The sequence below is a fragment of the Plectropomus leopardus genome, chromosome 12 (genome assembly GCF_026936395.1).
Source record: "Plectropomus leopardus strain MGB_pleo_1.0 chromosome 12, ASM2693639v1, whole genome shotgun sequence".
Lineage (NCBI taxonomy): Eukaryota > Metazoa > Chordata > Actinopteri > Perciformes > Serranidae > Plectropomus > Plectropomus leopardus.
The window spans coordinates 25,470,627-25,614,805 of NC_142187.1; the positions used below are offsets into that span (position 1 = coordinate 25,470,627).

The 144,179-nt window shown below is 39.2% G+C and overlaps 5 protein-coding genes across 7 annotated transcripts; 2 read left to right on the forward strand and 3 right to left on the reverse strand.

The window, feature by feature from the left end:
- Window positions 1-2,041: 2,041 nt before the first annotated feature.
- guk1a (guanylate kinase 1a) lies at window positions 2,042-15,798 on the reverse strand. Of its 2 annotated transcripts, none has more exons than XM_088085644.1 (7): window positions 15,639-15,798; window positions 6,025-6,138; window positions 5,095-5,136; window positions 4,756-4,991; window positions 4,516-4,600; window positions 4,346-4,431; window positions 2,042-3,475 (listed from the first exon to the last, which is right to left on the reverse strand). In XM_088085644.1, exons 1-7 carry the CDS (start codon window positions 15,670-15,672, stop codon window positions 3,437-3,439), a joined length of 636 nt encoding a protein of 211 aa, XP_087941770.1. In that variant the 5' UTR covers window positions 15,673-15,798; the 3' UTR covers window positions 2,042-3,436. The 2 variants fall into 2 exon arrangements, with proteins under 2 accessions (XP_087941770.1, XP_042353235.1); XM_042497301.2 differs by lacking the exon at window positions 15,639-15,798 and adding an exon at window positions 6,788-6,821.
- A 169-nt stretch (window positions 15,799-15,967) lies between these two features.
- c12h1orf35 (chromosome 12 C1orf35 homolog) lies at window positions 15,968-20,454 on the forward strand. Its single transcript, XM_042497295.2, has 8 exons — window positions 15,968-16,381; window positions 17,366-17,516; window positions 17,606-17,651; window positions 17,762-17,844; window positions 18,211-18,283; window positions 18,490-18,569; window positions 18,691-18,813; window positions 19,769-20,454. Exons 1-8 carry the CDS (start codon window positions 16,285-16,287, stop codon window positions 20,022-20,024), a joined length of 909 nt encoding a protein of 302 aa, XP_042353229.2. The 5' UTR covers window positions 15,968-16,284; the 3' UTR covers window positions 20,025-20,454.
- Window positions 20,455-23,258: 2,804 nt separating this feature from the next.
- Window positions 23,259-29,545, reverse strand: arf1 (ARF GTPase 1). Of its 2 annotated transcripts, none has more exons than XM_042497299.2 (5): window positions 29,391-29,545; window positions 26,999-27,194; window positions 26,790-26,900; window positions 25,333-25,457; window positions 23,259-24,743 (listed from the first exon to the last, which is right to left on the reverse strand). In XM_042497299.2, the coding sequence occupies exons 2-5, from the start codon at window positions 27,144-27,146 to the stop codon at window positions 24,585-24,587; spliced, it is 543 nt and encodes a 180-aa protein (XP_042353233.1). In that variant the 5' UTR covers window positions 27,147-27,194; window positions 29,391-29,545; the 3' UTR covers window positions 23,259-24,584. The 2 variants fall into 2 exon arrangements, with proteins under 2 accessions (XP_042353233.1, XP_042353234.1); XM_042497300.2 differs by having other exon boundaries at window positions 29,387-29,533.
- An 18,978-nt stretch (window positions 29,546-48,523) lies between these two features.
- On the reverse strand, window positions 48,524-62,428 carry wnt3a (wingless-type MMTV integration site family, member 3A). Its single transcript, XM_042497786.2, has 4 exons — window positions 61,722-62,428; window positions 56,531-56,772; window positions 49,185-49,450; window positions 48,524-49,093 (listed from the first exon to the last, which is right to left on the reverse strand). Exons 1-4 carry the CDS (start codon window positions 61,790-61,792, stop codon window positions 48,614-48,616), a joined length of 1,059 nt encoding a protein of 352 aa, XP_042353720.1. The 5' UTR covers window positions 61,793-62,428; the 3' UTR covers window positions 48,524-48,613.
- A 14,011-nt stretch (window positions 62,429-76,439) lies between these two features.
- On the forward strand, window positions 76,440-100,318 carry wnt9a (wingless-type MMTV integration site family, member 9A). Its single transcript, XM_042498469.2, has 4 exons — window positions 76,440-76,576; window positions 93,731-93,990; window positions 94,519-94,781; window positions 98,212-100,318. The coding sequence occupies exons 1-4, from the start codon at window positions 76,485-76,487 to the stop codon at window positions 98,695-98,697; spliced, it is 1,101 nt and encodes a 366-aa protein (XP_042354403.2). The 5' UTR covers window positions 76,440-76,484; the 3' UTR covers window positions 98,698-100,318.
- Window positions 100,319-144,179: the final 43,861 nt, after the last annotated feature.

Below are 144,179 nucleotides of genomic sequence, written 5' to 3' on the forward strand. Positions count from 1 at the left end.
TAAGATGGGATGCGAATTATTAAAATATAATGAACGGCTGCACAAAATGTTTCTGAAGGCTGCCATTGGCCTGTGGGCCACAGTTCGAGAAACCAGACAAACCATCATCTCAGTGATATCCTAATCAAAAGTGAATATTTGTGGCAAATTTGAAGAAATTCTCTTGAGGTGTTCTTTAGATATCATGTTCACAAGAAAGAGTCAAAGGCAAGGTCGCTGTGTCCTTGACTGTTGACCACCAAAATGTAATCGGTTCATCCTGGAATTTACTCTACATGAAAACAAATCTGTCAAGGTGTTCTTGAGATATCGCGTTCATATGAATGAGACAGACTAGGTCACAGCGACATTAACATTTGACCTATGACCATTAAAATGTAAAAGGCCATGGAGGCATGATAACTGGTCACTAAATCTGGCAAGCCTAAACAAACAAGGTTCTAAATGAAGGTAACATCTCTCAGCTAAAACCTTGCTACACTGAAATTGTCTGAAATATGGGAGAGGTGGTTATTTCTCACTGCAACCTTTTTTCTATAAAAACCATAATGTGTGGAAAATGGCATGCTTTTTGTGCATAAGCATTGTTTATACATCTGGTGGCTGGTCTCTATTGTACATTTATGTGCACATGCCATGATGGGTATTAGCAGTTAAGAGCAAGTTTGTACATGATATCAACTCCATGAAGCGCACCAAAGTTTCATACATTACCGTTTATCAAAGTTTATTGGTCAAATGCTGGGAATACAAGTACATGTAGTGACCACCAGTTTCTTTAATTGTGCCATTACATACATAAAAAAATAATTGCAAAAAGTCAATATTTCTAGGCTAACAACAAAGTTAAAATGTGTGTTATAGGGAACAAGACTGTATTTCTAGCTGTTTTGACATTACTCAAATAAACTTTGCATTGGGTCATGCAATTCACCCTCTTGTGCTTTGTTCCCACCCTGCCTTCCTGAATGATATTGCATTGAAATAGTGGACTGAGAAATTAAGCTGTTATCTTCCTACCACTGGGCCTCATGTAGAAACATTCTCTTAAATTTCTCCTAATTTTCTGGTAAGAGAAAATATCAGAGAAGTAAACTCCAGATGCACAAAATGTTCTTAAACATTGAAATTTAGGTGTGTTCACTGCTGAATCCCACTTAATCCTAAGTCTCCTATTAGCACAGGTAACACCCCCTAAAGTCAATTTAAGAGTAGGTTTTGTGCCGTGGGCCAGGACCCCAAAAAAGGTTGTAAGCAGAAGAACTCATGCAGTGTTGAAATTGATAAAGGCCTACTGTTAAATAAACTTAAACAAAGTAAATGTGATTTCAGGAATGTGTATTGAAGTAATAAAAGTAAAAGTATACATGCAAAAAAGCTTTAAATAAATCTAATAAATCAAAAGTAACTACAAAAATTAAAAGGAAAAGCAGCAGGTTCTCATACATACAGTATGAATGACAAGCTGAAACCATGAAATGATTATGACACAATTATAAAAAAGTTGCCAAACAATTTCATATGGTTTGTGTGAAAAAAATCTTAATATGTAAAGTAGTTATCTAATAATATTAGTAGAGTAAAAACTATGATATTTCCCTCTTTAGTGTACTGGAGTAGGAATGGAAAAGGACATGAGGTTAAAATACTCAAGCAATGTAAAAGTTTAACATATTTGTACTTAAGCTCAGTACTTGAGTAAATGTTCTTTGTTACATACAAGTTCTGGTCAGCAGAGGGACACATAGTAACTGAAATCAAAGTAATCAGGATCAGTGTACCAAATATAGTAGTATGTCTTTAGCCCTTGACTTCAATATTCGGATTTTTAAAAATATTCCTCAAATATAAAACTTATTTTTCCTTGCACTGGGCAACAATTTGTGGCCTGTGAAAACTAGATGTTTTTCTCTTACCTTGGTACGAGTGCTCTGGACCACTCGTAAAATTTTCTCTTACCTAAGAGAAAATACAAAAATAAGACAAAATTGGTGAATCCCAAAAATAAATGGGTACTAACAAAATAAGAACAAATCTTGGATACAAGCAAAAATGAGAGAAAATTTATTTGTATGAAGTTTCTTGCATGAGGCCTGTTGTATAGTAAATTTAAGCTCAAACGTGTTACTGACGTAACCAGCAAAAACTCAAAGTACCAATGAGGTCTTAAAGTGTATGGAGAGGTTCATTTAAAAGGTGTTAAAAGGTATCAAATTTCAATTCAAGATCCCTCATAAACATTAGCTTGGTTTTCAAGTACAAGGAGATCTGCAGTATATAAAAGGAGAAACATGCAAATTGATTTTTTTTCCTTCAAATTCAAAACACTGCTTTAGTAAGGAAGCAAAACAATCCACTGAATGTCACTTTACTGTACAAGTGAAGCTGCAAAATGATGAGTTACATAATACAAACATTTTACAAATTAACAATTGTAAAAAAAGAGATTGTTCTGTTATAGTTCACCCAGATGATAAAAAGCTACATTCTAAAGGTATTAGATGCACTTTTTTTACACGTTGTAACTCATGATGGGATTAAATCCAATTTTTCTTTCGTTCTCTTTCTACTTTATTTAAGTCTTCTCTCCTAGCTCAGACCAATGTCGGATGATGTATGGTTGCATTGTTGAGTTACAATTCTGAAAATAAAATAAAGTATGATTATAAAAAAAAAAAAATACAATTTGAGCACAACAATTTTTGTGGCTATCTGGCAAACCATCTATACTGGAGTTCTGTGGCACCTTACACAAAGACTTCAAAAAAATCATCTACCAGCACTGGAATAGTTTTATTATTTCAGCAGTAAAGTTGACTTGCATGTACCCCTTGAAAGTAAACAGCCATGTTTTTTCAGCAGAAACTGTTGTTAATGCTGAATTTGCAGATGAGTTTCCCTCTTGAAATCTATTTCCTCAACATTAAATGACTGGTGACGCAAAAAGAGTTGCATAACTAGCACACACTCATCAAGGTATCCATACACTACCTTTCACCAAACCCTCGAAAGACCAGTTAATCCACATGATGAAATGAGTTATGTCACTCCCTGTTTGTGTTAGTCCAGGTTGATGAGAGGACAAAGAAGCAAGCAGTAACTCTGTGTTAAATAAACCCTATCTAACAGAGCATAATGCATATCACCATGACAGTCAGATATCAAGTAAGCATTATTGGAGTATCTCTTCATATAAATGAAAATAAAAATATGGAAAGCACAGTAAAAAAAAAAAGTTACACTTACAGTATATACTTTGCTCATAACTACCTCTAAACACCATATAAAACCTAAAAATCTGTGTGTCCACAATGGGGATGTTTGAGTTTCACAGACCACCATCTAAGGGAATGTTCACGGCTGGAATGGAGGCCTGTGGTTCTGTGTTTAAGGAGTGGCTGGGTGGCACTAAAAGGAGTCAGGATCCTGCTGTCTCCTACGAAGACATGTTGACTTTCTTGACCATATTAATCTCCTAGAGAAGGAAAAACAATATTTTATAATGCTCCCAAAACGGGTAGGTATTGTTGGACAGGTAATACAGACAAATCTAAATCAATTAACTATGACATTTAAAGCAAGGATGCACAAATCAGATAAAAATGTTTAATTCAATCCGTTCAATCTGTTTTTAACCCACACGTCATGAAGTTGGTTAGTTTATAGCCACCTAAAATGAAATCAGTTTAATTGTACATTGTTTTTAGAATGATTTCGCCTCTTTACTTTGCTGGTGGGCAGCGTGTTCTTTAAATAGTGCTGGGTGGTATACTGGTCCATGCGGTATACCAGTTTTAAATTTCCATGTCAAATGTCGCATACAACAATGTGTGACACATGAATGATTTGAAACACTAATAACTATACATTTACAACTTTTCAGAGTTTCAGGTAATTTTCTTCTAATATTTTTTTTCTGATTTCTTGCTAATGTTTAGGCAAATCAAGCAAATTTGCTCACAATAAATTATTATTGTCATACCATGCAATCTACCTTTTTAAAGAGTATGAAAACACAAATGATAGCTGTTTGGGTATAAAATCAATGATTTGTTTGATCCCTAAAAGTAAACACTTTACAGTCCAACAATGGCAAGTAATTGCTGAAAATGTTTAAATCCGAAATCAAATAGTATTGTGACCTTAAAGTCAAAAACCTGATCAAATCATGGATTTAGAGAATTGTGTGTGAACTCCTCGTAAAATAACCCACTATAAATCTATGTAAAGGAGGTTTTCAGTGACCGTGGGAACCCTGATTTGTTGATGCTCAAATCAGTGCATCATAAACAGTGTTGTAATGCATGTTAATTATCTAATGTCATGGACTGCAATAATAACTCACCTCAAGAAGAGCATTTTTTAAGTGCCCATAAGCTTCATCCAAATTATCATTGATAATTACGACATCAAACATGCCAGGTTCTTTACCTACGAGGAGATAATATTATGTTCAGAGTCACATTTTTAATGCTTATGTGGTTACATTTTTGCAAACAAACAATTAAGACTTACTTAACTCCATGTCCACTTTAGCTGCATGTAAACGCCTCTGGAGGCTCTCCTCTGACTCTGTTTTTCGGAGTCTTAAACGATTCTCCTGAAACAATACAGGAAGGTATTCAGCAATATTACTAATCCAAACCCTCTACGACCGCTGTGGTACAAAGCAGGTAACACCCAAAAACTCCACTCTGACAGGAAAAATAGAAACTTCTGTCAATTCAATGAAATGCATTTCTTATCTTTGCTTACCAGGATAGCCATGGATGGTGGCTGGATAGAGATGTAGATGGGACTGAGGTCTGTCCTTTTGATGTTCCTGACACCTTGCATGTCAATGTCAAGTATACAGATAAGGTTCTTGGCCTGGACGTCTTGTACAGCAGCTTTACTCGTCCCGTACATGTTCCCTGAAAACTCTGCGCTCTCAATGAATTCGTTGTTGTCAATTCCTGTTTGCATCACCTCGCGTGTGACATAATGGTAATCTGAAACCCACAAAAGGAGAGTACAGATATAGAAAGCAACAATATTCTTGATTTTAAAAATGGTTTCGTGTTACGATGGTTATGAAAGAGGAAAAACCTGTACCTTTGCCATCCACTTCTCCAGGTCGAGGATTTCTTGTTGTATCTGAGAATTGAGAAGACATTTATGTCATCATCTGTACTGAATCACTAAACTGAGGGCTGCACATTCTGCAAAAATAAAAATAAATTGCGATTATTCTTCAAGATATTGCGAAATGAGTTACAGTTTCAGTAGGAATGGTTATTTTTGCATTTCATTTTCACTGAAAAAATAATGTAAAAAATAAATAAAAATAAACATACAAACAAATAAATAAGATAATTATGTGATTTTTGCTTAGGTCTGTACCAAACAAGCATGGCTGCATATGTCTGGAATATGATTTGTAGACGGAAGCATCTCTGTAATACTACTAATAATAATATTAATAGTAATAATAACAATAATTTTCTAAAGCACCTTTTAAAAACTTGACAAAGAAGGCAAAGCGGAAGAACAGTAATGCCAAACTATGGCCAGACAAAATTTGAGATAGAATTAAACAAGCGATGTGAGACAAAAACATATCTGATGGAAGATAGAATAGATAGTGACAAAGATAAAAGTAAATGCAATTCAAAGAATATAAGCAGTAAACACGGAAATAATTGTAATAATAGAACTAAACACGATCAAGACAGAATAAAAGATAAATCAAAAGACAAATTAAAATAGATGACATCACATGACAGCAAGTCTATAAAAATGGTTTTTAAGAAGTGATTTTAATGAAGTCACAGATTCTGCGAGCCTCATCTCCTCAACGCTTCATGTATAATGGCATGTTATGACACATTTTATCTTTACCAAACTTTACCCAGTGTGATATGTACATTGCACTCAGCTTTAAGGCACTTCGATAATTTTATTCATTTCAATTAATTGTGCTACACTAGTGAGAACACCACCGAAATCGATGTTAAATGCTTTGGTATAGAGTGGTGCACTTACGGGAGACGCTGAAGCCAAAGACACTCTGATATTCTTCCATGAGCATCTTCAGCAGAGTGCTCTTCCCTGCCCCGGACGGGCCGCTGAGCACCACAGGCCTGGGTCCAGCCATAGCTGCAGGAGAGGTGGAGAGGAGAGTTCAGTGGAGGAAAAACTTGGGCCAGGCTGGAGGGATGACACATGCCCACTGGAATCTAATGGCATGAGTCATTTCGGACCACATCTGTCCATGCACAAACATGTTGCTTTAAAAAGACAACACAACATTACAGCGAATTAACGTGCTCAGACAAGTCTCGCCCTGGTGGGATAAGCATGATAAAATGATAAGCCGGGGGTTCTTAAAGGAGGGCCAAATAATGAGACCAAAACACCTCCCACTAGAGCAATCAACGGGTTGGCAAGTCATGAGGTTACCATGGTGCAGGAGCAATTACCCTCTAACTGGAGAGCCTGCTCTGCTTGTGATGGCAGGAAGACAGGAGAGGCAGAGAGGAAAAACTGCTTTTAATAGACACAGGGACTCATATTGAAATAAATGAGTACTTAAAACTCCCTAAAAACTACATAATGCAAAAAAACCCCAAACAATCACTGACAAACCTATAAGCATAGTATCTGAACTACACTTTGGCAAAATAGCTACTTCAACATCTTACCTTCTCCATACTGAGATGTTCTACACAACTTTTCTTTCATTAACATTTCTTAGATAAGCCACTCACGTGAAGAATGAAGTAAAGCCTGTAGTGTTCCCCCTTACCTTTTCTCGAGACACACAGCTCAAGCAAAAGGAAAATTGAAGTGAACAGAGAGGGTGTGACTGTGTGTAGGCAGACTGAGTACAAGAGCGGGAGGGAGGAGAGACAAAGAGAGGGCAGGGCCATGCTTTCAAGGGTTGCAACAGTATACCAGTTTCAAAATATGAATAAAATAAATATCTGTCTGAATAATTGCAATTTTTTATAAATAATAAAAGAAAAAACAGTTATACAGTGCTCATTTACTTATCTACGGTGTTCAAAAAACATAACTGGACAGAGAGTCTTACCTTTATTTTAGTTATTTTTAAAAGGGAGACTTTTTACACATACTTCAATTTATTAAACTTTTGTTCAACCCCAAAATACCCTGAGAATCAGTATTGATTGATATTGGCTTTAAATTAAATATTGGTATTTTATCTTCATAGTGAGTTCTGCTGATATTTCTATTATTATATTTTTTAAATAGACATGGTCAACATATATAGAACATCAACCCTAAGTTTAAATATTTATCTTATTTTGCACAATGAACAAATATTACATACACTGTATGTTGTATTGTATTTTATGTCTCCATCTGCTGGTTGGCCATCACAATAAGGGTATGCATCATATGATGAATATATGATATCATATGGTATGATATATGAATTCCAATACAGGAGAAAATGGATGATCGCTAAAATCAGGTGGGGAAAAAAGTGGATGTATCAATATCGGCAGTGATTAATGGCCAAATCAATTACTATGTATCAGCATATCGGATATCTGCAAAAAATCCAATATTGTGCATCCATAGCCATCGTAACTGATAATAATTCTGTAATACTATATTTTACTTATTATTTTGCTTTTTATTTACTGACACTTCATGTGTTGCACTGTTCTCTTTGTCCCCCTTAATGATACAATTTTTTCTAATTTGGGTCTAATAAAAGTAAATAAATGATTATCTTATCCTTTACTAAATGCTGAAACAACCCTTCTTTCTTCTAAGTAACTTTTAGGTTATTGTCTTTTCTACAGGTCAAGAAACCAATGTAGTATAACCAGAATTCAGCTGGTTCTCAATAACAACTGTGAGAATCTTCCTAACAGAAATGATCACCGGAAACCAGCTATAGCTGTGCTATTGAGCAAGTAAAAGAAACACAGTGAAAACTAATATCAATCATTATTATTACTGGCTATAGGCCTGTTACTTACATCAATGTCAGGTTTCAGACAAGTTTGCGATTGGTCAGGAAATTAGGTAATCCATATGACATGATGACATGCACCAAATTACAAATGAAATATATAAATATATAAATGATTTAAAAAAAAAAAAAAAAGTAAATTGTACTGGAGTTTGGCCCGTCTCTGAGGTCTTAGGCTAAAGTCACAGCATTATAAGCCTTCTTGTTTCTAAGCAAACCAGATGCAGTGAGGTTGTCTTTGCAGGTGCACATGACAAGAGTCATTCTCCATTGCCTCTTGAATGTGTCCAGTAAACAGCAACATGGCCAGTTTCCTTTTTTAGAACCCAGTGAAGTAGCCTAATTATTTTTAGAGTCCTGTCCTGGAACAATAATCATCCCCAACCCCAACCCTCCACCTCAGCATTTCCAAAGCCATCTATGAATTTAATTGGGCAATTATCATCAGCTTTATTTTACCATATGGGGACAATAAAGGCTGCAAAAAATATTATTTTTAATACTGATTATATCTTCAGTGCAAGGGTTAATCGCTGAAAGAGACCAGGGAGTTTTAGGTTTTTTTGTCTGACTAAAACCAGTTTTAAAACCCAAAGATATAGAACTGACAGTGATATATGTAACATAAAAAGCAAGTAATCCTCACATATGAGAAGCTGCAATCAGAAAATGTTGAGTATTTTTGCTTGATAAATGACCTAAACAATAGAAAGAATCTAAATTCTTGCTGATTAATTTTCTTGCAATCAAACATTGCCTGCTATTTTCATATGGAGTGCAAATTCTTTACCAAAGCTGGGCCTAGGTGATATGGAGATTCAATCTACATCTTGACATTTCTAAACAAATAAATTGATACCGATTTTGTGATAATATTGAGGGGTAAACTATTGGTGCTTTCACAAAATATTTCCACATTTATAAAAAATCATCAGTAATGTGGATATAATGACTAAGTGGGTAAAGGCTAGGGGTGGACGATATGGCCGTTAAATAATATCAACATATTTCAGGGTATTGCTGCCGTAAAATACTGAGAATATATGAATTTTAATTTTAGGAACATACAATTGCAAAAAGAGAAGAAGTGCTATACTTGTATATGCCAACAGAAATGTAGTTCGCCTTCAAATATTCAGTAATACTGTAGTCAGTAGTACTGACTTAAAGTTACCTGGCAGTACTTTAGTATGTAAACAAATGAGATTCCGATTTTGTATAAAATATATATATTACAAAAACACACACGCACATATATATGTGACTTGTTGTCACCACCTGAACTTGTATGTTCTGCTATTTCTCCTCCCCTCTTCTTGCTATAGCGTGTCACTTAGCACTGACGATCAGACCAGCCGTGCGCGTGCACGTGCACACGCACGCGCACACATACACACACACGCATTTATTTTGACAGGCTGTTATGTTACGATGACTATCACACCCTTGTTGTTGCTGAATATAAGGGTACAAAACAACTGTGTCAACAAGTTGCACCATACTCTTAGATGAAGCTGCTGAACGCCTTGGAATTCATCAGGAACCAGAAGACCAGGCCCTCTGCACTGCCCGGCAAGAGGTTCGTCCTTACCATGGAGCTACAGTGTCGTTCTCCGTGGCCTCAGCAACAACGCAAATCCTTCCAGATCAAGAGGATGTTCACTGCAAAGGGACTCAGCCTCACCCACCATAAAGCCTCAAAGCTCTGCAGGAGAAGTACCTGCCATTGCCCAGCCTAAAGGAGGAACAGCCTTTGCTGCTCATCAGGCCAGATTACCCGCATCTCAACACTGAAGGAAACTGTATGCCTAGGCCCTGGTGGACCTGCAGTCATACAACCAGACCTGGGTGGGCTCTACAAGGCCAATCAAGATTCCTGCATCAATGTGTGACTCCGCAGCAGTGCTTTCTCCCCTCCTGTACCCCTCCTGAAGCCGGGCTCTTCAAGAATGTGGCAAAACTGAGGCAACTGGATACCTTGCCGTACCAAAGTGAACATCTCATGACCAGATCGAAGCAGGATGCAAGACCATGACGATGCAGACCATGCAACGGCTTGACGAGAAGACAATCAGGGTTGAAGACGACGGGATCAGATGATATGCCCCCCCCATGTCAATACACCAATGTTACCTACAAAAGCTAAGAAGAGCAGCCATTTGTGGTTCATCCCACAACACATGGGCCACCACAACGAAAAAAGGATACGATAGTCTTTAACTGCTCCTTCACATTCAATGGCCAAGATGGCCAAGACGCTATGATATAGAGAATGCCCAATTGCCATCAGCAGTGATGTGAAAGGGAGGTTGCACCAACTGTGCCTGCTGGAAGAAGACGGACCCTTCCTTTGGTTTCTGTGGCCTGACATGAAGGTAGATGAACAACCAACAGTCTATGAGTGGCAGGTACTCCCCTTTGGGACAACATGCAGCCTGTGTTGTGCCATCTTTGCACTCCAAGCACATGTCCAGAGACATGTCCTCCCCCCCTGAAGAGTAAGCTAAGTAGTTGGTGGGTTGTATGCAAACCCCTCTCGTGGGGGGTGGGTTTGAACTGAGGAGCGCACTCCTCTTGGACTCGTATGGCAGTGCAAGTCTGACACACTGCAGTACAAGCACCACCAGAGTGAAAGTCCAGAGCCTACCATGCGCAACATTTATCGACTGCTTGCCCAACAATACAATCCTCTGGGATTCATAATCCCATATACCACGAGAGCCAAATTCGTGCAACGTCTTTGGGACAAGAAAAAGAGATGGGGCGATTCTCACCTACCTGAAGACTTACTCTAAGCCTGGCAGTTGTGGGAAAGTGAGCCTTCCCAGCTTTCACAGATAACATTGAGGAGGTACTATACCAACCATAGTCGTGAGCACAGCAACAGCAGTCGGAGTATCCATGTGTTCTGCGACACCTCTGAACGTGCGTATGAGTCCATAGCATACCTGAGCACTGAAGAAGACAAGTCCAGGTAGCGTTCTTGGCTGCAAGATCAAGAGACGCACCCAAGAAACAACTCTCAATCCCCTGGTTGGAACTGTGTGGAGCCTTGACAGGAGCACAGTTGGCTTCTGTAATAAAGAAGAACTCACTCTTGATATCCAGGATGTGGTATATTGGACAGACTCCACCACAGTACTTAACTGGCTCCAATCCAATTCTTGCCAGTGCGAGGTGTTTGTGGGGACCAGGGTTGCAGAAATACAAGAGCTATAAGACCCTGCAGCCTGGCGCTATATCAACTCAGCCACCAATCCTGCAGACGATATCATAGGGGGTAAAACACTGGGTCAGCTTGCTGGGGACAATCGCTGGAGTCAAGGGCCACCCTTTCTTCAGCTACCTGCTACCCACTGGCCGAAGGCACCAGAGGGAGAAGCCACAGAAGAGGTAGATGAGCTGTGGGAGACAGTGTTTTGCGGTCTTCTCATAGGGTCAACCAGTTCCACCATACCTGATATCAGAGACCTCCTCAAAGCCACCACACAGTCGTTACATGGGGCAGCTGACACCCCTGCTCTCCCTGATGCAGACGACTTCCACAAAGCAGAGTTGGCACTCCTGACACACGCTCAGATGGAGAGCTTTCCTGAGGAGTTTGAGCTAATCAAATCAGGCAAGACCATTGTGACCGGCCGCAGGTTGTTTACACTCGCTCCTGAATACGATGAGTCCTCTGATCTGATCCATGTGCAAGGTAGACTCCACAGGTGTGACAGCCTGAGCCAGGAAGTTTTGCACCCAGTATTTTTAGACCCCTCTCACCTAGTCACAAAGCTCCTAATCACGCACTTTGACAACCAGTTACATCATCCGGCGGAGGCTGAACATGTCTTTGCTGAGCTGTGCAGGAAGTACAGGATATTGCGAGGCAGAGGGGCAGAGGATTGTTAATTTGACTCTAAAGACAACTACCACACACACACACACACACACACACACACACACACACACACACACACACAATCTAAGATAAAGTTTGAAAATCAAGAACTGGACTCTGCCTTTTTTATCATCGAACTCATCTGACCACTGATAGTGTCCTGACCCGACACCCTGAAGCGATTGCTACCACACAACCTGATACATACTTTCACACACCTATATAAGGCAAATAATAAAAGAGCTAAAAAAATCTGGTAAGGTGAGAAAATTACTTCCCTTCACTGTGATGCAACCTTTAAAACCAGGAAGGAAAAGACAACACTTATGTTATTACAATATCCAAAATCTAACATGATATGTAGTCTCATATCACGATAGACATATAATATAGATATATTGCCCAGCCCTAACTACAACCATAATAATCATTTAATCAATCATGTAATCATTAACTAAACAAAATAATTATTCAAAAAGCCTAATAAGTTTGTTTGTTAATAGATTTATTTCCGTGACTAATGAGGGCCAGTTAATTTATGAACTTAATCATTTAATTCTGATAAAATACTAATTATTTTCATTAATAAAGGTAAAAGTGGCTGAAACTTTGCAAACTTAGAGTTCTGTCTTATTTACTAATGATTTCTGTATCACTGGATCTGTTATTGCCACTCAGGGTAAATATGTTATTTTAATTAATCACTTGAGGCCATTTATCATTATTTCTGACATACATCAAAAGTAATAAAAAAGAAAGCAAATCAAAAGACAAATGGGTAAACAGGTCGACTTTTTTTTAAAACTGAGGTATTAATAGAGCTTATGAAACTTGCACACAGACAAGAATCAACTATTTGTACTGGACATAGAGCTGCGTGACAGGAAATGAGAGACATGCAGGTTTACAATCAGCAAGAGCTGACCCTTATATGAGGCTGCACTGTGCTTAACTTTAATCATGTGCACTGAACCCCATGTGATTGATATTTGCCTAAGGAAAAATTTAAATCATGTGAACTGTATCACGTCTCAGCCGTCTGAGTTCAGGTGTTCAGTCTGAGAGCTAAAACAATAAGATGATTTCATCATTTACTCAATGAACAACATCAGCAACTACTTTTCAAGCAAAATACACTAAAAAGTTCAAAAGTGCTTTCCAGCTTCTCAAATTTGACAATTAAATGCCACTCTTGGTCTTTTATGTTGCATCATATGATAAGAGATAAGAGAATGAGCAAACTGAAAATGTGACCCCAAGCTCTGGGAAACTGTAATTGTGATCCGTTTGTCTAAAAAACAGTTGACTCAACTGTGATCAAAATATGAATTTGTTGAAGCCTTAGAAAGTACAACATACAGTATGTAAGCTTTAGAAAGTACAACATACAGTATGTAAAGTTAAAACAGCAGTGTTCAATTTACCCAGAAACAGAGATTTGAGGATAATGTGGGCACAAGTTCTACTAATTTTCCTCCTTTCTCAGTCTCAGGCTGTGCTCTCTTCATTTCAACTACAGCATACAAAAACTGCAAAGTAGTACCCTTTATGTTCTGTTATTATAATGTAGTAGTAGACAAGCGTTCACAATCTTGTGCCACAATTACCAAACAGATAAAAAACTACTAGCTCAGGCATTGCAAAGTGCACTTTGACTCACAGCAATAAGGAGGTTATGATTTGCACTGAACTGCTGAATGTATGTGTTTATGGCGGTATATGCAAACAAGAGGAGCAATCCCAGAAAAAAATGCATGCTTTGTGCATTGATACTGGTGGGTAAGTGCTTTTGGTAACTTTTTAAACATATAATTTGAGTTTAAAAGTATATGCTGAGTAAAATAAACAGGGGTAAAAGTGTGGGGCATTTTATTTTAATGATCGGCAATAAAAATAATCAATCAAAAAGTGCAAAGAAAGTGTCCATGTGGGAGGAACTTTCACTTTGTAAAACCTCAGGGAGCTACTTTTATTTATTCATTTTTAATTTATATGTCTGCTTGATTTTATAAAGAAAGTTGCTGGGAACTTACCACTTATGATGTTGAACTTTTCAGTTTTGATTAAACATTTGATAAAAGTGTTTGTTATATTCATGTTTTGTTTTTATTGTAAAGGAATATCAGTTATCTGTCTCATTAACTACTAATAAGCAGTATCGGCCGTGAAAAACCAGTATTGGTCAACCCCAAATAAAACAATTATCACTGAATTTACACATTTCTGACGGTCTTTTAACACATCATTTTGTAAAGGTTCTGCATTTTGCTTTAGATATTAGCTGTTTGTTTTTGGTTATGGCTAAGTCGCTTGCTGTTTGCTCGCTGCAATAACTCCAATACTAACCAATATTTCCTTCTTTTTTTTATTCTTTTGAAAAAAGTATGAAAAAATGAATATTTTCATTTACATGTCTGGTCATTTGTATGACCCATACCACGTGGGATTATTCTGACACATTAACTGAAATGCAGTAAATATTCCAGAGTCCAGCCAGCATCAGACATCACGGTATGATAAGATCATCAAGTAAACATGAACCACCTCCAGATAAAATACTCCAGGAGGTAAGACACAACAAAATATATATTGACCAAATATATGCATAGATCCATACCAACACAGCCCCTTACGCTCAAAACTCAGCTTCAGACAAAACAAAATAAATAAACTAATCTTAATGCATCACTTCCAAATAGTGTATGTAGATCCAGTTCATAACCCAATCATTTTCATAATGAACAGTCTGATAAATTCAGTTATAAGTGACTTTTCTCCTTCTTTCCCAAGCTTTAAAAAGATAGTCAGACAAAGCAAAAACATTATAAAAGAGATACTTCATTGAGGGGCCATCTTCCATATGAATTAAATCAGGGTCATGATCATTATGCTTTTCAAACAACATTTCCTGTAAATCATGATACATAGGACAATATAAAATAAAATGAATTTCTTTTTCCGCCTCTTTTAACTTGCAGTATTCACAGATTACTTCATCCTCAGACACATCCTTGTATCTCCCTGTTTCAGTGTGTAGTCGTAGTATTCCACATCTTAGCCGTGCAAACAGTGATCTGCGGCTTTTGGCCAAATTAAAACATTTTTCATATTCATAATCATTTTTAAATAAACAGTAAGTTCTCAGTTTTGGCTTCTGCAAGATTTCTTTCACCCATGATTTTGCATACTTATCCCTTATTTGATATCTAAACTCCTCTAAATCCACATTGGCTAAATTTAGATAGTTTTCCTCATATCCACACTCCTCTAGTAAATCAAATATTTCTGATGCCCATTCACCACTTTAAGACAAATCCCAAAGAAAGATTTTACTAGCCAGTCGGTTGGGTGTTAACTTAAAAAGCCACAGACTCACTATGCTGTATTTATGGTGGAGGAAGGGGGATGCATTTCCCCTGTCACTCAGGGAGATTTGGGGGAAAATATTTGTAATTTTGCGGAGTGTCATGATAAAAAAAAAAAGAAAAAAAAGAAAATTTAAGTACAGTCCCTAAGGTTTATGCAGGTAAGTTATCACCGATGGCTCACACCTAGATGTACTGATTAAACTACAGCTAATATTGCATCAGCTAAACTTAATCTTGCTCAGCAAACACACACCAACCACCTTACTCCCTGCACCAGTGCTGCAGAAACCATCTTACTCCTCACACTGAAGGGGATGAATGGCAGCACTATCTACAGTGAGAATGGCAGATAATACAAACACATAAGAAAAAAGACCGTTATCCTCCTTCCTACCTGACAACGCCCTGGAAAAATATCTCATGAACATCGGGAGTTACTTATTCCCAGATCTTTGGACGGTGTCCGGATGATTTTCTCCCTCCTCTGCTCTGTGTTTCTGCTGGAAGAGCCATTAAGGAAGTTGTGCCTCCTACGTCATCGATGCGGGCCAAAACATCAGCACGTTATGTTCACGAGCGTCGGAAAAAAACAAACAGAAACGTGGATATACTTGGGATTATTAGCTAAAGAAAATACAGCATACAAAGGCGGCCATTATAAATATATATGTATTTGACTCACTGGTAGGCGCAGTTTCTTCCTTAATTGGGAGAAATATGTGCATTGTTAATGCTTTATTTGTGATTTTTTTTTTACCGCAAGGTAACGCTAGCTATGTAGCATAGCCTTGATTAAGTTGAGCGCTGTTTTGTCAAGCTGTTCCCTTTTGTGCTCTGCAGATCTTTCAGGCAAAAACTGGAAAAATTACGACGAGTTTCGAGGGTCGAAGTAAACAATACCACGAGGAAACACGTTGTTCCGAAATACACGAGGAATTTAAACTAACCACAAAACTACCCGGATGAGAAGGCCTTCTCAGTCGCGCTGCTAATTTGCTAGGCTAACGGGACACCTCTTCTTCACTACCAAGGTATTCAAAATGTTTGGTTCCTCGAGATCTGGAGGGGTCCGAGGAGGCCAAGACCAGTTCAACTGGGACGATGTGAAAGTGGATAAACACAGAGAAAATTATCTCGGTAAGTCTTTCGAGGAAAACTAGCAGGCACGTTAGCGCTAAACAGCGTTGCTGTTTGCCAACTTGCAACCAACAGAGCAAGTCTTTTAAATCCCACTTTAATAAACTCTACAGCCAGTGACCCAGTGCTCCACACGCTGCAAATTTCCATTACCTTTTGTCGTAGAGTCCCTCATTACACAGTATCGGGCTGTTCGGTCCTGTTTGTCTGTCTGCACTCAGCAGGTCCCGGTTTTCATTGCCCCCTCTCTGAGCACGCACACGTAGTCACTCTGCTATCTGAGCCCGCACCGCTGGCAGCAGGTCAGATGGCCAAACAAGACCTACGCAGCCCCCACCACATCTGTGACAGAAAAACATGCCATTGACGTACACAACATGATGAGTACATGTCATTTTTGGGGACATGCACTCACGTAAATACATGATATGGATACATTATAAGGCTTGTTGTCACCACAGATCATACCGCAGAGTTGTTGTTTTAAAGTATGACGAGATCAACAGGTGATTTTGGGGCGAGGATGCGACCCACGATGTGTAGTTTCCAAAGTGAGAAAATTATTTTTATATATAGTGATCTCACGTCAATAGGCATAAACAAATACAAAAAATACACAGGCTGTGTGAGCAAGAAAAGTAAGCAAACAAGCAAACATGGATCAATAAGCAACACTAAAATAATCAACGCAAATCAAGCAAAAACGCCTTCACTTTAGTTGTTACATTAAAGGAAAATATTGCCCCAAAACAGAATTTAATTTGTTTTTTAAGTGACCTTTAAATAGTCAAATCAGAATCTACAAGCATTGACATCATTGTAAAACTGCAATGGTTAGTCAGCCTACACCAATAATTGGTGACTGTTTTGATGATTGTCTGCTGTTCAGCATAAAGAGAGCCAGGTTTTAAAAAAAACACACATAAAGAAACTAAGAAGAAACATCTTTCTCAACTGCTTTTAATTCTCCCATCTTGTTTCTAGGGAACTCTTTGATGGCTCCAGTAGGACGATGGCAAAAAGGCAAAGATCTGTCATGGTACGCAAAAGACAAAAAAAGCGGTGCAGCTTTGTCCAAAGAGGATGAACTTGCTGCTGTCAAGGCTGCAGAGCACGAGGCGCTGATGGCTGCCCTGTACGTACATCTTCCTATAATAGAAATGGTTGAAAAAAGTAAGTGTGGGTCAACAAAATGAATCCGTTTTTTTCCCGTTCTCCATCTAGAGGGCACAAGAATATAAAGAGGCAGCCAACTGGCCTCACCAAAGAGGTATGTCACTTTGTTTGGTACTCAGAAGCTCTTTGAAGAACTTGCCTTCAATAAAAAACTTTTTCTTTTTTTTTTTTTTTTAATCTAAATTTTCCCAATTTTAATTCCAGGACCTTGTAGATGTTTGCAGGAGGGAAGAAGCCGATGGTGAAGAGAGAGATGTGGACCGGGTCTCTGGCTTAGGGAGCTCTGGGTGATTTTTTTTTCCTTCAGAACATTTTCAGTTTTGGGAGATAACAGCAAAGCAACAACATAAAGTCAGTTTACAATGGCAATGTTTGTGGCAAAGGAAAAAGTGCAATAGACTGTAAAAATACAGAATTTTCAGAAATGTGCATCCATCATATGAAAGTTTGTGTTCATTAAGGTCCTACTTTATAAGATTTTTGGGCAAATGACATTGTGAGGAAAAATGGCAATATCTGTCTCTGCCTTTCACTATGTTCTTTTTTTGTGCTGTTAAAACTCACTATAATGTTCCTCTTGACATTCAAGTGATGTTAAAAGAGGCTTTTATCTGAATGCACTCTGATTCTACAGTGCTTGTTTCCATTTACAGTGCAGGGTCAAGGAAAATGGCTCTCTCCCAGAAGGAAAAGGAGGCAGCTAAAATGGGCTTGTCTGTTTTTACGGTAAGTTGATTTTCTTGCTGCGACTCAACATTTTAAGATGCAAGTGTTTAGGATGTAAAGCAGTTTGATGGGACAGAAAAACACATCTTTTGAGTATCTTTAGCGAGTATTGAAGAGACTTTAGGAGGTAAGATTTTAAGAAGAGAGAGTTTTTGTCATTGGCTCTAAAACTGGATATAAATATCAGTGAAATGCTTTATTTGCAGCACCAAAAGACAGAAGGTCGTGCAGAAACTTCAACAGCGAAGAAATCTCAGAGTGTCGAAAAAGAGGATACGGAACAGCGGTGAGAATATACTGTATATATGATAGATAACAGAACACCTAAAACACACAAGTAGCACAAAACATTTGTGACCCTGCATCTGGTTTCCCATGCTTACTTTGATCATTTTTTTACTCTGTAGGCATGAGAGCAAAAAGAAAAAGAAAGAAAAAAAGAGCAAAAAGGAGAAAAAGAAGAAAGAAAAAAAGAAGAAGAGGCAAAGAAGAGACTCGTCCTCCTCGAGGTCAGACGATGACAGAAAGAGGTTGGTTGATTTCTGCATATAGATTTTTTGGTCACTATCCATCACCTATTGCCTGAGGGTGGACAAAATAACAGGAACAGGAACAGAAACACTACAAAGTACGTCTTAGAGGAATACTTTATCCACAAAATAACCATTTTTTAATCCTGCTGTGTCGCCTTGAATTTGTGAATAAACTTTTTCTTGCATCTTGCTATCAGGAAAGGAACAGATCTTTTTATTGGTTGATTGGGAATTGTTTTAAACCACAGTAAAACTATATCAAAACATCTGTTTAGAGACCTTCACGCTCCTTATGGAGTATAACCCAAGTCCCATTTATCCAGTTAAATGATCTGTACTTCTGCATTTTCACTCAAAAATCCTTAGTATTGGAGTCTGGCTTTGAAGAGCATATATACGTTTCATTTTCAGATGTAATTTAGCACAGGCGTTACAAAGGCCAAGTATTAAGTGACATTGTATTTTATTTTGTTAACTCACATTTCACATTTGCTCATGTTAGTGTGCCCACCTCTTGTACAGCAGCCAGATTTACAAACATACAGATTTTGAGACAAAAGCTTTCCCCTGCCAGCACTAGAGGGCACTAAGGTACTGTCCTAAAAAATATTCTTGAAGTATTGCCTTTAAAATTTGGGTTGCATGTCTCAGAAGACCTTACATTTATCCTGTAACTCAGGTCTGTAGGACAGGGGTGGAGACATAATAATGCAGTTTATTTGCTCAGGAGAGAAATCCTAATATAACAAACAGTTGACAGCAGTGCACAAATTTAATGGTATCAGTTGTAAAACATAAAGACAATTGTCAACACCAGTTATATTATACTACGGCTGTCATTGGTTTTCTGTGGATGTCACTGTCTGGCAGCTACTTTTTTTTCAGCCTCACAACATCTTACCCGATCCACCCAGATCCAATCATCGATTGTTTGTTTCCTTTTACTCCTCAGACAGAGAAAGGACCACCATCATCATAATCCATCATACCATAGTCAGAGTGGAGCCAGACCCCATGACAGCTATTCAAGGGGGGGGGCAAAGGCCGAGCGACAGCCTTCCTACCCCCATCATCGACAGCAGCGGCACGACACAGACTCTTCTGATGGGGGGTCTCCTGTCCCCCGTAACCCTGTCAGCCACAAGACGGCCCCTGCTGGTGCCACACAAAGCCACAGGCGGCGCCACGACACAGACTCGGACGACTAATGTCCTACCCGCTCCACCCTCCAATTCAAAGACACAGAACGCTCTGCAGCAGCTTGACTGGCCCTTAAGACCTCATTTACCAACATGGCAACGCCAACTGTGGATGGAGACAGGTTGATTTGTCTGACTCACAAGCTTTGGCCTCGTGTTTTAACTTCATCACCCAATAAGTTGGTCAGTTGGTCATGGAACACTGGTGTGTTAGTTAGTTGTTTTTTTTAATTTTATTTTGTGACTAAACCACCAAAAATCACATTTTCTATATTGTTAAAGATTTGATTTTTTTTGTTTTTTTTCCCTGAAAAATAAAATGTAAGATAAAATGTTCTGCCAAGCAAACACAATGATCTTTTGTTCCTATGTTTGGCTCTGGTAGCTGTTGCTGTTTGGGAAATCTTAAGAGAATAAACTAAAAAGCAGAAAAAAAATATGTATCTTGTCTTTTCTTGTGTGCCGCAGGATTTTCCTACTTTCCTGACACTCAACAGCTTAAGTAAAGGATCGTAAATTGACATCGACTGCGTTATTCTTCATATTAGGGCGTTTCTAGGATTTGTGGATATTGGGGGACTTAGCTCAGACCTCTATAGGGGGGTCCAGGAAGATCTTTCCCCAGGAGATTTATTGCTGTATAAGCTCTATTTTGATGCTTTAATGCACTCCGGCACCTTATTTACCCTGAAAACCTTTTTCTCCTTTCTAGAATAACCATAGAATTTGATTTTAAAGGTGTCAGTAGTTAGTTATCATTACTGAGTAAAAACAATACTTTACAACTGCTATCATTAAAAATCAACTAAAAAACCAGCAATGAGCAACTGCAGAGGAAAAGATCCACTAATTTAGAAGAAATTAATAATACAAGTACAAAAAAATTACCTGAAAATACGAAAGAAAACAGTAAAAAAAAATAAATAAATAAGGAAGTGACCTGGGAAAAGTGCTCAGAAAGTTTGAATAATTCTGTTGCATAATTTAAAATAAATAAATATGGTTATATGTATAGTTTTCTGGACATTTTTCCCTAGCCTTTTGGAAAAAAAAGTTTTTTGTAAAGTTGTGCACTGCCTTCTTCCCCATGTTTTTGAAAGAATTCAAACCAAATTCTGCTCAGGGTTCAAAGGTTAAATACTTAAGAAAGGCATCTGAATGCAGCAGGAGAAAAGTGATTTCAATCCCAGTTTCAAAGGGTTAAACAGCATTACAGATAAAATATTTATCAAAATGGGACATTCCAGCTGTCTCTTTTAAAATTAAGCCTGTGTTTGAAAAAAGTGTTTTTTTAAAATGTTTTTCACAATTTTTTTTCCAAAGATGCTCCTTGACGCCTTTTTCATCCTTGTACATCCACACCATCCCACTGTGCCTCTTGCACTACTCAGCAGCTCCGCTCTTTTTATTTTCTCAATCATGCCAGCGCTCCTTAATCTCCTCACCGTTCTAGGTTCAGCTCCCTGACTGGTGCGATACCATTGGAATGCTCTCCACTGGTCATAATAGAGTGTAGTGTTTGCATTTGCCTTGAATTGGTCTGAAAGAGAGTATTCTGCTGGCTGGCACCTGGAGGTGCACTAAAAAAGAGCAAGGCATTCATAAAGAAGAGTGCAAAAAACCAGGCTGGTCCTTTTATATGGCCGAGTACCGTTAGACTGCCACACACAAACCAAGCTGACAGAACAGCAGGAGAGGAGGCCACACAAAGCAGCCCAATGAGGGACCTGGGACGCCGACTCCCTCCCCTTCCACCACCACCATACTCTCCTGCAATGTTTTATAGGCTTGGCTGCATTAACCATAGCAGCCTAATCAACCTGCAAGAATGCTGTCCTAGATTGCCACCCCAACACAATGTGAAACAGGGTGTGCTCTCCACATTACTGCTTTAACCCAAACACGGGGTGGTTTACATCACCTTGGGACATCACATTTCTCCCTGGGTCAAAGGGTGACGGCCCCAACAGGTTGCTACGACACTAGAATTTTGGGTTTGTTGTTAAATTTTAGCATTGTTGCCTGAAATGTCTTACTATACTCTTTGGGCTGCAACTAATACTTTTTAAAAGTATTATCAGTTAACCTATTTTTTGACCCTTTAAAACCTGGAGCGACATCACTTTCCTTGTGCTTTAAGACACGTTGAACCCTGAACAAATTTGTGTGATTTCTTTCAAAAACATGGGCAAAAAGACAATGAGCACTTTGGTAATAAAGGTTTTACATATTGTAAAATAACAGCCATAGACTGTCTATGGTAATAGCCTATCTACAGTGTTGTGTACTGTAAATTAAATAACTTTTTGTGTGTGTTTCATGAATAGGCCAAATTATCTTTGCCTATAATTTGTAGTATTAATTTAATTAATTAATTAATTTTTTTGTGTAAATCAAAGTTTGTTTTTGTTTTTTTTTTACAAATATGCCAACTTATCTCTACCAATATGACATTGAAATATTTAATATATGTTTTCAGAAATATTTTAAGTTTTGATTTATTTTTTGTAAGGTCTTGTTTTTCAACAATACAAATACTAGTTTACAAAATTTGATCCTAAGGACACAAGTTGTCAGTGTACTATCAAAAGACAATCATAGTGGTTGGAAAAACTCCTAAAAATGGATTTCTTCTTATTGGTATTATTTTCATGATATATTACTAGATTCTGTCTGGGTCATAGTTCTTATTATATAGTATATTGCTTACTTGAATCAACAACAAAGTGAGAAATCAATGAAAAGTTAATGCCTTTGGCCTTGACATGAGCGCTTATATTGGAGACAATGAAATGGCACAGGACCTTGACTTCAGAATAAGGGTCAAACGTCTGACCTTGAAATTTTCATGTAGATAAATAACTTCAGAAAAAAATGCCACATTGTCAATACTATGCCTAGTACAATTCATTTAGCTGGACACCAAAACAAAATAAAAGTCTCTCTCAGTCCTACATCGGTGAGGTAAGTGAGGTCTTCACTGGAGAAAAAATATAATAATATAATATTTTCTGTGTGATAAATGACTAAAGCGTTAAATTTGTTGAGATTTTTTTTTTAACCTGACTCATCATTCCGCCACTACTGTACACATACATAAAAAGTATGAAGTTTATGTGTGCATATAAGTAGCAAAGTTGCAAATTTAGCAGTATGGAGTACGGAGAAAAGCTACATTATGCACCTCAACATTCAGCCGTTTTATTGCATAGAGTGTGAAAATGAAAATCAGTTGCAGAAACATTTTTTTTAATCCAGTCACTTTAATTACAGTGCCATTTCCTCACAAAACAAAAGCTTTACATAAAAAAGACAAACCTAGGAAGAGATTAAACACGGTGTTCAAATATTTAGGTTATAAATCAAAAACAATAATGCCTGATGCACCCACTAGACATGTTCAGAGCAGTAAAGAAACACCCACACCTCTTAGAAAAGAAGCTTGAAAACAAAAGGCAACGTGTCTTGGATAAGAAGGCATGTGCATAGCTTCCTGTTTACCCCAAGCACAGAGTGCTGCAAAGGAAGAAATACTGGCACTACGTTAAACATGTAGCTGAAACTGATTTTGTATTGCCATCGAAACACCATTTCCCAATTCGTTAATTGAATAAAAAGGTTTGACCTGCTAGAGCCTTTAGTGAGAGTTGGGCCACTGTAGTGTGCAACTCCCTTAGTTACAAATGCCTAGCCAGGTACACAAAACACGTTACTAATAGGGCTGTTGAAATAAGTACTCAGTGATGTGAACACCTGCATGTCCTCAAAGACCAGCACATCACATCATGCACTTCTGCTAACAAGTATATTGCAAAGGCAGCACATAATAAACCTGAGACTCAGAAATACAAAAAACCTAATGCTGACTCAACAGACTGTCTTTCAAACAACCATAAAGCAAATGGATGTGAGATCGTTGCAGCATTTCTCAATTTAAACCAACATACTGTATCACAAAGGCTGTTAAGTGTTCACAGACAGGAAACTTGGACAAAGTGATGTCTCTACAGAGTACACGTAATCAATGCCAATGTTTACTAAAATGGTCATTTGGGGGCCTGGTACACATAGTCGCTGGCTAAAGTAACCATAGTAGCTGCAAGTAGTGCATCAGTGTTTGATTCAGTTTTTTGAATATTAAAAGTCTCTCATGGGTCATTCCCTACAGTACATCAGGCCAAATAATAAGATGTTATCAGATTGAGGTCCTGGGCAAACGTGCTGTTAAATTCTTATTCTTTGCCTCCCTTTTCTTATTCAATGCACACATGGCTGCCCAACAGCCAGACAGAGACATAACCACGGTAGGATCTGTAAGAGTGCAATAAAGCTGCCCCGTTACCAAGTATATTTACAGTTACATAAAATACAATAATAAAACCCGACAGCTTTACAAGAAAAGATCACCCCCACCTCTGGCCTGTGTGTTTGTGACAACAACAGCTGAGGCGAGGGCAGCTTCCAGTACTTCTTTTTTGGAGAGGATAACTCAGTTTTGCAACACCTTCAGAGTAGAGAGCAAGGTCAGAGACTGGGTGGAGGAGATCAGTTGTGGATAGCTGTTGATTATTAATGGCCCTTGAGCTGACTGGATAACCAATCCAGTCCTTCGTAGAGGCCATCCCCTGAGGTGGCACAGGTCGCCTGGATGTACCAGGTTTTGTTGCGGAAGTTATGAAGACCCAACTTGTCTGTGAGGTCTGCTGCATTCATTGCATTTGGAAGGTCCTACAAAAAAACAGTGAGCAAACATTAGAAGCCCACCCTGTGAATATGATGGGAAAGACCTGCAGGAAACTAGTTAAGATACAGTACTGTGCAAAAGTCTTAGGCCACCAAAGATTTTCACCATATTTCTCAGTCCCTTTATTAAGATACAAACAAAGAATACAGGACTGAAGTCAATATTTAGTGGGAAACATGGAATTGTAGAACCATAACAAGAGATTACTTAATCAATCAATATTGGGCTTTGGACATGTCTTGAATGCAACCTGGTGTAAATAGACCAGAAGATTAATATTGTAAATCTCATATTGTCTGCCTGCGAGACTTCAACACATGCTAAGTAGAAAGTGAGATAACACTAAAGAGTTGAAACTTTAGTCTGCTTAAGTTGTTTTATTCTGAAATATTTGCTCTGTTAATACTGTTCACATATTTCCTGTATGTTCTGATTGTACTTCAGTAAAGAGACCATTTAAAAATAAAAATATATGGTCATTATAGCCTTGCTGAAAAGTTTAAGGTGGCCTAAGCCTTTGCACAGTACTGTATACACCTGATTATATCAAACATTTTTACAAGTATGACTTACTTGTTTGTTGGCTAACACTAATATCACACAGTCACGCAACTCGTCCTCTGACACCATTCTATTGAGCTCTTCACGAGCCTCCGCAATTCGCTCTCTGTCGTTGCTGTCCACAACAAAGATGAGACCTGGAACAAGAGCAAATTGGGAACAAATGAGTGTGCGTTTATGATGTGTTTTTTATCTTTTAAATAAAATGTGGAAATGTAATGAATATTATTAAAAAGCACATTTCAAAGTGACCGATTTAGAGGGGACTTATTATACATATCCTTATTTTCTGTCCTTAATATTGTGTTACAGTGTTGGATGTTCATATTAAATGTGGGGAAAGTCTCTATGAGGTAAATGTATGTAGAAGTAATCTCCGTGAGCAAAAACCTCAGGCTTTAGACCGTTCTGAATACTGTTTCAGTGTTTTGCAGACTGAAATTAAACCGTGCTGTTTCGTCAGGAGATACACTGACTTGAACAGTGGTGAGTACGACAAAGCATACGTAATACATGTTTATTGGTTAAATTATGAGTAGAGGAAAAACCCGCCAGCCACTAAGCTAATTTACACAATGTAAAATGCCATAGGCGTATGCTAAAAATGTCAGTATCTTATTTCCAATTATTTATGTGTTGCTTTTATCTTTTCTGGCCAAAAGCAAAAAAAGCAAAAAATAAATAAATAAATAAATAAATAAATAAAACAAGGGTCGCTCTATTAAATGAGCATATAATATCAGCTCATATTAATCTCCTGCCCCTAAATTGAATCTAAATCGTATTGTGGCAGACTTTGTGATATCGGCTAATATTGTATCCTTGTCCAGAGTATCTTTAAAATATTGACTCCTGATCAAACCAACGATTTAAACCCCTATTATTATTATTATTATATTTTTGGTTAAATGAATTATGTATTGACACATCAGCAAAAAATCCATTATTGTGCATCCCTACTCTGGCTATAAGCTTACGTCAGCTCATGATGGATTGTATTTATATGGTCTTCTGCTCCACAAACGCAACTGCAAGTGTTAAAATAGCTTACACTACTTCTGTTTCAGACCACATATTCCTGCTGGCACACGTCTGGTTTTGAAGACTTTGGTTTCTAAACTTTTATTGGTAATTTTTTTAAAAGATACAAAGTGCCGCTATTCTTCCTAACAGTCATCCCGCCAGCCACAATGACGATGCAGAGACACAAGAAACGGAAGATTCGGGAACACTGACCAATCAGAGGAGACTGGGCTTGCTTAGAGAACGACACTTTAGCGAGCCCTCAGACACAAGGTGAACACAGGTGTTCCAGCACAGACAGTATGATGAAAGTAAAGCCGTTAAAGCATGAAAACACGTTGTAGTAAACACCCAAATTACAAGTATGAACCTAAAAATGAGCAATGTAGCTCCTCTTTAAAGCCACCAAATACCCGGAACCATTTTTTTCATATAACTTAACATACCCTGTGTGTTCTGGAAGTAATGACGCCACAGCGGTCGAATTTTGTCTTGACCGCCGACATCCCATACTGTAAAACTGATATTCTTGTACTCTACTGTCTCCACATTAAAGCCTGAAAGAAAAACAAAAGAAAACAAACTTTAAGTCCTCATTCAATAGAAATAAGGCCACATGACTCAAACAAACATTATTTTAAAATGTTTGACTAACCTATTGTGGGAATGGTCGTCACAATCTCTCCAAGTTTCAGCTTGTACAAAATAGTTGTCTTTCCAGCAGCATCCAGACCCACCATGAGGATCCTCATCTCCTTCTTCCCAAACAAACTACTAAAGAGCTGTGAAAAAACACCTCCCATAGCAGCTGGTGATTGGAACCTACTTTGGCAAAAATAAAAAATAAAAGCCTGAGGAGAAAGAACAGATCAAGTGTTAAAATTACAGAAAGCATGAAAGACCAAGGCTGATATTCAATTAGACTTTGGATCAGCAATTTTTAAAACTTAAAAGAATTTTTAAAGGAAAATGCCAAACATAACCTAGTTCCAGATTCACTGCTTACATTTTTCTTGTGTGATATTTAACAAAATCACTTGGGGTTGATGGTCATGCAGAACAAGCTATTTAAAGACACGCCCTTGGCTTGACTATTTTCTGACATTTTACAGATCAAATATCAGTGATGTGATGTAATGAAGTAAAAAGACTTTTCTACAGAGTACTGAAGTATTTTTTGGGAGTAGCTGTACCTCATTTGAGTTTTTATTTTTCTGTCAACTTTAATATTTACTCCACTACATTAACAAAGTAAAATGTATACTTTTAATCAACAGCATTTCCATTAAAATCTTAATAACTAACAACAAAATACGGAGGGTGAGGGGGCGGGACGGACAGAAAATGAAGAAATGGCAGGGAAGAAAAAAAATCCTTTAAATTGTAATGTGGGTGTCTGTCATAAATACGGTGGTGTATATGAAATACATTTTATACTTTTTATTCTCAAATTCTGACCACTTGTTTTCCTAAATTATTAACAACATTTACTACTGCTTTTACTTTCAATACTTGAGTAGATTTAATGAGCCAAACTTCCTTTTAATACTTAAGCTGTGATCGACAAAAGTCATGGAGTAAGAGTGCACATATCCTTCCAGAAAAAAATACTTTAGTTGACATCATAGTCATCTATTAGAATACTGCTTGAGTAAAAGTCTTAAAATATCTGATATTTACTGTACTTAAGTATTGAAAGTAATTTTTAATTTTATGAAAAGTATTGAAAGCAAAAGTAAATGCTGGTAATTAAAAGCAAGAGGTCATAATCTGAGAATTATGCAGTTTACTTCTTCATAAAACCACCTTGAAAATGAATCATGTAATAAACTCTAAGTAAGACGAGGCATTTATCACAGCTGAAAAAATTAAAAGAGCAAAAGCCAGTTTTTCCTTCTCTTCATTTACTTCATTTGTTCTTCCGTCTGTCCCTCCCTCTCCCCTTCTCTATTTTGTAGTAAGTAAGTAGAAAGTTTAGTGCACATGTAGTGGAGTAAAAGTATGAATTTAATTTTGTAAATGTAGTGGAGTAATAGTGAAAGTTGGCAGAAATATAAAAATAAAGTACAGATACCTCCAAAAATAGCTACTTAAGTACTGTAACGAAGTAAAAATACTAAGTAACATAACAGCACTGATTATTAACATGGAATACTCGTTCCACAGAGATAAAGCGAATACTTGCTCTTTTTCTACCGACAGAAAATACACGGATATAACTATTTAACGCACATACACAGAAAAAAGGCAAAAGAAGAAAATGGGACTGTACAACACATTTAAGACCTGCTGTTCGGACAGTGAAACCGGAAATTAAACATCCCATTGGCATTTGTTTCAGATATATGTAATTAAAATATATATATTGTATTACACGACAATGCGCGTCGGATAATTAAAGTGGGAAATGTGGCAATTTGAGAAGGATTGCGAAAGTACTTGGTTGTGACTGAAGCGTTAACGCAGTGCTTAAGTCACAAACCGGTTACCTTTGGTAGCAATTAGCCGTCGTTCCGCACAATTAAATATATGTTATTCCCTAGCTAGATTTAAGACAGACATTTTCGCGTATAATGCCAAAGATGGCTCACGAGCGTACTTTAAGATTTTATTTGCCAATGTGTTATGCTCAAAGTTACCCTACAAACCGACGTAAACAAACAACAACAACGTTAGCTTGCTATGGGGCAATGCTAATAGTCGTCGAACCGGTTCGGATTTTCGACAATATTTTGAAAAAATACTCTATTAAGGTTCTGATGTCAATAGTTTGCGTTAACATGATACAACTGATACGTGGACACGACTGAGGCAATATATGAATCACAGGGAAAAGTCAGATTAGTTGATTTACTGAAGTTAGCCAACTAAGCACAGTAGGTAAAGTTAGCTCTTAGCAGCCAGTCACATTTTTTCAGTCGGCGTCATCATATCGAAACGGCTGTCACAAAGACAGTTTCGCTTGAAAACACATGACTTTTTATACGACTAGATTCAGCGAAAACAGCGATGAATTTGCTGAATTAAAGTATTTCTTACGCACTTACACAGCTGATATGTCTCCTTCCTTCTTCAAGGCGTTTCCTTCCTCAGCAAAATGGCGACAGTCTGACACGTCAGAAGTTCCGCTCTGGAAAACTTCCGTGATCGTCAGGCTGAGAGACGTCGCCCCCTGCGGCCGAGGGGAGAACTACACGCACAGCTGATATTGTTTAATGACGTCGTTTAACCCTTTCACGCATGAATTAGTCAAGTTTTTGCTTTGTTTTGTTTTGTTTTCCGGAGTGTTTATATTCCACATTAGGCACGAAGAAAGATTCTACCTTTCTGCTTGCATTCAGCATTACAGTGTTCAACTGAGGCCCATGAAAACATTGAAATACATTATGTGGAGCTTTAAAAATATATTGAAAATGCTGTTAAACTAATGTGTTTACATATTTTAATGATACTTATATAATAATAATAAATGATCTATTACTAATATTAATATTATTATTATATACCTTTCTTCTTCTTTTTTTTACCCCCCCTCTCTTTATATATATATATATATATAAATAAAGGTATCATATTAGGCTGTCTTTCTGCAAAGCTGTAACATTAACCCTTTACATCCTGAGAAAATAGGCTTCATGTCTTTAAAAACATGGGAAGAAGGTGGTGAGCAACTTCAGAGGAAAAGAACCCACAATTTGAATGAAATTAGTGATACAAGTTCAGCTGAAAATTTGTACAAAAAAGTAAGACAAAAATATAAATATATTGCCAAAATATTGTTTTTAAAAACTGCTAGTAACAAAGTTGCAGTAATAGTCTTAATTTGAGTTGAAATATAGTCAGCGATACACTGTTTAGTGGACAGATAATTAATCGTAATTTCCTCCTTACATAAAATCAGTACTTGGACATTTGAACAACTGTATTACTCCTTAGATGTAACCAAATGTTATTTACCTGCAAAGGGTCCCCTGCTCTGGAAATTGGCAAGATACTCCTGAGCTTCCAAACATTTCTTGCATTGTGTCGGCCATCTTGGTTTAGAGAGATTTGTTATGCACTTACAACACCTGGCCAGTAGGTGACAGTGTGTGGCATGATGCACCTGGGTCAAATGTAATGGCTTTATAGCATTAAAACCCATATAAATATATAAGAGAATGGCTTTGACATGGCTGCAGTGACCACCATGTGTGAGAGGGTTAATCTTGGATTAATATCACATAGTTACCTTACTTTAACCCTCACAGTTAGCTATTATAAACACGGACTGTATTTGTAGGTGTATATGATAGCAATAAAATTCTGATTCTAGTTTTGTTTTATGGCCTACACAGAAGGACGGTTTGTTATTTATTGATGTAGCTATTTGTCAAGAATTACAGAATAAACTCTCTTCACATTTTTAATAACTGTAGAACAGTAAATGAATTATTAATGACACTAAACTGTAATCATACTCAATAATATTTGAGTACACTCCTATTATACATTTTATATAATAATAATTATCCATTGCCCTTATGCTTGAAAGATGCTGCTTATGCTTTTTCATGTGTCATTTTCTTAAACTGTAGTTTGATTGCTTATATTTAGTACTTACTTTTTTATTCTTTTGTTTGTGTACTTCAGGGATACTCAACTTTTTTTTAACTTTTGCAAAATGACAGGAGGCCAGGGGTCAGTCGCAGCAGCCCCATGCATGTACAAGGGACATTAGGGGCTTAGCTAGGACCTCTGTTCACTCGTACTTTTATGATAAATAAGCTCTATTTTGATATTATACAAAAAAGAAAAAAGATTGCTTTAAATTAAAGTTGGATGCTGGCAACTACAGTTGCCAGTATAGTTTACCATAATGTTATGGGAATTTCTTTTTATAGTGCATGGTTTAACAATAAATGAATGAATGACAGACATACTGACTGACTGACTGACTGAATAAATAAATAAATAAATAAATAATTAAATCAGTAAAACTTTAACTCAAGGTCCAGATAGTGGATTTATCCCAAAGCTTTCAGCTGCATGTTATGACCCTCATTTGACACAGAGAGTGAAGAAGTATTCTTATTTTTTTTTAAACTTAATTAATAAATAAATGTCAGCATATACAATTAGAATTGAGTTGTGTCATCCATCATTCATCATCCGCTTATAGATCAGTCAGGAATGCTTCACAGCAGATGTTATTGTTGTCTTGCTTAATAAAGTATAGTGTATTATAAGCTATGTTTTTATTTGTATGTTCCTTATCAATTTTAAATTGGGTAATATAAAATAAAGTGTGACTGGTAAGAGTAGGTATAGTATTATTCAACTTTTTGAACAAATATTATAATGTAGTGCAAATATTGTAATTTGTTTAAGGCTAAACAATCATGCAAAGACATGTAGTCTGTCTAGCTTTACTGTTTAAATTAATTTAAAATTTCAGAGGTATATGTATTCAAACGCTACTTCCACTTCCAGTTCATCCAGGACCAAGTCATTAAAGAGAAGTCTAACTATGTTATTGTTGGGCCAGTTGAATTTTAACCATGCAGGGTCAACTATGCCTGCTACCCCCAGCAGAGGGGGCAGCAGGAGGGTAGAAGGGCAGGAGAGAGCAGCAGGGGGAGAAAAGGGTCTATAGTCGGTGATGGACCACACAGTGAACGCTCATAATGCTGTCTCACTCTGCAACCATAATTTGTGGTTTTGCCCTGCCAAATGCCTGAAAGATTGCTCTCAGCATATTTCTACACCTACTGCTGTCTTTTGTGTGTGTGTGTGCGTGTGTGGAAGGTGTTTACAGACTAGCAATTGTTTAGATTCTTGTAGATTCGCATGGTTAACTCAATATCAATGTGACAATCAGACATAGAAATGTTTAAAGTCATGATTAAACATTACAAAGCCCTCAGCAAACTACAACACTTCCACTCTTCATCTTGTTTTTCTTCTGCGGGTATTATTTGAACCCAAAGAACTTTGTTTTTTAAACAATCAGGGAAGTATTTCTTAAGAGAGTATAATGCCAAAAATTATACTACAAATTGTTTCTATTTTAGACAACATGTAGATTTGTGCCAATCCCTAAACAAGAAAAAGGTTAATTAACCAAAGGTTTGATAAAGGGACACGTATTTTCAGGGTGAAAGCAACTTCTGATACGTGCCAATTTTGGTAAGTGTCAAGGCTTAATTTAAACAGCTCGCTCCTTTTTGATAGTGTAAAATTCTGCAACGATACATTTTCAAAATCAACCCAAAATAACGAAAAACACAGTTAATCGTCAGGCAAGACAGTATCTCAGTTCTAAAAAAGGTCACAAAACAGTGGTATGGCAATACTAAAGGTGTTGTGTTCATTTGTGTTTACAACATCATATTTAGTGAAGTGCAGTACTAACAAGTTTGAAAAGTTACATTTGCACAACAAAGCCTCACACTGCCCACTGGACTATAATTTGGACTATCTGAAACATTTTCTAAAATAGTGATATCTAACACAACACCAAGAGGTTCTTATCATCTTAAAAACATGGCGAGCAAAACCTGTTATCCTGCAAATGACTTTCCATTTAGATTGCAAGAGTAGCCTATAAGCTGGACCAATATGAACCACCGTACCACTCAAATTACAGAAAAAACAAACAAAGATAGAAAGCCCAGAACAAGGGCTTCCACTCTACACTGTTCTGTAATTCTTCCATTCAAAATACAACGTAACAACAAAAATGGGCTTAAAAATAAAACAAAACAGGCACTATAGTGTTGCTTGATTTGGTACTCCTCCATATATCTGGGGGAAAAAATCAAACCTTTTTCCTCTTTTGCAAAGAGTCAAAACACAGGTGCAGGTGTTAAGGTGTGACAACAGACATCAGTGCAAACACATGCAATGAAACTGTCAAAATATTTTATAGCTCCTATATTTTCTGCTGCAGCCAATTCATATATGTGGGCTGAGATAATCCCTTTGCTGAAATATTACACCTGCAGGCTAAAAAACCTCATCGTCTTTAACATTTTAATTCAACTGAAAGGCAGAAATAACGTTCAAAGATCAATCTCAGGATGTAAGACTGTCTCCAGTAACAGCTATACTCACTTTTTTATTTTCCGAGGATTTTAATAAAAAATTCAAAAAGCAGATGCTATTGTGTTGACATTATCATAATATGCATTTCTAACGTACCATGCGGTGAGCCAAAGGTACAACAAAGATCCTTGTGCTAAATCCACCTTTCCATGCTCCACAGGAAAACACAGCGGTAATATCCATTTTGAAGGGCTCTCCTCCTTCCTCCCTTTTCGGCTTCATATCACACCAGTTACTGACAGTTGTGATGTGTGGACAGAGGACTAGAAATAGGACAGTAGGGGGTGTATAAATCAGCCCCTCAAAGCACACACACAAACACACAAACAAATTCTGATGCCCTGCATGTGAAAATGCTTCAACTGTTTTTTGCACGCATGCACGTGTGCACTTTCTTTGTTCTTTTAAAAATCCCTTCTTTATTTGTCTCAAACTTGTTCCCAGAACAACTATCTCAACCTGGCTGCAGAAGGGACAGCTGCAGAGGACACAAAGTAGAGCCTTTTCTGCAGGTTATAAGATATACAGGAAATGGGCTTTTGGTACATTTCTAGGCAATATATGTGGACTATATCATCACCTGAGGTGAGTAAGTCACACCCAAATCAATGTACATTTTTGGCTGATGAGGCAGAGAGTGAGGCTTGTCTGCAGTTTGTGAATGGAAAAGGGCTGCCAAGGAGCCAAACAGGCATCCCAGTAGGAACTAAGGATCTCAGTAGGGGCCTTACTCCCCTCTGACACGAGGCCTTGCGAGGATAAAAACGCTGGGAACGCTGATCTGGTGTGTGTGTGTGTGTGTGTGTGTGTGTGTGTGTGTGTGTGTGTGTGTGTGTGTGTGTGTGTGTGTGTGTGTGTGTGTGAGAGACAGAGGGAGAGAATGTGTGTGTGAGACGTGTTATCTGCAGTTTTGTGTGCCTTCAAATTCTCAAATATGAATTATTTAAAGAGGTTATTTTTGGATTTCCAGTTTGTGTGTATGGTGTGTAGTTTCAATAATCATAATAACGATGATAAAAGAAGCACATTATGAAATGGCCCACGGGCAACCAATAGACCGCTGTGTGAATCGTACAAAGGAGCTGGTTTGGTCTAAGCAATGCGGGAACTCGGATGGACAGGCATGGGATGCCTCCCTCTGCGTCTCATGTACTGGATTATAGGTCGGGCAAAATCCCAAAGGAGGTGTGAAGCAGGAAACAAACCAAACATTATTACAACGACCAGCATCGTTGCCATGAGAGGATCCATGCTGGCTTCATCCATTGGCAACAAGCACCACTGGGCACCCTACCCCACGCCTCTCACAGTAGGGGGCGCTACAGAGAGAGACAGGCCGGGGCAAAAGGATAAATGTGCACCAGTGTCGGCTGCCAATCACCTTTGTATGGTGATTGTCAGCGGCCTGAAAAGGTCGTTAAGGGGATTTACATAACATTTTGCACTCCGCCCCGGGTACATGCGGAAATATTTGATTCCATATTGAGTCATTACCGCATGAAGATTGTTCTCATGCATTTTGACAGCATGGTTTTTGGAAACAAAGGCAATGAGGTGATCAAGTTGAATGGCAACGAAGAGTATGAAATGCATATTAAACCATATATTCGGGCAACAAACTTACAATAAAAGAAAGTTTGTAAAGCATGCAAATGTGTATTTTTTGTTTGCCTCAATAAAATTTTCCAAAAACCTGCACATTTCTTCATCCTTTATGCTATAAAATTGATCTTTAACCTTGTTTTGATTTAAATTTGGGCTAATTGTGGCAACATATGTGATGCAAATATTGGTTTTCGGTTTCACCGTGACCTTTTCACTTCTCCAACCACAACTGGTCGAGTATATGTGGGAGCCTTTAGTGTTGATGGGAGATGTTTTGGGACATCCGTGACAGATGGTTGAGACAAGCTCTTCAAGGACGCACTTCCTCAGAAAGGACACGGGGGCCTCTGGCGTGGGACGGGGGTGTAACAAGAATGGGAATTGCTGGCTTGCAGGAAGTGGGTATACTGGCAAGGTGTTTGGGTACACGTCGAACGCGACGTCCATGCCAGGGAACTGGATTTCCTGGTAAAGGATGACTTGGCTGGACGTGAGGTGCATGGTCCATTTTTTCAAATTCTCAGCACCGTTCAAATGACCTACATTTAACAGGACATTTTGCCACTTTCTATGAACTCAAACGACATTTCGACTGGGGTAATATTTGAGGATATGTCTGCTGCTTTCTCTTTGAAACTTCCTTCAAGCATCCACATGGGTTATGACGAGCCATTGCAAGATGAAACAACAGTGAGGATAAAAGTATTTCTTTGAAAGACTTTTTTGTTTCCCTCAGTGGGTTGGTTTGAAGTTGATTCATGTTTGCTATGTATACAGATTTTTAAGGGTTGTCCCACCCCTGTTCCCTGTTTTAAATCCAGCTATATCCCATCGAGGAGGCATCAAAGATTAAAGTGTGAACCTGTTGCACCCTGGGGTAGATAATTGGGTGGAATGCTCAGCATGTTGAAGCAGGGCCTCAAGGACCAACCAGCACCAACCAAAACCTGTGGCATCAAAACCAACCAGGTAGGTGTCCAGATCTGGCATATGGGAGTTTTTACTTTTAATGTTGATGCCAAATGATTTGTAATACTGTTTCATCTTATTTTGCCAACATTCAGGCGCCCGGGACATTGACAGGCTGATTGTAAGTGGCCCTTTGGGCCCTTTATAGAGTCCTCAAGGTGACAGGCCTGAGATACTCCCAAGGTGGTCCAGGCATGGTGTTTTTTATTGCTACTGACAACTGATCTTTTTTGGTTATGTAAGCCCTTCAAAGATAATCCTTAAATGACTGAATAATGCATTCAGAGGCATTTTGAACATTGCATACAGGTGAGCGCATACAGGTCAAAAAACATAATGATAATTTCGATATCTGATAATTCCACATTAATGTTGTGATGTTTGGTGTACTCAAAATATTTTAATATAAATGCTGAACATGTAAGCCATGTTATCAACCAATCATTTTGTTGGTCATTGTTTTGATAGGGAGGGCTTCTTTGTGTGTATTTGGTTTGTGTGTTGCTCGACGGCGCACCTGTCTGCCTTGAGGCTAGAAAGACTACAGCCTCTCATTTCTGGCTGGAACTCGTGCGGTAATGCATTAGAGGGCTTGTCATTGTACTTTATTGAAGACCTCTGACAAGCTATTTGACACCTTGACAGGGTCAGAGGTGTCAACCTGCTCAGACTGACAGAGAGATGGACACATAAGGGCACAGGCGAATAAGGTTGCTGTCCAACTCAGTTTCAGGTTGTAGCCATGGAGCACTTTGCTTCTCTGTCAATACATCTTGGATGTAGTCATGCTTGATGCAAAGACAGAAAATAGGTTAAACGTAGATCACTATTTGGCATAAACCATATTTAACCGCAAAGTAGAAAACAAATTTTTCCCATCACTTGTATTGCTATTTATCAGTAAAGAGTGAGTTGTGAGTGTTGGGAGATACTGGCTGTAGAGATGTCTGCCTTCTCTCTCTTGGTTTGTGGTACCCAAAGCAGCTTCATATTGTAAATACTTTATTACTACAGACCAAAACACATCAACCATATTACTGTGCAGAAGGAAGCATGCATCTCACCTAGCAACACTGAGCTAGCTAAAATCATGGCCCAGCTGAGGCGACTGCTATTAATGTTTACATCTTGTGCTGCCACAAGCACAAGCCTCTCATCCATGTGTAGAAGCATGCTTCCTTTTGCACAGTGATACAATTGTTGGGTGTAGTTTGTTAGAAAAAAAAAAATAGCTCCTACATTGAACTGTTCACAGAAAGGTCCGTGGATTATCTTGAGTAACTGGGTTGTGATTTCTGGAAAGAGACATTACTGCTGAGTTTTTCAAGTGTGTTTTTTAGCACCACAAGTCCAGTTCCACTGTGTAAGAGCCAAGGTAGACATCTCTACAGCCAATATCTCCAACACTCAAAAACTCACACCAAAACAATCTAGAATGATAAAAGGCAGGACAGGTAAGATGAAAAATATATATTTTTGATTCTGGGGTGACTGTCCCTTTAACTAATCTTTGCATAGATTATTTAATATTTTCTATATAATGTCATTGTGTTTGGTTTATACTGAAGGCAGAAAGAAAAACAGTGTACAGCTATTATACATTTATGACAGGATCAAAACCTGAAAGGGCCACAAGGTGAATGGATAATGGCAGTTGAATGTATGTTTTACATGTTTTACATGCACTTTGTGCTTTTTCACATCAAATATGAAAATGTATATGCAGTGAACAAACTGGAAATGGTTAAGAATCTGAATAAAGGGATAATAAGCACATAATGTCACAATAATTTAAAATGTTGTGGGTAAACTCACATGTATAGATGTTTAGAACTATGGGCTTGTAAGAGCCACAAAATGGCAAACAATTTAGCTGAAAGTGCACAGGATGGAAATAATGGCACAATGAATTCTAAAGTCTCAAATCCTTGTTAAGACCCTCCATCTTTCAAACTAAACTGGATCACACCAAGAATCTCCTATCCCTTTATCCTGTTTAGATCCTCTAATCCCTCAGCCATTTTCCATTCTTTCTCTTTTTCCCATTTCAAATGGCAACTGTTTGGTTGTCCGGCATTGGAACGTTGAGAATTCGTCCTCTCAGTGAAAGGAAAGTAACTATATTGAAGAAAGGAAGAACAGCTTGACAGAGCCAAGAATGCTACGGATCTCTTTAAGTCCCATAATGAGATGTTTTCTCTGCTCGGAGCTTGTATTGACATGGAGACTAATGATTTCCACAAAGTAATAGATTGAGAGAGTAATGCGCAGGGGTGGGAAAGACAACACAAAGTGATTTAAGTCGTAGAGTAGCCAAGATGCTCAGTGCCTCTCTTTGTATGGGATGTGAAGAGCCTTAATGACATCACTTCTCTGGAGCAGACACACGCAGAAACAGGATTGCAGAGTTTGCATGTACCTTCACAGCGAATGCTGAACGAATTGACTATAAATTTCTATCTTGATCACTACATAATAAACTTTAAAAAGTGGTAGATTTTGGGGGGTAGCAGAGGACAGGTACCCTCAGTATTTAGAACATGTGCATTTATCCGCCCCAATAAAAACAGGAAAGTATCAGAGGACTATTATTCTGAATTTAAAGACATTTTCCCCATGAATTAATTCAGAAAACAAATTGGTGCATAAAAATTCACCAGAATGCATGAAAGTTAGTGTTAAATGCTCAAAATTTTTCTGGTGGAGGACCTCCAAATCCCCCATTTCATATGTGTCCCCCCAAATGTTGAGAAGAAACATACGGCTACATTCACTCAAGAACTGCCAAAGATTAAAAAATGACAGGACTTGTACGAAACACTCCTGCGGTTCGGACCTTCCAATTAGGTACTAATGTTATCTATATTAACCCTTCGCCCCTTCCCTGACTTAGCTTTATTGAGGGAAGGACGAGGGGGTTGGGGCTGCCTCAATAAAAACAGCACTAAAAAGCAATTACAGTGCTGTGAAGAATGGGACTTGTCAGTAATTTGCTGTCTAAAACCGAGGAGATTGCAGGTCTGGGGCCGATTGGAATTCTGAGCCTGGAGTGCAGTGTGGGAAAAGCAGTGGGAAGGCAAGCACCACCCTTTGTGAGGTAATTACTGGAACTACCAGAGGCCAGCGCCAGTCCCTGCTAATGATAACCCCGCTCCTCTCCCCTGCTAGACACCTTGTAATTGATACACCCAATCTCACTCACTTAGGACATGTCCACATGATGCGGATGAATTTGGACATGTATCACTTTAGTCACTAAGAATTAGGGATTGAAGTATTTTTCAGTCACTGAGAATCAGGGCTGTCAGACGAATGAGTTTTTAAATCGCAATTAAATCGCAGCATTTCTATAGTTAATCATGACTAGTCGCATTTTTCAGTTACATTAATTTGCATCGCAAAACAGAAGTCTGTATTAACAAGGTGAAGCAACTCTTACCAGATTGTCTTGATTAGGAATCAAATGACAGCAAAAAAACTGCATGGGACTAGCATAAATTGGAAATGTCTGTAAAGAAGAGAATCATTGGTATACATAGGATCCATTTTCATTCAGATTCATGATTCATGAGGTCAGAGGTCAAGGGGCCCCTGTGAAATGACCATGCCATTTTTACATCACCAAAATTTAGCCCAACGTTGAAACATTATTTCACTCCCTTCCCAAGAAGCTGGCATGACATGGTTGGTACCACTGGATGCCTTACATAGTTTCATATGTATCATCACTGCAGCTTTAAAACTCAGTCCAGTACAGCCTCCTAAAGACGGAAATATTGGCCGGTGGTTAATGCAATTAAAACAAAGTTAGCAAAATTAAATGCAAACCTTCATCGCATCACAATTAATGCATTAACCCTGACAGCAGCAATAATAATTTTTAAAAAAGGTTAATGCACTTGAGAATCTACAAAAACAACAGCAGCTCAGAATGGATATGCCGAACACTGGCTCAAGATAGGCCCATTTGTGTTTTAACATCAGCCATCATAGTCCTCCTTCACGCTTGCCTCACAGGAGAGGTTTCAGTTCATTGCAATCTACAACCTCACCACTAGTTGCCACTAAAGCCCACACACTAGACCCTCAAATGTAATTTTTCCAAATTTAAAATGAGGGGCCAATACATCTAAATCTCACCTAGGGCCCTAACAGGTCTGAGGCAGGTCCTGTTTTTTGTCAACTGAAACTTTCTTGTAAGTTTATAATAACATTAAATCAGGCACATATAAACACACACAATATAATTCCCAATAGCAGCAAGCAACATTCACTGTTTGACCAGTAAGGAAACAATTTTTGTCTTTTCATGGTTATCATGTGCCCACTGTCGATATGAAGTCACCACCACAGAGACGAGAATATTACTGAAACTGCATACATGCTCATCCTACCTGCTGAACCACTTGGAGCTACAGGGAGGTGAAAAGGGGACTAATGAGTGATCATGTCTGCCTCCTCCTCCCAACTACAACCCAAACCCGCATTGATCTGGAGGATGACCCCTTGTCAACCTCCAGGCACGACACCCTGCACCACCACCACCACCACCACCACCAGACCACATCTTACAGCAGCATACCTGAACACAGAGGGCTCCCCTGAAAAACTCTTCCTCAAACTGAAGAGTCAGAGCAGTCAGTGTGGTAATCAAACACATGTGCGTGCAAACACACACCTGTAGACCATGGAGTGCATTAGTATGTCGGCCCCCCTCCCCCTCCTTGTTATCTCCCCCAGTTTGACTAATGTTCTTTTGTAAGTACAGAGGTGGCAAAATTCTTTTGTCGGCTTCAACAATACAAACAGGCACTTCAAAAGGGGATAAAGCTGCTTTACAGGTGCCACATCTCTTCTGATGATGGCTGCCCTCTTTAGAAATCTTGCAGATAACCCATCATCCTCATTCATGGCAGGTGACATGCTTCACACATTCCCCTCCCTGGCTGTAAAAGAGAAAATGTAATGCCATGATTGCCACAGATGTTACAATGCTTTAACACAGCCGCTAGAGAAAGATTTGTTTTGTAACAGTGCATATAGAGTTATCTATAGTTGTTTCGTCTGTCTACTGTTTATCCAAAAGTGGCAAAAAAAGTGATTAGTGTTGTGTGATAAACAACACATTGGTGGATCTTAAGTTAGAATTTAGTGGCTGAAGTGTTGGATGAAGGTGTGAGCGCTCTCAGGATCTATTTATTTAGAAAATAGAAGTGAGAATATCACTTACAAGCTATATAAAAACAAGACTAATAATGCAAAATAAAATCATTTTAAGGAGATTAGTTTGCATTATCACATGCATCAGTTTCTTAAATTAACCATGGCAGTACACCAAGACATTTTTTCATGCAATATCCATATGACAAAATTAATTCTGCTACAATTTTGGAAATCTGAGAAGCTCATTTGAAATGTGTTTTAAGGAATTAGTAAATGTTGTTCATCTGGAGAAAATAAGATTCCCACTGTCAAACAGGAATAATCTTTTTTAGAAAATCCAGCAACTGGTCATTAAACTGATTGGAAAACTGAAGTGAATGGTTAATGGTCTGACAGGTTAACTGTAGCCTATCATTGTGTCATATGTCAATAACCTGCAACTCATGTGATAAATATGTTACCACCAGTGTCCTGTTGTTTTTTTTTGTCCAGTTGTTTGTTTGTTGGTTTTCTCTGCATGCAGTTTTTTGTTATGTTTTGTTGTTGTTGTAGTTTGTGCAATTCCAGTTTTAAAAAAAAGTATTCTTATACTGCTCGACAAAATTAATAAACAGATGATGTTTTAAAAAAATCTTCCATTCTGGAAGGTCCAATGTGATAAATGTGTTAAAGACATGGACTGAGTCCAAGGCGGTGATCTTATTCCAGACAGAAGCACACATAGACATGAAAAGGCTGGCTTCAAAGTCAGTTACATAATGAAATGCCCACACATTGCAGTTCTCTTCTGTTACTCAGTTTTGGCCCATCACCTTTGATGACCTATAAACAAGAAGAGCTTTGAGAATCACATTCTTTAAAGCTACAGCCTGTGCTCAAAAAAATGTCTCAGGTCAAAGTGTTGAACATTAGAGCAGCAGCTCCGTAAAGAGGAGTTTTAATGCCTAAATATGATATATCAAACTTCTGCATGCAGATAAAACCTCAAATTGAACACATTCATATCCCAGCTTGCACTTCTCTCAGTGATTTTCATGTTCATAACATCAAAAGGCCCCAGAACGAGTGAAACAGAAAGCTGGCTGTAACCAAAGTGTGACTTCTGTGGGAGTATTTGCATCATTTGAGTGTGGGCCTTTGCACCACTCCACTGTATATATGTCGCTCCGCTCTGCCCCACAACAACACGGCTTTATTGAAATGCATGCAGTGGTCCCTTGTGAATGTCAGGGTGAAACTCAGGACATAAAATAAAAAGAGGACACTGATTGCAATTAGGCCCATTGTCTCCCATTTATATGGTTATTGGGTGGTGTCCTCTTGCAGTCTGGTCGCGTCGAAGTTCTCACAGTCAGGATGCCTTCTCTCTCACTGGAGCTACCGTAGCCTCTTCTGGCAACTATCTGCTAACAATGTTCATCTCACTTGGGTGACAAAGCTGCAAGGTGGGTCTGGTCTGAAGGGAAGGGCCCATTTCCTTCAGCCAAAGAACAGTGTTGCTGCAGGGCCGGAGTTTCTGTCCATCCTGTGATCTGTTTCATGTTTTGTACTTGTTCTCTCCCACTCAGATGGTGTGAAAAGTGTCAAAGGTCGAGGTGTGGAATGAGCTGCCTCCCAGTCACTAAACCAAACCTGAACCTGGTCGGCTCCCAGGAGCTCATACACAACTGTCTTCATAGAGTCTTTATTCATTTCCCATCATGAGGCAGGATTTAAATGCCATAGCATTTTTATGAATGTCTGGGAAAATAAGTATACCCAAGTAATGAGTTTCAGTCGTAGGACAAACTGTGAAAGACGGCTTAAAATATAGTTTAACGTGGGGGTGGACGGACTAATGAATCCACATGAATGAGAACGGAAGGGTATCACTTTTTGTGGTGCTTCCACTCTGGAGGGGGTGTGTATCAATCTTTCTGTGAGATAATGGGGTTAGATAGCAGTGAGACCTGGCCTCTGGTGGTGACATTGTTGCAGGGCTCAAAGACTATCAGGGGTCCAGCGGCTGAGCCGGAGCACTGGTGGGCTCTATTCACATCCAGCCTCTAATCTATCTTGAGATCAGGTCTTTCTCTTCAGCAAAGCTTCATCTTTTTTCTTAACTCTCATCACTAAGATTTTTTTCTTTTATATTATTGTTTCTCCAAAAAGCACAGCTGGCATCTGCAGTCTCTCAAAGGAATCAAATTATTTGTCCAGCTTTATTTTCTTCTTCTTTCGTTCAACAACGAATCCACAGCGCATGTTTGGGCATTAGGATCTAAATCTATTAGTCTTCCTGACTGACAGCTCCTCCATATTCTAGGTCTGTGACTGTGATTGGATTTTTCATTCATTCAGGCATCAGTATTATCTGTGGTAGGTTTGAATAGTGTCTTCATAATGAGGCACCGTCCACAGACAGGCAGTCTACCTGCTATTTCAGTGGCCCTTCATTACTACATGGTTGCGTCCTCTCTGCCAGCTACAAGCATAACTGCTTGATTGTCACTGAGAAGGGTTAAGAGTTTGTTGACCTGTCAGTAGAGACGTCATAATGCTTTCATTTATTGTGACACATTTATTTTGATAAGTTCGTTTTTGTGTGTTGAGGGGTGGAGGAGTTTGAATAAGTAAAATGTAACACAAGAAAGTATTCTCTCAATTGAAGATGCACTAAAAGCTAATTTTCAGTCTCACGCACCTGCAACATATTATTAAAATTTTTGATACGCAAAAGTTTACAGGACATTGCATGGTCTATTGACATAAAAAATTACACCATAGAGTCTCTTTTACACATTGTTTGTGGTAAATTACTGCGATATCCTGTCCGGCACCACTAGCGATTTTTGATTATCACACACATACTACATCCTGGAACATTTCCGTATTACACCCTTTCACACATGCATAATAGATGGGACAATGGACAAACCAGCAGATGGCAGTAATGCGACACTTATGGATTATGACATAAATCTCATTAAAAGAAGAAGAGGATGGGGCAAGGCCGGATGTACATGTACACGATGAAAGTCGTCTCTTATTATTTTCAGGAACATTGTGGGCAAGGAGCTGCTCCTGTCCAGTGCTAATGTTCTTGAAATGTATTTAATTAATGTAATGCTTGTTAGTTATAAAATCGCCTTTGAACGCAGTGGCGAAATGCTGAACTGTAAATAAATTGCAGATATGTCATCAGCGGAGATTGTTTCACTCAGATTTCTTTCTTCAGATAGACTTAACCTTGTATGTTCTTGTCTCTGCAGTGTTGTTGCTTTCATTTACATTTTCATTTTTTGCAGTGCTTTTTTTTGACATTCACGAAAACATCACAAAAAATATTTCACATATTAAGTTCAGTCATAGATAATGGTTCAACAGTTTGGTTGTTTATGTTGCTTTATTTTGGTGTTACAGAGTTAACTTTAGAAATCTACTACAGGCAGTAAGAGAAACGATACCTGTGTGCAGTCAGTGAAAAAAACAAAACAAAACAAAAAGACAGAGATGAGGTAAAAAGGCTACAGCGTTACAAGTCACAACACTGTTTTAAAAAAACGTTTTTTCTGCAAATATATACTTTTACTTACTAGTATGTACATGGTATGAAATAAATAATTATAAAAAAACATCCAATTTTAGAAGTCCATAAAAACGCAAAAAACTACTTTGTACAGAACTTTGGATTTAAAGACTTGACAAAACAATTAGAACATAAGCAAATTGTCCACACAAGCAATCAGTCACAAATAAAGTGTACAGTAATAAATGCAAGATAACAGATCTTGTACTGATAATGGTTGCTGTGTAGTTTATTAAAAAGGACTTAAAATGTGAAACTGGTTATGGCTGCTCAGTAATATTTTCAGTCAGAATGATAAGTAATCACAAGTGGGGTTGATTGTGATTAAAGGTCCAGTGTGGATTTAGGAGATCTTTTGGCAGAAAAGGTTTACAATATTCACAACTATGTGTTCATTAGAGTATAATTACCTGAAACTAAGAATAATTCTGTTATTTACCTTACAATGAGCAATTTCTATCTACATATAAAGCGGCCCTCATCTATTGAGACCGCCATGTTGTTTTAGAGAACAGACAAACCTAACACTGGCTCTAGCAAGGGCCATTTGTGTTTTTGCGCCACCATGGATACCCTACACACTGCAGAAGTTTCAGTTCTGCAACCTCACCACAAGATGCCACTAAATGGTACACACTGGACCTTTAAAATATGAGAACTATACATGCCTGAGACGTAGCATTACCTTGGCTGTAAACAATAATTAATCAGTGACTTTACACATTTCTTTATAGTTTAGGGCATCGGTGAAACGGCACATGTACTTTTTCATAAACATTATCTTACTTGTCTCAGCTTTCAGTAGTTTCTCACTTTCCAAATAAATAAATACAGTGTTTCTTCTCAAATTAAGGGAGAGCATTGGGAATCATTTTTGCCCCGATGTTTAGCATGACTACAAAATCATAGGCAACTAAAATAACAAACTCTATTTTGGTCTATTTAGTTAAACTTGGAATTACTGTATGCAAGAATTAGTCAAAACTTCACATTTTTTTCAAACTACATATAACAGATTTCTTTCACAGAAAGAATCAAATACATGCAAGAGTATACATTTAACACAAATAGACAAAGACATGTATGTAAGGAGCTAAACACACGCACATACACACAAACATTATCTTTACTTAGCAGCATTAAATTAAGGGAAGTATTGATAGTTTCAGTGATGCTGCTTGTTGTTTAGTTCGGGGAACAAGAAGCCACAGCTGAGAATTATCTCATGCACAAGTTTTGGTCATTTTACCACAACTGCAAATTATACTGCATTATATGGAGCTTATATGATACAACTTAGTTTGCGGTTTGTTTGTCATTTGTGTTTTATTTTACCAGGGAGAACAGATTTAACCTCTATAACCTCTAGAATATTATTTGTGTAAATGAAACAAAATTAGAGGGGGTAATATCCCTTTTTTAAATATAAATAACTGTTTTCCCCACACCCAGTCACATGAGACATTGCTAATACTGATAAAACAAGGAGAACATGCTTCATATTTCTCAACGGGACACAAGTGCTGACCTTTCAGATTCTTTTACAGCTCTCTCTGACCACTGCAGACTGATGGGGGGTCTATTTTTCTTGTCTTTGGTCATTATTATTGATGTTGTTCAAAGCATTGTTACTCTTAAGAAAAAGCTTCCAGTATTTTCAGGTGTTTGAAGAAATGTGCAGATTGTGGCCCAATCCCATTTCTTTTTTTTACCCCTACCCCTTATTTTTGAGTGCCACCATGTCCCCCAGAACAGTGTTACAGCATGTGGGGTATTAGCTGAAATCTCGCCATATAAAATGAGACACCCTTCAAGACCCTGATACATCATTAGTAGCTGTCGATGCAAGCATATGTGTAAACAGATGCGACAATGATGCTGGACATTGAAAATATGATGTTTTCTGATTGTGGGGATTTCTCTTACATGGGCTACAGTCAACCTTTTGCAGTTGTCAGGATGCTTGCGATTTGCTCACAACTTCAGTTTCACGCTATGAATCAATCAAACAAGAGTCATCAAATAAAAAAGAACACGGCTTCATTACCAGGCCCCTATTAGAGGAGCAGTAAGAAGTACAGCGACTTTACTTCTGAAGTTAAGTTCTATTTTGGGCATCAAAAACCATCCAAAACAGAGGGGTTGTAACATAGTAATATGTTAAAATGTGGGAGTGTAATTCAAAAATCAGCATTAACAATGCAGCTTTACAGCCCACATAAAACCAACCAACATGGAAGAACTAATGGCACTGAAAGCCAGCTGTTACAACACCTCACGTTGCCCCGCTCTCAGCCAAAACATCACACATAAGGGCAACATGTGCCAATGGTGCAGAGAACACCATAGCTACAAGCAACAAGGGCAACAGACATTATCCAATGGTCTAACATTGACCAACTGCTGACTGTTGACTTGGTGTGTCATGGCCTTTAGCTAGCTAGCTAGTTAGGCACCCAAACATCAGCATACTAGCGATTTCTTTTGTGAAACAACAGTAAAATCAGATAACACAATGGCTATCCCCGGCTGAAAAAAGCAGCTAAATACCATTTCATGCTGGTAGCTGGTTTCAGTTGGTTGTAGCTGGTTCAAGATGGTCTTAGATGGTCCTGACCCAGTTCTTGCTGGTCTTTGATAGTTTAGCTGGGTGGGCCAGTAGCTGGACATGCTGGTGTGGCCAGCCTATCAAGCTGCACACATTTATCTCTATGCATATCTCATGACAGTAGACCTAACTGATTTATGCCTTTTGCTTCTCATACTTCCCCCAATGACACTGTTTTTTCTCCATACTCAAGGACACTGATTTAGTTTCAATTTTACAGGAACTTCAACATATAAATCAGCTAGAGTGACCATCACAAGCTGATATGACCAGATAAACCAACAAAAATATGTGAAAAACATACCTTAAGCTAGTTAAACAAGCTTAAACTTTTTTTCCCCAGCAGGGTCATAATTTTTGAAGAAAATAAATTTGTGGGCTTCTTTTGCAACTCGTACAGTCATCTTGCAGATGAATTCTCACAACACTTAGTTTGAACTGTGCCTCTGAAAAAAGCCCAAGTGGTTGGGTCAAAGGATGTATTGGGATTGGGCCTGGGTATATTCTTGTTTTGCCGATGTTCTGTTGATGTGGCTCACGTCTACTCTCGAGATAAAATTAGTCATTTAAAGCAAATATTAACTCGTTAGCTTAAGAATGTGAGAACATGTAAACACATTGCAGCATAATAACTACATTCACTCAGGTGCAAGTGCATTCTTACCCAAACATCAGAAACATATTAACACTATAAAAAAACTCATTCACATAATGTTAGTTTTCAGGTATACACAAACATACTTACAATGTTGAGGAGAATGCATGCTGTTGAGTGTCTCATCATGTAAATTGCTCACTTTTTTGTGGCAAAAACAAGCTATGATTAAACATTGTAGAAAATGTGAAACTTTCAATTGTTGCCCCATAGACTTGAAAGCATTGGCAGTGCTGTACTATTCTCAACAAAAGTAACTAATTAGAAAAAGAATTCACCAATATGGTGTTTGTCAATTACCCAACAGTTCTCCTTTCCTACGTCAGTACATGAAAACTCTTTCGTCATCGCTAGAGATATCAACATCGTTGTCATCACTATCATCACAGTTCATATTGATGATGCTTTATAATGTCAACATCTACTCATTTCAGTTGATCAAGGCAGACATGGCTCTTTTTAGCATCACAGCACAAAAAACAAGGCCGCTATGTCTGCCGCTGAAGTTCATGCAGGTCAGACAGTCTCTCGTATCTTGTAGATAGGTTGCTGTATCTGTTCCTCTGCCTACAGAAGTCTTTAAATTTTGGTGAGAAAAGGCAGGAATCAGACATCCTTATTTGCAGGTGTGCACATCGTAGACTCTCACGCACTCCTGACAGCTGACATAGCAGCACCAGTGGAAAATACAGTGACACTTCTCCTTTCTCTTCTCAGTTCTGGTGTTGTGACCTCTGCCACAGCAGAGGAGGTCACACCCATCTATGCCGTGGGATGTTAGATTGCAAATGCGATCGCGGGTGCCAAAGGAGCCGGTCTCGGGATTGGGGTCACAGAAATTGGGTGAGCTTTCGTAGTAAACCAGGTCGCGCTCTGTAGGGGGTTTGAAGTAGTTATACTTAGGTCTCAGGGTCTCCACCCATCCACGGGACTCCTTATGTTTCTCCACCACCATCTCTGATGCGCTGTCATACTTATCCTTCATGTAGTCGCCAATAACTCGGAAGTCAGGCTGAGACCACCAACACGTCTTGACCTCGCAGCTGCCTGACAGCCCGTGGCACTTACACTTCAGGAACATGTTGTCATTGAGGGACTAAAAATTAAAGACAATCTGTTAATTATATATCTCAACATAGCAAATCTGCAACAACACGATCAGCAAGAAGAGCTTTTAGAAATCTCACCATTCTTCCTGCCTCATTGTTATGTCTGTTCATGGCTGAGCGTGCATCAGGGCGATTCTCCCTTGCATCAGCAAACTCCCGGGACACCATACTTCCAAACTCCACATCTTCACTGCAGCCACCCCACTTCCATCCCTCACCAGGGGGGCCCTTGTGGCGTGTGTCACATCCACAGATGGTGGCTGAACCCTCAGCGCAGGCACGGGTCACTGCAAATGCAACTCCCGCCGAGGCAATAGCATGGACAAATGCTGATTCTCGAGTTGCTGGAAAGAGAAGTTTAGATATCTGTAAGACATAGAGTGTTGGAAAAATACTTGAAGGAAACAGTCCTGCAGAGAAACACCTCTGCAGGACCAGTCAAATTAGTAATGAGTACCTGATGCTGCGGATTATTTTCAGGATTAAATTTATAACAAAATTTAATTTGAATTGCTAGAGAATGTAGGACACCACCTGTTTATATGGATATCTGCTTGTGTTCGGTCTTGTATGATTGCATAAGCAAATATTTCTCAACCCAAGCCAACAAGAGAGCATTAAACAACTGGAAAGTCAATTACTATTGTTGGCTACATGTGTTGTATCAACCAAGGTGTATCAGTAAGTGTGTGTTCATTTAGCCCAGACATCAATCGTCCTGTCTCTAAAAAAGGCCAGCAAGGCCTCTGTGCCTCTGTCTGACATAGCTAACTGATGACTCAGAGGGATCAGGATCTTCCACAGAGATGAGAGGAAGAGACGAGCCTGACAGGCCTATAATTAAGAGACTCAATTAAGCTTTTGAAAGGTTAGGAAACTGCCTCACACTGCAGGGACAAATCATAGGCACAACATGGAGAGAGGACTGTGGTGTCCAGACCCTGAACAACTTGTCACAGTTACAGAAGGGGAGACATCTTTTGCTTCAGCATTCCCTGCTTTAACAAAATTAATTATGACAGGGTTTTTCCTTAAATATATGTACATGTATGGTCTTGCACAATCATGAGCGAAGAGACAGCGAGAGCGAGATAAAGACAGTGGAAACACCAGGTGTTACTACGACATGAACATCAAAGACTACAGAAATGGACAGAGGGGGTTAAAGATCAATAGGGAAATTTTGGATTGTGTGTGTGCATGTGCATATCAATGTAATAGATAAAGAGGCAGTGCATGCCTCTGCCTAAGAACAAGAACAACATAGGGAGAGAGAGAAAAGAAAGAAGGGAGGAGTATAAAGCAAAAAAGAGAAGGAGCTCCTCCCTTACAGCAGGTTCCAACCAGTTTGAGGACTAAAGGGCATTAGGAACAATGATGCAAGAGAAAAGGTCTACTGGCATCCTCCACCACCCACTTCATACCTCTATTGTATGCACAAGGTTACTAATGTTCATTATACAGCCGAACCTCTGCTCTCTTCACTCGAGCCCTGCTTTCTGCATCCACCTCAGATCATTTCAAACGGATATTTAATTATTTTCTTTGCAAATAAGGTAGCTTATGGCTGTAAGATAGATATCACAGCATGAGGTAAATGTCTACTGTGATTGGTTACGTATATATAACAGGCATCCAAGTACGGAGGTTAATGTTTTTATTGTTGAAGTGTCTGAGGTGATAGTTCTACCCAAGCAGCAATCTAAAAAATGAAGCCAACGGCGAAGTGCCAATAAGCTACAGTCTGGATGGGGTATGGACTAGCAAGAAGGCAGCTGCCATATCTGAGAATTTTTGCTTTATTTTTGTACTGTGGGAGTTGGTGGAGATATGTCATCTATCTTTATATACAGTATATGATCCCCATAGACACTTATGTCAAAATGCCCAACTTTACATCAGAAATAATCATGTTTATGGCCTGCTACAAAATGCAATGTTTGGGTTAGGGTGAAGGTTAGCGTTGGGGTTATCCGCATCCTCCTTATATGGCCACTTATGGCTCAAAAAATTCAAGATGGGAGAGCCAAAATTCCAAACTAGTGGCTTAAAATTGGAAATCCACAACACAAGAGGTGGCAATGTCTTTTATTTTATGCAGTTTATAGTTCAAAACAATCTAAAATATTCAGGTGTTTATAAAATGGATTTGGATCAAAGCTTCTCTCAGCATATAAAAGACTGTCATCTTCATAGAAATATAATTTAAATCAGTGCATCACAGAATGTCATTATTTTGCAAAGTGTGACGTAATAAGGACCTAAAATATAGGCCAGGAGGACCTTAAGTGGTGACTGGCAATGTTGCTGCTGAGCAGAAGTGGGTGAAGGAGTTCAAATGGAAGAGGAAAAGAGGATTAGCTTGGGATAAAATGAGCAAAGGAGAAGGATTGGGGCAAATTAAATATGTCGTGGTGTCTCTGTGTGTGAGTAGATGAGCTAACCTCAGAAAAAAAGGTAGGTTTCTAAAGTCACATACTTCTTGTGACAGCCCAGCCCTCTTTACTAAACTGCCCCGTTCTTCAAATAATACAGGGAATAAACTCTCATTGGTTGTGCAGAAACCCTCACTATTAAGGGACGAATCTATGCTTTTTAGCAGATGAAATCTGTTGGTTTTATATGGACCATTAATACGACAGTTTTGAACACATGCAAAGACAGAACACAGATGATTGGGGGCTATATACACCTGTGATAGCATTTACTTCACCTGGAAACACCAGCTCTTACATTAGTTGCTCATCTTTTCTTGATTTTACGACCGGTTTATGGCATTTCAGGACACTTTTACTCCGACAATGCTCCTCCACCAAACTTTGCCAGACCCTGGCAGGCCAAGTGGTCCCTACAACCTGCTGGGGGGTTGAATCCCCTATTGTGCTGCCACTGTCACGCTGTGTTAGTCCCACAATGGGCCCAGATATTTTATATGAAATTTGCCCTGGCCAGTGATTAGTGGGGACCAAGTTAAGTCATAGCAACAGAGAACTATGCATTGGCTGGACCCCGCTTGTCGGCAGACGGGGAAATCCCTATTCAAATGGTTTAATAAAACAATCTAAAGGGCGTGTGAATGGGGAAAAGCACTTTTTCTCCTGCTTAATCTCATGGTTGCGAAGATATTGTGCTCTGAGCAGTGCCCAGCAGGGAGTGGGGCTAAGGTCCCCCCATCAACTCCATTTACCACACCCCTTCTTTCTTTCTTGCCCAGAGTTAATGATATACTGGTGTGCTAGTTTCCCTCCCCCAGCATGGAGAAACATACGTCTCATGAGAAGCATAGACCTCTTAGCTCATCCTAAATAGTTACACTTTCTCATCCTCAGGTCATAGGTCGTAACCCACATCCCGTGACCTTTTCCCAGTTAGTTTAGCTGGGACTTAATGATTTAGGTTAATTTATTAGGTGGTTTTCCTTGTATACAGAGTTCAGTCAAGGCAGAGGTACCTACAGGGAGTAAAGGTTAGATAAGTCAGAGCTACAACAGTGTGAAACTCTGAACTCCACACGCTTCGTATATTACGTAACAGGAGTTTCCTGTAAACCTTATTAGAATTTAATGGTTTCAAGTCGAATAGTGATGTGCATGTCTATACCTGTGTAGGTGGTAACACCTGAAAAATTGTGACTGTCCACTTTTTGTAGCAACATAGCCCTTACTAATTCTATCATATGAGTCATAAACTGGAGCCTGATTATACCCATACAGTTGGTAGGTGTTCTGTAAACACAAAGAATGCAGAAGAGGCTCTGGGATCGGCTCCGCGGACTAAGAACACCTGCGCAGCTTTCTATCACCTTTCATCGCAGGCAGATTCCAGCAGTGCATGTTTTGACACTTTAGTTAATGTAAATTAATGAGTGCTGACGCAGACATAGCCTTGAGGTAGGGCTCGTGATTTGGGGTGTGGAGTGAGAGAGAAACACAGAGAGAGGATCAAGCCATGTGGAAGAGAGAGCGAACATGCACATAGAAGAAGTATGTGTCCATTTTAAAGGCAGGAGTATCTTAACTCTGTTATGTTTTGGTGCATGAGGTGGGGTATGACAGTGTGCATTAGATGGATGATTATGTTTGTTCAAGCTAATGTATGATCACATTTGGGATGAGCATGCTTATCCATTTAGAGATAGGTTAATATGTAGATTTTTTGTTGTTTTTTTTGTTACCTTGGAATGGGGCATTCAAAACTATATAGGGAGTAGGTCCTTGATTATGGAGATCTCCATGTTGCATAGCACTGCAATCTGCAGTCCTTACCTAGATACCTCTAAATTCCCCCCAAAACTTACACACTGGTCCTTTAAAGGGGCTCTTGAAAGTGAATTAAGCATGTTCTGATGATTTCCATTCTATGCTCTGGTAGCCTCAATTCACTGTCCTTCTCTCCGTAATGGCCCATTTTTTTATTGTCAAGAAGCCTCTAATGTCCTTGGTGAAAGCGAGGAGGACATGGGAAGTGATGGACTAACTGATCAGAAATAACACCCTAAAGCCTATAAAGGCGCCTACTCTTCCTTTCAGCTTTGCCCCCCAAAAAGGCAGGAGGAAACCGACACACAACAGTCTGAACCGCAGACAAACAGACACCAGTGAGGACAATGGCCCTGTTGCACAGACAAACACCAGCATCAATCAAATCCAATGAAATGGAAGCCCTCTCCTACTAAGCCCTATCAAAGGCCTGCGAGCCCCTGAGTCACTCTCATTGGCCTCTGACAAAGGCACTTAATCCAGCCACTTTGACCTCTCACATTATTAAGGGCCTCAGTGACCTTAATCCAATCAAAATGATTTACTAAAGCCCAGTGGCTGCCTCCTCTTTCCTCTCAGTACCCCTGCAATTTAGCCCTGGGAGGGGGGGCAATGGGGAGAGATGTGGTGGCATTTTGCACCACAATGGGCTCGGATTGAGAACCCCTATCGTTAGCCACCTACTTGAGCTCAAGCCTCTTCTATCAACTGGCTCAGGAGTTTATTAAAAGCAATTGCCCTAAGTAACCTCCAACCCCTTGTGTTTACATCAATCTTCTGTAGACTGGGTGACAGGTTTAGATCCCCGACCCTAAAGCTCTATGTTTAGTGCTGATTCTCAATTTTGGAGCCTGTAACTCATTTTAGCAAAGGGCAGAAAGATAACACAAAAAAGGGCATCCTGGGACACTGCATTATAAAAAGCATCTGCTCTACTAAATGAAGAGATAACCAACACGTTTTAACTCCCAACTCGTCACATAGGCTATCACTGCAATTTTTTGTGGATCCTAGAGGTATACATATAACATGCTAGGTATCCTGGGTGTGTCTGTTGTTAACACACTGGGATGCCACATCTATTTTCACCTGTTACATGCATTGTTATTCTTTATTAAAAATATACCTCTGTTTTTATAGAAAATGTACTATTCTGCTTGTTTTTTTTCTTACTCAAAATAAAGGCACAATGTCAGTAAACACCTCATGTTAACATTAATTTCCTTGTGGAACAAATGCACGTGGTTTAGGTAACAAAAGCGGGTGGTTATGTTTCGAAAAAAGCCCATTATGGCTTGGCTTTACATTCAAGTCTGGTGTTTGTTGGACCGATCTACCACCCTTCCCACCTACCCTATATGGACTTCCCAGCTCCTTAAGTTACATTGTTGTCCATTTCAAACTAACACTATCCTGCGGCATTATACTCTGATGCTGCCTGGCAGCATATCATATTGCAAAAGGATGGTGTTTTTCATCAGTGTCTGATGCGGACATGACTGACCATTCAGTGGTTTTAACCCTTTCATATGTGGACTCTCATCAGTTTGCTTGTGCTGCATTCAGATTCCTTTCAAAAGCTATTTGACCCCTTTAAACCTGAGCAAATTGGTTTGATTTTCTTTTAAAAAAGGGGGGGGGGGGCAATGACCTACTTGACAACAACAAATGTATCACAAACAAAAATAACTGGGGAGGGTTGGGGATTATTAAAAAATATCCTAAGAAAAGGGAAAAATGTCTTGAAAACTGTATTCCTAATTATAGTATTTTTAAAAATTTGTTACAAAAAAAGAGAATAAAATAAATATATATGCTTTCTATTTTCAGCACTTTTGGGATTATTTTCTTGTGTGCCTTTGTTTTTTACTTTTTTGTACTTGTTTAAGGTAGTTTTCTTCTACCCTTTTTAAGAATTGTTTTTTTCAAATTTTTGGGCTATGTCATGTTAAGTTGCTCCTTATCTTCCCCTCATGTTTTTGAAAGAAATCAAACCAGAGTTGTTCTTGCTGGGAGTTAGATGAGAAGATCAATACTGTACACTCACATCTGTCCATTAAAAGATGCCAGTAAGCAGATAGCTTAGCTTAGCACAAAGACTGAAAACAGGAGGAAACAGCTAACCTGGCTCAGTCTAAAGCTAACAAAACTTGACTACCAACACAGGGGGGATTCCATAAGTAGACAAGAACTGACACCTGAAAGTCCTAATACATCATTACAGAATCTAATAGGAAAAAATTATTTTGACAAACTCCATAACTCAGTTTGCAGTCTTGTGTAAGGCACTTCAGAGGACTGCACAGCAGAACAGTCAGGGGATTCCCTCCTAAAGAAAACTCCAACAAGACCGGACTCACTCGTCCTGATTGTGTACATTATTTCATGCATACAGGCTGCTCAGAGCTTGTTCAGTCTAAGGTCTATTTAAACAAGGATGACTGAGCATAATGAATGATGCATGCATGAAGTGCAGCTTTTCTAATGCAAATATAAGGTGGAGAGAATATAGAATTGGTCCTGGAAGAGTTAATCAGCGTAGAGATACCATAAGTCACTTTCTTTTTTTAAGTTCCATTCATTATACAGGTGGTTTGAAGAACTAAGAACCTCTAGGAACTTCCCAGAAATGTAGAACCATAATTTGGGGGCAATAGGTTTAGACAGTAGCTCAGGCAGAGTCACGAAAGTAGAAGGTGCAGGCTAATGTTACTTGAAGTTACTAAAAGCATTATATTTTCCTCCCAGCTCCTGCCAGACAATCTTTTAATAAATCTACAGGTCTTAGGTGATCAAACAAGGCCTATCCATTTTTTCCCGTAGAATATGTGTGGATGTATTTGTTGCGATCATCCTCATTATGTACATTCCTGACTGACTCCTACTTCGATAATTGAACTCTTGCCTATTTATGGACAGGTAGCACTATTGCAAATGCTAATAAGATGCTTGTTTGGAAATGGTGATTTCAGTTGATAGCTTTGACATTTGTTAATCACAAGCAAGCCAAGTAATGGTGCCAAATGAAAAAACGCCAGGAATCTTTCGGCGGAGTTGAAACACGAAAGTTGGCGACCTGTGCTTGAGGTACACTGACAGGCTCCTTCCATGAAAAAAGGCAAGCATATGTATGCTACAATGATGTTAAAGAGGACACTGCATTACCTTTATCTAAAACTGGCCCAAAAATGGCCAGATTGTCATTGACCGTGGTGCAGTTCCAGCGTCTGCCCCTGAACTGATGCTGGCACTCCTGGATGCCAATCTTCACCCCCTCTGCCACACTGGGCATGATCTCCACGTAGTTCCGGCAGAAGCGCAGCTGCTTGGGCACCAGACCCGGGATGCTGCCACAGAGGATGGGTTGAGTGCCCAGTGAAGAGTATTGGTGGCCCACTGCAAGTGACCTGGAAGAGACAAGGAGTCACATTGTCAGTGCATCTTCATGATTGCATCCTATCTTTTGATTTAACAACACTCAAGAGGAAGACTAATTTCCCTCTGCAGGTGCTGTGTAATTTTACGTCTGAGTTTGTTTGTGTTTATTTGCTGCATCAGATGCTACCATTAGACGTCCATCCTTTATCCCTTCAACTACCCTTTCTGCAAACACCTGGCCTTTGTGTGTATTGAAATTGCAGCCCTGCTACCGCAGAAGCAAGCCGTGTGTCTGTCTGAGATGAAAGTCCATAGTGCATCCAAAGGTCTTCATAGACCTTAAGCTGACAACTTGGAAAACTACACCTTGTTATTAACTGTCCGCACACTTAACAGGCCTTCGGCTTAGGGTAATAAGAGTGCAAACCTGACATTGAAACTTCAGAGAGTGTATTAAGTGTAACACTGAACCCAACCCCCCCTTTTTCCTTTGAGGAAGGTACTCTGGGATACAACAAGTGCAAACTTGGTTCACTGATTACATCTCTCTGTCTCGTTGCCTTTATTGCTTTCCCTCCGTCTTTCTGTCTTTATTTTCTGTGTCCTCTCAATTAGGACTTTTAGTAACTGGTAATCATAGAAATGGAATAAGCATTGTATCACTGCATGGTGTGTAATTTAGCCAATTTAAGAAACATTTTTGCTGCTCTGTGCTCGTACATGACCATCTGTTGGCATTTCAGCATCACACAAAGCCTTATTGACTCTTTCTAAAGGTGGATAAGTGGCTTAATTTGCTCTTTGGTAATTAAGGGACACATAAATGTTGTGTAAGCATTGTTATAATATACATAAGCACTTAAATCTTCATAGTAGTTACTGTTTTAAATCAACTCATCCTCCAACTCCAAAGACATAGCAGCATCAAGGACAAATGTAATTTTGCTTTTTAAACTTTGTTTAAAAAATGACTAATGCATCTGCCTTCTACCTTCTTAAATGCATGACCTGCTGACCTGAGCTGTTCAGTTTTTATTTAAATGTCACCAAAATCAATATTTTGACTACTTGATTATTTAATAGCAGAGGTTCTATTATCTTTGGCAAGTGCCGTGCAGAGTAGCAACAAAGTAGTTTGTTGGCAATCCACACAAGTCTATATTTCACCTCAACTGTCAATTAAAGACCGAGCACTGGCGGCAGCAATCTGCTGATCCTCCCCTGAGTGATATGGGCTTGATAACAGTTACTGTAGCTGTAGAGCCGGAGCAGGTGTGCTGTCTTCGGCCGCTCAGTTAGCTCATTGTCTGCTGACCCGTTCACTGTTGTTCAACGACTAATTGCTGATCACAACAAGATTACCAAAACTCCTGACACTGGCCTCAGGCTGCTTTCTTTAAAAGCTCACAGTCCAAGAAAAGATCTCCCTGGCCAAATGACCGCTGGCTGACCACTTCTGATGGCAGCGACCACTTCTGATGGCAGCGAAACACGCAGACCTTGAAAGCCTCCATTATAGGTTGAAATTTAAAGGCTGATTAAAATTTCGTTTTCAGTATTACGCTTTAATGTTGACTGGTGTCGAGATGTGTGCAAGCCGTGCGCTGACCCGGTGAGTGAACCCTTATTTTACCCCTGAGCAAATGGCAGAGTTGTGTGTCACAGTGGTTTTAACAGAGTTTCTCGCCTAATTTCTACAGACTAGACTGCGCTAGTTAATCATAAATGAGACATCCAGTAAGCGCGCAATGGCAAGTTGAAAATGACTCCAGAGGAAATCCAGTTTGTCTGCCGTTTGTCTGCAACATCCATCAGTAAACAAGGTGCACTCCTATTACACATTGACCTCTCTTTGGCCCTTGTCAGTCCATACACCCTGAAGCACATCTTTCCCTGCAGAAATCTGAGTCCACAAATTGGTGCAGACTTTTGGTTTGTCTCAAGCAGAGCTGTAAGAAAACCATGTGCACAAGGTTCATCTTTGTGAGATGTTTACAGGGACTGAGGGGAGGTGGAAACAGGCGCTGCAGGCCTGCATTTTTTACAAGTACTTGTCCCCTGTCAGTCTGCTCGTGAACCTCCTCTGCTTCCTTTTCTTTTTGAAAATTGTGGTGTCTCTGAGGTGATGTTTTCCATCACTTGCATTAGTGACTGAGAACCAAAAGTGTCTCAACAGCAAAATAAGAGGTCATAGAGGAGTTTCCTCTTAATCAGTGTGTCTGATGAGCCTTGTTATGCATTAGGACTATACCTGTGAGGGCTTTATTGCATGCATTTCATATGCCTGAACCATCATGAGTCAATGTGTTTTGGTTGCTCCACTCATGCATGTCTCTGTGTCAATCTCTGAGTAATGCCACCTCTTCCGGTGTTAGGAAATGGCCCTAGAGAGACGGCAGGGCATGTTTCACCAGAGATGATTTATGATTTTTTAAACAAGCTATTACAAAAAGAAGAGCATTTTTGGATGCCAGCTCCAACAAAAACTTATATGTTGGGATTGTGTGGATTTTAGGGCATCTATTGAGTTTCATTCAACCTCCGCACACTAGCTGCCCTCCAAAGAAACTCATATTCGTGGTCAAAAAATAAGATTCACAAATGGTGGTGAGGTTAATGTTGTTAAACGGACACTTTAGTGAAAACTGTTACAAATAAACACTTACGCAAAGCATATATCATATTCAATTTTTGTCTGAATACAGACTTTCCCCCTCTCATCTAAGTGTATCCAGCGCAGGTTTAATGCATATTTCAGCAAGCCCAAGCAGGGTACCTTAGAATTACCACTTTACTCGAGGGCCCTGGGGCCTTGGAGCCGACTTTGACATCAAGAGAATATGTTTGGGAGAAGGAATGCGCGGCAAGCTTTCACCTCCAGGTATTTATCTTCTAAGGTGGGGTGGACTAGGAAAGGGGGTGGTGGGGTGGCGGGTGCAGCCAGGCTATGTCATGGCAGGTCGAGTAGAGACAGACATGAACCTGTCTTAGTGCATATCCCCAAGACTACTGTGGCACAGACTGTGATGCAGCTCCGATGGCCACTTGAAGTGAAGTTCTGCAGAGTCTGTCAGTGAAATATCACAGGTTGCTTTTCACAGAGGCGAAAGCTCTTAGGTAGCTGACATGCTGCTTGGAAACAGAGAGACAATGCAGCCGTGTTGAGCGCAATCCAAAAGGAACCACGTTATTTGACTTGGGATGAGTTGCCATGAAACCAAAAACACATCAGTAGTCTTCCAAGAAAGAAAAACTTTAGTGTTACGTCAAGAATGTTCAACTTGAGGTGACTTCATGTTCTGCAGTCAAAGATCGTTTGTATTGTAGTGGAAGGAGTGATGCAGCAAACTTGCTTGTTTACTCGCCACACTTTTACTTCTGTAGTTCAATCAAAGAGCAGACCCAACCGCTGAAATCAAATCATCAACACAAGTTTGTTTGTTAATGACTGAATGGAAACATGTCTTCTATTGTTTCATTCATAACTGACTTGGGAAAAAAAGCTCTTATGGAGACTGAAATGCAAGACCTTTCTTTGCTCTGTGTACATGTCAATCAGCACAGCACAGGTGATAAAGGTGATAAAACACAAAAAAATCTGAACATTAAATAAGTTGTTGGACCATCTGGTGTGACTGTATGCAATAAGAACAAGGATTTCACTGATATGGGTCAGTTTTTTTCCACCAAATCAGGATTTCCTTCCAGCTGTGCGTGTAATTAGTTTCTCATCAGTATAAACACCAGGAGCCCCATTAAGGAAAATAGGAGGGTACACTCAATATCTAAGCAAAAACAAATATTGAATGATTTTATTTCATTTGTTTTGATTATTATTTATTTATTTATTTTTAATTCTAATTTCAATTGTTAGTTCAGTACTATAAGAAATGAGTGATTCATATGTTTAGCTGATGGATCAAGTATGAACATTGTGAAACAAGACAACAAAAGCTTCTAAAGAAAATGAGACATTTATATGAACAAAAAGTGGGAAAAAATGGTGCTAACAAGTGACACTTGTCATTTTTTTAAATATGAGGAATAATAGGCTGCTGCACCATTAACTTACAATCTTGTAAGTGCACACTGCAGTTATTCTGTGTGATTAAAAAAGAAAATGTAAGTAAAGGGATCAGAATTTGATTTTTGGAAAAAAAATCTGGAATGTAAAGAAGCTGATGTAAAAGAAATAGTAGTGGACTGAGACATAGGCCTATATGCAAATTCTGCCATCACACTTCAAACTGGTGAATTTGTTTTATTTTTACGCCTTATGTTCAAGTTTAAAGTAAAGTCTGACAAGAGAAAATGAAACAATTCTATTCCAAATGCTGTGCTGATTATCCCATAACATTACTGTAAATAGGCTAATATAAATTATATAAAGAATAGATTATATATAATATGTTTTACATTGTTTTTGTCCCAGAGATTAAAAGATTTCATCCTTGTTTTGCCACATTGACTCCCAATACACGAGTGGACGCGCGTATGCCCACACACGCAAACACACACACACACACACACACACACACACACACACACACACACACACACACACACACACACACTTCCAAGCACACAAACTTTGCACCTGCTGCACTCTGAATATGAATATTACCTCAAAGTGCATCGTTCATGCTGCAAATGTCGGGTCCATAGCATTAAAATAAATATTTAGATTGAAATGTGGTTTTTCGTCATTAGTTTTGTCTTCTAAATATTTGTTTTCAAATGAAAGCCCATTCGTACATCTTTGTATTACACTCTTTTTGACATCAAGCCATTCGTTGCACCTCAGATAGTTAACACTCATGTCAAAAGTTTCACAGTCGGTTCACCTAAATGTTCCGCTGCTGTCAGAAACGAAATCAGAAGTATAACCCCCTCAAACTGACACACAAGCGAATCATCTCAACTTCTCAAGGTTTCAAAAAATGTGTCGCCATTTGCTCGAAATGAAAATAAAACTTACCACCAGATGGGATAACTTGCCATGACATGCGTAAGCCCACAGAGCAACAGGAAACATCCAAGGTATATCATCCTTAAAGTTTCGCTTAAACTTCTCCAGCAGAAACCTGCGCGCTCATAGGCGCACTGAGATTTAACTGAAGATAAAAAAAATCTGTGCTGATGGATTTTTTATTTCTATCCTCCAAAAAAAGGGGGGAAATCCTCTGAGGGAGAATCTATCTTTCGCGACTACTCGTGGCAGAACTCGGGAGCCAAATATTAAAAGTTAAAAGCTGCTTGCTTTTTTTAGGACCCAATCAGCAGGTATTGCCAAAGGGGGAATTCTGATGATATGTTCCCTCTGTTGCCGAGTCAGGCGGTTTGAACTCAGACAACAGAATGAGCTAATTTTAAGATGTGTTTTAGTGCTCATTGAGAATTGGTCGCATTAGCATGCAGTGTGTGTGATATATAATGTTGTTTAAAGGAGAGAGGGAGGGTCTGAGGGGTTTTAAATAGACATCGGAACCCCTGTGGATTGCGTAGCTATAACAACCTGTCCGGATTTCACTCCCTGGCTTGAAGCTTCTAAAATGCAGAAATAAATATGTGTGAATTGCTTGAGACCATTATTAAGGTCTCCAGTCCTTTATTTGTGCCCGTTTGCCATGAATGTAAAATTAGATGTGAAGTTCCTCGGATTCCCAATAAAGTGAATAAAACTAGACTAAATGAATTAGATTTTTCCGAAGAAGTCCTTAATGATTTGGCCACAAATTGCGTTTATTTATTATTAAATATGTTAAATAAAAACGAACAAATGTTTTTTCTCCTTGTCTCTAAATTTTATGTTCTTTTAAATTATGCAAAACGTTTGAAAGAACAAACAAACAAACAATGATGTTAATGTCATCACAAATTGGACGCATCCCGAGGTGCATATTTTCAGCATAAATTAAGCTCTGGTGGTAATATTTCCTGCACAAATGAAGAACTTTAAAGCTGCCTGCACTTTGAGCTGTTTATTCCAACGAACATATTCGATAAAATTGGCCGCATCACTGAGTTTAAATGGCAGACAGTCTGTTTCCCTTTCTCAATGTCAAGTGGCTGTTGATAGCTGGTCTAATAGGAGGTGTCTCCATTTATAGGCACTGATGCCTACCTGAAAGCAAAAAAAAAAAAAAAAAACTGTTCTGGTTGTGCAACGATGGTGACTATGAAAAAAAGACAATTTCTAAATTTAACACAAGAAAATAAATCATGTGTCATCCTCACGTGAAAATTTTCACATATATATTTTAGTCAACATATGTAGTTGTTTAGTGGACTATGTTAAGTTATAAAGAATGTAATGATTATAACAAATTCTAATATAAAATTATATCACCTCAATGTTTGAGTAAGACTTTTACGTTTGTGGCTCGGAGGGTCTGAAAAATAAAATGTTATCCCAAAGGAGGGGGACGTTTGACTAATAACCGCAAAAACAATCGGAAATTAAATGTGCACATTAATGAAGCTGCTGTTACATTGCCGTTTAGGACAGTCAGCAGACACATTTAGCAGCAAGACATGGAGAACTAATAACTGACAGCTCTCTCAATCAGTCCAGTGGTGGACTGTGGATTTGTGATGCAACTATTTTTTCTTTAGCTAATATCAAAACATACATTAATTAGATGTTTTCTTTAATTATGTTTTACATTTGCTCGGATTCAACTTTTCTAAGCTTTGTGAGATTACGTGACCTGTTCGAGCTAATTTGGACATCTTAACTGAGATGTTTATATAACATATAGTCACTTATACCTGTTATCTAATTTCCAAAAAGTGTTCACATGCTAAACTTTTATGAGCATGAAGGAGGCAAAACATGGTAAACACATCCCCAAGCCTAAAGATTTTGGCGCTATCTAGTGGATGTTGTTGTTCACTGCAGCTGTGACAAAAGCACGGAAATAAGACAATTAAACCTCATATTACAGTGATAATGAGAGAAGTGTCACTTTTTGTGTCTGTTTTTCACACCCAGTGGTGAAAAAAGCATATTTACTTAAGTGATAAACACAAGTAGCATTTAGAGGTATTTTAACTTTAAGTATTTCCATTTTATGCTAGTTCATACCCAGAACTTCACAGTATTTCTTGGGGAATTATTTTTCTTTTTGCTTGCCTACATTTATTTGACAGCTATAGTTTGTTACTTTGCTGATTTTACATTAAGAACCTATGATGGCTTTAAATAAAATATTGTGCATTACTGCAGATTATATAAAGTAGGCTAGTTATAGGCCTCCAAGATGTCATATCCCATAGTGAGTACTTTTGATATTGATGCTTTAAGTAAATTTAGGTGATAACTGTTTTTGAATGAAAATCTTTTTCTTGTAATTGGGTATTTCTATTACCCTCTATTCTATTCATTTCTATTTTTTTTTTAACTTAAGCATGAGCATAGGCAGAAAAGGTCCCACAGCCTCTCTAACATAGGAACAAAGCAGAATTTGTAAAATTCTGCATATGTTTGTGTTTTTTTTGTCTCTTTGTAGTTATACAGTGTCTTATTGAGGTGATTTGTGTCTCTTTGTGGTTGTTTTGCTCCTTTTTGTATTTATTTTGTGATGCTTTGCATTTCCTTGCTGTTTTTTTTGTCTGTTTGTGGTTATTTTGTGTCAACTTGTTGTTTTGTGTCTCTTTATAGGTAATTTTTGGGTTTCATTGGAGATTTTGTTTCTCTGTTGAACTTTTGACCCTTTTTGTAGTCATTTTGTGTCTCTTTACAGTTCTTTTGATTCTCATTGTGGTCATTTTGTGTCTATTTTAGCCAATTTTGTGTCCCTTTGAGGTAAGTGTTTTGTGCCTTTGGGGTCATTTTTGTAGGTGATTTGTGTCTCCTTGATGAAGTCTTAAATTAGACTAAAAACAATGACTATTACTCAAAATTATTTGTTGGGGAGAGGCACCAGCATTGACTTATTTAGAGCACATAATACAAGAATGATTGAGAAACAGCAGGTTCAGCAGAGCAGCTTATTGCACAGCAGATAATTCAGTATGTGTGGTTTTAACTATCATGCACACACAGTCACTGTGGTACAAAGGAGCAAAAGGAGGAAAAGGAGGAAGGCATCATATATAGGCTAGCCTCTAATTAGCTAAAATGATTACACCTAAGGGAGGTGGAGCAGGAGTGTTGGATTTATCCTCCCAGCCTCGGGTGGGTCATGTGATTTTTTCAGAGATCTTTCTGACAACTTTGAAAAACTATTCCTTCTGAACTGCCACTTCTGCTATTACTTTTACTTGTAATTTCACTATGACTACTTCAAATAATAATCATCATTGTTCTATAATGATTCATTCAGACATTGTCAGTAAATGACTGAACTTTCATACATAGAGTAAGTAACTGGAAAGCTGCACAGAGGAGTTTGGGCAGCTGCAGAGGGTGAAATCTCCCTCTGCAGCTGCCCAAACTCCTCTGGAACTCCTCTGGAAGTTATATAGCAGCTATGAACTGGCTTTTTTCCCCGCCCCAGTAGCTGTCAGCACTGGCACAGAGGCCAAGTAAGCCAGGGTGTTAAATGCATGTGAAAAATGTGATGCCTGTTCGGCTTATGGCTACTGACTGTAGATCATTTAGTTCAACAAGAGATTTAATAAGTGTGAAAATGTGTGTAAATACTGTTTAAATTCTGTGCACTATAAAAATCAATCAAGTTAGAGTTTAACATAAAGCTGCTGCACAGTATATACACTTTTCCTGAATGATCTAGTTATCTGTATGTTTATTTTAATCTCCATCAACAGGTTTCCCACCTCGCTGTCTCTGCAGTCCATCCATTCAGGTTTTCCCCACCGGGCAAACAGAAGGACATCATGGCTCCTCTGTGTGCCCATGGTGACCTCACTGCGATGATGATGTCATTTAGCAAAGTGCCGTTAGCAGCGAGTCATGTCCGACAAGTGAGTCTTGTCATTGCCCTGCATCACAGGCCTTAGTCAGACTCCCTCTGTCTGACACAACACAGCTACACCAACATCATGTGGTACATAAATAGTGAACTAATCACATTTTCATGACTTCACTGACTTTTCCATGAATATTTTCCCAATGTGCCACAAAGCTGTTAATGCTCATTTGTGCATTCAAGTGTCTTAATAAGATGCAACATGCAAAGAAATATTTGATTTGACTACAGCTTCTGCTAATAACAATTCAATACGACCCTTTTTGATGTATAAAAGGGACGGCACCACTAGATGTCAGCATTGTAATGGGATTATAATATCCATTGTCACTGCTGACCATTAAAACAGAAAAAAAAACAACTCAAAATTGGAAGCACATATTGTCTATATAATGAATAATTTTTTAGTTTTATTCTTATAGCTCCGTTCAAACACAGCAACAATTCAAAATACATTAATAACGCAATGAAATGTATTAGATCAACAGTAAAAACAAAATAAATTCAATAAAGTAACTTAAATGAGACATCATAGAAATCAAACACAATTAACAAATACATGTATATTTTTAAAAGAGATTACAATTCCCAAAAGAAATAGTCTGGAAATACACACAACACAGTAAATTGTCAATTCAACAATTTGACTTTATTTATTTATTTATTTATTTATTTATTTATTGTGTTCAATATCAATCCAGTTGCAACATTAATATTGTAAAATTATTTTCATCTCCATTTTTTAATTGGCAGGCTTAGTCAATCTTATATTGAGACTTGTTTGATTATCTTGATGTTGTGAATACATGTTTTAAATTTGATCAGTTTTTGGTTCTGTTTAGTTCAAACAAACACTCAAAAAATTGACTATGCACTGTAAAAACCGAAGCTGATTTCATAACTTATTGTCCAGTTTAATCTGCTTTGTTTTTTCAGCTAAATGCTATTTATATATTTTGTATATATTATTCTATAGACAGCGAGGTGATGACTGAAAGGAGACCAACAAGACTTAATTCTGTTTGAGTTACAACTATTCCAAGGGAAAGGGAGGAGAGTCGTGACACACCCCACGAGCTCACACCTGGAAACAACTCATCACTTTCCCTTGTACTTCTCCATTGGTCTCCAGACATGGGAAACAAAGCAAAGAGTCTGCCTCTGCTTTGACTTTATCTTCAGGATGGGCATTACCCCAGGCGTTGACGTCCCTATCTTGCTTGTTTGCCTCTTGTTAATACAGGGTGTAAAAAGGCTTCTGATAAGATAAATCATGGGAGACGACTACCAAATCTTAATGTAAACGGTCTTCATAGCCTCTGAGGTCAGATTAGATTCTTTTGAGCTCTGAACACACATCATTTTTTGTACTGTGTTTTAGCAGAGCATGGCGATATATTCAGTTCAGCTGCAGATGGAGTGGGCAAATTAAATTTAAAATCTGAATAAGTAATTCAAGAAACATAACAGATGCAGATGCATCCAAACAGCACCAAAGGGATCACTGATGAGTTTGAAAATGATGTGAATCATATGCAATCTCTTTCACAGTCACCATATCTCAAACCATTTGAGATTTTAGACTGTCAGATCAGTCAAATCAGATAAAACTCTTCCATCATAAAAACACTATTTTAATCTTGGATAGATTCTACCAGTTGATGTAGAGTCACAGTGATCGTATTGGTATGTAACAAATGTTTTTTTAAGTGCTCTGAAGATAAAAAAAAAGATTGAATTTTGGAAAAGATTGTACAACAGACTTCACATAATGATCAAAACTAAACCTGTTATGAAATTTGACCCTGAGATTTGTGCAACTTTTGATAATAAATCCTGATTTGTTAGAGTTTAATGGAAGGGAATTATAAGGATTTGAATCAAAGGGGAGGCGGACTTTAGGTTATTAATTTTAAACATCTTCATAAAAATAGATATAATGCTTTTGAGATATTTGACCTACAGGTAGCATGTACATAGAGAATAGTGAAAGGCCGAAGACTGAGTGTAATTTAGGATTTACAGTGCTCTGTAGTCACACCAGAATTAAAGAACAAATCTACATAAATAATGGAAAAACATAACAAATGCAGCTGAATCAAATCTTAGACTGTGGGCTCACTGATGAGTATGACAGTTATGCAAATTGTACAACTTTGTTTACAGTCCCCATGAGTCAACTCAGTTCTTAGATAAAACTCTTCCTCACAAATGCAAAAACATGACTTGAAGCTTGGATGGATTCACGTGGTGATCAAAATATGCCTGCTATGAATGTGAGATTTCCATAACTTTTGATAACAGCTCTTGGTTAGAGCAGAGTTTAATGGAAATAAGTTTCAAGATCTTTTAAATCAAAAGAGAGGTAGAATCGAGAATTAGCTGCATAAAATAGATAAGATGCTTTGTAAATATCTGACCTGAGGGTAGCATGTACATAGAGAATATAAAAGGGCCGAGGACTGATCCCTGTGGTACTCCATTAGTGTGATTGAGGATTTACAGTTTCTGCAGCCGCACAAATGTTCTTTTAGAGAAACACAAATAAAATTAATGTAAAACTTCATACAATATATAGATAGCTATATTATACAATTATATAACTATCCAGTATTTAGACCATCAGAGTAAATAAAGTCGCCAACTGAAGCAAAAGTTGCAGTAAGATCTAAAAGCAATCAAACAGATGTCTGCTTTGGTTTTCTTTTATTTAAAAGGAGTCACAACTAATATCTAAGGCCACAAGAAGCAGATAGGTGTGCCTGAAGGCCTAAAATCATTCTGTCTGTCTGCATGTGTTAGCCTGTTAAGTCTCATTTGGTGTATAACTGAAGTCTTAAACTGTTTTGGGAGCCTTAGGTCATAAGGTTTTTCCTCAGAGGGACTCAGATAGTTCTGTTAGCGCTGAGGTCACACATTAAGCAAGCGAGATGAAACTCCGGAGGCCAGGAAACAAGAAGAGACAACGCAGCTTTAATTACAGGAACAGCCCTGTGTGTCATATCAGGGTGCAGTGTTTTCTATCAACTGCTGAGAAAGAGAGAGTGCAGGGCTCCATATCTCCACCTTCTTTTAGTCTCTTCTTCTTCTTCTCTGGTCCTTCCCACAAAATGACACTTTTTTTCTGGGTCAACCGAGGTCACAATCAGCTGAGAGGGAGGCTGCACCGACTGCAGCTGCTCAGCTGGACTCTGTCTTGTTTCATTAACGCTAAGTAAAGCAGATCATAACATTCCATCAACACCACCTGCTGGTCAAGAGCACGACCCATTCACTATGCATCTACCATATCGTCTGTCTTCGTACAGCAACCTGTACTTTCCTGGCTCCGACTCTCTACATGTCACTATGTTTACTGTTGAGACTGCGTCGTGTCATTGTAGATGCTTTCTCCAGTGAGACGAAGTGAACCTGGATGAATGGCCGCGTTTGTTCAAGGGCAAATAGAAAACTGCGATTCTGTAAACACCATTCAAGCAGGGTGTTTCACAGGTTGCCGGGAGACCAAAGAGTGAATCGTATCATGTGGCTTTGGCAATAAAAAACCTAGTAGACTGTGGTTTGATATTAATGTCAGATATTAATGTCATTGTTTGCAAGACAGGAAATGTAACCTATGCTTGAATGAGCAAAGCTATTGGCCACTGACGGGATGAAAATGCTGTAAAAATAAACCAAAAGATGACTTTGGAAAGATAATTTCTTTAATGTTGCACCAAACTAAAGTTAAGTGATCACATCTGAAAGATCAGGTTCAATATAAGCAACCATTTCACCTTGTGTTATAGGTATTCCTCCCACAGTTACACAGCAGCAGCAGCTTAGATGTGCCTACTTAAACACTTTCAAGAACAGACAAGCCGCCACATGCTCACATACAGTTTGGCTCAAGTGTGTCATAACACTTCACTAGAAAATGTGCATGGACCATAGGTTACATGCCACAAATGAAGCACCGGGATTAAGTTCCACTATGGTGTTTTTGATAGCAAGGTGCTCCTTCTTTAAAGTGCAGCTACTGTTTTGGTTTCGACATAGAAGGTAAATCCCAGAGACAGTAGTTCTGTAATCTTCTGGTTTTCAAAACACCTTTTAGTAGTATCTTTTCTCAATTTAGTAACTTTTTTTGGTTGGAACTCATGGATTGTTTTCTCTTTAAAAATGTACTTATTAGCAATATTTGATATGTTTTCTCTCATGGATGCAATCAAACCAACACAGTGGGCTAACAGCACTTTCACTGAGGTTTCAAAAACAACAGCTACCTCTCCAGCCCCCGAGGACGGACTTTTCCTGAATCCTGAATCCTGAGAACTGCTGCACATGGTGCACCCGACGCCTGAAACAGCAGAGTGGCGCAGACGCACCGTCAGCCTCCAAACCTAAGCCACAAATTATGTCTGGTACATGGAAAAGATCATGTGGCCCTGCAGCGGAGTAGGGGTGGTGAGAACGAGGAGTTTGGTGGTAACTGGGTTGGGATTGGACGGATACGATTTACATTCCTCTCCAGGGATGTGATATCAAGACAAGGTCAGACCAAGGCTAATACATAAGACTCTGAGGAGAGGGAGGGAGAATCTAATCTTTGCTCCTTACTCAAAATGACTTTTTTATGTAGAATACAATACCATATTTTATGGTAACTCTGCCTGTTGCATAACTTTCTATGAGATACAATCTGTCTTGCATTATATTAATTATATACATATAGATCTTTTTATTTGCCTACTTTATATGGACATGCAACAGATGCCATGCACAGTGTTTGTCAAACATATATACTGTAAATTGAAATATTTTAATGCATTTAAAGAGATTTGTTGGGGAGTTCCTTAGAAGGAAATACCTCAAGCTCCATCAACGTCCCATAGCACATTCCATCTCATTTGAATAGCCGGTGCACAGACTAACCTCAATGCCCAGAGGAACCTCATTGTAATTGCAAAAGAAATGCAACACTGCAGGCTAACACTCTAATCTGAACTGAGTATTCTGGTCACACTTGGAGCTGAAACAAAGCTGACTTCTTCTGAAGTGTGTCTTAAGGGTGACTTTCTCAAGGATACCTGATACGACTAGTTTCAGAAAGATCCATAATATTCATGTCTAGAATGCATTTTGGTTGACATATATTTATGCACTTTAGTTGAGAAAGGGAAGGATCTCCAACAGCATAGAGAGGAAAATATCCCAACAGCCTAAAGAGATTAGTGTCCATTACCAAACAAATTTCTGCAACCACCTATGACACTTATCACAGCCATCAGATCAACCATTATAGGAGTCCTGGTTAAAAACAACACAAAAACCAAAAAAACACGCTTTTATCCTCATGGCTATGCTCTCTCGACACCAGAATGAAACAAGCTCTGTTTTCTTGGTTGCTGGGTCTGAGAAAAGGGGGCGAGTGTGTTTTAAGAAGGGTGTGGGAATCAATTATCCCTCTCAAGAGACATGCAGGACCAGTGGGTATTGCTTGGGATTAGTGTCCATTCTTGTCATGTACTGACAACCCTCCCCGCTGATCTCCTTAAAACCAGGTGTTATTAAGAAGCACGGCCCTCACTGGGGGCCTATAGGCTTTTGAATAACTGCCCTTTAGGAATGACTGACAAGCTTTTAATGTTAAAAAAGTGCATTCCTGTGCTTTCTTGTGCTCACCTGTGTGAATTGCATGAATGATACCGAGCATGAGTTGAAAGTGAAATCATGCAAACAGCAAATTCATAAGAATACGATCTTATCTGTGACTGGTTTGACTAATCCTGTTATACATACATCATTTTGTGAAAAAAAGGTTAAGCATAATTTATTTCTAATTAAAAGGAGCATGACATTTTTGGAAATATTTGCTGAGAAACTCAATGTATCCTTATAGAGCGATTCATATGATATCTGACAAAAACGCATACACAATAGTTGGTACGATATCTATGAATTGTCACCCCACAAATAATGTCACATCCTTAATGTATCGTGACGTAATTAATGTTAAGTTAAGAGGGTTGGTTTAGAGGAAAAAACACCGACCCCAACCTGCCTCCTCACAAGACGGCTCAGGACTCCTTCCTTGTTTACTCCCGTCAGCATATTGGTCACATGATCACAATCACATGATCACAAAAAAATCTCAATTTGTATAGCTTAGCACAGAGACTGGAAACCGAGGGAAACAGTAAGCCTGACTCTGTCTAAACAAAGCAATATCTGTCTACCCCCTCTGAAGCTAAAGCTATCATGATTATTTAAGTATGTAAATGTAAAGTGTAAAAACTAAAAAAAACAAAACAAAAAACACTGTACTCAGGATCATGTGTAGGACTATTTCTTGGCTCTGAGCAGCTGCCAGGTATCCAACAGACTCCATGATATTAAAAAAACAGTCAAGCATGTAACTCGTACTATGTAGACATGTACGTCCACTGACAAAGCGGCAACGTGTTACAAGTTGGGATGAGAGTTTTACAGGCTACTAGTCAGAATGATTTCAAGCCTGTAGGTGCACACATTTGCATCTCTGTCTATAAATATTGGTCCAAACCAGCCTTATCTTACAGACACAGTTGAAATGATGACATTATGTGCTGGCACAACGCAAAAAGTGCCAATGGAGTCAAATCTAAGTCGTTGTGGATGCACAATTTCCCTGGTTTAGCGCCGTATTGCAATGGGCGGTGCTTAATGTCACAACCCCTTAGGTAGCAAATACAAGAAAATCAGTGTAGGGATGAGGTCCGGGTGATGGGTGTGTCAGTAGATGCAACGCTTCTAGCCACTGTTCATGTCCTGTGTGTTACAAATAATCAGCACTGACTTCTTTTAACCAAACGTACTGATTATGTACATTAAGTTCCTTTATGTGGCTATATAATATACATCACTTTACGTCCTATATGTAACAAGCATATGTTTTTCTAAACCTAACCAAGTAGTTTTGGTACCTAAACCCAACTGTGTCCCCACCACGTGACTCATGTTCAGAGGTTGTGGTCATTTCATTTCTATGACTTCCTGTTGGTCCTGACCTGATGGAATTGTTCCTAACTGTGGGAACTGCACTTATGTGAGCTGGATAGGAAGATTGATACCACTAGAATATCTGTCAGCTCAACATTTAGCTTCAGCCAGCAGCTGGTTAGCTTAGCACAGAGTCTGGAAACATGGCTCTGTCTTAAGTTAACAATATCTACCTATCTACATATAAGAAACCTCACTGTGATGACAAAACTTTCAAAAGTCACCTCACCTGGCCAAGAAATAATCCCACATGTGACCTCCTGTCAAAAACCCAGAATTTAAGTTTTACTCATTGTTTTTTGTGCAAATAAAAACAAATCGATAAACTGTGTTGAGAAGTGATAGTTGGAGCTATTGGTAGGAGGATTTTGTTACAGATTGAGAGGGCCATGCTAGCTGTCTTGCCAGTCTTTATGCTAAGCTAAGCTAACTGGCTGTAGCCTTATTCAACAGACAGGCAAGACAGCGGTATAAATCTTCTCATCTTACTGTCTCTCTGAAAGCAAATACGGTAAATGTTTGCTTTAAAATAACCTTCCACAATGCAGCAAGTCAACCTGTCATGTTCACTCTTACTCAGATAACACCCATGCAAACGCTGAATAACTGGTGATCTGTTGACGGGAATGATCATAAGAGATCAAGTATCATGTGAAACATGCAACCATAAATTATCAAGCTTGCTTACTTTAATCTCTAATTTGAGGTGCTATTTTGTTTACACACAGTAAGTAGAAACTTGGCTCCGCGAAGCCACTTGGCCCATCTGTGGCTGTTTGTGATCTGCGGTGAACGGGGCTGGATATTGTTTGAGATTGGGAATGAATAGACTTCATCCCGAATCCTGGCAGGAGTGCTCCCCAGGTGTGTAGCTGAGAAAACCTGGACCCTTCCCAAGTTCAGATACCTCTCTCTCTATACGTGCCAGAAATGAAGGTGTGTGCGGACACAAAAGATGTCAGGTGGTAGCTGAGCCACTGAAAGGTGTTTACACAGGAGTTAAGTAGGGTTGTCCCTGACTAAAGACATTCTCAGCTGGCAAACAGTCGAAGGATATTATTTACAAATCAAGAGGTCAACTCAGTCAACAAATCTGTAATACTGCTTCTTACTTCTTATGGCTGTCACGCTTGATAATAAAACTGTCAATATTGCTGACTTGTGGATGAAATGTCTCTGGGAATTACTGTCATTTAATTGTCTATTAAGTCTATGTTTCAAATAATACACATAATATAACAATTATTAACTTTAGTTCTTCAGTATCAATATCAGCCATATAAAAGTCATGTAACTTTCTAACACAACTGAGTCAACAGTGTTAGAGAATCTTTTCTGTGACAATAACTAAATGTTTCGGTAATCTCCAGATCTTATGCAATTAAACGCGTAGGAAGAGTAAATATTTTTCAAGAGCAGGCCTGCCAAAGTGTTCAGGTTACTTGCCAGAATGATTGATAGTTTGCCAATTGATTTATGGTGCCCAATATGATATTTTGCAAAGTGATTAAAGGTTTCGTCTTCAGCTCTTGTGAAACCGCCTACAGTTATATTTGCGGACAAATTTGCTTTCTTCATTGTGAACTGCGGATGAACTCGTGGTGTTAGAGAAGTGATCGCTGTGCCTCGCGAAAGGCAAGACCAGACTGATATTTAACTTCAACAGACAATCTTTAACCAAAAATCTGCTAAACAGGGAGCCTTCTCTGCAGTTTATGATGACTTTTTGACTGATGGCATAACAATATATGGCGTATATTAGTCATGAAGCTTATAATGGAAAGTCTAGAGCAAAACTTTTACAGTTTGGATTGTGAAACCTTCTATACAATGCATCAGTGGTGGAAAAAGCATTGAAATCATCAAAAAATGCAATGCTTCAATGTAAAAATGCTCCACTACAAGTACAAATCCTGCATTTAAATATTTTTAAGTAAAAACAGAAGTACTTGTTATGCAGCAAAATGTGCCCTGTGAGTAAATCATGTTTACTGTTGTATCTGGTTGATGTGGTACTACCTTGTGAATACAGCTGGATGCTTAAATGCATTACAAAATGCATTATATTTGCCGCCCGATCGCGTATCATGTCAATGTTTGTAAAGTGACCGAAAATATAGGCTGACTTTATCATCAGGAAGCGAAAGTGATGACGAATGGTGTATCACCTTGGCAAGACAGCTATTAAGCTGCATACAGCAGTTTGAGACCAACAAACAACCAAACAGGTTATAATTTAACTAGTCATTGCTGAGTTTCCAGCAACTTTTTAGCTAACATGCGTTGGTGTTTTCAGGGACCTGTCATAGTGTTTATTACTCTGTAACAAATTTCCATGCAAATTTTCTTTAAACTACTAGCATCTGTAGATGCCAGCATCTTTATTTCAGGGTGCTACTTCGTTAATTTATTGCAAAGTTTTTTTCTCAGTGTGATATTACTGACCTTTCTGTTTGATTCCCAAATAGAGGATGAACAATGATTAAGATGATGGTTGGTTTTTTTGCTTAAAAAAGCTTCAAGATTTACAGTGTTTTGCTGTATTTTGGGAAAACAGTGCATTACATTTAGAATTTGGCAGTATTTTTATAGTAATTTGTTATAACCGCTGAAAGTGGGTGTTTTTTAGTAACTTGTGGCAGTTTTTCCATCCAGGATTGTGTCCCCCCAAACCGAGTATTTTAAGGCAAAACATAATCTTCACATAACCATACAGTAACTAGGTGATTTTTGTGCCTAAACATAACCAAGTTACCCACAATGTTGTTGAAACACTAAGTTTCAAACACTAAGTTTCAACATATCCACAACATAATATTGAGCAAATGTAAATTATCTGTGGGTTGCAGAAATATTGAACACTTGTGACAAAGTTGTGTAACTTATGAGCCCATCATGTGCTCCGTGTGTCTGCAAAACGACTTGTAACTCTAGCTGTCAGATAAATGTAGGGGAGCAAAAAGTATAATATTTGCCTTTTGAAGTTTGTAAAGTAGAAAAATAAAGCACAACACAGAAACCGTTCACTCCATAACCTGATAAATATGCCAGAACTTAAAAGTGAAAGTTCATTTTTGACCTTGGAAACAACAGTTGACAAAGTCAACATGAAGTCCACTCTAGTTTTGTCCTGAGGCTTTTAGTCATATCTTACTCAGTATGGTGATGCCATTGTGTTGAGTATGTTGAATCATAAATGCCAAAACTGTACTTAGCTGTAATACTTCAGTACTCAAGTGAGATAGTGGAGTAAACATACTTAGTTACTTTCCACGTTGCATAAAAATAAACAATTATTCAAAGCAAAGTCTAACTACAACATCTTTCTTTATAGCCAGTATGGACACATCCACTGTAGCACGAGGACTAGTATTACCAACATGTCCTCATCCTAACTTGTGCTGGATTATACAAATTCATGGTTTTCCATTCTAAAAATAAACTGTCAGTGACTGATGGTATTTGATCATATACAGTCCAGCTCAGACTGACCTCAGTCTGCACAAACACTGTGCTTAAAACAGCCACAGAGGAGAAACCAATCACAAATGTAGACAACTGAGAAGATTTATCGGTGTGAAACCTGAGAGTGAATTGTGAATCAACCCAGCTCTCTGTATGTATTGCCATATTACTCTCTCTCCTTCACTCTCTGCTGCTCTCTCTCTCTGCTGATGGGAGGAGCGCAGCGCAGCTCCTCTCTGTATAAGAAGTGTTGAACGTTCAACAAGGGATTTTACACAGCTACTCAGGAGAAACGAAATGATCTGCCCTGGAGCCGCAGCAAAATGCTGGATGGACACCTACTCCTGGGATGGTTATCGTTCACAGTTATAGTCTATCTTCTCAACTTGCCTGGACCAACCGCAGCGTATTTCGGGTAAGGATTTGACAGACACACAGTTATGTCCATGATGCTGCTTTCATTGATTTGATTGGTTCCTGAAAGCAGGTAACAACTTTTTATTTCTACTTTAAACATACGGAAAAGTTTTTTACACAGGTTTACTGTGCGAGTCTGAAATAGTAATACAGTTTGTTATCTGAGTTGTTTTGATTGCATTAATATGTGCGGGTCATTGAGGTGTCATTTGGCGGAGGTTGCACAGCGCGCAGCGGCCTCGCAGTTGCAGCAACAGGTTGTCTGCGCATGATTTGGCCCCAATGACGCGCTGACAATTAGGTTTTTTTTTGTTACAAGCAGTATCATGGCAAGCCTGTAAACACACCATCTATTATAGGTAGACACACGCAGTCTCGGAGTAATGTTGGCCAAGGAGAGTTCTTCCCATTCTTTCCCTGACAATTGAGCCAGCGCCCACTTGTAAAGTAACCCCTGGCACGTTTGAATGGCAGGTAGTGGTCGAGTGATTATTTTGCTGAAACACTTGTAAAATCATATCCTTAGTCGACTCTGAAAAGCGGAGCGAAAGGTGAGTGCCTCAGTCTCAACAGCTGGTAACAATAAAAGCAATCCGACTGACTGAACTGGTGGCCGAAACGTCTGCTCAGCGCGCTCAGAAAATTCCCCCCATCCAGCATAAACATCAACTTTGGCAGGGTTTTTTTTCTGCTGCCTCCATCAGCTTTAAAAAAACACGTGTTAGGAAATTAATGTGAAAAACTTCGTGAATCATGTACACAATAATGTTTAATTTAGCACAAGGGTGTATATTTCAAAGTTCCCATGCAGGGAACGCCTTGGATTTTAGGTGTAGTCCACTATGACCTCCACTTCAGAGTGTGCCCACTCACATGAACTTTAGTTTTTTCTCCCTGTCTTAGTTACAGAAGAGCATGTACTCCGCAAGGTCGTTCAAAAGAGGTCAGCATGTCAGGTGGGAGAGAAGCCATGTTTCACCTGAAGAGCCCCCCCCCCCCATAATGTGGCATCTAATCTTTGGTAACAAAATGTACCAAGGTGGCATGTCTTACTAAGCAAGATCTTGGTGCTTTTCTGTCCTCAAATATCTGTGTTGATGGGTGTTGTTAGGGCTCCCCCAAACAGTGCAGACGTGCACCGAGACAAATGGCTGTAGACTGCGGAGTGATGACACTCGAAGCCTTTCCAGCGGAGTCAGATTTATGGGAGGTATGGGTGTTGTGCGGGATCCAGGAGTGTTAGGCGATCTGGGAACTGTTGTGAATCTGCAAGAGAGAGCAGGAAGTGTCCCCTAAGGGCCCATTAGACTTGTGTGTTTGTGGGTTTTACCTTCTCCTGGATGTGTAGGCAATTCTGAATAAGATATGTTTAGATAAATGTGTCAAAAAGTTAAAAAAGTGGAGAAGAAACAGCAATTTTGGGAGTACTGAATCATTTTCTAGGTATCACCATGTGTGACTTGACCTGATTTTTCACGTGTCTGGGTAAATGTTGTTCTCTTGGGTGTTGCACCGAGGTGTTGGCACTCATCTGAGTGATGTAAACATGCTGTATGGCACCTGTAATAGCTCTGTATAATGGAAAAATTTTAGCCCTTCTCAGTGAAATGTCATCATCCATAATGCTCATGCACATATCAAGTCCTCTCTCTGTCTCCGTCTTTGGTTTCAGCTCCACAGTTGCATTAGAAGGACAAATGTAACCCTGCTCCCTCCCTGTAGCTGTGTCGCCCTTGGCAGGCAGCATGTATGAAGGCTGACGTGCCAAATTGGCACTCACAACAGCCTTAATGGTCCTAATGGTAATGCATATTTACTTATTCAGTTAGCACTTGTTTTCAATTCCCTCTGTCAGTCTGTTCTCTATCTGTGGCCTGTGTGGCGCAGAGAGACATGTGGTATTACGATACTCCAGATTTATTATTCAGCCGCTCGCTGAGGAGGGAATATGAATGAGTGTCAGTGAATGATTTAGCCCTGCAGCTGAGGAACATGAAACATACTGCACAGGTGACACAGATAGAGAATGTGACTGCCCTGTGGCCAACTTCCCAGAAACTCGACACCGGTGACACTCCGGCACAGTCCTGATTCGGCTCTGACTGTGGGACGCAAACCTGTTCAAATAAATATTCCACAAGCACGAGGCATCCTAGGGCCTCTTGAGTACTGATTTACTCAAAATAGAGGGTCAATGTTGCATACCCAATTTCCAGAGTGCGGTGGAGCGTAAGTGTAACATAAACACAATCTCTCCTGCCCATAGTCTGTGCAGTCGAGGGTGGGGTGGGATTCCTGGCGTAGTCGAGCACCCGCTTAAATTGTCATCCTTTGCCACAAGAATGTGAGCACTCATTTTCTCTCCCTCGGCCTGTTGTGGCAGGTGCTGGTTCTGCTAAATCGGTTATCATTAGAATCGGAGATGTTGCCCAACTTTCGTTACTTGACTTAATAGGCTGCAGCACCTTGATGAGATATTGTGTAAACTGTCGGAGAAGGAAGTGATTTGTTTGACCCTCAGAGGGCTCTCTGAGACGACTGCGTTGGTTTAAATTTGAGTTTTGGTAAAAGGCATGTCATTCTGTGGTCTTGTAAACCGTGCTGAATGCAAGTCCTAACACTGAGTCAAGAGTTTGTTTTTATTTAGTTCATGTGCGACATATACAGGAAGGCTGCCCACAGTCATGCAGCTGGGATTTACCAATCACAGAGGCACCACAGCATCCGGAAGGAGCAAATATAGTGCTATTAGTTGCTATTTAATCACTGCGATATCCTTAATCAGTCTATCATCAGTTTGTTCCTGAAGCAGAGATGGTATTATTGTTTTCAACGCTCCATTAAGTGAGGCAGAATGCCAAAAACAACAGGATAACAAATGGGATGTGTGTAAATTTACTGAGGAGGAGTGATTTTTCAGCTTGCAGCTTTAAAAGGTTTTTATCACTGTGCTGAATTAGTTCCTGGTGAGTATCAAACAACCGTTTAAATTTAAAGGAGCCACGTTTCTTTAGCACGGCACAGCAAAAGTTACAAGTTGTTTTTTGAGCGGCTCCGTGTAAACATTTCCTTTGGTTCCCTCCTCTTTCTCCTCTCGGTCTGCCTGCCTCATGTGCGTGCCGGCATCCTTGCAGTGGTTTGTGGGGAGCTGCTGGGTGATTACCACTCATTAGGAGCAGCAGAGTTAGTGTGGGCTCAGGCTGGCGATGCCTGGCAGACAGTGGTGGCGGGCGTCTCATTACCAGGCCTTAAGGACTGATTAGCCCTGACGTGCAGCAGGGCGGGGAGCGCCGTTGATAGAGGGATTTCCCAACTTCATAGGATATCCTGTGGCTACAGCCACACCTCAAAGGGTATCACTTTACTGTGAGCCAAGAAGATAGGATTCTCTCAGCACTGGCGCTATGACCGTGTAGCGTGGTGAGATCACGCAAACCTGGAGGCTTAGATAACAGACCGCATGGCCTCTGTAAAGAGAGAGCTTTGTTTTCTTTATATTTCTGTTTGATACATCCGGATTTGAGCTAAGCCGTGCTTTGCTGTGAGTGCTCTGCTCTGTAACATCCCCGTGTGGAGGGGCTGTGATGCCTGTGGATGCCACAGGGTGGTGCAGCGCCTTCTGAGACTGCAGGATGGTCCTCAATCAGCACTTTGGTAACCTTTTTGTGTAACAGTAGGAGAGTGGGAAATGAAATGTGAAAACATCAAATGCAAAGGCAGCCAAGTCTGTGTAAAAATAATTCAGGAAAAGAAAACAGTTGTACGTATGCTTAGTTGTGGTCAACCTGCATGACATGTATGAAGTGAGCTTACACAGCAGAAATCCCCCTCACTGCACAGAATATTCTCTAAACCAATGGTTCCCAAGTTGTCCAGCCACGAGGTCCAGATTTCTCCTTAGTCATTAGTTCAAGGTCCACGCATTAGAGAAATAACCACATATTCAACTTTATTTCACAAAATGTACACAGCACATTTTGAACATAATGAAATAGAGAACCCCAGTAATGAGTCCTAAAACTTGCAAATCTGTATTTTAGCACGTCTGATTCCCTCATCTCAAAGTCAATGGGCTTTTGCTTAGAAGCGTTAAAAATAAGGTCTGTGGTTAACACAAGCTAAAAAGACTTTCACGTTTTGTTCTATGACATAAAATACATCAGTAAATACCCCACTCACAAACTCTGAAGCTTTTACGTGCAAAAGGCATGTGTGTTTTTTATAGAGCTGTACCTGACTCAATTATGTAAGTCAAATTGGACTTGGCCGATCAATACGAATATTCAATGTTTTGTTTTGTTTTCCATATAAAAAAGTTATATATAAAAGTTTGAACAAGACTGTCGGAAAATTAATTGTGAAACATTCACGTCATATGGTAAACAAGCTAGCTGTGCTAATGATGGGTCGTAAATGTGCAAAAACCTTTTTTTGAAAACACTAGATATCGAATAAAAGCCACAGCCAGTATTATATCAAGGTGCTGTGAGCTGCAAATTCACCACTTCTAAGCAGAAGGTCTCTCCTCTCTCCTCTGTGTTGCTGGTGTGTGCCCACAGCTCTCTGTACAAAGAATAGCATGAAAGTCAAGAGCACTCACTTAAGAGCAAAATCTGGGGACCAAAATGTCCCCAGAAAGACACTGCACAATAAATAAATAAAACAAACAAACAAAAAAGATGAGTGCTGGACTTGAAGCAATCTCATTCAACTGAGGGTGTCTGACTTTTAAAAACTGCCCTACTTTTTTTACAAACTTAATATGTTTGCAAGTCACTTGAGGTCTACTTAGTATAGACCCATGATCCACTTTTGGATTGCGACCGTCCAGTTGAGAACCACTGCTCTAAAGTAAGTAATGCACAGCGTTACTGTTTATTTTACAGGTTGAATCATCAAAAATTGCAGAGTAGTACACACCTTTGTTATGGAGGTTTCAGTGGTGACTGTAGTGGGTTGTTATGGGGCTCATACTGTATAATAACATGGTTCTTGTGAATATTTTGGAAGATTACATGGTTTGGTATGGGTTTTAAAATGTGTTTGGCCCACTCACATCCTAAGGACTTACAGTTCTGGTGTCATCAGCAAGCCGAGGAGACCGCAGTGAAGACATATTTGATTTTAAAAGTTGTATCCCAGCAGTCAGCTTTGCACTTCATTGGTGGATAGTCAGAAGATATGGGGAGGAAACTCTTGTTGAAGGAAACTCTTGTTGGTAATGCATGATGATCTTTGCAGATGGAGCTGGAGACATGGGCAATTTGCAAAACAGGAAAACTAATATAGACTCAAGATACTTTTTAGTGGTCGGGCATTGATGAGATGATGCTAGTTAGTGCGACCGCTATGTCCTGTGTTTTCCATCCTGGACCGCAGTCGTTTTCTCTGCCTGGCACTTCACATGAGCCAAGATTAGCAGATTGACAAACCCTCACTTAAGGCTTCTAGAGAATAACTGTGCATTTTTGGGTCCATTTTCACAACTCAAAACTTGTCTGTTCTGCAGCAGCCAACATAAAAATCTATTTTTAAGCTCATGCACCTGTTTGCAAAGATTAATAATTCCATAAAGGATGAAAGAAAATGGACCAAACCTTTTCCAAACTGCAAGGTTTGACTTTTACTGCACTTTATCAGGACATTCATCTTGCATAAACAATTCTATAGAAGCCTGACCCAACATGCACTCAGATACTCCACTTCAGATGTGTGTGTTTGCCAAATGGGAGTTATTACACAGACTAAGGTTTGCCCCAAAAGGCATATTTATTCATAAAGCCTGAGCATTAGTTTGAGAATGGACACAGTCAGACGTACATTGACACGAACGGGCCTAGGCACGGCAGAAGATCTGTGCCGCGATTAAGTCTGAAGAAGTTTTTGTTTCACGTTGAAAATGGTCCATTTGCATGACCTTCAACTGCTTTAATCATCAGTCAGTTGTCAAGAGTCAAACTTTCTTACTCCAGGCGATAAATGAGCTGTGTGTACATGCACAGAAACTCATGTGATACAGTCTAAAAACAAACAATTTGGCTAAAAAAAAAAACCCTAAAAACTAAATAAAATGAAATAAAATAACACAATGGTTTGCATTAATCTTTTTGAGTTATAAAAACTTCAAAAAAATCATGTGCAAAGAATGCACCACATTGATATAGGGGAACTGGCTTCTCTTCTACAATCAAAAGGTATTTTTAAATATCTGATAGCATAAAAACAAGTTTTAAAGTAAGAAAATGTCCCTTTGTTGTCTTTGTTTGGCCTGCGGATCCCTAACACACATGCTCACTCAAGATACAGTATATACTCTAAAAACAAATGACTGAATGATGAACAACAACAAAATAATGCATAATCAATTGCAACAAATGCACATTGAGGTCAGGAAACTAGCTTTTCTTCTACAGTCAAAGGTATTTTTTAGTACCACTTCCTTAATAACTGATTGCATAAACACAAGCTCATCGAGGGCCAGATTTGGCCCACATGCCATAAGTTGAATATCAGTTAAATCAATAAATTAGAATTTTTTCCAGCAACCACACATTAAATTAAGTGGTGGTAAACGGTCCCCTGTCAGGAGAGGCAAATTAACAACACTTAAACTTGGAAATATTAGTTCAAAACAAGTGTTTGAACCAATATTTCAGAGCAGATTAAAAATGTTGCATTTTGTTTTGTTGTTTTTTTGCATTCGGGTTGCCCTTCAGGAAAACATAATCTTTCAGTAGTTTGAGTAAATAAGTGTTAATGAACTCAACCACTTGTAGTTACTGAGGCATGATTGATTCAAAACAGCGACTGTTTTGTTTTGGATTTTGCGGTTTGACTTTGCATGCTCGGTTTATTCACAGGAGCGCTTTTGCCCCGGTGTAACAGGAACGAACAAACCTGACATTTCCACCCTCTGCACACTTCTAGTGAACAACTACTTTGCTCTCTCACCAAATTACCGCAGTCTGGGCCTTGTGTCAGCATGTGCGAATCGGTGAGAGAGAGCCGAGTACGGTATGTGTGCCTGAACGTGTTTGGTGCGTCGGTGCGCTGGTACAGGGCTGCTCTGTGCCATGGTGTAGGCTAGAACAGGGGAGTCATGCGGACACTGCTGCGCGCCCAATCTGTGCCAGTCACACAGTGACTATAACTGAGCTGCTGACCTTAGAAGCCTTGAGTTCTCACATAGCAGTTAAACCTCTTACCATGCCCCACACTCCCATTCCCAAACCCAGGGCCTGCAGACCTACTGCTCAGCTACTAGCGCTCATGGCTGTGGATTAAAAAATTAGGCTGAACAGTAACTTTTTTTATGAATTGAAAAGATTTTTTTCTGGTGCAACTTTGTGTCTGGAAAGAAAGAAAATAAGCGTCATGCATAGTGTCATTCACTTTTAAAATACCAAGAGAATACATGCACAGGAACTCGACCCGATCAGTCAATTAGTGGGAGTAGTCTGACACAGCCTGGTTGTAAATGACCAGAAGGGACAGTACATGATATAACATTGGGTCATATCCTGTTAGGTCATACAAGATAGCAAACTTTTCCTCGTCACAGTGTGAACCGCAGTGCTTTGAGACGTTGCATGACATCCCCACGACGCAGAAAGTCTCATTACTCAACTAATAATGACTTACTAAGTCCCAGGCCAGTACCACTTTGTTTTCAAAGTCGTTTTGTCATGTTACTGTACTGTGTCAGCCACAGCTTGTTAGGAGTAGTCACAACACCCAGTCCTTTCAACCAGTGACTAATCTTATCTCAGCCTCATGCATAATCGTTCACTCTTTCCCCTATTTTCTGGTTTCAAGAACTTGGGAAATGAACGGTGTCAGGATGGCTGCTGGGGAGAAAATATCAGAGTTCATTGCAGGATTTTGTCTTCTTGGAGGTGGACAATAGCCTGGAGACTCCCTGTACCAGAGAGTCATTCGACACTGATTCATGGTTTCTTCAATTATTCAAGTTTAAGCTGTGGAGCACATTGTCAGCTATAGTTAGAGTGGGCCAGAGGGAAAACACCACACACACTCACATTCCTACAACCTCTGGCATGGCCTGGGCTGTGATACACCAGATGGGACTTGGGCAGGGTGGTCTGAAGTTCATCCAACATTTCTGAGAAAAGCAACCCCCCCCAAAAGGAGCATTTTAAAACACTGAAAGGCAGGAGGAAAAAGTGAGAGAGAGAAAGGGAGATCAGCTCTGGCGAGTTTAATTTCCTACAAAAACTCAGTGTTTGATTTTTTTAGATTTATGTACAGATTATTCTCAGGTGAGCATGATAGTTTGTCTTCATGACAGCCAAACTGTTCCAGGACACATGTTCATGTCTGTCATTGTCTTGTGTAGGTTACGTCCGTAGACAGCCGTGGTTTTGTCTACAGGAGACTTTGTTTTGAGCCAACAGCTGGGTGGAATGATTGACATTCGTTTAGAGTAATTGACCAGTGGGAATAGGGGACGTTCGGAGAAGAGGGAAAAAAGAGGAGAAAGAGGAGGAGGGGTGGGGTGGGGGGTTAAGTTGTGATCTAGGAGACACCAGACCACACAACCTGCAAGTTCAGGCTGATGGAGAAACTGTGGCTTTTGTGCTTTTTCTGCCTGGGCGCGTTCAGCCACGACTGACTCTTGTAGGTGTTGACTTAAGGTAGTAAGTGCCCGTATGCCTGTGCGCACGTGTGTATGTGGTAACTACATACACAAACGTAACCAGCACCTGCTAGCCTTGTGGAGTGAAGATGATAAACAGACACTGGCTGAAAATCGACAAAACACTTTGTGTCCACCCTTATTTCTAAATTTGAAAAACACTGTGCCGAGAATATGTTTGCTTTGGTAACTTTTTGTAATATTTTCAAAAATGTTTCAATTATTTTGTTCAACAGTTGAAAAACCAAAGAGAGCTTCTACTTTGGAAAAAAAATGATCCTGACATTATTGTAAAGATTTGTAATAGAGATGTTCTAATACCATTTTTATCCTTCCTGATAGCTGAACATACGTGTGGACCATAGAAAGGATGTAGCCAATGTGACATCACCCATTTGGTTATGGACTGCCATTTTAAAGTCTCGAGTTCAACTTGGCTTCTCTGACTGAGAAGCCGAGGACACTATTGGCTGACAGCCTGTCACTCAAAGTGGCTCACCCTTAATAATGTGTAAAAATTTAAGTCTAAACTAGACATAAATTGTTTTTTTTATATAAAATTTCACCCCAGTATGTGGAAAATTAGCTACCAGGCTGTAAACATGTTTCTTTCTGCTTTCTGTTGATGAATCTGCTTTAAAGTTTAGTAATAAATACATGGTGTCTGATTGCACATACATTTAAGTACTCGGTGATACCTGATTCAGTATTGGAGCAATTTTTGACACTGGTATTGGTATCTAACAAAATAACTTTTGTAATGCTGTTTACAAAATGTGAATGTCTACAGAAGTTGCAAAAATCCCTCTCATAAAAACAAAACAAAATATCGGAATAGAGCAACAACTGGAGCCCGATGGACGCTAGTGTTTTGAGAGTTAAAAGTAAAAACAAATCAATGAGTGATCGGCTAACAATCTTTAAAAGGGCAAAACAGAAAAACAGCTTTGATAAAGATTCAATGTATCATTTTTCCCCCAACAAAATGAAATAAAGGAGAAATTTTACAGCTGAAAAAAAAAATCTCTAATTTTTGTTGACACATATCTAAATTACCTCAGACATATCTTTGGCATTTTTGTACTTCAGTTTCTTCTTTTCTTGTGCTAAAATATCTGTGATAAGATAAAGCTGGCCGATATATCATCCTGTTTGATGCTCCGGCTATGATTAATGACTAGTTTTATTACCAACTGATTGTTTTTTCAAGTTGGGCGATGTTTATATTTCTCCAAGAGCCAAAGACATCTTCAAATTGATTTTCTTTGTATGAGCCAGAGTTCAAAGCCCACAGATGCTCACTTTACAATGATACAAAACAGATATCAGCAAATCTTTAAATTTTTAAAAGCCGGAACCGGTGATTCATGGATTGTTCGGGAAGTTGTTTTAGCACTGAGTCTAATATTTGTATGGACTGCTTCAGCCTCCTGAGATTAATCTATACCACATGGACTGAGCTGCCTTTGTTTATATATGATTGTATGAGTATATGAATAACACTAGCAGTTACAAAGCTGTGTGTGTGTGTGTGTGTGTGTGTGTGTGTGTGTGTGTGTGTGTGTGTGTGTTTGTACCCTATACACTGAGCAGGCACCTCAAATAGGAGAAGAAAGTTAACCCTTTGAAACTTGGATTGACATCAGTTTTCTTATGCTGCATACAAACACCTTTCACAAGCTGTTTAACCCTTTGAAACCTGAGCAATATGGTTTGATTTCTTAAAAAAGGGGTAATGACCAACTTGGCAAGAAATGTCCAGCAAAATGTGAAAAAAATAGTAAAAGATAAAAACAAAATAGCCTGAAAATTAGTGTTTAAAAAGGGGGTAGATTTATTAGAAAATTATCCAAAAAATGGGAAAGAAAACGTAATTCTAATTACAGAACAAAATATACATTTATATATTAAAAAAAAATCTTTAAACCTTTTTTTTCTCAGGTCATTTTATTTTTTTCTTCTTGATTGTTTTCAGACTATCTTTGAATCAATTTGGTTTCAAAGATTTAAAGTAAAAGAGATAATTTGTTTTCCACTATTATTACCTCCTTAACTATTTACATCCCAAACCATTGAAGAATGAACAAAATCACCAGCAAAGAGTTACTTCCAGGCCTGTAATGTAAAGCCAGAGAGAGAGTGACGATGACAAAGTTTAGTGTTAGTCAATGATTTCCTCAAGGGATCGACTCTGAGGCTCCGTGGTGTGAAATGAGCCGTTTTCACCAAACCGGCTGCATTGGAAAATGTATATGAAGTAAATGTCACGGGCTGTGGGAGATGCTGACAGGTAGAGAGAAAGGACTAAACAAACTGTAGTGTTAGTATGTGAAAGACAGTGTTGGAGCAGGAGGAGGAGGCGCAGCGTGAGAGTGGGTCAGTCAGTGATGTCTGCGAGGAGTGTGTAGAGGCAAGTGTGAGAATGGAAAAAGAAAAGCTGAGCAAACATCAGCAAGAATCCCACCTCACGTAGGATAATAATGAGTTTTATATGTTGGTGTTATATTCCACAAGTAATTGGTGTTGCTGTGCCAACACCTCAAACAAAAACACCTACAGAAAATGGTCCATGATGTAAAAACAGAGTTACATGTTTGGACTTTGTAATTCTGCGTGGTGGAGATACTGTGTAGGTCCCTGAGCTTCATTTACTCTTTAAATAATGTTGATGTTTTGTGATAAGAAGTCGTAATCTGCATTTGTTATTACCTTTTAATGAGGCAACCTTCATAAAGTTGTAACGAATGGATTTATTGATGGTAACAGAAAATGTATAAGTGCTTTATTAATTACTTTCTGTTGCCAAAAATGTTGTACAGCTGAAAAGGGTTAGCTGATTAATGGAGTTGCTGATCAACAGAAGATTAATGGGCAACAATGTAAAAAACAAATTGTTTTAAACCAGTAGTTCCCAACTGATCCTGACATGGGGTCTTAATTTCTTTTTAATCATTACTTCAAGGTCCACACATTAGATGAATGACCACATATTCAATTTTATGTCACAAAATGTGAACATGTTGAGCTAGTACTCACACACACACAAAAAAAAACCATACTGCACGGATAAACAGACACTGCACTTGAAAGTAAAAGGTCTGTGCCAGAAATTCATTATACTTCAAAATACAGTGTGCTTGTTACAAACTTGAAATGTTCACGAATCACTTACAGTCCATTCAGAATGGACCTGTGACCTAATTTTAGACTGCAACCCACCTGATGGGAACCAATGATTTTCTTTTTCTTATAAACTTTCTTTAACCAAACACTTTATCAACTCATGGAGAAAATGATCTGCAGCTTCAATATATATATGAAGATAATTTACATGGATTTGGTCCAGATCCAATGCAGCCTGTTCTCATTCCCAGGTCGTCAAATACCAATGCTTTTGATAACAACACCAAAGGCACCCTCAGTGTAGGGCTGGAGGGAGGTGGATTGGTCAAATAAAAATGGACTTTCACTCAGGAGGCCACAGCTTGTGTCCCTTGTGAAACCAAAAGTCACCTATGTCATTTGTGAAACCAAAAGTCACCATTGTTGTAACACCAATGATACATGATTGACGTTTGGTTGATTTTCACTAACTTCACTCATGTTATGTTACATAACAAACATATGCTTTTTAGCACAATACATCAACATATTTTCATGTAACACATTACCATGACTTACATTGTGTTTCACATAGATAAATTAAAGGGTGCCCTGCGCATTGCTATCAGTTGCAGAAAAAGTTGTGACAAAGTCTCTGTATTTCATGAGTGGGGAATGTGGAGGGAAAGTGGTGACATGCTTCAATCAGTCAAAAGGATTTTTCAGAATTTGGCAACAAAAAAAATGTTCTTATTAGTGGCTTATAAAGCTTTAGTAAATAATTTGTTAACCTTTAATTAAGTCATTAATTACAATGTGTAAATCCTTTTTAAGTGGTACACCATATCTTATAGAATAACTGAGCTTCACTGAGTTGTTCGAAATGACGTGGGGTTGTGTTTTCCCATTTTCTTAATAAAGGAGGTCATCGTCATGGGAAAACACACAAATTATTTCCTTCAGACCGAAAATTTCAAGCTCAGATCTGTGATGATTTTTGAGATTCAGCCACTGTGCTGTTTTCCAATTCTCTTTTCCTCTAAGTGAGTTGAATGAGTTCATTCTTCAGCAAACAACGGAGTGATATTTTCTCTTTTTTTTTGCAGATCATCATATTGGAATGTGTGACCCTTTTGTGTGACAGCAGGGGTCATAATCCTGCATCCAGAGAAAATATTATCTTTAATTTCCAACAAAGTTCAATTAAAAAGGAATGATCGACATCAAATGCTTTTAATCTTGAAATTATCCCCAAAAAAGCATCCACTCATAGATAGTAGACAGAAGAGATGAGATCAGTGTACATCTGTGATACTATTTGACTATTTTCTGGTCTGCCGCAGAGTGGAAATGCACAAGAGCGAGCCCCGGCCAGTAGTTTCTTCTCTGGAGACGTGAAGTGTTTCTCTGCTCTCAAATCTCTCTCCTCCACGCTTTGCCTCCGGGCTGTCTTTGTAACTGGCTAGAAATATGCCTTTGTGTAAAAAAGCCGCAGAGACAGTAGCGCTGAGATCAGTGTCATGTCATCTTTGGCCTCCCTCCAGCTCCACTCAGACCATCTTTTTGTCTCAGACAGGCAGACGTCACACAGACAGTTGAGGCCTGTCACTCTAATGGTCTCTTGTTTTGGCAGGCATGTGGGCTTTTGGAAGATTTGACGCTGATACGCGTTACTATGCATGCCTTACCGCGGAATGTGCACGTCATGTCGGTGGTATTGAGTAAATTAAGACCACCATTTGTTGGTTGGGTCTTAGCTGAGCTATTTATAGTACAGATTTTAATCAATATTTGCTTGTTTTTTTAAGTTGCAGACGTGCAGTAGCAAACTCTTTCCTAATTTGGTGTGAATGTTCAATTTATCTTGAAGATAGATTTTCAATTCTCCTCTAGTGTCTTAAATGGACTTAGGCAGGTACTCCACGTGGCGCCATCATTCAATCCCTGACTGCCTGCTTGCCATAGAAATGTTGTGGAACGGTTGTCAGTCATATGTAACACAGCGGGTCAGCTGGAATTGTTTGTTTTGGCACTTTGAATACGTTTCCTTGGCATTGTTAGCACAGCGTATTTTAACAAAGCATGAGACAAATAAGAGGAAAATGTTATTCACAGCGAGACAGTCCTCGTGCATTGTGCATGCTTCGCTCTGTACGCCTCAAACCATACATTTTTTTACTCTCTAAGTGTGTTGGGAGAGCAATCTTTGTCAAGACACAGCTTGCCAGGTTTCCATTCGAAAATTCATAGCTGTCAGACAAGTTAGGGAAAGGCAAACACACTTTGTAAAAAGGAAACCATTTGATCCAATCTGAAAGCAAACCCCGATGCCTCCTTTTTGATTTGACTGCTCGGATTTTCTACCAGGCCATGAATGCATCACGAAGACAATATCACATAGCATATGTGAACTATTAAGTCCATTGGTATGAAACTGCGGACCCGAGGGGAAACATTTCAGTCAGTTATTGGACTTATTAAAACAAATCTCTTGCTGAAGAACTCCTGTGACCTTCTGCTTGAGGCTCAAGTGAATATGAGTGGTGACAGAATCTTCTCTGGAAAACGGTAATGAAGTCAAAAATGTGAGTAATGTAGATCACCAGTCAACACTTTGGCTCCATTAACTAAACCGGTGTGGACGTTCAGCAGGTGCTCTGCACCTTTACAACAATATTGTGAAATCATGTCTTTTACGCTGCTTGCCTAAATACAACTGTGTGGCAGGTTTCCCATTTGCTGTGGTCACTCTTCACAATCTTACAGTTGGATTTCTTTTAATTTCTTTGGCTGTAAGTACTTGTCACATGTAAGCAGTACAGGATCAAGTACCTAAAAGCCACACTTGAGTATAAGTAAAGATATCCTAACAGAAAATTACTTTGGTAGAAGTTATAGGAGCAGAGTTTGGGATTTGGCGGCATCTAGAGGTGACGATTGCAGATTTCAACCAGCTTAAACTCTTAACATGTGCCAAGCATGAACTCCCGGTTAGGATTCTGTCAGTGTTTGTGTTTGTGTTTTGTGTTACGCTTCCCCTTTAAAGCAAAACTAGAAGGACAGGGGTCACAGGTTAACAAAACACTGCAGAAATTACAAAAAGGGTAAAAGAAATGGTCCCTTGGTGTCTAAAAGGTGGCAGTGGGAATATAATTCCCTACAGCCACCCACTGATTCTGAAGTGGGAGTCACTGATGGGAAAACAAAATGTATGGAAACTTGCCAAAAGAATAATCTCAAACACACTCAACTCAAATTCTCACTCAAAACAGAAAACACAGAAAGCCAACTGAAGGTGTTGACTCTCAGACACACACAACCAACTGAGCAGGGGAACTGCAGTCCCTTTATATAGCCTCCTAGCTGAGGGAGAACATCCCAGGTGCACCCAATAGCTCCTGATGACCTGAACTAGATCTTGGGAAATCTGTTCACAAAAGGATTTTTGGGAATCTGTCCATGACAATTTTTCAGGTGGTTTTTACTGGTATTAGTATCAGCTGAGGTCTCTCCCTCTTCAAAACAAACACATCAAATGTTTAAAACCAGAAAAAAACACTGAATAAAGCAGTTTCACATAACAAATTTCTCCAATGCTGTTTGTCTCATCACAGATAGGCTGCTACCTACAGTGGCTGACATTTGTCTATTCTAGGCTACTGCAGAAACATGGCAGAGAAAAATGGTGAACTCTGTTGACCTGCTTCCTATGTATGTAACTTTTTCAGTTGATTGTACACGGAAGAAAACATCCTCATATTGTATTTCATTTCTGCCGATATATTCCCTAAATCCTACATACTGGACCTCTTCTATTAGAATATTACATAAGTAAAAGTATCTAATATGTATTTTATTTAAGTATCAAATTTAAGTTTATGGTATTAAATGTACTTAGGTATTGAAAGTAAAACTACTGTTAATAAAAAAGCAAGCAGTCAGATTTTTGAGAGTTATGACGGTTATTTTCCACCAAATTGAGCCTTAAACTTCTCACAACCTAAAGAAAACCTTTGACCTCCAGGGGTGACACGCTGCAGTGGAGCAGTCACCGCACAGTTACCTGTCACAAATTTGAACTCCTTCAATCATTACTCACCTTCTCTGCTGTGGGACTTTCAGTGCTGTCCATATTTGATCAGATCACCCAAAACACATTTTAATACCAGGTGTAAATAGGGCCTGTCTGTTGAGACTTGCAAAACTGTGTGCTTTAATCATTGTTTTTGCTGATTTTTTTCAAGGACGAAAAATAAAAACTTCATTTTACACTGAAAGAGTATTAGGTGAGGTGTCGACCCATGCACTAAAGTGTCCTCTAAATGTCCCAAATCAGTCTGCAAAAGCATGTTGGCCAGAAGACTTGTGCTTTTGTGAGTTCTGTAAATCCATTTATTCTTCAGTTTCACTTTAAGGGTGTAAAGGAGGCCAGCAATTCCACATAATGAACAACTACAGTGCCAATCCTGTCAGTTGGTGTGACCAAAATGGTCACAGGCTGACAGTCATGTCCCCCGTGTGTGTTTATGAAAGTAATGCTCTGCTCTCCCCATCACAACCTCAGAACGCTGGTCGTCGGTTTTGCCAGCTATGTGGCAGTCCCCCGCTTTGTGTGTTTTATATACGCTTCCCTTAAATAAACTGACGAAAAGGAGTGCAAGTCTACCACATGTTCTCCATACCATGTTTAGAACTGAGACCTCTGCTTGTTAGATTTCAAATGGATCGCAGCTTGAATGCTGGACTTTTTTTTATGGGGGCTTCTATAACGAGTGTAAATCCTGCTGTTTGATCATGTTTAAATCTATACAACGCTGCTGTGAGTGACGTGCCCCCCCTCAGGATATGATATAAATATTAAACCAAGTATCCGCTGGCTACTGTTTCACATGCATGCGGTATGACTGTCACGTTCGTCGCATGCCGTTGTTTAAAATATGTCTCCATACAAACTGAATGCTTATACAAATTAAAAGATCAAGCTGACATTCTGTGGTGCTGCTGGTGCTGTGACTTGTGAGGTCTAAAACGGGGACGAGACGGTGTCAGGAACTTCCTATGAAAAGAAAGAACTCTTCCACCTCTGCAGAGAATTCGCTCTATACACAGACACGCCTGTGCTGGAGGTTGATCACAATCTCCAGCAAATGTTGAATTCCCCTGAACATTAACCACCGAACAGCTGAATTCATTTGAACATTAACCAAACTTTTGAGCATTATATGCCCCAGCTGTGCTTCCTGTGCTATTTATGTAGTATTTCTTTGCAACTCTCATTGTTTATCCAGGAAGGTCGGCATCCTGCACTTTATTGGAACCTTTATCAAGATGACTCTACCTCTCTCTGCGCACTGTTTTATCTGACCTGAGTATGTCTGTGATCTTTCCCCCCAGGTTGACAGGTAATGAACCGTTGTCTATCCTGCCACTGAACTCTCTACCAGAGGAGAACGTGGGCAGGGCCCACTTCAAGCTGTGCGACCGGCTCAAACTGGAAAAGAAGCAGCGCAGGATGTGCAGACGAGACCCGGGCGTGGCGGAGACCCTGAGAGAGGCCATCACCATGAGCGCCCTAGAATGCCAGTATCAGTTCCGCTTTGAGAGGTGGAACTGCACCTTAGAGGGACGCCACCGAGCCAACATACTAAAGAGAGGTATGGGCTTTCCTTTTCTTTTTGAGTTTTCAAAACAAACTTGCTGTCTCTTAAACATTTCATGACATTACTCCCATGTGCTCAAAGGAGCTGCATATGACAGCGCAGGGGAGTGACGGCGTCCTGAGTCCACACTATCTGTGTGTGTGTTGTAATCCAAGTTGCTTTGTTAGTTGTTGTTATTGTTATTGTTATATGGTGGCTGATCTTGTCCTCTGCTCAGAGGGCATGGAGCTCCTGAATCTTATTGTTTTACAAATTTATTGACATTTATGGCCGCTTCTATTCTTGTTTGACTCGGCTCTTTCAGCACCGTTGCCATTGTAATCGCTGTTGCTGTACTGGTAATACCATTAGCTGCCAACTCAGTTACCTCCATGTTTAGAACTTAGTACCTGAATCAAACTTTGAATCAAAGATATGCTCTGAATTACACTCCTTTAAACATAGAAAATAAAAAAAATTAACCCTTTGAATGTACTGTATTTACTTGTCTCTCAATTGTCACTCTCCAATGCTCTTCTCCAGGATTCAAAGAGACAGCCTTCCTGTATGCCATCTCCTCGGCGGGCCTGACCCATGCAATGGCCAAAGCTTGCAGTGCAGGACGCATGGAGCGCTGCACGTGTGACGAGGCCCCAGACCTGGAGAACCGCAAGGCGTGGCAGTGGGGAGGCTGCGGAGACAACCTCAAATATGCCAACAAGTTCGTCAGGGACTTCCTGGGCAAACGCTCAAATAAGGACCTGCGCGCACGCGTGGACATGCACAACACAAATGTGGGCATGAAGGTGAGAGTGAAGGGATGTAATGGTTTTATATTCGAACAAGATGCTATCAAGTTGCATTATGGGAAGTGTAGGACCAATGGGGCTTGACCCATTCTAGGGACAAAAAGTCAGAATATCGGTTTCTGCTGCATCAATTTTTACCATTCTTGCTTTAATATGTCTCTTGTGAGTGCCAAAGTGTCGAGGAAGTGTAATATTCAAAGTCCAGGTAAAGTAAAATCAGTAATTTCTTTCTAAAAACTTTGAAAATGTAGAAAATATTTTAAAACATATGAAAAGACTGGGAATTGTGTAGTATTGCATTGTGGAGTCCAACTGTTAATCCCCATTTGTGTCTTCACAGTTTTTTGGGAGTGCCTAAAAGCATGCTCGATGACGCACCAGAGCCATCCTTAACATAATCCCTCCCCCACTCTATAAATACAAAGAAGAAACATAATTATGTAAATTTGGCAGTTGTTTTAATAATTTAAATTTGGGTGAGATTTTTGTGTGGTTTGACAGACTGATCACACATATTTAGTTTTGCTTTACTTGCACTTTGATTGTTGGAATGACCCTTTAAGTTTGTTTTTTTTCACCAGTAACTCTTTCATTGAAAACCATAACTTGTCTGTGACTTTGACAGCAACAGTATTTTACTTGCTCATAATTTTTCTAAAACATTAAACTTTGACTAAGTGACTCAGTGTTGTTAAATTCTAGGGAGTTACATTCAAAGAAAGAACAAAGTAAATACTTTTATAACAGTATCTTTATGCCAACTGTCATCATAATTTGCCTTTTATTAAAGTAATAACTTCAACCATTTGAAAGCAAAAAACAAATAGAGTTTAATATAACACACATGAGTCCAACCAGGACACACTCAGTTTAAATGGGGTCAGAGTTCATTTGGAGTCACAGACAGTATTTAAACAGAAATGCTGGCTAATTGCTCACATGGATCAGTTAAAGGGTGGGAAAACTGTGATAATATAACACAGACTGAGTTCTGTGCAATTATGTCGACAAACAGCAGTGTAAAGTGCCAGGTCATTGTGCGCCTTATCCCGGATATACTGTACTACCGTATCTTTGGTTTTGCTTTTGTAATGCTGGAGTTTAAACATTACAGTGCTGGTAAATGACTGCTGTCCAAGACAAAACACGCTGTCCAAATATATGGTTAGAAAGACCAGAGAGGAATTTAATATGACCAAAGAGGATGATATTGTTAGAGTTATACATGGAGGATCTTGAGAGTGAAATGACTGAAAAAACAGTGTAGAGTTTCATGCATTTCCAAGAAAAAAAGAAACCTAAACTGATTAAAGTAATTGGCACTGTAAATTTGGTGAAATCTGAAAGTGCTCATTAGTCAATATTTGGTTTTCGCTCCCAGATTAGATAGGCAACGACTCACATTTGTGCTTTGGCACAATTCAGCGATTGTTTGTGGTGAGCAAATATGGGGTTTTCATGTTGGAAGTGTTTTTAATAGTAAAATAAAAAAGAGGGAATGGTCTTAATCTGTCAAGCCAAAGCAAACGAAAGGTCTGGAATCTGTTGCTTTTCCTCAGCTTTGCTCATATTGTTGCCATTTTCATTTCGGTTTCAAAATGAATTATAGCAGAGGCACACTTCCCAAATGTGAGCAGACACAAAACTCTCCCAAAAGACCAATGCAAGCTCTTCCTTTTCAGCTCCGCTCTCCAAAATCCAATCTCTCCGGAGATTTCATTTGTGATAAAAGATTTACAACATTGTTTTTGCTCCTTTTTTTTTTTTTGATTTGCACATGTAGTGAGGTACACCGCAGTCGTTCGGGATGAATTCCCACACGGAGGACGGAGCTGGAATGTGCTAGCCTCTGCATCCCCCCGACATTTAAAAGCTGACCTATCAAATTTTCTTGACCTGCTGGTGTGATGAATATGCACTTCCTGTTCCCCGATCTCTTTCACAGTCTGAGAAAAGAACTGCATCCAAACTCCATCTAAGACAATGTGTTATTGTCATTGATTTTCGCACACACTGTTTTTGCTTTGCGGTTGATGCTAAAGTGAACTTTAGCTGACTGCGAAGGGGTCAAGTAGCGTTAAAATAACGTGTTTGTGGTCACTTATGCTGACGACCTCCATGTTTCACTTGCAATTATGTATGATTTTATATGGACGGGAATCTCTTTACTATTGTCTCTCTCTTCTCAACTGTTTGCATGACTTATTCTCTGGATAATGTCATAATTACCACACAAGAAGATTGGGTTAATCAACTCTGGGTTTTGGAAACACATTAACAGTAGAGGGCTAAGACTAGTGCTCTACAAGACTCCTCTTTCCCATGGCTGTCTGAATGGATTATCTGTTTGAGCGTGCCTCTCTCAGCAATATCCTCCCCTCACTTATCATAATAACAGTTATTGAGTTTGATCAAAATGTCATCCATGGTTATCAAAACAAAATCCATCCTCCCACCTACTGATATTTTTTTGCTCTTTCATGTGAAGGCTTAGACAAAGATTAATATTGTTCTTTCACTAAATTATGTTAATTATAGTTCTTTTGCAATATGTGAAGCCGCTGTTTTTTGCATTTTATTATGATATCAAAAAGAACTGTAAAAGTATTAATTTCCACAGTGTCTTTAACATTCTTCCCAAACCACTGCTCCCCACCCTCATCGTCTAATTGTGAGCACATTTAGGTAATCTGGCCCTTCTTTGAAATGCTGCTTACTAAACAAAGGCCAATTAAATGACACTGCTTTCATTACATTCCTTGAACCCTTTGAAACCAGAGCAATTTGGCTTGATTTCTGTCAAAAACATGGGAAGAAGGCAATGAGCTTTAAAAAAATGCTTAAAAACTAATAATTTTGTGCCATAATTTTAAATATGTACTTATGATCATGATAAAAATAATTTTCCTCTAGCTTTTTATTTTTGCCCTTCTCAGTTCTTTAAAGAACATGGGGAAAGGCCAATGGGCAAGAAAGGAAGAAATGACCCAAAAATTTGCACAAAATAAGTAAAAAGTACAAGAAATTGCCTGGAAATTAGTAATAAATAAATAAATAAATTAATAATCACATAAAAAAGAGAAAGAAAATTTTAAAAAACAACAAAGAAATTAACGTTGTAAAAGTGCTTAAAAGATATAATAATTTTGTAACATAATTTTAAATATGTAGTTATGTTAATTATAAATGTAGTTTTCCCCTGGCTTCTCTAGCTTTCCCTAGACATTTTGCATAAGCTTTTTGAAAATAATTTTCTAAATCTGTTTATTGTTGTTTTTGAAAGAAATTGCATTATTTGTTCTGGCTCTAAAGGTTTAAATACTTGGAAAGGCTGTCTGAAAGCAGCACAAGAAAAGTTATGTTGCTCCAGTGTTCAAAGGGTTAATGGTTCATGGTAGTTAACAATATTTCATCATCTCTGAACCAGGTAATCAAGGCCGGAGTGGAGACCACTTGCAAATGCCACGGCGTCTCTGGCTCCTGCACCGTCCAGACCTGCTGGAGGCAGCTCCTGCCCTTCCATGAGATCGGCAAGCAGCTGAAGCAGCGCTACGAGACCTCCATCAAGGTCGGCAGCTCCACCAATGAGGCCACGGGGGAGGGAGAGATCTCCACAGGACGGAGCCCGCAGCATCAGCCCCTGCCCGGCCTAAACGATCAGATCCCTCGCACTATGGACCTGCTCCACATCGAGGACTCACCCAGTTTCTGTAGACCCAGCAAGTACTCGTCGGGCACAGCGGCCCGCAAGTGCTACAAGGACAAGAACTGTGATGCGATCTGCTGTGGGCGAGGCCATAACACTCAAAGTAGGGAGGTGACCCGGCCCTGCCAGTGCCAGGTGCGCTGGTGCTGTTATGTCGAATGCAAGCAGTGCACACAGAGAGAAGAGGTCTATACCTGCAAAGGGTAAACCTTGTCGGCCCCGACAATCAGTGGAGCAAGTGAAAGATGCGTTGAAGAGGAGTGGTTGTTTTGTTCTCATATAAGGTTTTGCTTCCACTGTCGGAACAGTGTTCTGCAAACAAGGAGCGAGGAGCGAGCCGATGGAGAAGCAATAAGCACTTTGAGGGATTTCTGTGGGTTGGGTTTCAGAGGTCCTGTGGCTCCCGTGTTTGTCTGGGGTATGCAGATCAAAAAAGCCCTTCTCAGACAACTGGGTCAACATCTCAAGCCTTTTTTTTTCCTTGAAGAGAGAAGCTTTTATTTTCCTATAATAAAATTGCATCTTTTCGCAAGAAAACAGATCAGTCATGAGGATCCAACACAAGGACAGTAACACCAACAGACTGGTTTCTGGGGTTTTGCCCAAAGAAGAATGATGTGTGTGTGTGTGTATGTGTGTGTGTGTGTTTGTCAATCTTTACGTGTGTGTTTGTATGTGAGCACGTTAGATAGCGAAGGGGGTCGGGGGGGGTTGAATGACGACTTTTATGGCAATGAAAACCATATTCAGAGACTGCTAAAAAGAAAAAAAAAGACAGGGTGTAAGATTTGTTCTACACGCACATATTTACACTCACACACATTGTGTGTTTGCATATGTATGTAAATAAATTCAGTTATATTGTAATGATATTATACAAGCCACTTATCTAACTATGTTAAAACAAACCACTAACCACACAAATGTTTTGTTGTTTGTGTGCTCGCGCTCGTTTTTCTTCTTGATTCATGTCGACAAGGCCCTTTGGAAAGCAGCACACTTGTGTCCGTCGTCTTGCTGTGGATAATTTATAGATCCTTTGGGACTACTCCTTCACAGGGAGAAAAAAAGAGCTCTTTTTTTTAAAATAATATAATATGAAGCTGTTAGTAAATGCATTAACAGAAAATAACTAAACCAGTCAGTTTAGGCTATTCTCGGCCTTGAGCGAACCAGTGTTCAGGGAATAACTTAAACCACTATATCTATTTGGATAAAATAGGAGAGAAAAAGTGCAAATACAAATAATTTCCAAGTTGGAGATGACAGTGGCCTTGTTATTATAGCCAACATCATTGCAACAGGTGATCACTTGACCAGCAAACGGTCCACGTGTGACTCACGTCAGAATTTGTGGAGCTCTGTGGAGCTTAATTTTTTTTTTTTTTAACTTTTAATACTTTGAAGTTGTAAAGAAAACTGTGGAGAACTGGAGGAATGTAGCCCCCTACCATTTCACATCCTTCTTTCCTCTTCAGCTGCCATGATTTGATTGAGCCATATTCAACACATGTAGACATGCAGCGCATACAGTGGGAGCTGCATAGGTCGGTCCAGACAGTATGGGGCGACTGAGATGGAAATCTAACTTGACGTGTCTGCAGAGTTGCTCAAGTGAAGATGAATGCGCAAGTCTCATAGCTAATATGAATATATTTTGTAAGACTAATATTTGTGAAATGTTTGGCAAATTGACGTCTGAATGCAAACTTTGGGGTTTTGCAAATCAGAAGTCAGTGAAATTGTTATAATACAGGAGTTAATTTGCTTTTTTTGTATAGATGCTTAGCACAAAGTGACACACATACTGAACTCTGCCATGCAACCACAGTGAATTTTACTATTTAACGGAATAGTTTGACATTTTGGGAAACACACATATTCACTTTTTCTTGCAGAGAATGAGATGATACCTGTTTCAAGTTTAAGGCTACAGTTTACCAGTTACCTCAGTAAAGCATGAGGACTGAAAACACACGATATAACATGCTAATCAGCAGAGGTGTGGACTCAAGTCACATTACTTGGACTCAGGCAAACTCAAGTCACAAATTTAATGACTTAAGACTTGACTTGCAACTCAGCTTGGACTTCAACACCAATGGCTTGTGACTTAGCTTGGACTTCACCCTGTTTTACTTTACTTTAACAGCCAAAAAATTAAAAAGTGTGTCATTTAGAAAGTGTGCCATTAACCAATAAATCTCTTATTTCCTGAATCAGCTAGCGTTAATGCTAGCAAATTGACTCTTAATTCCTGCATTTTTGAACCAACAGCATCCAGTCAAGTTGCAATAGAAAACAATGACGAATTACTGTTACAATTCTGATTGCCTGTAGGAAAAAACTATTCCAAATATATATTTGTTTGCGTACAAAAATTGCACAGTCGTCAACATAAAACTAATTGCAGTGTGTAAAACGTAAAATTGAAATTACAGATGGAGACAAAAACTACATTGTCGTTAAGTTTAAGACTTGTGACTTGACTTGCCTCTTGACTTTGGACTTGGGTGTAAAGACTTGTCCCATCTCTGCTAATCAGTGAGTTTTAGAGAAGCCAGGCTTGCCGTTTCCCCCTGTTTCCAGTCTTTATGCTAAGCTAGCCTAACTGGCTGCATTTTAATATTTACTGGTCAGATATGAGAGTGGTATTAATATTGTCAACCAGAAAGAGAATAACCATATTTCCCAAAATGTCAAACTATTGCTTTAATACATCATCATGAAATCACAGATTTAATTGTATGAGAAATGCCTCTGAACACACAAACAATGCAGACAATCATATTTCATTGTATTCTCAGCACTTAGCATCTGGGAACACTATGTTATATACTATAAAATATGCTTTTAGATGGGTGTGAATTAACTACTGAGTGAGGGACCCAGCTTTGTATTATAGCGCCATTCACGCACTGAAGCCCAAAAGCCCTTTAAAGTATTTTAAGATCTGTATTTATGGATACAGTGCAGTGCAGATTTTTTTTAAATTAAATTGTAAATAGCAAAGGTTTTTTCTCCTGTGGTATAGAGACAAAAGTGAGGCACATGTTCAACTCTCACAAGCACAGAAATTGGTAGCAATAAGAGACGTTTGTGGAAACAGCACACAGCTGCCGAAACAAGACGGTTACAGATTGTAATCAGCGATGCAGCACCATGCCAAACATCCTTAAAAGCGGCTTTTACCTCCAACATGGTTTATACTTTAAAGATGATTATCACAATAGTTAAAAGTAAAGCACCATCCTCAACAGCAGTATCATGCTTTAGGAAGAGAGCCTTGCACGGGTTATTTGTCCCGAGGAGATGAATTCCAAGCATTTTGATATGAGAAGGCATGCCAAATAAAGACTGGTCAAAACATATACATAGAACTTTGCACGCTACATGGAAACCATAATAGCTATGCTGAGACCTGAAGCATAAATGCCTGCTTCCCACAGCTTTCAGTGTGTGCGTCCTCAACACACACACACACTCTCCTCGGCCCAAACTCACTGAGTTTCTCTACTATTGAGCGGATTCAAAACAGGCATGACAGGAATACCAAATGCACGCAGAGTGCATTTTTGTTTGTTTATAGATTGTACATAGGCCTAAAAATTTCTCCCGAGACAGAGGAGCATGATGCAGCAGCCAGTCGGTTTTTAGACGTCACAGTCAGTCCGTCAAATCCAAAACTCTGCACTGTTTAGTCGTCAGTGGATCATGTACAAAATTCTGTTTTGTAGAAAAAAAATAAAAGATAAATTATTTTTAAATATATTATGAGCATGTGTTTAGTGTAAATAACGTTAAAGTCTAAATTGATTTTATATCCTGTATTTTTTACTCTTTTGGGTGTTTGTTCCTTTTTTGGGGTGGAGGCTTCGAGAAGCAGTGTATACTTTCAGCATATTTCATTTCATATCTCATCGCTCGCTGTTATCTAAGCACTAACAAATCCTAACAAATTTAGAAACAACTCACCTTTAGCTCTCTTTTATTCATGTGCACGATCATGACAGATTTTTGAGAGTATTCAAACAAAATCACAGTCATCAACCATATTTTTTTATAGGATTTGATCTGTTTGTATAATCGACTCTCTCTGTGAAAAGACTTTGTAATGTTGGTTATCACCACATGATGCAGTATAAACTCATGATTGTATCAGCGTGGACTAGTTTATACTCACCTTTGGATCACTTTACATGTACATGTACCTTTTGTTAGGATTTGTGCTGTGCTTGTAAGACAAAGATAAAACACATCAACCATGTATTGACCTTTGTGATGATACTACACCAACAAAGCTTTGTCCATGTTCACTTTTTCATGTCTTATGGGAACCCTAAATTATTTTCCTCTACCTCATGTGTATAGCTTGTAGGTATAAACAGATCACAAATGACTGGTAAGAATGTATTTAAGTTATTTAACATCTTTGTATAACAAAGGCGAAAAAAATCTGAAATAATAAATGAATTTTTAAATTACTTCATGTGTGGTTTCATTCTTTAGTTACACTTAGATCATTTATTTCAGTCAGTTTATTACTGTTTGGAATGGCACACCGACATGTAGTGCTTAAGCAATTTGATAAGTCAATTACTCTATTGACAAAATTAATGGGTAACAATTTTGTTTTGTCTAAAATCAATTGTACGGAATATGAACCTTTGTGAACTTCTTATTGTTGATACATTGTCTGCTTCCAACTCAAAATAATTTCACAAAAACTTAAAAAAACAAACAAAAACAGGTCTCTTAGGGGTTTCCCCCTTTGCTATAGTAGCAAATGGGATGGGAAGGCAATTGGAAGTGACCATAAAGTCTTCTGTTCAAATCCTTGGACTGGTTCTGAATGTTTTCTGCCACCTTTTGATAAAAGAACAGTGACTGAAGCAGAAAAGCCTTCCTTCTATGTAATCACACGTCATTGTTGAGGTTAAGTGTTTATGGGAATCTGATACGTACGTTGTTGGATTTTCACAGTTTCATGCCGGATCACCCTCACTTTGCTATGACATTTTATATTGATTTAGTGTAAACTGATTATCAAGGCCTCTGTCATATTACACTGCACAGCACTGAGGCAGTGATGTTTTTTACCTCAATGTCAAACAAAGTTACTATGAAACTCATTAGAGCGAAATATAAACATTTCTGTTATGGCTTTCGGACGTACGTATGTGCCGGTGAATTATCCTGCTGGTCTGATATTATTTCAACAGGCTCTATTCCCTCAGCAGATGATTGGAGATTTCAGGGAGTTTTCTCTCCCAACAATCTTGCAAATATCTTGCGGCCTCATCATACAAGCCCCAGAGCTCGACTAATCCGAGAGAAAAGGGGCTTTGTGATCCCAGGCTGTGAATAGGAACTTGACGTCCGGTTGCGAAAACAACACACAATTACAGAGTGTATCTCTTCTAATACCTAAAACATCAGTGGAAAAGCCCTTGATATCCCTGACACGTGTACCTAAATTAGCAGTGCAGGAGTAGCACCCTCTCGGTGTTAGCTATTCGTCCCCCGGGTCCTAGCTGCTTTGCTGGGAGAAACTGAGAGGCTTTAATGCACCCCGCTTGCTGGACTCCTCCTAACTTCCTGCCCTGTACCAGGCTCTAATATGAGCTGTAACTTTGCGGTGTGCTGTAATCCGACAACGTTTTTACAGCTGTTACCATGAAGGAAGTGGGTGCAACTAAAGCACATACTGAAAAAAAATGTAGAAAAAAAAATCAAACAAACCTGCCCCCCCACCTCCTCCCGACTGCCTCCCATTCCCACTCTCATCCTCCTGGTGTGCTCGGACATGCACGGGGCTGTCAGGCAAGACAGAGTGGATAGTGAGATAATTCTTGAACTGCTGAAAGTGGCAGAGGATTTGTTATTCCAGCATCACCCCACTGCACAGGATGTATGTGTGCTGCCTTGTGGAGGATCTGCTGAGGAGTGTTGATTGTGGTCCAGTTGTGTTGGATCATGTATGCAGACTTAATGCCATTAAATTTAAAGCTAAATGTGCAGAGTCAGTAACAGAAACTTGTGGCAAAAAAAGACCAGAATCGACTTTTAAAGGAACAGTTCTTTTTTTTTTTTTGGCATATTCAGATTGTATCCAGATTTATTTTAGGAAATGTGGACAGCAAAAAACCATATGAAATATGATTTTTGCAAATCAGATCCAAACCACATTTAGGTGGTTTGAAATGCGATTCCAGTTGAAGCTCTACTGATGCATCTCAGTTTGGACACTCTGACCCCTCAAATTGGATTTCTAAGTTCACCCTTAGAAAGTGTTTGAAAGGGGGAAATGATGGACCTATATTTATCATGCTTCTGCATTAGAAAGCCACATCATGAGCACTGCTACGTCACCATCACTGCAGCCCATGCAGATAGGTTGGTGATGTCTGAATACACAAATCTGATCTGATTAGCCTATTCTCAAATAACGGTGCCCATAGCCTGGCCCTGTTTACACCTGGCATTGTGAGAGATTTAATCACAAGTGAACAGGGCTAAATAAAGAGGACACATGACTGATTCACTCAAACCACTTGCCAAGGTGGTCTGGGACACATTTGACCACACTGCATTTGTAAAGTAAAGACTAATGTGTTCTGATGCGTCTCCAACAACGACTGCGTCATCAGTGCAGCATGTGGTGGTTTTGGTGACAGTGTGCTGAGTTCTGGAACTTACTGATATTATGTTGCATTGGACAAAGTTTTGCATGACCGTTAATCATTTTATACCCAATGAAAGAAGCCACATTGAATTCCGTTGATAGAGATATCTCTAGTTGTGCTGACACAACTACCAAAATGACTTGTAAATATGCTACAGAGCAACTAGCAAAAGTGTGGACGCAATAACTGTGCAGACAGGCACAGGTGTGAACAGCGATGTCTTGGCTGTCTGCATGTGTTCGAATCAACAAAATCCATGTTAAGTCATAACATGATCTCTCCTAACTGTAACAGTGTGTTTTGTTGTGCCAAACCTAACCACACGGTAAGAACAGAATGTTGAAACATTAAGCTTCAATGTATCTGCTACATAATAACATGAAAATGTCACATATCTGTGGTTTGCAGAAACACACAAGGCCACCTTTTTTCAGGTTATTTGGCTTGGTGATACAACCAAAACAATTTGGACTACAGTGGAAAATTTAATGATCACATAGGATCCCATTGCTTCTAGAAAGCATTAGAGTTTAAGGCGCTGATGGTCTTCAGTAGCCTATTAACACACAAAAAGAAGGCAACACAGTGACTCAATGGTTAGTTACGTAGCAATATCCATAGATTGCTAATATAGGCTTATAATATCAGCTATTTGTAATACCAGGCCAAGCCAGGCTGAAGCCTTGAGTATACTGATCTAAGCGAGAGTATGTTGCATTGGTAGCAAATTCAACTTTTCATAAAGAACCATGTATCATTTTTTCTCCAATAGTTAAGTAGTTTCACATAAATTCAGTGCTGAAACACAATGACATTTTGACAAAAACAGACTTGAGGGTAATTAATGAGAATCCAAGCATTAGCTCCTCAAAGACAGACTCAGTGGTTGAAACATATGTGCTGAGCACTATGAAAACACCTTAGCTCATGCCGCAGGTCTGTGGAACTCACAGATTTATGATTTTTTTTTCAGCGTGTTGGGAAAAAGCGAGTTCCTCTCTGGAAAGTGTGATAGGGGTCTGAAGGGTATGTGCCTTCCTCGCCTCCTTCCTGCGCCCTGCCCAATAGCTTACCCTGTTTATAACTGTTTTTGATTGTTGTTAAGTACCTGTCAGAGCTCCCGCTTGTCCCTCGTGCCTGGAAAAACATGTGAGCTCAGCATCTCTCAAAACAGGAGCGAATTAAGAAAATGCAGTGCATTGAGGAAAAATACTTAGTGTACTTTATATAGTATCTGGTGGTGAGAATCTGCTGTTAAAACAAGGATGACTTTGTTTGAATCAGCGTGCAGACTGTCAGTCAAGTTGAGTGAAAAGCTTTATGGTGCTGTTAGTGACACAGACACACTTTTTATTTATAAACTCCTTGGGTAACAGCAATATTAACTCCATAATCACTTCAGTTAAGATTACAGGACAGGCTGCTCAAATGATTAAACACCAGGAAGAGCGTTCAAGTGTAATATATCTTGAATATGTCTTGTGATGCATGCACTGTGAAAACTATCAGCGTTTTTTTTACCCAAACTGCTCCATACTGGAGGTCTGTGGAATTTTTTTTCTGCTCCTCCAGGGAGACAGCTCATTGACCATGTCCGAGGCCTCCGCATAAGATGGGATGGATAATGATGATAACTGATTCAGGAGGTTTTCAACACTTGCTCACAATCATAAAAACGTCAGATTCACATGACAAAGCTCACTTCTCAAATAGCTCTCCTTCTGTTATAATGCACTGCATGTCCAAATGACAAATTCAATACAGCCCATAAATCGAACAAAATCTGACTGGACCTGAGTCGACATTCTCCTTCTGGAAAAATAGAATAATAAACAAACAAATTATTCTATAAATAATAATGGAGCATGTGTTTCTTTCATTGGCAAACATGCTTGGACAGGGGCAGAAAGCCCCAGAGACCCCATAGCCGGACTTCTAGGGGGATGGGATAAACATAGATCTGCGTAGACGCCTGGGTTTTTTGGCACGCCTGCTGCACTTGCAACTGCACCAGGAGAGCTGGAGTGCTTGCCAGGAGAGGTGCAGGGTTAGAAACATTTTATTCTTGAGGAAATTCCTCCTATTACTCCATTATTCATCAGAATCTCTGAGGGGATGGATGCTCTAACTGCTCTAGCAGAGGCCGTTCGGAGGAAAACAGTTCATCATGGTAGATATCCTAGACAAGAGAGTGTTTTGATGTATCACCAGTAGGATGTATGCGATGGACATATACTCCTCAGTCCATCAATTTACTTGGACAGTAAGTACTTTGGAGATCGCTGAATGGATATTCAATACCATAACTACACAGCATTAAATGTCAGAGTAGAACAGCCATTTACAATTGTGAAGGAGAGATTTTCTTCAACCAGGTCACCACCTGTTTTGTGCATCAGGGATGTATGAAATATTAACTACTGGGACAAATTGTGGGTTTTGTTTTCTCCCAAAATGTTGATGTTATATAAGCACATAAGGGAAAGTTGTACAATCGAGGAGGACCTGGAAGTTTCTATCAGCAGCTGTGCCGACCTATGACCACTCATTTGTGTCCGTGTGTGTGGTGACGGTGGGGAAATTAGTTGTAGCTGTGGTGACTTTGTGTGTGTGTCTTGGTGGGAGGGGGGTTACAATGGGAAACTGATGAAAGCAAGGGGGGTTACAGAGATGGGCCGTGAAGCTGCTGTCCAGCTCATGCTTCAATTGTGCAGTAAAGATTCCCCAGCTGTCCCGCGGATTAGCCCGTGTGCTTATGTGATTAGGATACATGGCACCGCGGCTAGACCAGGCGCCTCTGACCCGGAGAATGTAGAATGAGATGAGATGGGAGGAAAAAAGGATGGACGGGTGATGCTGCAGAGGCCACAAACAGTGAGCACCAGGGTTTGTTTAGTGCATGAGAGGGAAAATAAGCCTGTTGTTACTGTAGGTAACAAAGGCAGTGGAATATTGGTGAGGTAATAAGATTCATTCTCAAAAATAGGAATTGACTGTAAACAATTTCATTTCTAAAGATGGACCCATACCTGTGTGTCAATCAGTACATGCACAGCAAAGTTGAGCTGCGGTTGTATCTCTATTAAGGACGCTATACAAGGACTCTCCTGTCCTTGTCCCAGTATACTCGCACCAGGGGAATTCAAATTATTGATGGAAGTATGTTGATCATGGAAGGTGACAATAAGTCCCCTTTCAGCTAACTGCGATTGGACCTTCTTCCGACTGACCGATTAAATCACATACTAAACAAGTTAGCAAGCGGCAAACAGGTTGCATGTCAAATGGTGAAAACATGGATAACTTTTTGGCACTGAACATTTAGTTTGAACTCTACCCTTTACTTTTTACCTTTATTTTATTTTCCATCCTTCTTCTTTTTTGTTTTTTCCCATTTTCTTCTACAAAAACGCCCAACTATACAGCTTTACTCAAGGCTTCAAAACAGCAACCCTCAAACCAGTGGGTGATGTCAAAATAGCTATGTCGATTATTTGTACAATCTACAAGTTCAACATATACTGTATGGGGAATGAAGTTTTTGAAAATTAATGCATATTAAGTTGCGATATTTCCTGGAAAATGTCGCACGTACGTGTAATTCAACTGTAACCCAGATGAGGTAAGATTTCTGAGAAGCTGCATGTTAACTCTGATGTACCCACAGAACCAACACATTTTATTTATAAAGCCCATTATCACAAATGACAATTTGCCTCAGAGGGCTCTACAGCATATGACATCACTCTGTCCTTAGACCCTCACATCAACTGGGGAAAAACTCCCCCAAAACCCCCTGTAAGGGGAAAAAATGGTGTATTCTCTGTAGGTAGCCTACTCTGTAACCCCTTCATACATCATTATAAAACCCGCTTAAAATTACTGTTTGTTACTTTTATAAAAAATAACTGTCATATTTGCTATAACTGTCACCATATCCAGACCATACAACAACTTGGTTTGCATTTGACACTTGAACCATCACCATTGTGCCTTCTCCCTTTCTTGTGCATGCCGTCATTTTTTTATGCACATCATTTAAGAAACGGCTTCTTATTGTATATGTGTTTATCTGTTAGGCTGTCTCTGTTTTGTCTTCTTGCACATGCTGTCTTTTTTTAATTTTATTTGTATAATTTCTTGTTATATATCGTGTCCTCTATTTACATATAATGCCTTATTTATGTAATTTCTTTAGCAAGATTAACAGCATTTCGTTCAGCTGTATACTGTATATATAGACGACTGACAATAAAGCTGACTTGACTTAATTTGACAACATCATGAGCCGTGATGGACATGACTGAGAGCTGCGTTAGAATCCTTGGTTCTGATTGGTTGTTTTTGTTTTGCTGCGGTGGATTCTTGCAAATGCCGTTAGAAGCACTACAAGGAGGAGTAGTAACATGATTTTTTCACAGGTTGCGTGTCTCGTGTAAGCCACTGCTGTCTAGATAGTGATATTTCCAGCAAATATGACAAATAAAGTTACCAATTATAGCTTTAACTCACTTGTCCCATTGGACATCTATTGCAATTTTGATGCGGCATGATCTATGCTGATCATAAAAAAAATAAATAAATAAAGAAAAAAGAGAGAAATAAAAAAGCCTTAACTAAACAAAAAGGCTCATGCATGTACTAACTGCCATGAATGGTAGCTCTGGGAACATATTCATACTGGACAGCATGGGAAAGCTTTAAAATATGGGAAACATTGATGCTAACACAGGAAGAGGCAATACTTTTCCTCCTTCATCCTCTTACTAAAATGTGTTCATGTTGGCTTGGGAGGGCTCACAATGACTGACATATGGAATGACAAACAGTGTGACAACATGGTGTGTGCAAGCGGCCCTCGAGCCCCCGAGCACCGCACAGCTGCACATTGCCCGCTTGACTGTACCAGACGCTATGGCACAGGTTCAACAGTAACGCTGACCTCATGGGTCACAACCAGTGCTGCCTGCTAACTGGAGGCGGTGAAACCATTGCTATTGCCCATAAATTAAAACAGTGTAACACAACTAGGCTAAGGTATACGGAAAAGCAACTCATTCATTCACTCACCACTTCTACCGTTACAACACCAAGGACAAATTTGGTGTGGGAATATGAGCTCAGGAGATAGTAATCCTGTCTGCAAATGCAAGATAGTTTGCTTTAGCTGGATTCCCACCCTTGCTGTTTTTGTCACAAGCATTTGCCAACTAAATGGAATCCCAAAGGATCGTGGGGTTTTCGTTTAACAGAGAGGTACTTGAGGATCTGTCACCACGATCTCAACAAGTGTGGCTGGCTGCTTCAATAGAAGCCTCTCATAAGGACAGAAGAAAGGAAAGACCACATTGTCGGTGGGGGTGGGTCTCCATTTTGTGTGAATTTGGTCATTTGTTGGCCGGGGTCAGCTCCTGAAGATTAGTGTTGGTGGCGGTGTGTGTGTATGTGTGGTGGGGTTGGGCTAAATTGTTAATCCATTGATTTAGCTGGAGTTAACACGCTGGCCAGGGTCCAGCAGAGACTTAAGTCACAAATGGAGTGGGGCAGATATATTGAGAGGAGATGGTGGGAAAGTTGAAATGCTGCTTTTCTTTCACAAAAAGGGGAATTTGAAGAGGAAATTGAAGCAAGAGTCTGCGGTAGGTTTTTCGAAAAGCCCTTAACTACTGTCTACCCGCCTCTTTGTGATTTGCTTTTGCTAATATTTTGAGATTGTAAAACATAAAAATGACAGAGGAACTTTTGACATGCAAAACAAAGTGGGGCCTCATTGCTGAATTATTGAAAAGATAACACCATGATCAAGCCCAAAAATCTTAAATAAATGTTTCCCTTTTTAACACACTGACAGAACTGTATTTCCTTGGTAATGTAAGCATAAGAAAAATTGTCATTGTGGATGAAAACAGCGATAAAATATTTCATTTAAAGATAATGGAACAAGGGGTGCATTGTCAAGAATGTTGACCTGTAGACAGATTCAGAGATTCTTGGAACGTGTTAAAACAGGACAGTGAAAGCCAAACCGTCCAGGACAAAGACACATTCCTTGTGTCAGTGATACTTGTGTTTTTTCACGGCCGTGTTTTCAATTATGTTTGCAGGCTTGTTGAGAGAGACAAGCGAGATTACCATGGAAAAAAAACACTCATCATGCTCGACAGCTATTTACGGAGCTGCTGTAGCCTCGCAGGAATGGTCCTCCACCTTGACTTATTGAATTATGGAGAAGCTGTCGACAGGTTGAGCAACTGTCTCCTTCTCTCTGTGTTTCCTTACATTCACTTTACTCAACACGGCGCTGCAGCTGTCAGTGTCTGCTCCATTCCTTGACTGCAGACAGCCAGGGTGGATGAGTGCACCTTGCAGGCTCAGATCGCAGTGACCTCAGGTCGTTATCATTTATCCTGCCCCCTAAAACACCAGTCAGATTACAAGCCAGTAATACAAGGAATTAGGTCTGTATTGGATGATCCTACACCCACTGATTTACATCCAATACCAACATACAATTTAGAAAGAAGTTGGCTCTTTCTGTGGCAAACTAGAGAGTTTAAGGTGTTGAGGTCAGTGCGGTGGATGGGCGTGTGGTGCATCAGACTTTATGTAGGAGACTAGAGTTCCCATCTTGTCAAAAACCCAGAATTAATGGTTGCGTTTTTATTAACCATAACCACTATCTTATTTTAACCTCAATAATACTGTGGTTGCTAGATAGAAGGGAGAATGTCAAGAACACTGAGCGTTTCTTGGGGTTTTGCAAAAATGTCAGCTATTGATATACTAGTCTGGTGATTGAGTTTACAAATTCACATGTTTCTGATTTGATTGATGCCTCATTAACTCCAGCATCATGGAACTGGAGTGTGTGGATCATACTCCGTAAATTTATTTCTCTTTTTGCTCAGAATTATTTTACCCTGGTCAATATTTCATATCACACTTGTGCTGTAACTCATCATTATTTTCAACATTTATTTATTAAATCAACAGATCATTTTCTAATGAATCAATTCATGTGTCAGCACATGAACAACACCCTGAGAACTGACATGGTGGAAATATTGCATCTTGGCAGAATCACAGTTACTGATCAGGGGGTGCTTTACCCATGTGCATATCGCTCAGCCATCACAACTGAGATTCTGGTGAGTGAAACTGAATAATTCACTGCCGGAGTCAGCCAGTTTTGAAAACATATTAAACATTGTGCTGATGCTGCAAGCTATTACTGTACCATCTGTTGGTCCAGCCAAGGAATACAAATAATTATAAAACAGGTGTGTTTTCTGTAAAATGACCTCTGACATTTGAGTTAAATAAACTAGTATTAGTAATGTGTTGACTCCTATGAGAGTCCACAGCTGTCTATTGACACTGTGCTGTGCTTTCCTGTCTTGAGCAGTTTGTTGTTCCAGGTTTGTTGTTCTAAAAGACTGTGCATTTCTACACTGTATTCCTGCAGAACTTACAAGGCTTTAAAGTAAAACTTAAAGAGAAATTGAATAGCATTTTATTGAAAAAGCATGTTAGGTCACTGTTTTTGAAAGACCTTTTTATATTAAAACACACTTTAAGACTGAGTATTCAGTTCCAGTTGGCTAACCAGAACATTTGGGTGACTACTATGTGGAAAAAAAAAACAGAATTCATGCTGAGTTTAGTGGTATTTAAAAACTGGAGGTCAGTAAAATGTGTGTTTAAACTGTGATCACTTTTAACTTGTATGAACTCTGAGCTATGACCCCAGGGAATAATGATGTCACTATTCGGCTGGTGAATAGGGTGACTTGCGAGGACCAAACCCGTGGACCACATCCAGAAGCACCGTAACCTTCCAGTGAAGCAGTTTGGAGGTGTTCAATTTCATCCAAGATGACAATGCCTCTGCCAAAAAAGGCAAATTCATGTGAAGCGGGTCTGCCACCTTCCTGGCTTTCCTCACTGAACCCCAAACCACACACTTGGTGACAGGTATCAGTTGGATATAAGTGAAGTGGAGCATGGCAACCTTGGTAGAGTAGACAGAGGAGCATGGCCCTGCTGGGCAGGAGGTAAAGGTGTGGCAATCAGATGTTGTCTTGTTAACTGGGAATATCCGGCAGCGGAGACTGTTACAGATTAATGTGCAGCAGGTGTTGGGTGTCTAGACTAGCAGAGAGAAGTACACTTGTTGAGTAATTGAAAGTGCAGGTGCATCTTGGGCCACTGCCAGCATGTGGGGCTGCTGTAATGTTTTAGCGGCATGACATCTCACTTTTAGGGTTTGAGGTATTACATGAAATGCCTCTGATGAAAAACACAGTGCCTAAGGAATGCCAGATTCGCTTGTAAAACATTGCAGCTATTATGGGCTTTTGTTTCTTTTACATTGACAGCTATTAATGCAATTTCATAAGTTCGGCTTTTGGCTTGTTGAAGTGATATAAAATGACTTGGCAAGTGGTCTGGAATAAAACCCCTCTGACTTTGTCCACTTAATCATAAACACCTGGTGGGTTTGGCTTCCTGTGTTGACATAAAGGTGATCCAAGCCAAGAAATACAATCAAATGTTCTTGAAAAAGTCAGTTGTGGTGGGCAGCACAGACAGGATAATATCACCTGATATTCAGTGATATTGGGATAATGGTCTGAAGTCACTGTCTGGTAATAATGTCTCTGTATTGTAAGTATAGCCTGGACAGAGTGGGGATAATTTCTTCCAAATTACTAAGGGTCAGGAGCTTTTCTAGGATTTGAGGACATTGGAGGCTTAGTCCGGACCAAAGTAGGGGGGTCCAAGGCAGGGGTGTAAATACAGACAGTGTGGGTAGGGTAGTTGTGATGGGGCCCCTGGGGTGAAGATTTAGAAAATAATTCTTGAAAAGCTAGGGAAAAATATCTAGGGGGAAAATAAGAAAGCTACATTTATAATAATCATAATTACATATTTATAATTATGTTTCAAAATTCTTGTCATTTTTTGAAGGAATTTTCAAAGGTAATTTCCTTGTTTGTCTTTATCTTTCTTTTTGTGTTTGTTTATTTATTCATTCATTTATTTAGTTATTTCAAAGTCATTTCTACTATCCTTGCTCATTTAAAGGTAATTTCCTTGTTTGTTTTTATCTTTCTTTTTATGTTTGTTTGTTTATTTATTTATTAATTTATTTAGTTATTTCAAAGTCATTTCTACTATCCTTGCTCATTGCTTTCTTTAAATGTTTTTGAAAGAAATAAAAAAAGTACAAAATAGCTCACAAATACTATCATCAAAAATGTACTAACTAGAGTTTAAAAAATAGTCAAAAGTATGTATTTATGTTAACAGTACATTTATCATTTATCAAGTATGAACAGAATGACAGATTATTAGTTTTGGGGCTTTTTAAAAAAATTCTTAAGCCTATATATACACACAAGGTACAATAAAAACATTAAGATCTGTATACTCAGTGTAAGAAAAACACATTCCTAAAAACTGCTTTATTAAATGTGCAATCGGCATCAATTTCAACTGGTCAATAGATCAATAAGTGCATAATATCTGATCTAATCTGTGTTAAATTTACTGTTGCTGTAACTGTGATGCCTGTTTTATTCCCTGACCTGTGTGGCTGCTCCTGGCTCAAGGCCCTGACTGGCTATCAGTCTCCAGGGCTAAGAGGATAATGTGTTAGCTGATATCTTAGCTCAGTGTGGTGCTGAAATGGGAAAAAGGGGGAGTTTGGAGGAGGTAATGATGGACCACTTTGGTTTCTCCTGAGAAATTCAGGCCCAATCTCAGAGGGTCTAGACTAAGACCTGCATATATGCAGAGGCAATAGTTTCCAGCACACTGACAGTGTTGATAATATACAGTATCTATGCGAGTTTGCTGCTAAGATGCAACAGAGAATTTTGCAGTGCGTTGTTTTTACCTGCCAAAATACCAAGAAATAAAAAATACTTGAAATTCTGTTCACATGCTTTGTTTGATAATATATATATGTATATATATATATGAAAGGGAAGCCACATTGGCGGCATTTTTAAGGCTGAGATGAGACTTCAACACACTGCCTGTGCTGGGTGAAATGAGTATGGATGTTGTGCCAGGCGAGGGTCCTCTTTCTCTCCTCACACTGAGCCTCTCCAGTCATGGATCACAGAGCTGGAGAAGCAGCTAATAGCTCTTTCTTGCTGGGCCTGTGCTAAATACTCCCTCCACTAAAATTATTCCTCAGGGAATCAATGGGCCCATTCTTTTGTGAGCTGTAGTTTGCTTGATGGTCCCAACCTCAATGTGAAACATTAGACAGCAATGGGGAAAACATAAAACATAATACTTGTGTGACCAGCTTGTCATTGGCTCTTCGGTGGCTGTGTTAAGAATTTTGCCCAAGATAGTAGATTCAGTGAGGGAGAGGCTAGCGAGGGCAACAGATTGAATTGCACCGCTGATGCACAGAAAAGGAGGGGCTTTCGATGGGTATCACTGTAAATATTTTGGGTGCCTTCTTCGCAGAAATATAAACACGCAATACTTAATTCCAAAGTAATGCTTTAGCCATGCTGGAGACGTGGCTCTGGGTTGGTCCACTGTTTTGGTTTAGACTGAAATATTTCAACAACAACTGGATGGATTGATGTGGAATTTCATATGGACATTCACGGTGCCCAGAGGATGAATCCTCCTTATTTTGGTAATCCCTTGACTTGTCTTCTAGCACCACCAGAAATCCTAAGTTTCACTTTTCTGAAATCTGGTTAGACCGTAAAATGTCCCATTGGACCAAAAGCTGATTTCTTCCACAGCCCGTTATCCCCAAAACAAATTCTCATTGCTCTGAAGTCCCTTTTCTCTGAAAATACACATTCCCCACAATTAGGCAACCCAATTGCAATAAAAAAATGTTTGCATTGTAAGTCAGTAAACTGTGGATACCTTACTTTGTAGCAGATACGTTGAAACTTCACATTTCTCAACAATGCTGATGTGAACATGTGTGTATGTTTAGGCACAAAAACCACTTGTTATGGTTAGGAAAATATCATGTTTTGGCTTAAAACACCCACATTTGGTGGCGTAAAAGCAAAGCAAAGTAGGGATGGATAAAAGGAAAAAAAACATGGTACAATGGCTAAAATACAGCTGGGAAACACCACAAAGGGTTAATAAAAATATCCAGGAAGGGAAGCTCAAATGCTGCTGGAAAACTGAAACCAACTGCAGGGTGTGTGTATTTTCATAAAAATTGGCATTTGTTTTTATTTTGAAAAACGGGCTGTCTGAGCAATGGTCTTTCAGTCAAGTGGGACTTTTTCCTGACTAATGGGAAATCCAAATTTTGAGCTGTCGGAACAATGGCATGGCACCTGGTGAAAAGGGTAAACATGATACCTGCTAAACATCCGGGACTGTATTTACAGACATTCTGAAAATAATCTGAGAGAGCTCCTAACTAAACATTTCTATCAACTCTGGGCAAGGAAGGGACAGAAACTTTTATCTTACTGAGGAGGTGTGGTTGACTCCATTGCTAAGTATGATGGATACTTTTAACAGGTGTGATTGGTTGTCACAGACACACCCTTTTGTAAGCCTGCAAGTTGGAAACACCTAAAAGTCCCCCTCCCAACTCCAAACGATTTTCACCTTAGGGCTCTCTTAAGGGCTATGATGCTTTGATTCAACATTCAAGAGGAGTTGAGAAGTTTCTTGTCGTGTGTGCAGTAAAAACAATGTGATATTCTGAATATGGCCCCAGCATTTTAGCATTGTCATTGATAGCATGTTAGCATGTTGGCATTAGCATTTAGGTCAGAGCACTGATTTACCAATGTGTAGCATCAAAGAGCTACGAGAATGGCTGTAGAATCTTTGTCATGTTGAAATATTTCAAATATGTTATTTTCTGATTAATTATCCAGTACTTGGTATGAAGCACGCCCATTGGGTTTAATTTTATAACAGAATCAAATTTCTTTTTTTTGCAGTGTGGTCAGAGCCATCACCTTGAGACCAGGGATCAAAGATAAACCACAGTCTTTTTGTCTGCATCCCCCTTTTTGATTGATATCCACAAAAATGTCTAACATTTAAAACAGAGCGAAGCATTTAGTGGAAAAACAAGCATCTCTATTTCACCTCTTTATAATGCTCATCATGTTTTCTGTTGAAGCCCCTTCTTAATCTTCCAGTAATTGTTTCTTTCAGTCAAACCGCAGGGATCACTACCCTTCACCCAGAAAGTTTAGCCCACCCCTTGACCGCAACATCTCCGCTGTCTCGCCACAATAACCTGGTATTAGTTACTTACTCACCCATAACTTACAACTGTCAGGATTTCTAAGGACTTTGGCTTCCCAAAATCAATTATCACAGATCTGCTCAGACTTTCCCAGCTGATGACGGGAGCCGTCTATGTGCTCAGAGGCTCCAATAACACCAGATCAAATTCAGTTAGCCATCAGCGATTAAGTAAAAAAGCCTCATAGCAACCACAAATTGCATATTTAATCTAAAGAAATGCATGGTGACGTAACAGCAAAATCAGGCATTTATATTATCTCAAGAGAATGCAAAACTCGCGCGGAGTGGCACAGTACAAATTAAGCAGATTTAGACTCAAGTGTTCACGACAGACCAGCAGAGTAAAGTACCCAAATCAGCTTAATGTGGCTAAGCCTAAATATTTATAAAATCAGTTGTAATGGGTTACTCCCCTGGCAGTACCATCCTGTTCAGTGTCACTGTGGATAAAAGCTGGAAAACTGTGACTTTTGATGTGAAATGTGAACTTCTATTGATCAATAAAATTGAGACAAAAAATTATTTTCTTATGCTGCTGCTAACAGACCACTTATCCACAAATACTGGGCATGGTAACCCACTTTAAAACTGTGATTTATTGGTTTTGGTCATAATAAGTGTCTAAATGTAGTCTGGATTTGCCTCACGTTCATAATGTTCCCCCCGCCTGTGCCAGACCTCTGCTCAGCTTGTCTATTTGGTTACTATTACTTAGCCTTTGTTTGTACTTCAATGGAAGCTGATATGAGTTGTAAGCGGAGCCTGTTGCTACAAGAGTCTCTGCAAAGGTCAAACATGGTGGTTTGTTTTTTCTAGGATTCCTTTGGGATGCAGAGTGAGTAACTTTAAGGCTTTTTACCTGTAGGCAATAAGGAGAAACAGCACCTCTGCCAGTTGGTCAATTAGAGACAAACATGTCTTTATAGAGCTGCCAGATTGGGAACTGTAAACATTTCATAACAATGGCTAAAATGGAGGAGGAGGAGGAGGAGGAGGAGGAGGAGGAGGAGGAGAAAGAGAAAGGGGAAATCTTTATCACATTCTTTTCACAGCCTCGGTCCAGTAGTAAAAAGGTACTGATATTAAAATCATTTTTTGCTAAGATAACATTAGCCTGTACATATCCTTTGTGTCAAAGGCATAGGTTTCTTTTGAACATTGGGGCGGACCAAGGGGAAACCTCCATGGCTGAAAAATTAAGCAAAGCATGTAAAACAGGAGGTTTGAGGGTCCTCAGCCAGAAAATTAAGAGCGTCAAACACTTAATTCCCTCTGTTCTGGTGACTTTCTATTGTACCCCAATTTGTACCTTTTCTGCATCAATGTATGGTGTAAATGTCTTTATTTTTGACAAAATAAAAGTCTTATGCTGCTTTTATGAGAAAAATGCAAACATTCTAAATATTGATAATATTAAAATCTGCATCAAAGCTTTGACTTTTGCAGCTGTTTGACCAAAACATGATTTGTCATTGCTGTGTCATTTATTCATTGATTATTCACAAAATTTTGCAAAATGTTTATTTAAACAGAAACAGAGGTGCAGTAAACACCCTCTTGTGTTGCACAGCCGCACTGCCTTTTAATACGGCAGGACTGAATTCAAGTCAATTCGAAGGGACTTTGCTGGTGTGGGAAAATGTATGTCTACTCTGCAAGTGTGAAATAAAACAAACACTGGATGTACTATAAGTAAAAATCTACCTGAATATTGTTTACATACATGTCAGTTTTGACTGGGTGCACCTCTGACACATCCACCATCCACCAACAAGAGAAATTGTACCCCAAAGCCTGTTGTGCGCCGTTTCGAGGAAACATGTACAGCCTGAAAACTGTAGCTAAAAGGTGCACACTGTATTAAGATTGATCATGCCCCATGTGGGCATAACTTCTCTTTATTTTGGATTTTATGAAAGCTGATTGTGCAACATATCCTTATACAACAGTTCTTATGATATTCTACAATTTAGTGCGCCATGAATGATGTTGCGTACTTAACATAAGGTTACATAGGTTAGGTTTAGGAAAAGAAAAATAGTGACGATGTGTTTTCAAATGACTCAAAGTTGACTTGGTTTCACACTGGTCTTTGGGAAAGCCCTGTATTTTGTGGCCCATCCACCACCCCAACTAGCTTTATAAAGCCAACTACTTCCTCCTTTACTCCCATCATCACGTTGGTCATGTGGTCGCAGCCTTCCTGTTTCAGTGGATTATATGCAAATTACTGTCTTATGATTACTTCGGATTTGTACTAGTTGTGTTGCAATATGTTCGGAAGTATATGTCAAACAATGCATGTGAACAGCCTGAATTGTGCAACTGGGTCAAATGAACAAAGACATGTCTTTCACATTTGCCAGAGACCAAGTAAGGGAGTCCTCTTACCGTAGAACTGAACCTGTGTCAACTGGTACGTTATATTCTGTAGGTGCGGCTGCATGCGTTCCGTCCAAGTCAAGAGTAAACTGACCTCACCATGTCGGCCTCATACCTCGATCATCAAATGTAGATCTTATCTCAGCGGTGCACTGTACGATGGCAAAGAGCCAAGAACGCATGCCTTTTTCCTTACTTTCCTTTGCATTTAGATAAGTGTATGTTGCATGGGACATAACTTATTTGTCAGTCACGTCAAGTCTTAGAGTGACGACAGGTACATGTGGAATGTTAAGTGCAGCGTATCAGAAAACATCAAAGAATGCAACAAGCCCCAGGGAGCCCGTAAAATTAATGATCCAGATTGACTTCTGCACAAAACAAAGAGAGGAGAGAATAGAACGCTGTATGAGGAAGGTCACAGTTCAAGTTTCTGTGTGTTTTACAATCTGCTGAACCATAATGTTTCACCTATTTAAAAAAGGGAAGGTTTTACATCCTGGTTGTGGCGTCAGTTTCGTAAGAGTGACCACCTGCCAAAAAAATTAAACTGCTTTGATTTCACATTGGCTTACCAAGAGGGCAATTAAAGGGCACGTTGCAAATCCATTCACAAGAATCATACCTCATGTTTCTGCTATTAACACTTTTTTGTGATGTTTATTAAAAACTATGCCGTTTAAGAACACTCTTTTTAAATGGCTGGGTGCTGACCTAATTTTCTCGTTCAACTCCATATAACCAGGATTGCTGAAATGATTCTATGCATCTGTATAACAGAACCAGTTAAGCAATAAAGCCTGATCAATAAGCTTTTTTTTAGACTTTTGTCATGATCCTACTAACTTGCTATTAGTGACTTTTTGTTTACAGTGCAGTGTATTTCACCATTATCTTCCAGTTTAGCTCCTCTCATGCGTGTGAATGTTTATACCTGGCTAACATACATGTCCAGTTCTCTCAGAATGACAAAATTATTTCTGTTACTGAATAACTTTGTTGAGTTGCTGAGGAACGAATATTGAGACTATTTGTACACGAGGTATTCAGAATCTGGAAAACATCCAAATCCAACCAGCTGGCCAGATGCTTCTGTGGTGCCCGAGCGCCTCACGTCCATGGTGACAATCTCTGCCCAATAGGCAAGAGAGAAAAGCCAGAAAGGCTACTTCCTGGGGGAGCTGTAGCGCCACTGGCGCCTGCATGAGTGTGATATAAATCCAGGCTGCTTTGAAAATAATTAGCGTGGGGATCAAGGCTAGCAGGGCAGTCTCCCCGGCCTGGCGCTGAAGAGGAGACAGGTGCCACCAGTGGCCTAAGCCACTGGAGCTGCACCCTTGTAGTACTGAGCAGCCCAGGCTGGGAGAAAGAATGCCAACCTCGATTAAACAAAAGAAAGAGCCCCACTGGTCAGGCAGCTCTTGTTCCTTTTTTGTGCTCCTGCAGCACGTATTTTAGGACTGTGGGAGGCTGCTGGGTGTGGGATTTGTGCAGGTCTTGGAAGAGAAAGCGGCAGGAGAATTAGGTTTGAGGGGTGGGATGTTTGTGTCCACCCCAGTGACCTGACCATTGAACTGACCCCCTGGTATGATGAAAGCTATGTTTTTATTAGGCCGATATCTACAGACAGCAGCGGAGTCCAATGCAAATAGATGATGAGGAGATTGGAGGAATGGAAGACTTTCCAAATAACAAGGCAAAGTCCTGAGCATAGGGCTAAAACGGAGATTAGTCTGATAGGTCACAAAAAAACACAAAGAACACACCATCAAAGGCTGAAATCAGAGTGGGGGGACTATTTTCTAAAACAGACAATCTTTCCTACTTCCTGCAGTAATGTGCCAGGTGTAAATTAAGGCATGGTTTGAATTTCTCTCTCTCCTTTTTTTCAATTCACGTCATATTTCTGTTGCTTTTTGTGTATAACACCAAGTTCCATACCATAAATGGCCTTATCCCTTCAAAAAGAGACTGTCTGTTATCCCAGTTTTTTTTACAATTAATTTCATGAAGATTCACCACATTCTTTTTCAAAACTTGTAAAATAGCGCTGCTATGTCAGTAGCTACTTTTAGTGTAAGTGTACTTAAAACATAATAACAAACATAATATGTAGATGCAAAGGTCCGCCGCAAAGCGGTGATATGTAATGCCTTGGGATGAGAACATGATGGACATTAAGGAAAAGACCCTACAGGGAAATGAAATGTTCTTCTATACATTCTCTTTTTGCGTGATTTGGACATAAAACGGAACAGAACAATGTGAAGTCCTGTTTTGAAATCTTGCAGACTTTTTCACATTGTTGAAAACAGCTTAATAAACAGCTATTACATCAAAAATCTTTTAGATAAGTGTAAGACACACTTTCTGTGCTCCAACACATCAAACTATTACTGGCACCGCTATCTCCAACTCTCATTAACATTCCCACGTTTTCTTTTTGCAACAAGTCAAAAAAAACCTCAGAACAACACTTTTCATTATCAAGACTTAAATAAAAACATTGGAACAAGACAAAGGTATGTAAAAATGATTTATTTCTCTATAGAATCCTCCCACAACTATGTAAGGCCTGAGCAATCTATGCCTGTCAGTGGCAAAAAAAAGCTCTTTAAGTGGACGTAAACTGAAGGGGCTGCCCAGAGTGGTAACATCCCAGCCTGTTTCTCCACTGTTGGCTACAACGCTTTCTCTCAATACTGGACCAATTTGAAAAATTGTTCTTCCCAAAAGCCACTTAGACACAAAAACACTGGAAAATAGGGTCCAGCCTGACAATTGCGGGAGTTCCCCTGTAATTCTCCTAATACTTAAATGCTCTAAGCTATATATTTGATATAAATTAAGCTCAAATTATAGGAAAATTGTGATAAATGTTAAGAATATTTTATTCAAATAAAGGGGAATGAGTTAAGTCCTGTATATATATTGCACCATTTAAATGCATGGGAAGGGCTGAGTTAAATCAAGAATCCAGGCTGCTTGTTATTCACAAAAACACAACTTTGATATGTCATTAGCAATTTAGTGATTGATTTACGACATCCATTAATTCAAGTTTTCCTACGACTGAGATGTTTTGAAGGAGTCAGCACCTCAAGAGTGAGCTAAAGTGACCACGTCTCCCCACTTTGGTTCCGACTTGTAACAGAGCTTCCCATGTCTGCTTACCCTCATGGAAATTCCTTTTCCCTCACAGATTTGGAGTATGCAGAGAGCCTGTCAGTCATTGTCAAGACAAATGACACAGGACCATCATTTTCCACTTTCAAGAAAAGTGCGGGGATCCCTGGCTGTGTTCACCCAGAGGACAGGAAGGAAAAACAGGATGAGGGGCAGTTCCCTCAACAAGGCGAAGGCTTGGAATTGGGGATCCCCTCGCTGGTCGGACTCGTGGTGTTCAGTGTTGGAGAACCAGAGAGTTGAGACGTTCCCATGTCATATTTTCTATTGTCTGTTGCACTCGGGTCAGGGATTCTCTTTCCGTCCCATGTTGGCACTGCTGCCAGAGTTACTGCGGTTAGGAGGGAGACAGCTGTCCTTTAACTGGAGAAGCCAGGCTCTGGTTTTGGCAAACATCCATCCTGCTGCAGAGTCCTTGAGGATGACACTTAATCCTCTGTTGCTGACTCTGCACATTGACCTGCCTATGACAAGGGGCAAGAACAAAGAAAACTTGTCTGATTTCTTTATTTCTCCAGACTCATACCTGGTTAATGAATGGGGTAATAACATTCACAGTGGGAGAAAGTCACTGTATAGTACATTGTACTTTTATTAAATGCTACTTTAGTTCTACTACACAACATTTTAGAGTAAAATATTGTACTCTTTTCCACTTTTATCTGTAGCTGCTCATTACATTGCAAATTGCCATTTTTATACAATACAAATAACTTTTTTATAAAATATGATGAATTATTATAGATTGAACAACTGCCAGTATTTAAAGTAGTTAAAATGAGCTCTACCTTGACTACAAAATTAGCTACAGTATTAAAATCCTGATATAATGGAAGGACCGTAAATAATACTCCTAAAATCTGACGATGAAAAAACAACATTGGCCATTTCAAGGGGGTCCCTTGACATCTGACCTCAAGATATCTGGATAAAAATGGGCTCTGTGGGTACCCATGAGTCTCCCCTTTACAGACATGCCCACTGTATGCCAGTCTCATGCAGTTTTTTGCTGTCATTTGATTCCTGAACAAGACAATCTGGTAGAAATGTATGGACTTCAAAACTGTTTTTGAAATACAAAATAATCTGAATCAAAAATGTGATTAATCGTAACTGACTATTGAAATTCTGCGATTAATCCTGATTTAAAAAAAAAAAGATCATTTGACAGCCCTAATTATAATAATCCAGTAATATATAATACTATGATACCATGAAAGGGGGCATTTTCTATTAGAAGTTTTACTTTTAATAAACACATTTGGTTGGTAATATATCTGTGTGTAAAGGCACCATTTCCTACATTCATTAATATAGAAGCACACCAGTATTTGATATGTTAAGATATAGGCTCGTGGAGAAATGCAATCCTAAACGGTGAATGAAGTCACGCCGCTCCCTGTGTGTGTGTTGTAATCCGAGCTTCTTTGTTTTTTGTTGTGGTGGACAGACCGGCTGCATTTGCATGTTAGTGCATGTGAGTCCCTGTGTCTGTGTATCCCATTGGTTAGCTAATCTCCACTCAGCATTGCCCTCACATGGCCGACCAGGTATTGCAAAAGCTGGGGCAGCTATGTGACCTACCCACCAGTTACATACAATACTTGCCCCTTGGTCTGCAAGTGGAAGCCCGGACCAAGAAAGAAATTACTGTTGTTAGCATTTAGTGAGCTGTGATATATTATTTCAGAAGAGAGGCGGTTAAGGTCAGGGGAACGGTTGTGCCTTGTTACTGATAAGGCCAATCATGTCTTCATGTAAAATGCATTATAAAGTGAATTATTGCAATATTTGGCCTCATATTTGTTCATTACAACAGCAGGTTTCAAATAACTGTCAGTGGTGGGTTTGTCTTGCACTAGTGGTGGGTGCACTTTGTAGGGGCCTGTTGTGTAAGCTTCAAATTGAATCTTGCTGCAGCTATGCATATCTCCACATGGCGATTACCACTAATAACACTATCCTGACCCACTGTGGGGGGCCAATTTGACGAGTTCGGATAACATGTGGCCAGTTCAGCCATCTCCATGTTGAGAACCGTGTGCAGGCAACCCCTGCTCAGACGCTGAATTATAAGTATGCTCTGAATGTCATACACAACTCCTTTATGTATTATTTTGAATGCAGCACTTTCACTTGTAATGGAGTATTTAAACAGAGGGGAACTGGTTAAATAAAGAATCTGTTACCACTGCAAATTCAGTACACATGATTAAGTGATGACAAGTTAGTCCATTGCAATATCCTTTTTTAAAACTGTCTACTGTAGTCCATTTCACTTTTGTGAGTGGTATAAAGTTTAATCGGTCAGATAACTTGTATGTGTAACAAGACCCAGGATGGCTTTATTTAGCCTTTGGAGGTGACATCAGTCACAGGGATGTGAAAGGTATTTCAATCCTTCAAGCCAACAGCTTCATACTTTTGATGTTGTCAGGTTCGACGGCTGGCTGCAGGTAGCTCCACATATCTAAATTATGGTGCGCAAAGACAATCAGGAACAATTAGACTGATGACGTTTTCTTCAAGCTCAACATTTCTTTACATCATGCTCCAATATTTAGTCAATGACTCCATAGTCATGACCGCAAGGTCAGTTCCTATTATAACCTAGAAAAAAACTCTCACGCTCAGTTGCTAAGTGTCAAGCAAAATTATGACTGCCTAGGTTTATGCCAAGAAACCGTCTTTGCCAGACCGTCTCAATAACAGAATAGCAGCACCTGGCAGATCATTGTTACATGCATGTGCCAAACACACTTTTCTCTCGTTAGCTGTTGAGGGATAGTTGTACATTTTGTTTATTGAAATAGCGAGTTGGGATTTATTATTTCCTCTTACAGAGGAAATGTGGACACTTATTAAACACCTCACGCTTGAGACATTTGTACAACAACGAAAAGAAGCCGGAAAAAGCAATAAAGAGGGGAACCTAGAGAAGAATGGGGAAAGTAAGTGTGCCAGTTTTTAAGGAAGTTTAATCTGGAGACAACACCCTGCATTTGTCAGAGGCTTCACATAAGGTCATGATGCAGACTTGATGAGGTGACAAAGTGCTCAGGTACTTCTCATGCTCAGTCTCTTTCTTCCACCAGGGTCAGCCATAACAAACTTTATTCAACTGGGGAGAGCCAAGACACAGAGATGACTGAGGGAGACAGATGTGCTTGTTAAAAAAAATATAAATTCATTGATTTATTTTAATTTAATGCCAATGTCCACATTCGATTCACTGTTTGCTGAACTCAACTAAAAAGCAGTCATGGGAAAATCAGAGCTTTATACAAATAATTAGCACTGAGGATAAAATCGGATACATTTGGAGCAGACATCCATTTCCAGTTAAGAAAAAATACTTCAGTGATTGTTTGCCCAATTGGTCCGTGACCACAATTTGTCGGGACAAATCTTATGACTGAGATACTTCCTTTCAAAATAGTGTTTAAGGAACCACTGAAATACGAAAATCAGCCCTTATTTTCAAATTAAAGGGCAAGCACGTTTACAGTCCACATTACAGAGATTCTTGATCAATTTGAAGCTTTCAAGTTATTTCATATCATTGCAACCGCAGATGTTTAATTTTTCGGTAGTTTAAAGTGCTCCAGGCTTAGCATAATGATTGAACATTGTATGTACTGGAAGAGTTCCACATTTTTATATTGTGGGATATCTGCAGTAGCAGTCTTTCACTGGTTTCCCTCAGTGAATTTAAGAGTAGGAAAGAGGATGGCCGTTAACTTTGTGTATGCACTGACATCAGCCACTGACCAAGGCTGTCAAACAGACATCAAAACATGCACTTAGGCAAACTGCACACTCCCTTTTCCCACATCCCATCCCAGAGCCCTTTATGTTGTCCACACAATGGAAATCCAAACACACAAGAAAGATTTTTCCATGCAAATGTGAAATCCATACAGGAAAAAGAAAAATATGCAGTTCGAGATTCACCATGCGCCCAAAGAAAACAACACTCTGTAAAGTGCTTGCGCCGCCAGCCCGACAACCTCCTGCCTTTCAATTATGCTGCCAGCAGTATATCAACTTGACAAATACTGAAGGATGTGACCTCTTGATCCGAGCTGAACCCAACCTTACCTCGAAACCGTGGTCAGTCTGGGTTGACAGACAAAACTGTAATCCCTAAAGAAATAAGAGTTAGGTCATTGCAGCCACATTCAGTAGCTCCAATCAAATGGATAAATGATAGACAACATTTCTGTTTTTTAAATTATACTTGGTGAAAATGTGACGCAAACTCCGCATTCGTGAATGAGATGTCTGGAAGGCCATCTGTAATTATATTCAATCACAGGGTGGGTCAGTGTTTGGATTAGCTTCACTTGTATCAGTTTGAAGATAATATGGACTTGTGTGGCATCTAATTTTCTCCCATAAATCTGCAAAACCTAAACAATCACCTGGTATTTTACAGATAATATATGACAGCTTAAATATAATGCAATGACATATTTATACTTCATGTAATTTGATTTTTTTCCTTGATGTTTTCTTTTAACATTTGATGTAAACACTTGGCAGCAGATAGCATCAGCAGTCCCAGTGGGCAGGGGACAGGCTGTGGGAAAGTATATAAAAGTGGCACTGAAATGATGATCACTCTTCAGATGGGACTCTAATTGTCGCTGTCTGAACACCTCCTCCCAGTCTTAGAGACACTGTCGTCTGAAACACGATGCTGTTAACAATCGTCTGCTGATGTGCGCTGCGGTCCCTCAGCTCCTGAAGTTACAAAGCAGCCTGACTTTGGAGCAGGACAACCCCAATGTGTCACCTTTATCCGCAAGGAAAAGAAACGGTAAATATGGCTTGATTTAGAAGAAATATACCGAAATTGCTTATCGCCCAAATTCCAGATTTATGCATCTGTGTACATTTGCTTGTTGACATTTTGATTTTTTTTTGCTTAAAAATGCACCAATACATCCTTTTGCAAAACAAAGTTCTTCATTAAAGGTCCAGTGTGTAAAATGCAAGATTTTGCCAGACAGCACCTTTTGTGGTGGTATGAAATGCTGCAAGATGGTGTCAGTTGGAAATGCTTCTGGTAACAACATAATATAGGGAGCTGAAAAGTCCCTAAAGGGCAGGCAGGAGGGGTGGTGGGTGGGTCCAACAAACCCTGGACTTTCATCCTTAACTCTGCTGTTTGCTTCCCATATGAATGTTGAGGCAACCTTTTTTTTTTAACTTAATCATCCGTGCCCTTGTTGCCTAATTCTAACCATCCGTGCCAGCATGTGTGTTCGTTGATGTCCGGGCATGGGTTACCATGTGCTCTTGTTACCTGAACATTACACCATGCATCGTCATCACGGTAACGCCATCCAAGAATGTAAATAGCAGAAGTAGAAGGATACCTAGAGCATAATATGTAGACCCTGAAGTCCATTGCAAAGAAGCAATATGTGCAGACGTAGGATGAGAACGTGTTGACCTATGTTACCTAACTATACCTGATCTAAACATCTCTCAAAGCATGGTTAGCTTCACATACGGGGATGAGAAAATTAACAGTTGCGAGCAGCTAGCTGGAGAACGATTCAAGGTCTGACCTGTACTAGCAACAAAATATTTTCTCGATATTCTGAAACTTCTCCCTGTGTTAACCCCCTTGCTCCTGCCCAAGACAAATTATTATAATTTAAAATGAGGGACACATGAGCCCCCAAAGTCCATGGCAATCCATACAACAGTTTCAGTTATTTTACTAAACTAAAACTGTGAACCTTGTGAAGCTAGAGGAAAAGTCAGAGAATCACTGTAAGGAATCATCCTCTGGGGAACATGAATGTCTGTGCAAAATTTTACAGCCATCCATCTGGTTCGTTTTTATGATTTAGTCTGTGGTAGACCAACCGACAGTCTATGCTGCCAGCATGGCTACAAAGATGAATGTATTTGCTGATGTTAAGTGCGAGTAGCCTCAGCAGCTGTACCACCGCTGATACCAATACAGCTGCAAAAGATATTTGTGCACCTCCACTTTTTAGTCCAGTGTTTTGCATTTACTTAGTGTCCAATAGTTGTTCATTACTACAAAAACAGGAAAAACATAAAAACACTAACATGCAATATTGACAGTTAAGATATTAGTTTTGGCATGCAGCCCCACTTCCTCCCTCGAGAGCACAGTGAAGCAAAGAGTACGATCCTCTTAGGAAAGATATACATGTCAGCACATTTTAAGACACTGCATTTTTAAAGCCTCACCCTTTTAAGTTTGCAGAAGTGTTCAGAGGTCCCTCCTGTAAATTTGATTGGCACTGCTATAAAATTAAAAGGACCTATTGGCAGAGGCACCTTTGACAAATTGTAAACCAGCTGAGTGTGCCTCTTCAAACCTAGCATGTAACACTTGTGAATGAGTCACAGAACTACACTATGGATCTGCCAAACACATTTATGTGCTCAGTCAGTGTGCCAAATACAACACATGGATCCACAAGAATGCAAGCGAGGCCTGCATCCGAACCCCCGAAGAAATCCTAAAAGATTAGAAAACAGCTACTAAAATAGAATATACAGGATGCACTATAGAGTCAGACCTTGTTTTTGTCTGGATCTGTGAAAAAGAGTAAAGAAAAAACAGTGAGAACAGAGTGGATTAAACTGGTTTACCTTTAGTCACTCTTGTATTAAAAGAGAATGAGATGTGCACCTTTTGGCACTTCTAGCCATCTTCTATCAGCCAGCCACTCACTCAGCAATTATATTTCATAATAACTGAAGTGCAGGGTGATAAATGCAATGACTGATCCTTATTTATTTAGTTATAGCTGCTCTTTTATTTATTACACCTTCTTCATTTTCTGTCACTCGCGTGTTGTTCTCCATCTATCAAAGTTACATCTGACAGATTTGAACGAAGCTGTCGGTGAGTTCAGCTACTTCTCAGTTTCACTCACTACGTTTATATGCACAAAATGTTCCTGTTTTTTTCCACTCATTCTGAAAAAGATGATATTCGCACTAAGCTTTTTAAAAGGCTAATGAATATGAATGAATGAATATATAACTCTTCTGTTTACATGCAGCCATACTCTGATTAATATGCTCTAACATGATCATGTCAAAATCTATAAAAGTTGTAGCTGTAGCCACTTGTGGCATTTGTCTTCTTTGCATAAAAACAGGATTTTGTTTACATAGCGTCCTTGCAGTGGCAGAATTGTTCGACTTTGCAAACACAGCCTTCGTCTTGCATTTCTTCACCACCCTCTTGAAAAGGTCATTGTTGTGATATTTGCGCATATGTCTTTTAAAATGTTTAAGTGTGTTTCCCCCTTCAACAAGGAATTTAAAATTTTTCGGGGGGCATGCATCTCATGCTCAGCCTTGCAAACTGTTAGTGATTTGGTTTTTGTACAACATATTCATGACAAAACACAGAGCTGACTCTAAACAGACAATAGGCCGTTTGTCACAAACTCCAGAAAACCCCCCAAATAAGACCATAGACTGTATAAATGATGGACAAAGCTACCGTGAGGTCATTCATTGGTCTGTGGACTGCTGTTCTGAAGTCTCGACTTAGGAATTTCGGCCATCGCCATCTTGGATTTTGGGAGCCAGAAGTGACCAGATTTGGATGAAAAGCTGCCCTCATACAGTTGTCATGAACGATGAAATTAGCTAAATTTCTTTTCTTTTTTTCTACTATAGACATGTTTCTTTCTGCTGTAAAGGTGGACACCTAAACATAGGGGTCTATAGGGATTTACTCTGTTTTGGAGCCAGCCTCAAGTGGCCATTTGATAACCTGCAGTTTTTGGGCACTTCTGAATTGGCCTCTTTTTTAGCTTCAGAGGTTGCCCCCTGATTTAGATGCATGGTGTTATTAAACCAGAAGAATATTCCACATCTCAATCAGAAAATGCAAAATATGTAAAGAGGCCCAATTCAGAACATCAAAATGGAAATGCTGTTTACATGACCAACATCAAATTCACAATACTGTCATATCTGGGGTTATGGTTTAATATTCATGTGCATGTACCAATGTGAAATGCAGCTACAGACATGCAGTCATCAAACCTTGACTGTGTTTCATTGCTAATATCTGCTCTACACCCAATCAACCTGCTACAATAATATTATGTTATTTTGATAAAAAAAAACTGTGATTTTTTATGTACTAGGCCATTCTTTTATTAGAAACAGATGCATCTTTCAGTCCATTAACTTCAGACATTACGAATTATCTAATTTTCATAGAAAAGAGAATATAAAATGAAAGAAATAAGACCTTGCAAAAGGAGAAGAATCCTGGCAGAAATCAAATCTTCTTGGTATGATTTCTAACCCTTCACTTGGTAAGTACTGTATTTATGTGTCCCAGGACATACAGTGGATGTGAAATGGACCAGAATTATCCAGCCGAGAACACAAGCCACTTTCTCTACCAACAAACTGGAGAGATTTAAGAACGTGGCCTCAGACTTGGCACAAATATGGAGGACAGTCACGAAGCCGAATGTGGGCAATAAACAACAAGTCACGCAAATGTACACTTCACATGCAACACAGTTGGTGATTCACTTAACCGTCTGGCTGAAATCTTATTCCCTTTGGCCTCAGTCACATATGGCATCATTTCTTATTACAGCGGAGTGCAGACGAACACACGGGTGAAGCTGAATGCAGGTTATCAATATAATACTCACAAATTACACCATGCAGGGAGAATCCAAGCAAACCACTCTCACTGCCAACTTCATTTGAGACAATGGAAACCTTTTGGTCTCCCCTCCCTTTTGAGCAGTCAGAACACTGCTCCCTCCTTACGTCAGCACCGCTCCCCTATTAAAACAATATACGAAAGACTTTGCGCAGAGGCCATTAATGACTGGAGGAATTAATATTGAGCCACGGCCATGTCTCAAAGGGTTACATCCACTTCCAACACTATGAGAGTCTGCTGTACAGCAGGGCCTCCATGACCACCAGCGTTGTCAGGACACAAATGTTAACATCAGGACCTACATGTTTCCTCTTAATTGGGTGCCTTTCATCAAACAATTACAAGCTCGCCTCTGCCAACCAGCTGGGAAGGGTTGGGCTCGACAGAGATAACACAATTACATACAGTGGACGAAAGCTGCTGGAGGAAAACAGAGATATGAAGGACAAGAGCCAAGTTAGTCTCAAATCATCCTTTTCCTAAACACATTAGGGTTTCTTGATGGTACTTTAATATTTTTTATATGAAAATTTGTAGGATCCTGCTTCTCAAATGTGAAAAATTTCTTTTTTTCCATATCGTGATTAACTGCATCCCTTGGGCCTTTTGAATGGTTTTAATTGAAATAAGTGAACTGAAGATGAAACACTGAAGTTTGTGAACATTCATGACTTAATAGTCTTAATGCTTCGAAATCTGGAATGACATCACTTTTCTTGTGTTGCTTTCAGACAGCAGTATTTCAGAATCTGAACCCAAAGCAAATTGGTGTAATGTTCAAAAACTTGGGAAAAAAAAGAGCAACTTGGTAAGAAACGTTCCACAAATTGCAAGAAATTTGTAGATTTAGAAAATGGTTTCTCAAAAAGCAAGGGGAAAATGTATAAAATTTTAAGCTCTTTTCTCCAAGTCTCCTTTGTCTTTTTATTCTTTATTATTACATTTTCAGGTAATTTTCTTACTAATTACTTTCTAGTTTCTTCACTAATTTCTTGCAAATGTTTTGGTCAATTCTTCTTTTGCTTTCCCCTAATCATTCTTTGGTCTTTAAATCCAACGTGAACCACAGACATTAGCCTTTACAGTTTTGTTTGTTTGTTTACTTTTGTTGGATCGTGATGTACTTGGCTCAGTAAACTTAGAAGTACTTTGGAAAAAACAACAACAACAACAACAACAACAACAACAACAACAACAACAACAACAACAACAGAAGCAGTATGGAAGGGGACTGTCATTGTTTTATGATCATAAATATATATATATCACATTGTTAGTGTGCAGTTGTGCAGTAATCAGCTGAGCGTAGGGTAGGCTATTGCGCAACACCAATTTTGGGGGTTTATAAAGCCTGGCTGTTATTTTGGAATACTGTAGGCAGCATCTGTGCTGGGGGTATTGTGCAATACCAGCAATGATGCATCATCTCAAATTGTCAACAGTGGTCTTTCTGCTTGTGACATTGCGAGTTCATTCTTTCAAGAACGACCAGCAGGAACGTTCTACTCAACAACACAAGTCAGAATTGACCTCTGTTTAAATGTCATCTCCCTTAGTTGCACCTGTTAGGGTAGAAAGTCAGTGTCCTGTGCTCATACCGATTTTTCAAGCTGTCTTTTGTAATTAAGTCCTTTGCTTTTTGAGTAGGCTGTGTGTATGATGAGATTTGAAGGTTTTGGATGGATTAATTATACGGAGTTTAAAACAATTAAAAAAATTACATATTTACACGTCTTCAGTTATTTACAAGATACAAGATTGTTATCAAGGATATGAGAACAATTTTGTACAAATATTGGTGGCAATAATGCTCAGCTTGGTTGCAATTTGTCCTTAAAAGTAGAAGAGGCAGCTGAGTTGTCCTACAACAATCCTGAAGGAGTATGTTCTTTTGGACTGTTTAACAATTTGGAATATTTTATATTCTATTTTTCTTTTAACAATTTATATCTGAACTAAATATATCAACAGAAGAGCAGACTGGCTAAAGCCAAACCAAACATCTGATATCGCTGTCAGTCTCCCAAAAGAACAGACGCAACCAATACAAGCGAAACCTTTCCCCCAAACCACGGAAAAAAGAAAACACACTCATGAAGGACAGACATGAACATCCATGTCAGACTTGCAACATGAAGGGTCAGGCTCTCAGCTTGCTCCCATGTTGCATGGGGGCGCAGGGTACAATTCCCCCTCAACATTCAAAAACATGTGCACGACTTCTTTTTGAAGCCAGCCTCAAGTGGCCGTTAGAGGAACTTCAGTTTTTGGCACTTTCATGTTGCTTCATTTTTCAGCCTTTTCAGCTTCAGAGATTGCTGCGTGATTAAAACATAAAAGTAGCAGCCGACTTTTATTTTGACAAAATTAAAAACATTTATACCATTAATTGGCAGACAAAAAGAAAAGACAAAACTCTCCAGATGCAGGACATTAAGCATTTGGTGCTTAAAATTTCCTGGCAAGGGATCCCTAAACTTCCCGTTTCGCCCCGAAAGTTGACACAAAACTTACACCTTGGTGTCAGCAGTTGCAAAATCTATCACAGTAAACACTAAGAAAAAAGAAACAAAAAGAAACTAATGGCTGCCTAAAAGGTTGGGAAAAGCTGTTCAAAAATCTAAAACAGGTGAGCAGAGTTTGTAAAATGGTGCATGCCAAGACATAAAGTATGAGTGATATGAGTTAGTGGACAAAAGCATGCAGAGTCTATCTTTTATGCATTTATTTTTCGTGTTTTAGTATTCTTTACAACAGAACCCACTAACATTTTTGGCTTACAGGTGAGTTGATTTACAGCGTTGTGGGTTATAGTAACATCTTCTAACATTACAAATCCGAGTGTATTAGCCATTGAAATATTCTGGCCGCATACCAGAATGGCTTGAAAGATTCATGTCGTGTTTATGATGGAGTTAGCAGGCCTCTGGCCCCTGGGTTCAAAGCACCATCCTGAAACAAAGGAAGATGGAGAATGACCTGACCCAGCTCTGCAGTGTGAAATCACTCCCAGGTCACATGTGTTTTAGTTCATCCTCTTCACCTTGAGGTTTTAGATGATGGAGCAGATAGCACGCAATGGTGCAACAGACCTGCTAAAGGCCACCTCGCCAATCCAGATGCAGTCTTTCATCTTTTTTTAGAAGCACAGTTGCGGTAACAATGATTTCTACACTGACAGAAAGCCTGTGTATGATCACAGCATGCTGTTGCTCGGGGACAGAACAGGCATGCAGTTTATTATTCTGAATCTGGAGAATATTTCATGGAAATATTCTCTGCTAGTCATGGGGTGAAAACCTTTCACGCAATTATTGACAACTTCTCTGCAGCAAGCCAAGCAACTCCTCCAGCTTGAATCTGCCTATCGTTTTCACAGTTAGGCCCATGTGTGCATATTGCAAAATAATAATTGTCCAATTTATCACCTTGGCAGAATGGTGAAATACTCTGGATGTATAAAACTGATAGGGTCAGTAGTTGACAGTAGACAGTCCACTGCCCCATTGAGATCAAATGAGTGCCGTTTTGCACTGAATCTACTCAAGTTTTTGGTGATAAGAGAAGCACAGTGAGGCTCTCCAGACCAGCTCTGCTGTCCCTTCACAGATAAATGGCTTCCTCTTTTGAAAGGTCCCACTCCTCATTTGGATAAGCAGCATAATCAGCAAAACACTTTAAAAACTATCCCCTCATTAATGTTTGAAGCAGGGCATTCTTGTTTGCACCCAGAGTCAATTTGGACATAGTCCATACTCTGTTGAACCTTTGAAGAGTTGAAGCGTCATTGTTCACAAGAGGATGAGTTTAGAGAAATGTCAGTAACTCCAATTACTTTGGCTTTGACACAAGTAACATAAAACAGAAATTGAACATTAAAAAAAAAAAAAAAAACACCATCTGGCTTTGTATCTTCAAGTGTTTTATGTCACAATTACAAAAAGAACATCACAGCTGCAGAGTCACATTTTTTAAATAAAAAATTCCTTTGGAGTTTTAATTTGCATAACTTTCAAGTCTCACAACAGAAAGACCAACACAGCGAGGCATAATTTAGAGTGAAAACAGAACTTAATGACTATCAAAAGCAGATGGCAGAAGAATGTCTTAAAATGCTGAAAAGATGTCCAAATATAGAGACCTCTGCTCCTCTTATTAAAATGTTCATGTAAAATATTCATGAATTGGGCATAATCAAACCTTCCTGTGTATTCAGTCATGTGAAATACCTCTCATTGCTTAAAAAAAAACATTTTACACATGTCTTATGTTTGGATGTGGTCAACTTCTTTTATTAACTTCAGAAATAGCGTTTCACATTCATTCCAAGAGCTGTTTTAACATCAAAAACATTTGAAATATTTAATTTAGTGAAGATTAAGTTTTTCCATTGTTAGCAACCATCAGCTGATGTCAAATTAAAAGCACCCAACATGAGGTCCCCTGCTGTTTTCAATTACATTCTACACTTATCCAGACAAACTGAAATACAATACAGCATATGGTTATACTTATATATGTGCTGTACTCATCTGAGTAACATTTCTGAAGAAGAACTTATTTCTTCACTGAGCTGTAAACACTTTTTTATGACGGTGAGATCATGCAGTTATATTTTTCATACATTAAAAAAAATAATTAGGTAGGATAATAGGAGAAAATATTAAACAAACAAAAATATGAATATTGTTTCTGCATGACTGCAAATAGTCTACATAATATAGGTTTTTATAAAAAAAATAATAACCCGATAGCAGTTAAGCTGATTTCAGTTCAGAGAGGATTATGCAATGGACTGCAAATAAGAAGAGAAAATAAGCACAAAAAAGACTAATTTAACATTTTACCAAAAAGGTTAACCCTTTGAAACCTGGATCGGCTTCCTTGCGCTGCTTTCAGACATATTACAAAAGGTTTTAAATCTTTGAACCCTGAGCACATTGGCTTGATTTCTTTCAAAAACATGGGAAAATCAGTAAGAAAGAAATGTTCCACAAATTGCAAGCAATTAGTAGATTCCCTTGCCTTTTTTTTTTTTTTTTTTTTTTTTGTCTTTTTTGGGGGGTTGGAGGGGTACTTTTACTAATTGCTTGTTAATTTTTGGGTCATTTCATCTTTTGCTGTGTCTTTCCTTGTTCCCCATTCCCTTCTCACCTTCCTCACAAGGGTTAAGCATTTCAAAATCATTTTGAGTGTGTCTTAGCATTGGTACAATCAACTCTTTTTGGAGGAGTAAAGCAATTTTTTTATTGTGTTGTACTAGGACACAGAAAAAAAGTATTGTGAGAATATGTGAATGAACATACTTCAAATCTTGCAGGCAAAAGCAAGTAAACAGGTTGTTCATAAACTTGACCTTTGGTTTTGTTTTCTCTGTCTCATGTCAAGGAAGGAAGTGAGCCTGCAGAGTGGAGGTGGGTCGTTAGTGAGACAAGGATCACCTGGGCAGCTGAGCCGGTGACCTGCTCCTTCCCTTTCTTTGCCTTTTTTTTCTTGGTTTTAACTCTTTTTAACTAATTTTTAACACTTTTTTCTCCATTAAAGCTACACATGTGATCTTCTTCCTTTTGTCTGCACCTTGACCTGGATTATAAAATGTGTTTAAATCCAAAACTATAACAATAAACTCAGACACAAGACCTGAGTGATTTCTATTTTTCTTGTGACAATGACTGACTATAAGTTATCTTCATCTGTAATAATCGCTTTTGTAATAAATAGTCTTTAAAAAAAAAAAAAAACAGAGAATCCCATTTACTGCTTTTTATGCACATATCCACATCTTGGGTACATTTTCTGAATATCTAATTGAGACAGACATGAGCTCATTTGCCAAACCAGCTTTTAACTGGCCATAAAGCAAATCAAAATGTTTAGTGTAATTTCCCCAAAACACAGGGGACAGTTGGATGTACTGCCAAACTCAAGGAAACAACATGGAAAATGTCTTATGGTAGTGAAATGAACAGCTTATGGGCTCTGGTGGACATTCCTGCAGTCAGCATGTGTGGCATTGTGTTGTCTGATCAAACTGCACATTTCAGAGTGGCCTTTTATTGTGACCATCCCAAGACACACCTGTGTGGTAACGATGCTGTTTAATCAGCACTTTGATATGCAACACCTGTCAGTTGCATGGGATATCATGAAAAAGGAAAGTGCTCACTAAACATTTATTTTTAACAAATTTGTAACCGAAATTTGAGAGAAATATATCTACTGAGTGCATTAAAAAAAATGTCTTAGATCTTGAACTTAAACCTGTGAAAAATGAGAGCAAAAACAAAAGTGATCCATTTAACTTTTTCATTTAGTATAAGTGAGAAAATATAAGTAAGCAGGCTCAACATGTAGCGGTTTCACAAAAATCTAAGAAATGTTTCTGATGTTTAACTCTACCCCAGGACTGTTTTGTAGGACTGTTTGGCTTTCTGTTGGTGAATTGCCTTTTATGTATCTCATCGTCAACCCACTTTGTAAACTCTGTTTTTAAAGGTGATGTATACATAAAAAATATGAACAGAATTACAATAATAATAATAATAATTATTATTATTATTATCTTTCATTGACAAGTCATCATGATCAGTAATTTCTGAGGGAGTGTTGTTGGCAGAGTGATTGAAGAGTGATTGTAGAGACTGTTTCTGCTGCAGAAATGGTAAAAAAAAAAAATAACGGAACATGTTCTATGATATGATTAGCACATCATGATTGTAATTTCCTACAGGCAAGAAATACATCTCATGTGTGCATGAGATTCCTCTCCAATCTCTAGTTTTCTCCCACATTATATCAAAAAGCATATTAGGTGGACTGCAGACTGCAGCCTGTATCTCCTGATATGAAAATAAGTGGCTAACAGAACATTCATGTTAATATTCTGCTTTTTTAAGTGAGGCTGGCAGAGCAACAGGTGCTGCCGCTCTGCAAATGAGTTGGTGTTATTTTCTTAAAAGATTTATCTGTTAAGTATTTCAGCTAGACACAAATGATATTGAATTAACTGTAATTGATTATGGAGTTGAGATGGTAAAAGCGAAAATACAATGTCTTTCTAAATGAGAATATTTTTGAAAATGAACTTAAAGTAAGGCTGTAAAGTTAGTTTTTAGTGACCGATTTCTCTTGCATAACGTAACCTTTTATAGTAGGGAAAAGGGCCGACTTCTACCCCCCTCTTCTTCATTTTGCTTTTAATCTGCATTGACGCTGTTGCGCAGCATATAAGCCAGTCATAACACAGTCTTGGAAAAGGGCGTAGACTTAACAGTAACAGATTAAATTTATGGACACAATGGTCTAAAACGGAGCCCACCCCTGACTGTCAAAACTAAATGAAACTTGAGTTCAGAGAAAAGTTCACAGAGCAGTTGTGTGTCAGGAATGAACTTTTGCCGGGTCGTCCAGTTTGTGTGAGCAATGAAGACATGAACTTTTATTCCAAGCATGTAACATCACTCATAATGAGGAAGACCTGCCATTGTGCTTTACCTGTGTGCATAATTTTCCCTTTCGCGTTTAAGTGCCGCCATAAATCAGCATTTGATCGCTTTTGGTCGCATCAAAGCATTGGCAACACCCATGTGATTTAAAATGTAAGAAACACCAACGAAAGGTGTCTCCAAATTCAAGAAAAACAAGCATCTCGCTGATTTTCTCTTTATTTCCCGGTACTTTCGTAATACGCTCTGCTGTCAACGATTTGTACAATAATTGGTTTCAGAGAAAATCATTTAAAAAATCCACCCCAAAACAACCCAGATGACATTGGTAGGGGGGCTTTTTAATAGAAACAATATATGCAAAAGCTGTTGACTGCCCTGTGCACTGCAAGAGCAGCTGTTGACCGAAAGAGTGAAAATAAAGTGAGAATAAAGTCAGAGTTCTTTTAATTGAAATTGTATCTTTCAGGCTTAAAGTTTCTTTCCATTCCACAGACCATCAGTCCTGGTGATACAGTTGTTAGTTACATGTCATGTGACTTAGTAATCATGGAGTACATCTTCTCATTACATGTGCTGTTGGTGGTCATTTAGGTATTGTCTTCTTGTGGTAGCTTTCCCCTGGATTCATTGTTGTTGTCACTGTTGAGCCAGTCCGAAAGAGCCGTCATGCAGCTTCTGCATGTTTTCTCAGCTGGCCAGACAAGTGTCCACAGTCACTGTCATGTCCTCAGCCTGTGGTCTCTGTATCGTTAGACAGGAAGATAAATGCGAGTGCTATGGGCAGCATCATTATTAATGAAAAGTGACATCATCGCGTGGTCTGCTTAACAGCAATCAGGCCTCGCTCTCAACAACACTAAATGCAATCCAGATGTCTGTTTGATTAAAGGCTTAAACGAGATTGGAGAGGGTGAGAAGAGGGGAGGCACAGCACAGGTCGACCCCTGGATTCTAAAACAAAGAGTTTTATAAATTTCTCTTAAAATAAAAAACACATGGATGGAGACCCACCCCTGCAACCCTTCTCCTACTCGTTTCTCCTCTGATGGTTGTCACCTGGTTTCAGGCAGCAGCACTTGATAATCTGCATGGAAATTCCTGTCTAATTGGACCTGCTACTTAATGTGAGACATTACATATTTCCTACTCCTAATAGTTGTGGGAAATTCACACACACTGACGTTTTCAAACTGCTGGAAGCTAACTGGACTGTTAAAGCTTACTTACAGGGATACTATTTGTTGTAATCAATGATTTTAACCTGCCACCAGGATGTTTTTAAGGATAGCAATGATCTGGCCATCACCTTGGTCCAGACTGAAATATCTTGTTAACTACTGGAAGGATAACCAAAAATATTGTAGAAATAAACATGTCCCTGTGAGGGTGAAGTCTACTAACTTTAGTCTTCTTCTGACTTTTTGTCTAGCGCCATCAGCAGGTCAAACTTTTCACCTTTAGTTACAGTATTTCAAAATCTGGAGAATGGATTTGCATAAAACTTTGTGATCTTTGTCTTTACATTTAGTGTCAACATGCGGTCGATATTTTGTGGTTCGGGGTGAAAAAGCACAACAAGAATTACATGGATTGCCATTAAACATTTACTTACCTAATACTTTTGCAAAATTTTTCAGCCTCGGCTGTAAGCTACTTTACGCCTAGTGCCAATTAGCAAATTTTAGCATTCTAACACAATAAACTAAGAAGATGAACAGCCATCATGGCTACATAAGAAGGGAAGGTACCACCAAACTTGTGTCATTGGTCGCAGAAGACGCTTCAGTGGTTGCGATTGCTCTGGGCAACAACAGACCAAGATATTTTGGTGAGTGATAATCACAGTCAAATGTTAGTGGTGATGCTCCATCCGGCTGCAATAAAGTGCTGCAGGGATAATGTTTTTGAAGCCTAAATGCAATTGCCAGAAGTAAAAAGCTACCTTTAGGCTATAAACAACCTACGTCACAGTCCCATGACTCCAAGGTCATCACTACAACAAGGCTTTAAAGCCATGTTGGGTGTAATAATGCTCTGTAGTCTCATTAAGCCACTTGTTTGCAACCATAAAGGACGTGCAAGTCTCCTAAGGTTGTGTTAACCATCGACCTTATATCAGGCAAGCTAACTAAAAATCCCATTTTCAAGAATTCAAAGAACCCATTGACTTCAAGACAGAACTGATAGTGCTAAAGTGCTAAAAGTTCATGCACTATGCCTGTAAATGGGCTACATACAAGTGTACTTGTGGAAGTCACCAAATGTTAACATTATGTCCAAGTTACAGAATCTTTTTTTTTTGTTTTTGAAAAACCAGGAGAAAAAAACTTTTGTAATAGCTGAAATATTTATGGCTTATCTAGTTCCACAATTGGAGCAGATTTTAACCTCCAAAGAAAAAATAGTCCAACCTGCATGGTCGTACCTATAAAAATTACAACAGTCAAAACCAATTGAGCATTGTCTCTTACTGCACTGGTACCAGAGGAGAAAGGCAACATGATTTTGATCTAACTCATTTTCTCTCAAAACAACATTTCAGCATGTTGTCCAAATCGTAAGATGAAGAGTCCTTGAAAGCCTCACAGTGACAGATGCAGTCATCTGGCAGCACCACCAGCGACTTGCCTCCTGCCCAGCAAAGAAGGATTTGGGCAAACTAGAAAAAACAAAAAACATGAAAACACACCTGTCACAGGCCAGGATGAATTAAGTCTACCTCGTTTTTTCCCTTCTCTCCCCAACCAGCATTTGACCTGTGCTGGCCACAAGAAGACGCAGGCGGTTTGGACTGACTGCAACCTGAACTGCCACATAAAATGACTCACCTGACGCTGACTGGGCGTGACCGTCCTCAGCTCACATTTTCCCCCACCAATTTTTATGAGAGAAAAGCCAAGGTTGAAACTGAAGCGCAAACCCACCCAGTGCTTCTTGGCCCACTTGTTTTCTTTAGCATATATGTTGCTGATGCAGGACGGATAGAGGGTTGAAAAGTGAGAATCAATGACTCACTTTATTTGCTTTATTCCGTCTAACGGCAGGCATGATGTTTATCATGTTACTATGGTGGCTCTGCGGGTACCCCAAGTTCTATGACATGCTGTTTTCCACCATGTTTCCATGTATGGGGCTCACTGGAAACCCATAAATATCACTAAAAGATGCAGTTCTGTTTTGTTTTGCAGGTACCAGACAAACATGCAGTGCTTTAGAGGAAACACTGGGAAACTCCCTTTTCTGTGTGAAGCTCTCCCATTCTCTGTGGGCCAAATGTTAAACAGGGGAAACCATCACTCACTGTCTGTGCCTCTGTCCCGATTGCAATGATGTTATCTGTTGGTGTAAGCTTGATGGGTGCCACACATGTAGGCTGCGGGCCCCATGGAGGGTGGAGGGCCATGAGACACCTTGAGCCAGTTACACGGAGGAAAGGTGGTGCAGCAGGAGGTAAGGGATGACCTAAAGTGAAAACACTGAACGGGGAGGGTGTGAGGCCTGTCCATCAACATGTTTGTGTGTTTGTTTTAGCAATTAATTGTTTGTTTAGTTTTCTGCATGCCGTCTGACTTACACAAGGGCGACATTTTCAAATGTTCCCCTCATTTTGGAGGGAATACCTCTTTGAATGAAATGCATATTGTGCTCTGGCCTGGGATAGCCAATACTTTGCTTCAGACCTCACCACCAATAATTTATTATTTCATAGAATCCAGATTTACAACTTGCAGCTGCTTCATTGGCACTGAACATGTTTGTGGACTCATTTGTTCCCAGCAGTGGCGCCCCCAAGCCAGAGGAGGGTCAGGAGGGGCTATGGCCTCCCTGACCCCCACCAAAAAACATTTTTTCTTTAAGATAGCATGATGGTATCTTCTGAAACTAGACACCTAAGACAACAATTGGTACCAACCATGTTGGTATAGCTCATTGACAAGAGGGCTAAATCACGCTCCAAAGTTATACTAAATTTTGGCAATGGAACAGCTGGCGTACACATTTTCACAGGGGTCCCTTGAACAGAAGCGCTTGGGTTGAGAAAATAGGCCAAAGGAGTGGGCTGTCTGACAGCAAGGTAAAATACTCTAAATATAGCACTTCATATAGATTTTCCATTTTTTGGTGGGGATTTTTTAAGTCACTAAAATACAATTTGCTGGTAACCACTATCCACAGCACTACATCGCAAAGCTTCTGTGGTGGTATTCTTGTCTACTTCTCCAAATTGCCATCCACTGTAAGTAATTTACTGACTGTGGATAACCTCCTACAACCCCATTTTAAAAAATCTGAAATATCTCTTTAATTTTTTTAAATTGCAATAGAGTAGTTGTGGCAACAAATATTATGTTGAGGCCAGGTACAGTATAGCAGATTCAGTAAAGGAAAAAAGAGACAGCATCAGTTCTGATATAGACAATATGCTTGGAACAATTTAACATTTTTAAATATATTCTTGAAAACAAATAAATGATTTCTACATTGCAAAGTATAGTACATAGATTCATAAGTAAATCATCCAAGCTGGCCACCAATGTTGTTTGATGATATTTGGTTGAATGAGGTCCTGATGTCAGGTGAACTAAATTCAATGTTGGAACAATATCTAACGCCAATGTGGGATAAAATAGTGACAATAGATGTGGTTAATATTTTTTGTTTTTAAGTTATGTTCTTAAGTAGTCAAAATCTATTGTCTTTCTCTGTTATCATGGTGACTTCAAAGTCTCTCAAACAGAAAAAAAGGTGCTGTTTCTGTTGTGGGTTTTCTAAGTCGTGTATTGTAACTGTCAAATCTTAAATAAAATGAGTTAAAGTGAGGGAAAAGGGGAAAAAATCAGATCTCCTCCAAATGTCTCATGCCAACCTCATTCTGATGTAGAATAACAACATTTAATCAAAAGGAGACCATAACCCAACGTCTGCAAAACGTCATGATGTTAACAAACAATACAAAGTGAATTTCTTTTTAGACATTTAAAATATTGTCAACTTGATTTTCAT

Coding starts and splice junctions, on each gene's coding strand:
- guk1a (XM_088085644.1), bottom strand. CDS start 15,672: ATGTTCATGAGATATTTTTCCAGGGCGTTGTCAG. Junction 6,139..15,638: donor TTTTTCCAGGGCGTTGTCAG/GTAGGAAGGAGG, acceptor CCTCTCCTGCAG/CTATGGCTGGACCCAGGCCT. Junction 4,992..5,094: donor TGGAGAAGTGGATGGCAAAG/GTACAGGTTTTT, acceptor TGTGGGTTTCAG/ATTACCATTATGTCACACGC.
- c12h1orf35 (XM_042497295.2), top strand. CDS start 16,285: ATGTTTGGTTCCTCGAGATCTGGAGGGGTCCGAGGAGGCCAAGACCAG. Junction 16,382..17,365: donor ACACAGAGAAAATTATCTCG/GTAAGTCTTTCG, acceptor TCTTGTTTCTAG/GGAACTCTTTGATGGCTCCA. Junction 17,845..18,210: donor TCTGGCTTAGGGAGCTCTGG/GTGATTTTTTTT, acceptor TTCCATTTACAG/TGCAGGGTCAAGGAAAATGG.
- arf1 (XM_042497299.2), bottom strand. CDS start 27,146: ATGGGAGGTGTTTTTTCACAGCTCTTTAGTAGTTTGTTTGGGAAGAAG. Junction 26,901..26,998: donor GACGACCATTCCCACAATAG/GTTAGTCAAACA, acceptor TTTTTCTTTCAG/GCTTTAATGTGGAGACAGTA. Junction 24,744..25,332: donor TAGTGTTAGCCAACAAACAA/GTAAGTCATACT, acceptor GTTTTTTTGTAG/GACCTTCCAAATGCAATGAA.
- wnt3a (XM_042497786.2), bottom strand. CDS start 61,792: ATGATATACCTTGGATGTTTCCTGTTGCTCTGTGGGCTTACGCATGTC. Junction 56,773..61,721: donor GCAAGTTATCCCATCTGGTG/GTAAGTTTTATT, acceptor TGTCTCTTCCAG/GTCACTTGCAGTGGGCCACC. Junction 49,451..56,530: donor TGGGCCAGTTTTAGATAAAG/GTAATGCAGTGT, acceptor TTCTCTTTCCAG/CAACTCGAGAATCAGCATTT.
- wnt9a (XM_042498469.2), top strand. CDS start 76,485: ATGCTGGATGGACACCTACTCCTGGGATGGTTATCGTTCACAGTTATA. Junction 76,577..93,730: donor CCAACCGCAGCGTATTTCGG/GTAAGGATTTGA, acceptor CTTTCCCCCCAG/GTTGACAGGTAATGAACCGT. Junction 94,782..98,211: donor ACACAAATGTGGGCATGAAG/GTGAGAGTGAAG, acceptor TCTCTGAACCAG/GTAATCAAGGCCGGAGTGGA.